Below are 144179 nucleotides of genomic sequence, written 5' to 3' on the forward strand. Positions count from 1 at the left end.
CTACAGTAGCCTGTCTGCTGTATTTGGAGAAGGAAGCGACTGGGTACTCTGGTCTCAAACTCCCACTGTAGTATTGGGGAGAACAGATAAGTTGAAGTCAGCTGTGGCCTGGAACTGAACACCTCAGTCAATAATGTGTACCTCTCCCCATCTTACCCTACATTTCAGCCCCTGCCTCATTTATTGAACCCACTGTCATCAGTGGTTTCTCTGGTCTGGCCCTGTCTAGCCGTTAGCCACCTGGGCTCACATCCTGCTAGATGCTTAAAACAACTTTGCAAAGATGCCTGCCTCTGGTTTTGCATTGTGTCTGCTATTGCTGTACTGGAGGAGGCTGCTGGTACCTGTGGCTTTTGTGGTGGGGGAGGAAGAGAAGAGGCTGAGGTGGGGGGCAGGGATGTGAGGCTCCCAGAATCTCAGTAGAGAGACACGTGGGATTGAGAATGTGCTCATGGGCATGCGTGTTAGTGTGTGTGCGTGCTTGTGCTCATGTGCATGTATTCCATGCCCAGCCAGCTACCCCGAGCCTGTATGGAGGTTGTTACAACATAATGAAGGAGACAAGAGAGGCTTTGGAAACTTGTTAAGTGTGCTCCATAAAAGTTGCAGCCAGCTCTTTTGTCTCAAGGGAGCACATTGAAGATGCGAACCAAGGTTCTAGGGGCCCAGTGTTGGACAAAGGCTCAGAGTTTGCCTGGGCTGGACCAACAAGGCCTAATTTTCTGAATGTGAAAATGATGTATGGAGGCCGTGGAGATGTCTCTGTGGTTAAAGCACTGGTTACACAAGGGTGAGGACCAGAGTTCCTATCCCCAGAAATCATATACATGAGTGCTAGGTGGGTGTGGAGGCCTACCTAGAAATCTACTCTCCCAAGGTGGAGACAGGGCATCCCCAGAGCAAACAGACTAACTTTTGGGTTGACTGAGAAACCCTACCTGTCCTACCTTGATGCATAAGACAGAAGAGCCATAGAAGATGATTTCTGATATCGACCTTCTACCTTAACGTGGGTATGCGCATGCCCCCCCAACACACACACATACTACAGCCACCCAAATCTGCTTCCAAAGGCCTGCAGAGCTGTCTTGTCCTTATTGACAAGCCTGTCATGGCTGAGCCTGAGATGTCACTTGGTCTCTGAGAGCTACTACTGTTCCTAAAACGTCACCACATCCTTACTCCAGTCACTGCATTCCGCCCCAGCATTCGGAGAGCTTTCTCTGCGCTGTCTTATTTGATCCTCCCAAGCCATGAGGAGACATTGGCACCCTTCTCGTTTTCAGAGAGGCTGGAAGGCAAGCAACTTGCTCAAGGTGGCTTGCGTATCGAGTCGCCAAATAAAAGAGAATTCAAACCAACAGATGGCTCAAGGACCTGCTCTCGGAAGAGAAGATGGGGGGTGTGGCTCATGCCACTTTTCAAATGAGAAAGCCAGATCCACTGTGCTCACACAGCTGAGGAGAAGCCAATTCTGGACTGCCTTGCTTTCCAGGGCCGGCCTGCCCGAGCCTGTCCTGTGTGCCCTGCCACTTGACATTCTTCCCGTCACGAACACTAACCAAGCCCTAGTTGCAGCTCATTCAAGCCAAACCTAGAAACCCCACCCAATCTTCTCCTTGTGATTTAGCTTCCCTGGGCCTTGAGATTAAGCCCTGCCTCAGATGAGCGGCTGTAGAAGGGACTCCAGCCAGGTCAGCAACTCCATACCATACCGTGAGACCTGGAGGGCTGACCCCAACTGTTCCTGTTTAAGAGCCTCACTGTAGGGTCAGGAAGACACTGAGTATACAGTTAAGACAGGCACCTGAAGGAGCTCCTAAGACATCATTAGGAATTAAAGACAGATAGCTCCTTCGGCTCTCCCTTATCTCTCCTGACCTTATCGCTGTTGTGCAGCAGGCCATATGGAAAGGTCCTTCCCTGTTCCTAGGAGTTAGGTATCTAACTAAGGCTTCTAGTCTCCATTGAAGCAGCCGTGTGGCCTTGGGCAAGTCACGTCTCCTTTCTAGTCTTTGGTTATCAGTTCTGTAAACTACCCATGCAGACTTCCTGATGAGGTTGTAGAGAACTGGCCTGTAAGACCCGGATGTGGCATTATTCTGTAAATCAGGAAGCTACACAGACAAAAGATAATAATGTTGTTTTTCACCTACCACAAGCTAACTTCAGAGGTAGATGGGGAAACAATTTATTTGGGGCTCAAATTACCTTTCTCCTTCCCCTCCCTCTTCCCCTCTCCCTCTTGCCCCCTCCCCTTCTCCTTCCCCTCTCCTCCTCTCCCCTCCCCCTCTCCCTCTGAAAAGGCTGTTGGGGCTAGAGTCTAATTTGGCTTTTTCTAACTATGCTCCCTAGAGCCCGAGTTTCCTTAGAAACGCTGCAGGGCCTGTCACAGAAAGCAGGGCTCTAGCAGCAAGCAGCCCCCTGGGCTTTCCATACAAGTGTGCTTGAAGTAGTTGAAGGGTCAGATTTGTGGGTGGGTAATCTGGGCATTTTTTTTTCAGGGACTTGTGCTCAGAAGGGCCTCAAGCTGGGTTTTATGGTCTCTTCCCAGCCTCGTGTCTTACAATTCTTTTCTTCCTTCCTTCCTTTTTTGTTTTCATTTATCTGTTCATTGGTTTTTGTTTTTTGAGACAGAGCCTCTTGTAATCCAGCGTGGCCTCAAGGTCACTATGTAGTGGAAGCTGGCTTTGCTTGTACCCTCTGCCTTGTTTCATACGTCTTAATGCTTTTTAAAAAGAGCCCCACACTTCCATTCTGCACCCAACCCTGCAAGTTCCATATTCAGTCTTGAATAGGAACATCGCAACCAGAAAGAAAAAAGGACACACCCAAGGTCATACCGCCAGCCAGGACCAGAGCCAGGATTCAATCCCAGACACTCTGCTTTGGCTGTGCTCTCCAGTCTTCTTTTTTGTTTTTCTTTTTATAAAGGAAAGCATTTAATTGGGGGCTTGCTTATGGTTTCAAAGGCTTAGTCCGTTATTGTCATGACAGGGAGCAGCGTGGGAGCAGGCAGGTGTGGTGCTGGAGAAGTCACTGAGAGCTGAGAGCTATCCCCTGCTCTGTAAGCAGAGGAGGGAGAGCAAAGGAGGGAGGGAGACAGACAGAGAAACAGAGAGACACAGAGACACAGAGAGACAGACAGACAGACAGACAGATAGCGCCTAGCATGGGTGCATGGGTGTTTATCTTCTCCACTTTGAATGTGTTCTTCTGTCCTTCCCATACTGCCTCTAGTGAGCAAACTGAAACCCGGGGGACCTGTTTGAGGTCATGTAACTCTGATGAAAGTGGTAAGCTATTGAGATCTATTTGTCAGACTTAGGCTCTCTCTCTACCCCAGGCTGGCCTCAGACTCTACCCTCCTGCTGTTCTCTCCCAAGTGCTGGGAGACTAGACCACCAAGCTTCACCCTCAGCCACATTTTTATTTCTTTGTTGTTGCTGAGGCAGGCTCTTCCTAATATGATCCGGATGGCCTATAATTCTCCAGGTTGATCTTGAATTCATGGCAATCCTACTACCTCAGCCTCCAAGTATTGATATTAAAATCCTTTGTGTTTTAAATCATTCTTAGACTTCAAAAGGATATGTGAAAATTGGCAGATGCACAAATACGCTCATGGGGAGTATAAACATTCAGCTACAAGTGATAACAAAGTCAGCTCTCACTCTTTGCAAGTCAACAGGCTGTAGCTGGTCATGGGCCTCAGAAGGGGCTGGGCTATCTACTACTTAACCCACGTCACTCCTAGAGCCCTCAAAAATTGACCACCTCACTGGGCACTTCCTCAAATCAATAGTTGGACACTCTTGGTCTCAGAAAAATAGGAATATGAAGATTTAGTAGTCACTCTTTCTTCTCTGTCCATCCCTGGCCCATCCCCCATGGCTCATCACAACTGGGAGTGGGAGGTCCTTCCCAAGCCCCCACTCAGCCAGCCCTAGCTCTGAGGCTGGCCCATCTCTTAACTTCTGTGTTTCTCTATGAAACAGGAACTTAGCAAGCAGCTTATGTCGGGTAGGATGGTTGGTTGAGAAAACCCCAGTGGGCTGTGGCAAGGCCCTGAAGCTGAAAAACTGGTTTCCCTCCTAGCTGGTCCCAAGCAGCTTCAGGCCTTTTTACTTGCCATGCTGCCTGTGTTCTTGTTTGGGTAGAGGGACCTTGACTTGACAAGGTAGAAACGCATAAGCTATGGAGACACACAAGATTTGGGTCCATGGGACCACGGGGCAGAGGTTCAAAGGGGGTACAAGAAAGTAGGAGGTGCCAGGGATGTAGGGAGGAGGCAGGGGCTCCAAAATAGTTGTCACCAAATTTGTCTTGGCTTTGGTAAGGTTAAAAAAAAAAATAAATGTCTCCCAGAGGGAACTGATGTAGGGTCATCCACCAGGGATCAAGTATGTTCTATGAGTACTCTGTGTAGGTGATCTGTAATAAGCCTGGTGTCTCTGTCTCTGTCTGTCCATCTGTCTGTCTGTCTGTCTCTCTGTGTCTCTCTGTCTCTGTCTCTCTCTCTCTCACACACACACACACACTCAAACACGAGACCCACGTTATCGGTCTTCACAAAGCCTCATCATATATGATGTCATTTGCCCCAGGTTCTGTATCCCTTAAGAACATTTTGAATTCAGTTCAACCTGCCTCCCTTACTGGGAAGTATTCTCTTCCTCACTCCTAGAATCCTCAAAAATTGTCCCCATGGCCTCTGAAGCTCATTGATCATAGACTTTTGTCCTGGTATCCTAGTCCTGGTAGTAACTCAGGAACCTGGTAACTGAGTCCTACGCAGAGCAACCCAGCCACACCTAGTCCTCCAATGAGTCCTAGCCTGTTTTGTTCTGAGCACCAGAGCCCCGCCTCCTCTTCGGAGGGTAACTGCCACAGCTGCTGGCAGGTGGTTTTTGTTTTTGAACCAAGACCTTATCACGAGTTCAGAACTCCAGATATGATTGTCTTGCTGGCAGGAGCTCCCCGGTGTTCCTGAGCTGAAAGCCCTGTGTGCCTCTTGCACATGTTCTATGTTAGGCACAGATGCAAGAGGTTCCTACCCCTTGTCTCTTGGCCTCCTCTGCCCTTGCTTGCAGTTACCCTGCCTGCACTCTCCCTGCCTAAGACAGAGATTACAAGCCAGGCTGCTGAGGTGATGAGCTTCACCTCATGAGCTGGAAATCCCCACGTATTTCAAGACACTGTATAATCCTCGCTTTGAGATTTCTAGAGACAAGACCACTACTTAACAAAGACTGAATTCGGATCAGCTAAGTGTCCAAAACTTCTTCGTCCTAACAAGTCCAAGCCATCCATTTTCCTATTCCTCATCGTTCCTGGCCATATTTATGTGTTCCTGTACATGGCAGGTGTTAGACCTTGACTTGCTTCAAATCCCTCCCACAACTCTCTAGGCAAAGTTGCTTTTCTCCTTGTCGTGATGATAAGCCCCCCCCACACACACACACACACGTCATTCCCACTTAATCAGCCCCACGTAGTGCGGCTGGAATGCAAATCATGTGACTTGAGATGCCTTCCTCATCCTGTTCACGCCTCTCTGGGCCTGCTTCGAGGTGGCCCTGTGGCATCTAGTCCTGTACCCAGCCTAACATAATCCTAGCATAGAGAAAAGGCTATGACAAAATGTTCCACAACTCTTTCATCTACCCCCCCAAAAAAAACCACTCTGTATTAGAGGCACCTTAACCAAAATGCTTAATAGTGTGGCCCCAGACCAAGACCTGCCCATGTTCCGAACTCAGCCCCCATCATCAATTACTAGCTGTGCAGTCATAAGTCACTTAACCTCTCTGTGCCTTGATTTTCTGGAAAATGCAGCTGGGGGTGGGGGTGTTATGAAGCCAACAAATTACCTGTAGAGCATAATGAATTGAGGGTAGGAAGTGAGATAAGAATCCTTAGAGGAAGCTTTTCCAAATGGAGGTATCCCTTCAGTATCCAAACTCTTATCTCTCAAAGCAGGGATGCACCCATTCAAAGGCACAAGAAATGCAACGCCTCGTGTCTGGATCCCACCTGACCTATATATCCCACCCACCACCATCTACCAAAAGAGAATGCTGGTGGGGGGCCGCTATGTGTAAAGACAGTCTACAAGGGCTCAGTGACTTCAGCACTGCTACATCCTGAGGGTTCAGACTCCCCCACCGTTAGCAAGATAACCCTAAACACCACCCACAGATACATGGACACACACACACACACACACAACTGTATGCTAAATCAAGGTTCCTTTACCTGATAGTTATACTTCCTTCTAGGCCACAGCTCTGCAATACTTTATCCCAGCCTAAACTATGCCCCTTGCTTCTCTGGAGTGTTGCAGTGGAATTGAATATTTGTGACATATCTAATGCAGTTGTTGACAAAGACCAAGCACAGGGCAAACAAGAGCCTGCCACTCCACCTAGGATGGCAGTTCTCAGGTACAGGGGACTTTGACAGCCTAACATGAGGCTGTGGCCACAGCAAGCTCCTGAGTCCTGCCTGCCAGCCCATTATCAAGTGTAAGGTGGTCTTGTTCATTGAACTATTCTGCCCTGGGTCACTACTTAAGCTGTGCTTGCTGTGTACCTGGAATGGAACCTAGAAACTGCAAATATGGTGTAGAAGCCTATTAAGAAAGCATTTAGGACCCATTAGCTTCCTGAAGCTTGACCCACTGGGACTCTAGCCAGGGTCATCTACTGAAAGAAAGGCTGGAGGAAGGCAAGTATGCTTGCGGGAGAGAGACCACGGATGCCCAGAACACAGGCTGTGGACCGAGTCTTATGCAAATCTAAAAGAGAAGGGGAGGGGCTGAGAACACTTGCCCCGCCTGTCTGAGGGGGGTCGGCCACCTCTCCGTATTCTGTCCAGATGCCCTCACCTCCCACTTTACCCCTAACCCTTTCCCAGGCCTCAGTAGCCCAACGCCTACCCTGGTTTGCTGACAGCATCTGAAGGTTCTGCGGTTAGTTTGTGAGCTGTGCTTGCTGCTGGGGGCTGGGCAAACAGGAAGCGGGCACATCCTGAGCCCTGCCTGGCCAGGGACTCTGAGCAGGCGCGGAAGGTTCGGTGAGCCGCTCCCACCTTCTGAGGCTTCTGGTCTCCGAAGCCTCAAGTATCCCCCCAGGCTTGGTAAGTCTCAGGTGTCCCTGGACAAACGCCAGCAACACTATCCCAGACTCCGGAGAGGATGACCTCCAACCTAGGATCACACTTGAACTCCCACAGGCTAGATGGCTCATCCACCTCCTAGCTTTCGGGCTTCTAAACATCCTGCGAAGCCTTAGCTCTCTGATACGTTCGTACCCCTAGGCAGTCAAGGAAAGACTTTCGGTCCGAAAAACTCAAGCCAATAAGGAAGGGCTGTAGAACACAGAATCTTTTCATGAGTCAGCCTGGTAGTTCGGCTGAACTAGAGCCAGAGGAAATAAGGTTTTATCTTGAGAGAGATGGACTTTGACCTTCTTTCCTTAGCTCAAAGGCAGATGAACTGAAGGCCTTAGGGCCCAGGGAGGAAGTCACGAGAACATCTTGGGAGCCAGGACGGGCTTGCTCAGGATTTCACAAGTATCACAGAAACGAAAGCCTTGCAAAGGTGAATCGTTTGATTTCTTTATAGTGATGTATGACGTTAGGAAATGAAAGTTGTAGGCAGGGCATGGACCAGGTAAGATATACTCCTCACTGAAAATAAATATTCAGTTTCACGTCACTTTGAGAGTTTAATTCTTAATAGTTCTCTTCTACATTCTTTGAAGAATTCTCTTAGTGTAAGAATAAAACTATCTTTGAATTAAGGGGTGGGGGGTGAGCATCCCTTACCCCAGCAATTCCAAACTTTCTAGACACTTATCCTAATCATAAACTTAACCATGTGACTGAGTATTTACCTTAAGGACAGTCAATAAGTACTTGTACATTTTTTAAAAAATCAACCAAGGCAAGATAATTATTGTGGGTTCAGACAACTGAATGCTAATCAGTCATGTAAAAAAAATTGTATCATTCAGGCTAAGAAGATGATTCGTTGAGGAAAGTGCGTGTTGTAAAAGCATGAATACTTGAGTTTGTATCCCTGGAACCTACATAAAAGCTGGGTGATAGACAGATATCTATAACTCCAGCCCTGAATGGGGAAGGCAGAGACCTGTGGATCCCAGAAGGTCACTAGCCAGCCAGTCTAGCTGAAAACCATTAGCTCCAGGTGTGGCAAGGGCCCCTTTCCCCAAAACTAAGGTAGAGAGTAATAGAGCATCGACTGCTACCCCCAGATGTGAACTCACACCTGAGCACGCATCCTGAGTGTGCACACATACACGCGCATGCCCACATGAAAAATCACCGTTCCAGACTAGTCCAGCCGGTCATGATGGTCCACATCTATAATCCCAGCACTCAAGAAGCTGAGGCATGAGCATCACAAGTTCCAAGCCAGCCTGGGACACACAGTAAGGCCTTGAGCATGAGAAATGTGGAGTTTATTTTCATTAAAAATTCAAGATAGTTTTCCTGATGTAGACATTCCTAAAACTATCACCACAATCACAATAAACAAACTTATTCATCATCTCCAAAATGTTCTATATGTCCTTAATTATCTGTCCCTCCAATTTTTCCAAATCTCCCCAAACCAATGTTTGGCATCCTGTACAGGTGTGATTCTTTGTAAGAAGTAAACTTCTGTCTAGATAGAGGTGCTAGGTGCTGAAAACAATAAAGGATATTTACCTAAACAGTGTGAAATCCAATTATGGAGACTTTTTTGAAATTTCATTTTATTGTTATCTGTATTTGATAAAGTGTAAATGATACATACCAGTTGCTTTGTAGTAAACAGGAATCATTGAAAGTACTTAAACATCTACCACAATTGCTCAATGGTAGTAAACTTACCTGGCATGGGTAAGCCATAGGTGAGACCCCTAAGCACTGCAAATCAACATTGCCATTGTTATCATTATCATCATCATCACCATCATGTGCTGAATGTAACCCACAAGATGGGCGCAGTGCCCAGGCAGTTGATGAATGCCTTTTGAATGGGGCACCTGCTGTTGACGTGGCATTGCCTTCAAACATTTCTCAGTTGTTCTTGTATGACCTGAGGGGTTGTTGTGTGTAGGCACACCTCATCTAGAATGAAAACCATATGTGTGCTGATGGAAATGCGGATAGTTGCTGGATTGATAGCTTTAGGAACAGTGGATATAGGGCTATTGAAGGTTGTAGGGCTGAGAGGATCATGGAAATGACTATAGCATCTGTAAAGGTGACCACTCTAAGGATGATGAAGCAGTAGAAATCTCTGAAGAGATGAGAACTTTACCAATCATAGCTAAGGTATACTGACAGCAGTAGGGATGGTAGGAGGGATGATGGCTGGAGGGGTGGGGAGTGGTGGTCGTCACGGTTGTAGGAGTAATGGCTATCTGGTAATGGTAGCAGTAGTGATAACCATCAAGATGATGGCCACAGGGGTGACAGTAATGGTAATCATGATCGCAGTAATGACTTGGAAGATGCAAATAGACTGGGGGCATTTACTCAACAGGCAGGGAGATTGTTCACTTTCTGATTTCAGAGGTTTAGTCAGTGAGTGTAGAGCCCAAATAAGCCAGAACATGAAAGGACTGTAGTGGATGACCGGAGACAACAGGATTGGGGCTTTTCTCTGACTGTTCAACTCAAGATCTGTCTGCATCAGAATCTCTGGAGACTGAAGCTGGAACTTCCTTCCTCCCTAGAGGCCAGCAGGGGCCATGATTGCTGTAAGAGCAGGTCACGTGGCAAGGTTTCCTGTATGCTGCTGCTGCTGCTGCTGCTGGGTGTCCATGGCCCTCACCCCCAAGCTGCCACTGCAGCAGTAAAGAGTAGCAGCCCCAGGCTCAGTCTATGCTGTGCCAACTGGCTGGTGCTGGGGAGGCTTTAGCAAGAGACTTTTGCATCTTAGCACCTTGGAGAACAGAGCAGGAGTGCCATCTCTGTAGAGGACCATGTTGCGTCGCAAACCCTCCAACGCCAGTGACAAAGAGCCCACTCAGAAGAAAAAGGTAAGGTGCATCTTTGAGCACACACTCCTTCCTTCTCTCCTCTACACTCTCTACCAAGGCCTTCATGGACTCTTAGAAGGTGGAAGTTGAACCAAGGCTCTATGTTGAGCTTGGAGGTGAGGGTTTTTCCAGAAAGCAAGGGGATGTGGCTCAACGCTCACTTGAGTAGTAAAAGTACTGAAGATACTTTCTAAACTCTGGAATACAGAGCTATGAGTTGGGCCTTTGGAAGTCTAGAGTGATAGACTGAAGAACGTAAGGGTTAAATCCACAGACTTCAGTTGGAGAGTTACAAAATGTAGTGTTCAAATTGAATCCAAAGAGCATAATTAATTTTGTCTCCCTAGCTCGGGTTCTGTGTTGCTTCTGCTCGAGTGTGTCCTCTGGGGACTACCTCATTCAAAGGGCCCTACTAGCCTACCCAGCCAAGGTGGTCACAGACTCCCTAACTCTTTGGCAGGAGTCATAGCCATTGCCCACTAGGCTCAGATCTACAACATCTCCCCCAGGCCACTGTAGATGAAGCAGTAAGTAAATTTCAGACTCAGGAAAAGAGCCCACCAAAATGCAGTAAAGTTCAGGTGGTGGTGGTGGTGGTGGTGGTGTGTGTGTGTGTGTGTGGGGGGTTTGAACAGGTTCTTTCTGGGCAAGCGAACTTATGAAAAATGAGAAATGGAGCTGATGACTTACATGGTGAGTAGGTGTGAGAGCTAAGGAGGAAAAGTTCGTTGGGGGAGGGAAGGGGATTTCAAAGTCCAGGAAGGAAGGTAGCTGTCAAAAATGGCTGAAGTGTTCATCAGCAGCTAGACTGAATGATTCTTGAAGACTCTGATATCCAGGTTACCCTGGCTGTATATATAGAGTTCATTTTATGGCAGGACTCTCCCAGGCAATCAGCCTGTCCAGTCTGCATGACTAAGTGGACCGCAGGAATGGTCCAAAGCAGGCCTGACTAGATCCAAGCACCCAAGCCGTAATCAGGGGCCTCCAGGACTCTCACTGTGCCCTATCCATTTTTCCATGGAATTCAACTCAGGTAAACTGTGGGGGGATGCCCCCTTATCAGAACAGTTCCCAGACAGTGGGCGACAACTAAGAGACAGGCTGAGAGCATTGGGGTGTGCATCCTGTCCCATCTCTCAGGATCTGGGTGGCTGCCGCTTTCGGCTGTAATCTCTCCACTTCAGCTGCTTCTGTAAGATCACAGTGGCGGTAGGTGGAGGAGGGAGAGATTTGTGAATATTCACACAGGGCCTTGTCACCCCACCCCCCACCCCCACCAAAACTAGGCCCCAAAGGCTTGTCATTGGCTGCCACTCCTCAAGAGCAAAGCCACTTCCCCTTGCTCTCAAGCTCATGAGAAAAACAGAGACTGCTATATAGACCCTGGTAGGCCCCAAACCACAGCAGAATCAAGCTGGAAGAAAAAGTCTGAGAAAGAGCTGACACTAGAGATCGAAGCTACCTCAGGCAGAGGTGCCCCAAGGCATACAGAACAAGAAATCCCTTTCCTCTCTCTTGGCTCCAGTTACTCAGATCCTGCATCTGGGAATTCCTCCAGGTTTCCTCTAGAAAAGTCTGTGGTCCACATCCTTTAGTCCACACAAACTGCACCTCACCCCTGCCAGCGCCTCTGGCAGCCTCCAGGAGGCCAGATGAGTTTGCCTTCACATACTCAAGCCCCATACTATAAAAATGCCCTTAACACAACCAAACCTCCAGAAGATGTGGCATCGTCCCAAGGCCCAGAGACAGTAGCCAGCTTCATCTTTGATTGCCAGATGCTCTTTGGAAACTGAGGTTATGTGACAGAAGGGAATATACAGGGACAAAGGAAGCTCCTCCCTCCTGTTTCTGCCTCTTTTTCCTCCTTCAGCCAATGAAAATGTACTGGAGAGAGGGCAAGAAAGTGGAGTTAGAATCCTGTCATTCTGCCATAGGACCCTGGACAGTACTTCCCCTGGGCCTCAGTTTCTTGACCTCTGAAAGAAAAAGTGATCTCTGGAGGTAGGGCTCACTGGAATAATAGCTGTGAGAGCACCCTCTCCGGTGTGTGCTTCTGCCTACAAGGGGGTGCTAGCTTTGGCATGAGCCCAGATGGAGAAGACACACAGCAAAGAATAAACCAAGGTCCCAGTCTTGAAGTACAGAAAGCAAGGCCTAACGGTATGGAGAGCCACACTGAGGGAAGGCTTGTTAGCGGCCACGTGCTACACTCTGTACTTCAGTCACGGTTTAGCTTGCGGAGTTTTCACTGCAACCTCAGAGTAGAGACAGGTATATACTGATTTCACAATGGACACTCCAACTGGGGACATTTGCTGGAGCTATCACAGAGTGTGTTGCAGCGTTCCAAGCCAGGGTGCTTAATTTCAGACTCTTATCTCCTTTTCTCTGCATACCCTTGTCCCATAACTGATCTCAGAAGCACTAAGAAAGAGTAACAAGCATAAGATTTAGTCCTCAAGTAGAAGAACTCTGCAAGGAACACCCAGAAAGTTGTGGACTGAGAGATGAGACAAGCCAACAGAACAGAGGAGGAAGTAGGCCTTTGCTACAGTAGGTTCAGAACATGGTACCTACTGTGGTTCATAAGGATGCAGGATGCTCTAGAGTAGGAGGGATTCTCCCTTAGCTGCTCTGTGGACACTTGCATCATCTTCAAGTTCCAACTACTTTCCTTTTGCTCTTACTTCCATCAAACATCCATGTCCAGGTCTAAGAAGTGGAGAGGGATTTGGTCTAGATTTGTCTTCCCTAAAGAGAGCCCTTCTCCAGTGAATCCCTATTTTCTAGCCTCTCTCCAAGGCAAATGCAAAGAACCTAGGCTCATGTTCAAGTGCTACATTGTTGTTTCCTTTCTGTCTCTTTCTTCTCCCTTTCCCAATAATAGCACATTGCTCCCCATGGGTGTGTGTGTGTGGGGTCTCATGTCACAGGTCTAGAGTAACACCCCACCAACGCATGCTCTGTAGTTACACTATAGGTTAAGCATCCTTATTATGAAAATATGGAATGCTCCAAACTCTGAAGGATCTTGAAAATCAACACGATGCCACAAGTAGAAAATTTCACACCTGACCTCCCATGAAAGGTCACAGTCAAAACACAGGCACACTATAAGTGCTCTATAAAATTACCTTCAAGCTATGTATATAAGGACTATATGAAACATGTAAGAAATTCATGTTTAGATGGCACATTACCAAAATAGCTCATCATATATATATATATATATATATATATATATATATATATGCAAATATTTGATTTTGTTTAAATCGGAAGGTCTAATGCTTATCTAGTATTCATAGAGCTCTGAGTTCCATACCCAACACAACTTAAGCTGAGTATAGCAGCCATAGACTTGTAACTAATATGAATATTAGTCATTTTCTGCTACATAGCAAATTAGAGGTCAACCTGGACTGCTTGAGGCACTGTCTCAAAAAGCAAAATCTGAAATGTGGAAGACTTTTGATTCTACACATTATAGGTAAATTATATTCAACTCATGGCTGTCCATTATTCACAAGAGAATGCCTACATCCCTTGGTGTGGCTAGCAAGGACCTTCCATGATTGTTTCTGCTTGGCCTCCCAGAAGAGCCATGGGCAGATCCACTATTACATCACCTCAGACTACCCATAGCTCTCGCTCATTCAAATGCTTCCTAGCTCCAAGTGGAGGGACTATCCCATCTTCTGCCTGGGGCCATTCCAGTGTTCTTCCTCCACAGTTGTCCCTGCCTGTTCTCCTAGAGGCTTCAAGCAAACAGTGCCTGTAGTCAGCGCTATACCCAGTTTTTTTCTATCTTGTCTTGGGACCAACTGTGAGATGGCACAAGCATGCTAATCACGTGGCCTTCCAGGGTTCCCAGACCTGGGTTTAGGAGTGCCCTGCTCTTGTGTCTCCACTACCAGCCATGGGACTCTGCCTAGAACACTTAATTTCTCTGCATCTCCATTTCCTCCACAGAGAGCTGGGGATATAATATGGAGTTGATGATGCTGGAATAGGGTGTCATCACATGTGAAGAACTTGGCACACTATTAGGCATATAGCTAGTAGTTAACCTTTCTATGATGGTTTCCCATACACACAGAGGCTAAGGCATGGACTAATGAAATAACTGAGAGGGCAATTCAGGGAATACGTAGGAAAGGTGTGCCACCTGGTGCACTGGGGAAGCCATGAGGGGTGATCAGAGAGGATCTCTGTAGGGGTGCTGCCTTTGAAAATGGAGTAGGAGGGGCTGGCAAGATGGCTCAGTGGGCAAGAGTACTGACTGCTCTCCCAAAGGTCCTGAGTTCAAATCCCAGCAACCACATAGTGGCTTACAACCACCAGTAATGAGATCTGACACCCTCTTCTGGTGTATCTGAAGACAGCTACAGTGTACTTATGTATAATAATAAATAAACCTTAATAGGAAGGAAGGAAGGAAGGAAGGAAGGAAGGAAGGAAGGAAGGAAGGAAGGAAGGAAGGAGAAAGAAGAAAGAAAGAAAGAAAGAAAGAAAGAAAGAAAGAAAGAAAGAAAGAAAGAAAATAGTAGAAGAGGAACCAGTTTTTTATCTGAGTATGATATCCATATGGTGAGTTTCCATTAAAATAGATATCCCCAGGTAGGCAGCACTCAGCTCAAGAAATAATTCATTTCTGAAATTCCAGAAACGCCAGGTGGTGGTGGCTCGAGCCTTTAATCCCAGCACTTGGGAGGCAGAGACAGGGGGATTTCTGAGTTCGAGGCCAGTCTGGTCTACAAAGTGAGTTCCAGGACAGCCAGGGCTATACAGAGAAATCCTGTCTCGAAAAAAAAAAAACAAAAAAAAACAAAAAAAAAAAACCAAAAAGAAAAAAGAAAAAAAGAAATTCCAGAAACTTCTCTCATAGCCCTACCTGTTACCACATACCCTCCTCCCCAAAGGTAACCACTTTCCTGACTTCCAACAGCTTAAACGAGTTCCTCTGTGCTTTAAACTTTGTGTAGGGAGAATCAAGGGTCAAACTTTTGGGGGAAGCAGAGCCGTTTTCATTGACTGTGTGTGGTGAGATTTAGTCATATTTTTTGAAATAAAGAAAATAGTTGCGATCATTGCATTGCTGGTTTCTGTCCTTCTGTATGATTCTAATACAATTAGTCCATTCTATAGCTGATGGACGTTTGTGTTGTCTCTATGTAAACTGTGTCTAAAGGGGATTTCTCTAGCAATTACTAGAAGTAGAGTATTTTTTTGTGGGGAAATGTCCAGGTTACGAGTTTGTAAATAGGTCATACAAAAGGCTGAACACAAACCAGTGTTCCAGGAAGGACAAATGTGTCAGGTGACATTCCCAGCACTGAATTCGTACTTGGTTCAACTTGACAGCAGCTCCGTGTAGCAGAAGGTTTTGTCTTTATTTTACTAATGAGGAAACAGCAGCACGGAGAAAATAGTAACTCACACAGCTGGCCAGTGGCAGGAAAGAAGAAAGTGAGGTTTGAAAGGTTAAATAAGTCGTGTGAGGCCACACATACCAGTCATACCAGAGTTGAATTTAGCAAGGCCCAATGCCCAGTGTGTAGCTGTTTTCAAGAAACATCATGTCTAAGCTCTCCTTAAACGTGATGCTTCCTCACTTGCATGCACAACTCCTAGCCAGGTCTCACCCCAGAGGGAACACAGATAATGATAATGACGATGATGATGATGATGACGACGATGATGATGTTGAGCTCGTGGATTTCAACTCATCTCTAGACTAGGTTATCCCAGGGTGAGCAAAAGTCAACCAGGATATTTGGGGCTGCCCTTGAACATGGAGGAAGGCCTGGTTAAAAAGCCACCTTAGCTGACTCTTGCCATTGATAGCCTAAAGATCGTATGCACCTGACATATGTATGTATGTATGTATGTATGTATGTATGTATGTATGTATGTATTTGGGCTAAGAGGTGGCCAGCTGCCCAAGTTCCAGAATTATCTTCATGGCCCTTTGGGTTGTCTCCTTATGCTTTGAGCTTAAGTTCAGAGGAGCCATTGCAAGAGCCTGGGAGTCAAAGGCCTTTCCTCCCAGCCTCCCAGCCTACAGATTAATGACAGGAAAAGGCCCCGGGGAAAGAGCTGTGATTAGAACAGCCTAGCACTGAGTTTACTCTTCCCTAACAAAGCCAACTTCCTACCCCACATCTACCCTCCTGCTTGCTTTCCAGCCTCGCAAGTCCCTGGGGTTTCAGGGGCGACTCTCAGCCTCCTGGTCTGGAGACTAGGCTAAGCAGTTATGGAGGGAAGGCCACAATAGGCCCCATCAGACTATAAATAGCAACCTAGCCTGCTCTTCTTGGGCCCAAGCCAGCCTAGTGCCCACCCTCTCTCTGTTCCCTCTTTTCCATGCAATACGAGAGGGAAGTCATCCAGGCAGCTGTATCCTACCATACAAGAAAAGGAAATAGATGCAAGGTAGAGGAGAGCGGGGAAAGAAAGAAAGAGAGTAAAGAATAATGTGGGCGGGTGCCAAGGATGGAGGCGACACATGGGAATCATGGGAATCGCCACATGGTCAGACATTCCTCTCTGTGTATACACTCATGGTCCCACTTTCCAGGTCTTGATCACAAAGGGAGCTTACAGACCAACCAAGGCTCCAGGCGCTGCACGTACGTGGCCGGATAAAGCTAGTTTCTGCTTGGCCTGACTGCTGACCTAGTTTCTGGTCAACTACCTCTAGGAATACATGACCCTGAAACCCAGTTGCTGATTCAGCTTTGGTCAAGACCCAGAAAAAGTACCAGAGGGCCACATTACATCTCTTAGGAGTTTGGACAAATTGCACTTGTTGAGGGGCAGGCGATATTGCCCTCTGCTCTGGGGTAGGGGGTTGTCACTGGACACACCCCCATTTAGTAGGAAGAAGGATGTGAAACCTTCAGCTTTAGTCAGGGTTTGGAGCTCTGGTTCCTCAAGCCCTTATCTTGGGTGTCTGCAGTCTATCCCCACTCTATCTGTCTGGCCATCTGTGAACCCTGGTTCCTGTGTGTGTCTTCTGGTCTTGTCTGTTTATCATGACACAGGCTTAGCCTCAGCTCTTTGTGCCTGCAGCTATCCCAGTTACCTGTCCTGTCCTGTTTTCTGGCTGATATCTCAGCATGTACATGTATATACAGTTAAAGATCACTTCCTGTAGATAGTCTCATCCACACAAACAACAGGCCATGCCTCAAAGTCCAAACAGTAGGAGAAGTCATCAGTTGCCAGGTTCTCACATCTGTGGCTGAGGTTAAAAGCTGAGATGAGTCAAGAGAAACAACATGGTGGGTTTCTTAAACTGAATTAGCTCCAATCATTTATGAACCAAATCTATGGGCGTCTTCTATAAGTAAGTAAGTCTGTGGTTTTTCTAGAAAGTGTCATGCAAGCATCTGGTGGGATTTTCTCTTCTGAGACATGAGTTCATCAGTCTATAGGCCTGGATGTGTTTACCCCGTCTCTGTGTTAGCAGCCTGGCTCAGTGTACAAGCCACGTGGAAGCCAGAGGCATGCTTTTGGAAGGGATCTCAACCGAGTTCCCTTCTGGCATCTTCATATATGCTAAAGCATACGTTGACTCTGACCCATTAAATCTTTCATGCCAGGGCTCTCTGACCAAACTTTCAGTGGTAGAAATTTGGGTTTAGTCTGGAACTGCATAGAGGTATGAAGCATTTGATGCCAGAAGTCAATTGTTCTGTGGCTAAGGATAGCAGAAATGTACATCTTGTCCCTTTGCCTCTCGGTTTCTGTGGCTCTACCCAGCCCTGGTGTGGGCGTGTGTGCCCAGAGGGAGAAGCGATCCACCCCTGGGGCCATCATTTTAGCGCTACTGATGAGAGCATCTGCTTCTTCCAGCTCTCACTTCAGCGCTCCAGCAGCTTCAAGGATTTTGCTAAATCGAAGCCCAGCTCCCCTGTGGTGAGCGAGAAAGAATTTAACCTGGATGATAATGTGAGTTTCAGAGATTCTTTGTCGTCTGGGAAGAGGGGGTAGCAGGGGAAAGGGAAAATAGGAGGGATTATTAGCATTACTGGGACAAAGCTTTCTTAACACAGTGCCACTTCTCCTAGGCACCAAATTCCTGCACCCAAAAATCCTACAGGTATTAATTACATATCAGAAAGCAAATTAAATCACAAATTAATAAGTCCGAGAAGAGGACTGGGCCTGGTGAGAATGGGGACGAGGTGACTCTCCAATCACCTCCACCTAATTCAGGATCCTGAAGACTTTTTTTGTATACCAAAACCTGGATCCATGCCAGCGTTACCATGGTCCCTGTACCTCTTCTTTTGTTGTCACAGATTCCAGAAGATGATTCAGGTGTTCTTACCCCGGAGGATTCTGGGAAGAGTGGCAAAAAGTTGGGAAAGAAGTGGAGGGCAGTCATTTCCCGAACCATGAACAGGAAGATGGGCAAGATGATGGTGAAGGCCTTGTCAGAGGAGATGGTAAGGCTTGGAATCCAAGGGTGGGCTGAGGCCAAGGAGGGTTAAGGAGGCCATTCTGGCAGGGCAGTGAGCATGATCACCCGAATAGTCACTACTAAAATGAGGAGATGCTGCTCAATGCAGACATGGAGGTGATTCTGGTGGGTAGGGGGTCTACTACCAGCAGGAGGCTGGCCAGGAAAGGACTGTGTTTGAGGAATGATGAAAGTCTGGGCAGTAGAAGCTTCCTGTAAAGATGGGTAGCTAAAAGGAAGATGAGCTTTTTTGAACTATGTGAATCCAATTAGAAACTTTGGAAGAAGACTATGGGATTGATTAAGGAGGACTGATTCCAGGAAAATAGAGAGAAAAATACAGATGCTCTTCTGTTTACCATGTGGCTGCATCCCGATAAGCCATAAGTTCACAATGCCATGAGTTGCGAATGCATACCCCCTAACCTACTGGACACCACTAAGCTTAACACCATAGCACTGTGCAGAGCATCACTTGCTTCCCCTCATGGTTTGATGGCTGATGGAGAGCTATGACTTGCTGCTGTTACCCAGCATCACCAGAGAGGTTCACACTCCATAGTGCCAACCTGGGCAAAGATCCAAATTCAAGATTGGATTTCAAGTGTGGTTCCCACTGAATGCTATCACTTTTGTAACCATCAAAAAGTCGAACAGATTGTGGAACTAACTGAAGGGGTGGCTCAGCAGTTAAGAGTGTATACTGCTCTTTCAGAGAATGGGTGATTGCTTCCCAACAACCATCGTAGGTGACTTAAAAGCACCTGTAATTCCAGTTCAAGGTATCCAAGGCCCTCTTCAGGACTCCCAAGGCACTTGCACTGATATGCATATACCCACCAACAGCATCCCATCCGCTCTTATATACACACACATAATTTTAAAATCTTTAAAAGAAAGACAAGTAGATCAGTTGAACCATCATTAATTCAAAGACTGTAAAGAAAATGGAGGTTGCTAACTTCAGCCCAAGGAGGAAGGTGATACAGAGAGCTATGGGGCAGGAACAGCCCTGGAAGCTTAGAGCACACAGCAGACTGCTTGTGCTTGTGGCTCTTATAGGAGTCTTGAATACACAAGCCAGTTCAACTGGCTTGTGAGAGCAGTTGGTTAATTGTCAAGAATTTTGCAAGGCAGTTGTTAAATCAATTTCTATAGACTGACAGAAATCAGCAGTAAAGTACTTGTCTAGCATGTACAAAGATCTGGATTTAATCACCAACACTACCAAACATACACAGAGAGAGAGAGAGAGAGAGAGAGAGAGAGAGACAGACAGAGACAGAGACAGAGACAGAGACAAAGAGACAGAGACCGACAGAGACAGAGACCGACAAAGAGACAGAGACAGACCGACAGAGAAACAGGCAGAGAAACACAGAGAGCTAGCTTTAAATCTACATGCTACTAAAAACAAAGGTTGTCCTAATTAGAGTTACCATTGCTGTAATGTAACATTATAACCAAAGCCCTCCCACATCAATCACTAATTGAGAAAGTGCTTTACAGCTGGATCTCATGAAGGCATTTCCATAACTGAGGCTCCTTCCTCTCTGATGACTTTTAGCTTCTGTCAAGTTGACATAAAGATAGCTAGGACAAAGGCGATGCTAAAAATCTTCAAAATCCATCATCCCCTAATTCTAGCACAACCTGTTATTCTTACAGACGCTACTGACATTTGTGTGTATAAGTATCTAGGCAACAGAGATAACCTAGATATCTCTTTTGAGAATTTATCCAGGGACATGCAATTGTACCCGGTGTTGACCATTGATGGGGAAGATTCACAACATAGGAAGTGGCAAATCATCATGTGTTTTATTCTGGTACCAGCTGGTACCCAACAGCACTCAGATGCACTGACTCGAGATGTGAGGAGCTCTGGAGTCAAGCTGCCTAGTTGTTTCCCACAGGCCTTGGCAAAGTTAGCGATCTGAAAACTCAGGCCACCCACACCACTTCTCTTCAGGCATTACCTCGAGGATTAAAGGAAATGGCAGGCCAGCCTGGCACACAAGAATCTGGACATTTGTTCTTTGACATAATTATCTGCCTGACTGGATCAAGCACACAGCCCCAAGTCCAATCTTTGTTGCTCTGGCCTCTTCTTCATGTCCATCAGCACTGGAAGCTGACAAAGTATTTCACTAAGTGCCTCTTTCTGTAACCTAGGAAATCCAGGTCTGCCAACCCAGTTTTTTTTTACAAAAGAGAAAACTAAGGTTCGGAATGTGGTACTGAGCCTGTCACAAAACTGTGAACTGCACCAGGCTCATACCCAGTTCCACTGCACTGGGGGCTTGGCCTATGTTACCCCAGCAAGGCTTCTCAGACCCTCCCACACTCTTTCTACAGGGAGACACGCTGGAAGAGGGCTCAGCTTCTCCAACATCTCCAGACTGCAGCCTGGACAGCCCCGGGCCTGAGAAGATGGCCCTGGCCTTTACTGAGCAGGAAGAGCGTGAGCCGCCATCTCTCAGCCGCCAGACATCAACAGGTGAGTAGGGGAAGTGAGTGGACACCTGCCAAATCTGGAGCATGTCACTGCCAAAACCAGACTGGGGCAGTGCCAGGGGCTTTTCTGGGAAAGGGTTGAAAGAGAATCGTGGATTTGTCTTCTGCTTACTGGAACCATCTCAACCCACTTCACATTAAATCCTCATCACAACGTGATAGGACTAGTACTGTTATCCCCACTTTGTTGATGTGGAAAACTGAGGCTCAAGGAAGTTAAGTGACTTTGCCAAGTGACCCACTATTGAACTCGGATCTGCCTCACAGGAGCTTCCACTTGTTATCTCAGGCCCTGAGAGGCCCACGAGCAGAGGAAGCGCCTCATTGTCCCCTTAAACTAGCCTGTCCTCAGTTGTCCAAGGGAATGTATGTGTTACGGCCTCCAGAGTGTCTGAACCATCCCACCTTGAAGTCCAGAGACAAGAGTTTTTAGTTCTTAAGAGGCGTGCTCCTGGACCCAAGAGCTCTATGTACTGTGCTTATGGTGCCCCTGAACATCTAGAAGTTCAGGGGCTAGCCTGAGGTACCTTGCCTGAAGGAGTCCCTGGAGCTCACCCCACTTTTGTCACTCTTTCTCTGGCTCTACAGACACATCTCTCTACCTCCCACTGAAATCCACTTAAAATGCCCACCATCCTGCCCTTCTCTGGTAGAGCAAGTATGCCCGCATCTTCATTAGGCCTTGCTACTAAACGTTGTCTTATAAAATTGCGAAAGTAAGAGAACCCTGCAAGGTATGTCTTCCTGTGTGGAAAGAGCAGTCTAGTGAGAGTAAGAAGGCCTGGAGTGGAGTAGAGCCAGCCCCATCACTTATACATGAGAGGCCTTGGGGAGGTCATGTGGTCTACCTGGCCTCTGATTTCCTAACTCATTCAGTAGGACATTGGCCTTGCTGGGCCCCAAAGGCTTCCTGGTTTTGTCCATTCTTTAGTCTCTGTGAGTCAACTCTCCAGCTCTTCATTGTCTAAAGCCCTAGAGGTAAAGAGCTATGATTCACCAGAGTGGCTACAGGGATGGATCCAAATCACTTCTGCACTTCCTGCTAGAGTACAGCTTGTGGCCCCAGTGGAAACCTTGGGAGCTCCCTGTAGTGCCCCTGCTAGGCACTGCCTAGCCCAGCTGCCTTGAGACAACGACATGCTTCCTCTCTGTCCATCTCCTGCAGGCAGTGAACTCTGTAGTCCTGGCCCAGGCTCCGGAAGCTTCCTAGAGGAGTCACCGGCTCCCCAGTACACGGGGCCTTTCTGTGGGCGTGCCCGAGTCCACACTGACTTCACTCCCAGCCCTTATGACCACGACTCATTGAAACTGCAGGTAAAGTTGGCATCTGAGTCCTGCCAGAGCCTGGCAGGCTTCGACCAGAAAGAAAGGAAGCAAAAGCCTAAATATGAAAGTATCAGCAGAAGCCTAGTGACCCCTTCCTTCCCCGCTTTCTTCTCTCCTACCCCTACCCACACCCCCCAGAAAGGAGATGTGATCCAGATCGTTGAAAAGCCACCTGTGGGCACATGGCTGGGCCTGCTCAATGGCAAGCTGGGTTCTTTCAAATTCATCTACGTGGATGTGCTACCCGAGGAGGCTGTGGGGCCTGTACGCCCCAGTCGCCGACAGAGCAAAGGCAAGAGGCCCAAGCCCAAGACTCTGCATGAACTGCTGGAGCGCATTGGCCTAGAGGTTTGAATCGGATTTGCATTAATGTCTGGGAGCAAAGGAGGCAGACTTGCCACTGGGATGGGGTCAAGGGGACAACTGCTATGTACAGAGGAAAGGTTCCAGGCAGGGGTGGCTTACAAAGGAGACTGATGGCCGCCTGCCTCTCCCCCCAGGAACACACATCCACCCTACTGCTCAATGGCTACCAGACGCTCGAAGACTTCAAAGAGCTGCGGGAAACGCACCTCAATGAGCTGAACATCATGGACCCACAACACCGGGCCAAGCTGCTCACAGCTGCAGAGCTGCTACTGGACTATGACAGTGAGTGGCTTTACTAGGGTGTGGCCATAGGTTTGTACTCTGCCCCAGAGTGCCTTTTGCAGTAAGAAGGCACTTTCCACACTTGAATTGGTGTTTCCAGGGAAATGTAGGGGTGGGGAATGGAATACATCATAGAGGTAATCAGGCCCAACTCCCTTTTGGATCAGAGGGGAGATTGAGACCAGAGAAGGTAAGGCATTTGCATGAAGCTGGGTAATAGCCCCAGAGTCCAAGTCCAGGCTGCTGGGTACCAGCTTGGTGCTGGAGATGTTTGAGCTCTTGGGCCTGGGAACAGCTCCTAGCCACCTTGTATGCTGGACGTTGGGAGAAGGGAAGCAGAGGTGGTGGGAAGAGTCAGAAAAGCTGACCTGCCTACAAAAGACTTGCCTAAGTGTTCCCAGCCCATGACCCGGGCACCGAGGGCTTCTGCAAACACGCTGCTATCCCACCCCTAGCTTCACCTCCATCCCGTTTAAGACCCAGTCCTGTCATTTTCTCTTCATTCCCAGCAGCTGGCAGTGAAGAGGCTGAAGAGGGTGCAGAGAGCAGCCAGGAGCCTGTGGCGCACACAGTGTCAGAACCCAAGGTGGACATCCCACGTGACTCCGGCTGCTTTGAGGGCTCAGAGAGTGGGCGTGATGAGGCAGAGCTGGCAGGCACAGAAGAGCAACTGCAGGGTCTCTCCTTGTCTGGGGCACCTTGATGCGAAAATGTCCTTTAAGGCTGAGGCTGAACCCTAGCTGCAGAGACTGCAGGGATGGGTGTGGCCTCCCATAATGGCATAGGACCAGAGGACTGGTGCAGAATCTGGCCCTGCTTCCCCAGAGAGGCTTATGGTTGAGGCCCCTACCAGGATGCTACAGGCTCAGATAGAGTGGATAAGGGACTGCCCAAAGGCATATGCTGCCCTTTGGATTCTCTCCCTCCACCAGTGACTGACAATATGGCCCCTTCTGGCACCTCCTATTCTCCCACTATGGCCATGTAAGTGGGGCACCAAGGGACCTAGCCATGCCATGTGATCACGGCCCCAAAAACCTTCTTACCCTCACGCCACTGTCCCATTGCTTCTAAGAAGGACGCCGAGCCACTGTCTCAAAGCACTCTTTAAGCCCTGGGGAAGCTTGCTCCTTCAAAGGATCTCAGGTGGACATAGTGAGTTTGGAATTCCTTAATGAGGTTTGAAAGAACCTTCACACACGTTCTCCACTATCCTTCTCAACATTTTCGAGGTCTGACCACTAAGTCACAAGACTTGAACTATGTCTGTGCTTCTTTTGACTTCATCCTGGTCGGGATTCGAATAGGCAGTTATTGAGGGTCCCACCAGTTGACACTGTGTACCTTTAAATATTTGCTCTCTCGCTGCCTGCTAGCCAGGACACCAGTGAGTAGGCTTCTTGAAGAGGCTGTAAGGGCCTAGGGTTTCCAGTGAAACCTGATGCCTTCTCAGTCATCTCATACCTTTCTGTGTGACCCAAACTGAGTGCCACCATTTCCCAACTTAAAACAATGCCCATAGCTCATATGATAAGTGTCTCCACCTGTTTCTTGGCTCCTTCAAATGAGATTTCCTACAGGCTGATTGAAGATGGTGACACCTGGCTTCCAATAATGCACCTGCCTCCTGCAAGCCAGATGCGGGTATGGACCCAGGCTTGGTCATTTATGTGGATCTTCTGAAGCAAAGGGAGCCTTTGATTGACATTGGAGGCTCCACTATACCCAACATTGCTCTGCTAAAGATTTTAGTGTCCTAACTCCACAGGATCAGGAGATTATCACAACTATTACTGGGGTACCCTTGACTCCAATAGCAAGAGCAGTCCTTCCTGAAGCTGGGTCAACTGTGCCCATCACAGGTAGGACTACCTACTTAGTAAGTGGGCATGCTTCTGATCTACTACTACCAGGGATTTTCATAACTTCGAGTTTGGGCAAAGGAGTTGAATGTACATAAGGAGTAGCAGGGAGACAAATTAGTAGCAATAAATATAAATAGAACTTAATTACTGTCGTCTGTTTTCTTTCCTATGGAGAGAGGGTTGGGGCAGGGATAACTCCCAATTTAAAGCTGACCTCAGCAAAATATCCACTCATTGTCCATTCAGGGCCATCTTTCCCCTCCCTGAGGATGCAAGTATCCTTGACTCTGCTAACCTAACTCTCCATCTAAAGGTACAGCTGGCTCTGTGCATCCTTCCACACATCCCTACCGAGAACTGGGCTCATATGACCATAGCCACAGGTCTTGTTGGGATGTGAGAGCTGGCAGGAGAAGAGCTACTTCCCTCTTCCCATAATCACTTCAATAGGAGCCCTTTAAACTCCTTCATCCCTGTGAAGAAGGGTCTACACTGGGGAGGGGGCTTACAGGGAACAAAAGTGGAACAGCTAGGATTTGCAGGGCTTGTCTTCTAAAGCCTTCCTCCTGAGCCTCACTCTGGATACACTAAAGTGTCACAGTTTCCTTGGAAGTGGCGTGGTGATGGAGACCCTGGGCTTTTTTCGTGCATTTCCTGAACTAGGAAGGGCCAATTAGAGTGAGATACGCTACCAGAGTAAATAGGAGGCCACTCTAGGCTGTTCAAGCGTACTGCCCCTATGACTCTGGGTATCAGAAAGCTATGAGCATTATCTTTGCCCAAGAAATAAGTGCCCAGAGAACTATTGCGTCCTTGCTACCATTACTGAACACTTATATGTTGAGATAGCAATCATCACCATGGTCATCATCATTATCCAATTTACAGAGGAAGAAACAAGATGAGAGGTTAGAGAGGGTGACCAGAAAGCCACAGAGCAAGATGTCTACATGATATCCAAGCCCATATTCTCTCAAAAATTACACTTATTGGGGCTGGAGATTTAGCTCAGTGGTAGAGTGCTTGCCTAGCAAGCAAAAGGTCCTGGGTTAGGTCCTAAGCTCTGAAAAAAAAAGAAAGAAAGAAAGAAAAAGTTGCACTTATTTTATATGTATTAGTGCTTTGTCTTCATAGGTGAATATATAAATATGAACCATATACGTGCCTGGTGCCCAGAGAGGTCAGAAGAGGGTGTTGGATCATCTGGAACAGAAATTACGTATGTTTGGGAGTCATCCTGTTGGTGCTGAGACCTGAATCCAGGTCCTCTTCAAGAACAAGTGCTTTTTAACTACTGAGCCATCTCTCCAGTCACCAACTCCATGTCCTTAGACCCACATTCACCCCTATCCAACAAGCTTTGCAACAGCTGTGAGCCCTTCAAAAGAAATCTGACCCTTTAACACAGCCTTTCATTTCCTCTTCCATGATTTATCATATAAAAGAAGTCACACAAGTGTACAAAGATATCTCGATAAAGATATTCACAACAAGTATGTCTGTAAGAAATCAGAAATAACACAAATGGCCAATTACGTTACCATGTGTTCATGCAAGACTATGTTAGCTTCCAGTAGCAGCATGTTGTAGCAAACTAATGACCCAAGGAAATCTTTATGATTTTTCTGTACTCTCAAATTTTTAAATTATATATGTTCGGCTTTCTTGTAAAAGTTGACTATATCAAGAAGAAAGACAAAGTACTATATGTTTATCTAGGAAAAGGAAAACATACAGAATAAAAACTGGCAAGGTCAGTCCTAAGGGTGAAAACCAGAGAGTCGGGACTGAGCCAGGGAGAGCTTCACTTTCCACATACGTGGTCTTTTTGAATGGTGAAAGTTTTAAAAATAGCTTTCGGGGCCTAGAAAACACAGGAGTGGATGCTCACAGTCAGCTATTGGATGTATCACAGGGCTCCCAATGGAGAAGCTAGAGAAAGTACCCAAGGAGCTAAAGGGATCTGCAACCCTATAGTTGGAACAACATGATGAACTAACCAGTACCCCGGAGCTCTTGTCTCTAGCTGCATATGTATCGAAAGATGGCCTAGTCGGCCATCAATGGAAAGAGAGGCCCATTGGACTTGCAGACTTTATATGCCCCAATATAGGGGAATGCCAGGGCCAAAAGAATGGGAATGGGTGGGTAGGGAAGTGGGGGGCGCTATGGGGGACTTTTGGGATAGCATTGGAAATGTAATTGAGGAAAATATGTAATAAAAATATTAAAAATTAAAAATAAATAAATAAAAATAGCTTTCTGTATACTAAAAAATGGGATAGTATGTCACATTTTGAAAAAAAAAGTTACATTTCTGGACATGGTGATGCACAATGCTTGGAAGGCTAAGCAAGAGGGTCTTGAGTTTTGAGGTCATTCTAGACTACATAGCAAATTCCAGGCCAGCCTGTGCTATAGAACAAGAACCTGTCTCAAACACACACACACACATATGCGCACATATACATACATATATGGTTTAACAAAATTCACGCTAGCTGGAATATAGCTCAGCAGTAGAGCTTGTCTCACCTAGTATGCACAAGGACTTGGGCACTATCCCAACACCATAAAGTCAAAACATGTGATTTTACAATACAACTCCAGGTAATGGTTTTTATATTAGTGCTAAGATGAAGAAAGGTAAATATTGGGAAAGAAACACATGAGAAAATTATGTTTTGAGACCCCTTCTTGCCCCGAGGAGAAGACAGAGAGATAAAAAATACTGGCCTCATTTTGGTCAGTAGGACAATTCCAAACTGAAAGGAGGTAGGCACATGACAGCCCCAGTGATCGCAGGAAAAACAGGAGAGGGGCATCATGAATGCAGACAATAGACCAAAATATATAACTGACAAGAACAACAGTGTCCATCAAAGCTGCAGGGCAGCCTAAAGATCCTTCTCCAGGCAGGGTTGCCTCTTGCCTGAAGTGTTGGGAGATGATGCATGGTCGTACCCTTACTTTAAGCTCAGCAAACTCAAATCTGGGGTCCAAAAGGCTGATGTGGACCTTTTGGTGGTCCATATCTCAAGTTGGAGACTGTACCCTCTCACCCCAACCTGGATGTTGGAGGCCCAAGGGACTGTAAACAGTGTCTCCCTTAAAAGGGTGGGGACAGACTAGTCCAAGAGAGAAGATCTTTGCCCAGGAGCCCAACCAGAGCCAGAGGAAACCGGGACGTCCTCTAGAAAAGGTGAGGCCTAGCCTTTTGGAACTCGGGCCAACCTAAGTTCAAGTGTTAGATGCCTCTTACTAACTGGATTACTTTAAACAAGTCATATAACTTCCTTAAGCCTCAACTGCCACATTACATCAAGAAAGTGGGGATATAAATAAGGCCTGGATTGGGGGCACACACCTTTAATTCCAGCACACAGGAGGCAGAGGTTGTGAATTTGAGGCCAGCCTTGTCTACACATCGAGTTCCAGGACAGTCAGAGCTACATATTAGTGAGACCTCATCTCAAACAACAAAAACAGGTAGTGGGGATAATAGTATTAGCCTTGTGATACTGGGACATGTACTTAACAATGAATAATGCATCGGAATGTCCCTATTTTGCACCACTTTGCCACCTCCAACCCATCTTTCTTTCCTTCTTTCTTTCAAGGTACATCTTTCCCAGAACCCTAGGTAATAAGTTTTTAAGGTCTGTCACCGACACTCACTAGTTCCTTGACATCAGGAAAATTACAAATGCATGGGAATAGTGAGCTATTAATAAAAGTAGTTGAATAGGATATTTAGAGAATTAAACATGGTTACACATACTAATTTTTTTGGCATACTGTGTTAATTACTTACAGTTATTTGACCTGTCTTAATTTCCAGAGTCCTGAGCTCTAGCATAGGCCCAGAGGCCATGTCTGTGTGTGTCTATAGACAGCCATTCTTACCTGCCATAGCCCAGAATCAAGCGATCCTTGAGTACCTAAGACATGTTGGGTTTCAAGGGTTGATTGAGGGTGCCAACTCTGATTACCAGGGAAGCTGGTAATGGAGATAAGGGAAGGAGTTTGGAGCAGCCCTGAGTTCTTGCCAATTTGTAGATGTTCAGTCCTAGGCTTCAGACTCCCATAGGCTGCTAGAGAGAAGCCAGGGGTCTGAATCCAGATGAAAGGGTCCAAATCAGCTATTGTCCAACTCAAGATGATGGGCACAGTTTCCTTCCTTCCATCAGAGGGAACAGCTCCTGGCATTGGCACATATAAGCTAAACTGCCTCACTTCTCACAAGCTCCATGTCTTATGAACACTGTCTAAGGTTACCTCAGACAAGTTCTGATCAGCTTCCCACAGACCCTTAGCAGTCCCTCCCCATGTGCCCCCAAGCCCTATGGCAGTGTGGGGCAACATATGGTAAAGGCACCAAACCCTGCTGGTAACCTTCCAGCTTCTTGCTCACTCTCTGACTTTTCACAGGAGTTGGGGCTGCATTTGGACCACCAGGCCCAAGGCCATTGAAATACAAGACAACAGCAGTTTTTTCATAAGGGAAGAAAAAAAGCACACGATCACTATAGTCCCAACAGGGCCCAACACCTTCCACCCTCCTCCTAATTCAGGAAATTCAGAATGAGGTATGAGGTTTCCAAGCTGGGAAAAAAAAAGTGGTTCTCCCAGCTCCCTCTCTCACAATAGAACCTACCTTTGCTTCTCACACAACAGTAACCTCATTACAGTATTATTCAGCCAACAACACAATCAACTGGGAAGGAACTACCTCCCCTCTGGACTCAGCCAAGACTCCTCCTCCAGGAAGTACTTAAATACATGCAATTCTATAGTACTTGATATGTAGGCTTCACCTTTTCCTATAACTTCACAGTGACCAATATAGTGTTTGTATACCATTGCCTCTGGGACTTGCTAGGGATAGCGTCAGAAAGCCAGAATGAGCCCAAGGCAATGGCCCTCACAAAGGCACAGACAATTTGATTGTGGGAACTGGCAAGGCAACTTCCTGACTTTCAATACTAAAGAAACCCCACCACCAGTTCAACCTAAGTGCAGGGGTCTGGAGAAAGATTGAAGAGATTTAAGTTTGAAACAAAAACTCAGTAACCACCCTGTCAACCTGACTATATATAGCCAGGCCCCTAAGATGGAGAAAGCATCAATCCTTATAAACTCCAAATGGCACATAATCCTAAAAGCCGTTGCTGTGTGTCAACAGGCTTCAGAGAGAATGAGGTTAACAATGCAGTTTCTCCTAGTTAACTGTAAGTTAACCGAGATTCTCAACCTTCCCAAATCTGCAACCTTTTAATACAATTCTTAGCATTGTGGTGTCTCGCAACCATAAAATCACTGCTCCTTCATAAAGGCAATTTTGCTCCCATTATGAATCATAATGTAAATTTTTGTTATTCAGGATATCTGATACGTGACTCCCTGTGAATGAGTTCAGTAGTCTGACAGGTTGAGAACCACTGCCATAGCACATGTTCAATACTCAGAAATTATTTACTCAATGTGAAATAAATCAAAGACTTATTTCATGCAAATGCCATTTGTAGTCATCCAAATTCCTTCTGTTTATGCTCACTTAACACAAAGGGAGTGGGTTATACTAGAAAACCCTCAGAATTTTGAATCTAGCGCATCTTCCTTTTGGTCTTGGCTCTACTGCTAAATCTTTACGTGACTTTGGGTAAGTCTTTGTACTTAATTTGGAGAGAGAAAGATCATGAATGTGAGAGCACAAACAAGCAGCATGGCCATTCCATCAATACAGTCCTTTCCTGTATTTCATGACAAACGATCATCATGTATCTTATCTGAACACAAAACTATATTGGAATAGACAAATAGCTACCAATAGACAAATAGATGGGTAGTAGCTCATAGAAAAGACAGTGTGAGTACATATTGTGTGAGTTCCTTTGTGATTGGGTTACCTCACTCAGGATGATGCCCTCCAGGTCCATCCATTTGCCTAGGAATTTCATAAATTCATTTTTTTTAGTAGCTGAGTAGTACTCCATTGTGTAAATGTACCACATTTTCTGTATCCATTCCTCTGTTGAGGGGCATCTGGGTTCTTTCCAGCTTCTGGCTATTATAAATAAGGCTGCTATGAACATAGTGGAGCATGTGTCCTTCTTACCGGTTGGGACATCTTCTGGATATATGCCCAGGAGAGGTATTGCGGGATCCTCCGGTAGTACTATGTCCAATTTTCTGAGGAACCGCCAGACTGATTTCCAGAGTGGTTGTACAAGCTTGCAATCCCACCAACAATGGAGGAGTGTTCCTCTTTCTCCACATCCTTGCCAGCATCTGCTGTCACCTGAATTTTTGATCTTAGCCATTCTGACTGGTGTGAGGTGGAATCTCAGGGTTGTTTTGATTTGCATTTCCCTGATGATTAAGGATGTTGAACATTTTTTCAGGTGATATGTACTCACTGATAAGTGGCTATTAGCCCAGAAAGTTAGGATACCCAACATATAAGATACAATTTGCTAAACGCATGAAATTCAAGAAGAACGAAGACCAAAGTGTGGACACTTTGCCCCTTCTTAGAAATGGGAACAAAACACCCATGGAAGGAGTTACAGAGACAAAATTTGGAACTGTGACGAAAGGATGGACCATCTAGTGATTGCCATATGCAGGGATCCATCCCATAATCAGCTTCCAAACGCTGACACCATTGCATACACTAGCAAGATTTTGCTGAAAGGACCCAGATATACCTGTCTCTTGTGAGACTATGCTGGGGCCTAGCAAACACAGAAGTGGATGATCACAGTCAGCTATTGGATGGATCACACGGCCCCCAATGGAGGAGCTAGAGAAAGTACCCAAGGAGCTAAAGGGAACTGCAACCCTATAGGTGGAACAACAATATGAACTAACCAGTACCCCGGAGCTCTTGTCCCTAGCTGCATATGTATCAAAAGATGGCCTAGTCGGCCATCACTGCAAAGAGAGGCCCATTGGACTTGCAAACTTTATATGCCCCAGTACAGGGGAACCCCAGGGCCAAAAAGGGGGAGTGGGTGTGTAGGGGATTGGGAGGGTGGGTATGGGGGACTTTTGGGATAGCATTGAAAATGTAAACAAGGAAAATACCTAATAAAAAAATAAATTATAAAAAAAAGAAATATAAACAATTGTATATTTTGATGTTTCCTTATCTTACTGCTAATAAAACGTAATTGAACTGAAAAAAAAAAAAAAAAAGAAAAGACAGTGTTGGGGGGGGGGGCTGGAGAGATGGCTCCGTGGTTAAGAACACTGACTGCTCTTCCAGAGGTCCTGAGTTCAATTCCCAGCAATCACATGGTGGCTTACAACCATCTGTAATGGGATCTGATACACTCTTCTGGTGTGTGTCTGAAGACATCTACAGTGTAGTCATATAAATAAAATAAATATTAAAAAAAAAAAGAAAAGACGGTGGGAAGATGGGCTTCAAAAAAGCAAACTGTGGGGACTAGGGAGATGGATCAGCAATTAAAAACACATACTGCTTTTATAGAGGACCTGAATTCAGTTCCCATACTCAGGTTGGGTGGCCCACAACTCTTTATAACTCCAAATCCAACAGATCTGACACTCTCTTCTGGCTCCTGCAGGCATTGCACATATATGGTGCAACCATACACACACACACACACACACACACACACACACGTTTATATAATTAAAATAATAAAAATAAGTATTTAAAAAAGAAAGCAAAGAAACATGGAATGGCAAGGAGGTAACGCTATCTCATCTTCTGGAATTGTAAAACCGCTTCTAAATTGGGCTCTGTCATTTCCAGACCCATGAGAGAATGTAAGCCCTAAGCTCTAACTGATTGACTTATCAAAAAATGACTTGTTACCAAAAGAAAATGGACCAAGGACTTGGACAGATAATTTACAAAAGAAATACAAATGTCAATAAATATAGACAGATGAAAAGTGCAAAAACTGCTTACTCTCACTAGTAACCAACCAAATAGAAAGTGCAAGATACTCAGTGTTAGACCATCAAACCACACACAAAAGTCTGTACATGCTTAGCACAGATGCAGGCTGTTTTTGTTTTGTTTTGAGACGGGGGTCTCACTGCTGTGTGTAGCACTGGTTGGCCTAGAACTCACTATGTAGACTAGGCTGGCCTCAAAATCACAGGGATTTACCTGCCTCTGCCTCCTGAGTGCTAAGAATAAAGGAGTGTGCCACCACTGCCAGGCACAAATGAAATTTCCTGAATCTGTGAATATGGAACTCAAGGAAAGGAAGATCCTACTGTCCTAGCTGTACTAGAAAGGGAAAAATGTAAAGAAAATAATTTACAAGATAGCACATCTCAATATAGAATATAGAATTATTCAAAGACACATAATAAAGTCCCAGGTATATCTCTCTGTAGCATCACGGTTGAATGCACTAGAAACAGCCTCACACAGATAGGTTGGGTTGGCAACTTCAATAGCCATGAATGGCACTCGAGAGAGTGGCAAGGATCGCTCCCAGCCAGTTTCCAAACAAAGTAAACCATCACCTTTCCACCGTCTCCATACTGGCAGCATTGCCAGGAACTCCGTGTATAGTCACATCACAAAATCATTTTGTATTCATTTATGAAATGATTAAGAATGATGATTATACCATTTTCCCACCTGCTTTCATGTTCAACAGGGCATCTGAAAGTTCTTGAGCTGTATGTGCATAGTGATTCCTCTTTTATATTTACCCAAAACATACAATTCACCAGTACTCTTTCTTGTGTGTTGGGCTGCAACCTTTAAAATGAATGCTATTCAGGGTTTGAGCCTTCAAGAACAGCAAGAGATTCCTCGAATGTATTCTCACAAGCATTACAAATGCCTTTTGAATTACTGGGAACATGATTCTTTAGTAGCACCATAAGAAAAAAATATTCTTAGGGAAAAAAAAAACTATTAACTGTTTTTCTCTAGCCTGGCTCCAGCCTCAAGAGTATAAAATGAACTGAGTTGGAAGAAAGGACTAACAGGGACAGGCTACAGGGAGCAAGGAGGAGGCTAAGTTGCTAGGTTACCACTTGAACTAATCTAAGTGGTCCCAGAGGGGTACCAGAAACAGGTCTCTCTCTAGCCCACTAAGTTGAAGGCCCTCCCAAATCTCAAAGGAAGGGGGTGGTTTCCAAAAGTGAGGGAGGGGCCCAATCACTCATACTAGACACAAATAAAGAAATGAGACAGAAGCACAAAGAAACAGACGGCCCTGTATTTCTAAAACCATTCAAGTCTCCTTCATTAATTGGCTTCCCCCCAAAAGAAAGATTTCTTTATTAAGAAATACCAGAGAGTGAAAAACCCCAACACATACACATTTGTAGGCTCACACAAAAGTGCAGAGATTTACATATTAAATTGCTTTTAAGTTAGAAAATAGATTTAAAAACAAAATACTTTTCTCCCAAACAAGGTAAAGAGATTTGGTCAGTAGGAAAGGGGGCCTTAGGGGTAAGGTCAGGATGAGAAGAATGGAACTGAGCTTCTATAGAATTAGAATCCACCTCTAATCCAACCCCACTCCTGGGGGGGGGGAACGCAGAAGATGCAATAATGATCTCAGCTAGGGCCAGGAGGGCCCCAGAGCCAAAAGGGCAAACATTTCCCCTTCCCTCTGAGGGTTTGGATCATTGCCAACCATCCTGGCCTGGGGAAGTGGGATGGGTGCATAGGAAGTGTGAGGAACGGAGAGGAAGGGGAGAGTTGGAGAGAGTGTCAGCCATTGAAAACATCAAACAATATAAGGCCTCTTTCCCCAGAGAATGATCAATTCTTCAATCTCTCAATTCGATCAGAGCTCAGATTAAGGGACAGTCCCAGCTGGTATATGGTATGAATGGGACAGATCTTCAGGCCAAGGTCTTAAATACAGAAGGTTTGTTAAAAAATAAAAGAAGAAAGAGAGAGAGAGAGAGAGAGAGAGAGAGAGAGAGAGAGAGAGAGAAAGTAGATTTAAAAAACAAAACAACAAAAAACCAGCAACCTTTTGCACTAGAGATAAAAGATTTCCCTTTTGATCCTTCCCACCAGAAAGAGAAAGCTCTTCTGGCCAACCTAAGGGGCATCAGAAGAGTAGCTGAGGTAAGTCGAGGAAGGGAAGCAATCCATCCTGGCCCACAAGTGGAGATGGGCTGAGTACTGACTAGAAAGGGAGCCCCATGGGGGACAGGTTGATTGGAAAAAAGCACACACACACACACACACACACACACACACAAATATGAGTAACTTCCGCACTCTCTCTGATTGCCCTAATTTTGAACTAACTGAAATTGAACTGTAAGAACCAAACAGAGAGAGAGAGAGAGAGAGAGAAGCAGAAAGGAGAGACTCTGAATCAATCTCTCTCCCAATGACTCTCCCCCCCCCAGAATATTCAATGCAAATTCTGCAATAATCCAAAACAAAAAGACACAGGGAAACCTGGGAGCAGCCAAATTTCACTAATTACAAGTAACCAGAGTGAACCAGGAGTCTTGAGGATAGACCATTTGAAAAGAAATGCATGCTATCACTTGTTAAAGATCACTAATGAAATATTTCCAAGGGGAGGCCCTGGGGAGCCTGCTTTGAAAGCCAAGACCCACTTGCAGCTAACACTGTCCATCTACTTAAAACAATGAAGAACATGGTCTCCTAAGTAGGTGGAAACCCTCTACTCTCCCAGTCTTCTTCACACTGTATATTGCTTGGAAGTCCTCTGTTCATAGTCTAGAATAAGATAAATTTCTGCCCAGATTTAAATAGATCATTGGAGAGGTTGAATTTGAGAGGTATGAATCTCTTGAACCCAAGGGTACCCTGGAAAATGGAAGTATGGGACGTAACAAGCAACCCCTTCTACCCCACCCGCCCACCCCCTGACCCAACACACAAACACATTCACAACCCCATGGTGGTTCTTGAAATGGAAGAGGAAGGAGGAGGCAGGCATCTTGCATTAGACACAGTTTAATCGCCTTCAAATAGATTAAAAGTCGTGGTTTGCACCCCTCCCTGTCCCCGTAAGTCATCCAGACAAGACCCTGGCTTAGAAAGAGAAAAACACAGGTGCTCTAGGAAATATAGCCACATATAATACATAGTTCTTCTTCCCTGAAATAGCGCAGGTCCCGAGCAGAGCTGCCTGGGGGGCTGCAGTCCACCCCCAGGATCAAGTGGCTCTGGGACTCTGCCGGTGGAAGTGCTGGAAGAGCAGGGGCTTAGATGAAGCCCCTGGTGTGGTTACCGTTGCCAGAGGTGGGCTGAGGCCTTGGAGCGGGATACCCGGAGGGCAGGGCAGCAGTGCTGGGCTTTCCCTCACTCAGCCAAGGCTTAATGGAAGTACTGATTAGTCTTTTTTTTTTTTCTCTCTCTCTTTTGTTTTGAGGGGATGATGAGGGAGGGGAGGGGAGAGGTGGAGAGGAGAGGAGAGGAGAGGAGAGGAGAGGAGAGGAGAGGAGAGGAGAGGAGAGGAGAGGAGAGGAGAGGAGAGGAGAGGAGAGGAGAGCCTCTCTGTGCCTTGGCTTCCCCATTTGTGCATTCACGGCCTCTGTAGGCCTTACACAAGAAGTTTGAGGGGTAGTGTTTGAGTGAGCACTCAGGCTTCCCCTGAGGAAAAGAAACCAGCAAAGTGCAGACTTTTATTACTGCCAGTCCTGCTCCCGGTTGAAGCAGGAGTCAAAAGGAGAAAATGAAAGTGGACTCATGAGCAAAGAGGGGAGATGAGACAGAGAGTGTGAGGGGCTGTGTTGTTGGCATCTCATCAATGCTTATTGAGAATAGCACAGGCATTGAAGTTTCTGGAGAACGTAGGAGAAATGTATTATCTCTACCATGACTACTTACGTATAGCATCTAATGGGGGAAAGAGTGGGACTTGGATGTTAGAGAGTAGATGGAGGGGGGAGGAGAAAAGAGAAGCTACAGAAATAAATACAAGTGGAAGGTACCTGCCCTATTCCTAAAAGGATTGGCTGGCAATGCTGGCACTTTGGAGCCAGGAGAATCCTCCAGCGTCCCTCTTAGTTCTGAAGGAGTAAAGAGCCCAGTTAGGATTCCCTGGCCAGAGGTCTCTGTGACTGCCTCTGGACTCGGGACATGCAGCAGCTGGAAAGGACTGGAGTCAGTCTTGAGACACTTTAGCCCCAGAAAGAGACCAATGACCCCCAGCAGAGGAGCTAGGATCTGGAGGGAAGAGGAGGGGAGTCCAAGGATACCTTGTGGCTGAGACAATGGGAAACCAACCAGTGCCATGTCCCAAGAGACCCATTTGTCCAGTTGCCAGATGTGACTGGCATCTTCTGCCACTGTCTTAAGTTCAAACATTAAAAAAAAAAAAAGTTTGCAGCAAGAAGATGCCAGTAATTGGGTGACTAAAGACCAAAGGAAAATAGTAATAAGGGACAGCTTATTTGTTCTCTGTCTCAGGTGGTTGTCTCCCCTGAAATCTCTCATAGCCCTAATGAAACACAAACAAAAGTCTCTTCCATAGAGAGGCTACTTCTCAGCTTCGGAAGCCTCCTGTGGTGGCTCTGGAGGTTCTGGAGGTGGCATCTCTTCAGGAATGCTGGTGTCCTCTGCCATCTCATTAGAGTTCATATGCTCTGTGGAGGCCTGAGAAGTAAAAGATACCAGAGTCAACACAGAGCTCTTGCTTGAAGTCTAAATGCAGATATTCAAAGGCATTGAGTTCTTCCTTGAAAACTTTCAACCACAGTGACATTAAAGATACTCAGCCAAGGTCACCAAACTTGGACTCTAGACCAGGCTCTCACCATCTGAACCAGAATGCGCCTGCAGCTTATTTGAGGCCTATTCTTAACTGTTATGGACAGATGTTTCTACCATTATAAATAATGATAATAGCATAAACCATAAATAATTATATGCAAGCACACCCACCACAACAGAATTTTATACTGTGCTTATTTAACAAGCTCTGACCCAACGGTTTTCAATCCTGTTTCTGTCCTAACAGAGAACTGATTAGTCCAAACCAATGAAAGTGGTTTCAAATGATGCATATGGTTTAAAATGTCTCCTAAGTGATTTTTTCAATGTTTATTTTCATTTTATTGCATTGGTATTCTGCCAGTATGTATGTCTGTGTGAAGGTGTTAGATTCCCCTGGAACTGGAGTTACAGACGGTTGTGAGCTATCATGTATGTATGTGGTGGGAATTGAACCCAGGCCCTCTGGAAGAGTAGCCAGTGTTCTTAACCAGAGGCATCTCTCCAGGCCCCTCCCTGCTAAGTGATTCTAAAATACATCTTCTCCGATATGCAACTGAGAAGCACTAACCTATTCTGTTCTTATTTGGGACCATTCTCATCAGAAAAATGATACTGAAGATGACAACAATAACACGTAAACACACTTGCTGTCCCTTCAAAAACAAAGAGAACACTTAGGGGGAAAGAGGACAATAACCTTACAAAAAGTATGCACATAAAATAAGATTCTATTTTGAAATAAAGTCCAAATTTAACGATCTATTAGAATGAAAACATGCTTGGCTAGGTTTCAGAATATGACTGCTATACAAAGATTAATTATGTTTCTCTACGCCCTAATGAGTGATGCAAAAAATAATGAAATTAGGAAATCAACTTCATTTACATAAATGTCAGAAAGGACAAAATAGTTCTGCAACAGAAGATACATTTAAAGCTACAGCATCAAAGAAAGCAAGGATACAAAAAGAAAACAAACATACAAACAAACAAAGGCAGCCCAAGCTTTTGGTAAGGGTTCCCTTCCTACCCGGCAGAGAGCAAGTGTCCCATTATATCATGACACAGAAGCAGGAAGGACAGTCGGGGGAACAGATATGTTCTTTCTCCCCGCCACACCCCTCCCAGTCTGTCTGTCTCCCTCCTGTGAGTGTAGGTGTGCATGTGGGTGTGTAGGTGTGCATGTGGGTGTGTAGGTGTGCGTGTGGGTGTGTAGGTGTGCATGTGGGTGTGTAGGTGTGCATGAGCATGTGGATATGTTGCAAGTACCGTAGCACTGAGCTCCACCTTTAGCAAAAGATTGCCATGTTAATGGCTCAGAAAGCATGCCATGGCAGCCAACAGTCCGCAAATTCATCTATAGTCAGTGTAACCTCTGTCAAAATTCTAGTTGGCTGCTTCACAGAAACTACAAAGCTTTACAATAATCCTAACGTCCATTTAGGATTTCAAGGAACCAAGAATAGCCAAAAACAAACATGAAAACGAAGAGTAAAGCTGAAGAAATAGTACTTCCTGTTTTCAAACTTGTTCCATGCTAAAGCAACAGACACAGTGTACTACAGGCATAAGAACAGACATATAAATCAACATACTGTAACTGAAAGTCCAGAAATAAACATACATTTAAGTTAATTGATTTTCAACAAGAATGTCAAGATAATGGCACAGATTTTTCAACAAATGATAGAAAAATAAGCAGATATCCACAGACAAAAATAACTAAATAAATGCATGTTCTTTACTTCTTAGCATGTATAGAATCAACCCGAAACAGATCAAAAATATAAATGTAAAAGCTGAAACTACCAAACTCTTAGAAACAGAGGAATACATTTTCACAACCTTGGATTAGGTAACAGTTTCTTAGACACAGCACCAAAACAGAAGCAATAAAAGAGCAATTGATATACATCAAGACAGCACATATGGGCTACAGAGATGACTCTGTGGGTAACGTGCTTGCTGGGTTAAATATGAGGACCTGAGTTTAATTCTTAGAACCCAGGGTTGGGGCGAGCCAAGAGTGGTGGCATGCTTCTCTAACCCCAGCACTGGGGAGGCTGACAAGGCAGGATCACTGGGGTTTGATACACAGCCAGCATACTCTATTTGGTGAGCTCCAGACCAGGCAGAGAGGATCACTAAACAAACAAACACACAAGCCAAACAAACAGACAAACTAACAAAACAAGGAAGCTGGAAGGCACTTAAGGAACACTAAAAGTTATTCTCTGACACCCCCCCACCTACCTACCACACACACACACACACACACTCAGAGAGAGAGAGAGAAAACAAAAGATTTGAATAAATATTTCCCGGGGGCTGGTGAGATGGCTCAGTGGGTAAGAGCACCCGACTGCTCTTCTGAAGGTCCAGAGTTCAAATCCCAGCAACCACATGGTGGCTCACAACCATCCGTAACGAGATCTGGTTCTCTCTTCTGGAGTGTCTGAAGACAGCTACAGTGTACTTACATATAATAAATAAATCTTTTAAAAAAAGGTATTGTCAATTCTGCACACTATTTTAAAAAAAAAACCAAATATTTCCCTTGTGAAGATATATACAAATGACTAATATTCATATGGAAAGATGTATGCATCATTAGTCATCAGGGAAATGCAAATCAAAGCCACAATGAGATAACACTTCACATCTACAGAAGCTAAAATAGAAATGATCTGATAGTCTATCAGAGACTGCTAGTGGGAATGAAAAATGGTCCAACCACTTTAGAAAGCATCTCAGCAGCATCCCAAAAGATGTTAATGTTTAATTTCTATAATAGTTACCAACTCTCTCAGCACTTTCACTCTTTGGAATACAGCCAAGAAAAATGAAAGCCTATGTCCGTGCAAAAAAAACCTTGCACAGAGATGCTCACAGTAGCATTACTTATAATATCCAAAAAGGTGGGAAAGTCACTGGCGAAGCAAACATGATAACTTAGGTTTGATCTCTGTAACTCACCTCGAGACAAGAGAACTGACCCTTTAAAAGTTGTCACCGGACCTCCACACATGTGCTGTGGCATACACATGCCTATGCTCACACACATACCACATAAACACACACCATAGTAATGACAAATAAAATTTTAGAAATAAAAACACAAAATGTGACAACAGTGAGTGGATAGATACAATATGGTGTATCCCTGTGATAGGATATGAGTGTGCCATATAAAGGGGTGAAGTACTGCCACATATAACACAGATTGGCATTAAAAGTATTACACCTAGGCCTGGGAAGCTCATTGGTATGTGTGAGGCCCTGGGTTTCATCCCCAGACCATACTGCTAAGGATATATATGGTTTCTTGGGGGGATAGAGAAGGTTTCTTAATGCAGAGGAATTTTTTATTTAATAACAATGATCATACAAGCATATCATAAGGAATTGTATATTTTAAATAGACATCGTATGGTATGTGCATTGTATCTCAATAAAGATCTTAGAAGGAGCATATTTTAGGAACATATTATGTAGACCAAGGTGCCTGGAAGAATGCTTACAACACGTGTATAGTCTACCAACGTAAGCAAATCATGACCTAGATCTAACACGTTCCTCTCTCTGTCCATAGTTTGGCCTCTATACCATTTTCTGTTTCTGTAATCAAGCTACTGTCCAGGCACACAGCAATGCTCTGCATTATTATCCCTCATCTCCAGCAGACAGGCAATGCTCTCCGGGCAGGACATCATTCCACTTGCTCACTGATGGATCCCTAGCACCTATGAAAGGAGTTGGCACCAAATAATTGATCAATATGTATCTAAGAAATGAGTAAATCTTAATCTGTGTCAAGGATACACTGATCTGAAGGCAGCACCAAGGCACAATCAGAGATGGGGAAGCTGGAGAGATCACAGTTATATTTGGAAGCTGTCAAGTGAGCCTATACGGTCCCTATCACCTACACAGCAGAAGTCCATGACACTTACTGGGCTCTGTGGCAACAGGCTACTGCTGGTCTCTTGAGTACTTGGAGGTCGACTTCCACTTTCCTCCAGTGGCAAAATACCCCTTCGATCCAGGACACTGACAGAAACAGAAGAATGAATCAAGGACTTGACAGTCACTCTTCTATCAGCTCAGTCCCCACTAAACCTTGGTCTGTACATCAGAAAGCACAAACATGCCTTCAGCAATCTGTCCTGACCCCAGCACACATCTGTCTTCCATTTACTCTTCCACACACTGGAGGATGTCACATTAACCAGGGAACAAACAAACGAAACAGCCAGCCCGTGGTTTTAGGGCTCAGGCTCATGGAGATGTGGTGCCCTGTGACAACTCCCAGGAAGACCTATTTGATATCAGAAAGTTCCATGCAGAAAAATGCAGCAGGGCAGGGATGGGGAGAGGTTTGAATAGTGCAGCTTAAGAGTCCAGGGTGTTTTTGTTACTTGAGTACCTAGGGGGCAAGGGGCCACAAAGCACTTCACAGCAGTTCTTCACAATGTTGCCATGGCTGTATGGATTCTGCACGCGATTCTTCCCTGTCCATGATCCTTTGATCTGCAAGATAAAAGCCAGGGCTTACACTGAAAAAGAAAGATGTCGAAGAAATACAGGCAGTGTGGGCTCATGAAGAAGGGCAAGAGGCAACAATTACACAATAAACTGAATTCAGCACTACCTGTCACTGACCTGTTCCTTTAAAACAGTTAAAGAGGGCACACACCCTGGAAGCCTAGAACTTGGGAGACCAAGGAAGGGATTCTGGGTGCTAGGCCAACCTAGTCCATAGAGTAGTCTCAAAATCCCACAAAAATAAATTTTTAAAAAATTGTAAATGGGGCTGGCGAGATGGCTCAGTGGTTAAGAGCACCGACTGCTTTTCCGAAGGTCCAGAGTTCAAATCCCAGCAACCACATGGTGGCTCACAACCATCCGTTGATGCACTCTTCTGGAGTATCTGTGGACAACTACAGTGTACTTACATATAGTAATTAAATAAATCTTTTTTAAAAATTGTAAATGGCTAAGATGGTATGGATGCCTTATGATGTATATTTTTTTAACAAAATTAATGAAAAAAAAAATAGGGACCAAGGAGAGAATTCAGTGGATAAAGAAACACTCTTGCCACCAAGCCTGACGGGCCGAGTCATCAAGACCCACATGGTAGAAGGAAGAAAACCAATCTGTAGTCTGCTGTCCACAGTGCACCTGTGCATGCACACGTGCACAAATGAATGCATTTAGTTTGCAAAGGAAAAAACAGTTGACCATGAAAAACATTTATAAGAGTTTAAAAAAATAGACAAATGTACATGCTCTATTTATATTTTAAAATACAGTGTACATATGAACTCACAGAGACTGTGAGAGCATACACATACGACCTGGGATTCTGTAATCCCAGCACAGAGAAGGGGTAGAACTCAGTTCTAGCACTAACCAAGAAGCTATTTGCCATGGATACCTGCTGGGGAGTGTCACTGGATATAACCACCACACTCCAGGGCAGGTCCCACCCATGTAGGCAGAGTTGGACTACACAAACAGACTCTATGTTTTGTTTTGCAGGGTACAGGGGTGTACTTTTGTTTTGTTTGACTTTGATTTGTTTTGTTTTTGTCATATTGGGGTTCTCTCTCTCTTTTAATCTGTCTAGAACTTTGGTTTTTTTTTCTTTCTTTCTTTTAAGAGAAAAAGAACATGAAGTCAGGTGGGTATGGAGGTGGGAAAGATCTGGGATGAGTTGAGAGAGGAGAAAAATATGACCAAAATATACTGTACAAAAAAAGTTAAATAAACATTAAATGTAGGTCTGGAGAGCTTCTGGTGTGTCTGAAGACAGCTACAGTTTATGTATGTATGTATGTATGTATGAATAAATAAATAAATCTTTAAAAAATTAAATTTAAACTATAGTGTATATGTACATACATAAGATCAAATCTACACAAGTATAGAAGACTATAAATCCTACCATTAACAAAAGTGATAGGTTGCTGGGCAGTGGTGGTGCACGCCTTTAATCCCAGCACTTGGGAGGCAGAGGCAGGTGGATTTCTGAGTTCGAGGCCAGCCTGGTCTACAAAGTGAGTTCCAGGACAGCCAGGGCTACACAGAGAAACCCTGTCTCAAAAAACCAAAAAACCCAAAAAAACAAAAACAAAAAAAAGTGATAGGTAGAAGGTAAAGTTACAGGGATTTATTTATTTCTTCACTATATTTTCTCATTATCCATAATGAATATGAGTCGGTAATTCCTTAAAAGTAAATATTCATTTGGTGCAACTATGCTTCTCCATTCCAAACTTAGAAGAACCAACTAGCCTTTTCGTTGTTTGCCTGTTTTGAGACAAGGTCTAGCTATGTCACTCAAGCTAACCTCTTTGTCACTATGCAGCCCCGAATTGCCTTCCACTTGACATCTTCCCGTCTCAGTCTTTCTTTTTTTTTTTTTTTTTGGTTTTTCAAGACAGGATTTCTCTGCTTATCCCTGGCTGTCCTGGAACTCACTCTGTAGACCTGGCTGGCCTCGAACTCAGAAATCCGCCTGCCTCTGCCTCTGCCTCTGGAGTGCTGGGATTAAAGGCGTGCACCACCACGGCCGGCTCGTCTCAGTCTTTCTAGCAAGCACTGCGATTATAGGAGTGTTCCATCACACTGAGACTTTGACTAGTCTTTAAGTACCCATAACTAGTTAAAAGACACGTCTAGCCAACTTTTCAACCTCTTCCTAATGTTCTAGAGCTCCAAACAAAGCTGTCTGCCTTTTATTTAACAATCTCCCAGTGCAGGGTTTTTTTTCCCCCATTTGTCTCATCCCTCCAGGCCCTGGAGGCACATTTGCTTTCCTAGCAGGTAACAAGGGAATGGGCGTGGAGAGGAGGACACAGAGCGGGGAAAATAAGGTTGACTCACATCTTCATTGGTGGTCTGATTGAGAGCCACAAGGAATGTGTGAAATCCAGTCAGCCCCACAACAGACCAGAGAGTGAAGAAGCAAATGAGGACTTCCAGAACAGTGAGGTTAGGTTAAGGAATGTCGGAGAACTTATGCTAGGTAGGGGGCTTGTGAGATCAGTCATACCCTCTTTATCTCTCGGAACAAATACCACAGAAAGCCAAATTATGTGCATATAACTAAAGATGAATTCTAAACTTCATGAGATAGATCCCTTATGAAAGATAATGCATTTCTGTTTATTCACTATGAATAAATCTCTAGCATCTGCGGTGTGTATCATTTGCCTGTTTGTCATTGGCTCTTTGAAGAGGACCTTTCGGAAGATGCCAAAGCCAAACAATGTTACCCACCACTGTTAATGGAAATCCCACCAAGAATAAACATTATAAATGAAAACCATCAGTGGGATGGAAACAAGATGTGGTTTATCCAAATCCCTTCTAAATCCCCTGTTCAGAAATGTAGCCACTGCACAAAATAAGCCTTCACTGAAACAGGAGGGCAGGACTTCCAGCACATAGCACAAAAGTGCATTGGCAGAGAGGGCAGCCATCTAGAGGAGTCAAGGCTGAGCCTGGAAGGACCCTTCAAGGACAGGAGGGGCCAAGAGAGAGGTGAGGGGTAAGCCTCCCTTAGGGTCCTGACAAGTTTCCATTCTAGTTGCTAACGCTAGGACTACACTTGGTAATTTTAGGCTTTGGCATTCACTGACGTCTGGAAAACTAGATAGTGGGAGAACTGCAGGGAGAAAACATGCTGGCAAGCAATTTCAGACGGCTTCACACGGACGAACTGCCAGGGGAGGATATGTTCCAGGCGTTTCTTTCAGTGTCTCCAGGAAGCCAATTTTCAAGGATTCTGTGAAATTGGGAAGAGGAGCAGAAAGAAAAATTAGTGACTTTAGTAATATATATATATATATATATATATATATATATATATATATATCTCCATCCCTATCAACTACCCACTTCTTCATCTCCCTGTCCTATGCTATATACCCTGGCAGAGAGAAGGTCCCACTGGGGCAAGGGTAAAGAGTTTCCCCTTGACCTGCAAGCTGGTGACTGAGTTCACATTCCCATGCTTAGGCACTGGACCAGAGCCGGGAGAAACCAAGCAGTAGGTCCCCTTTCCTCTTCCCAGTCCCCAAATATAGACATGTAGGTGGGACAGTAACAGATGAAAGAAATCAGAAGTAGTCTAGAAAGACCTTCTTCTCATCTATGCCCCTCCCTTGTGTGATATCCAGATTCGAGCCCCCCCCCCTTTTCGAGACCACTTGCTTAGCTTCACACTCTACCTGTCCTTAGCTGCTTTGTGTATGCACATGCAAGCATGTGGGGGGGGGGGTTCCATCTCTTGACTATACCACGATCCACTAACAGGTAGAGGCCCTTCTACTATCCAACACAAAGGTATATCTTACAAGACAGAATGAGAGGGTGTATAGAGACAAATACATGCCCAACCTTTTTGAGCACTTCTGAACCACCAGGTACCCTGGATGTGGCTCAGAAATTATGGGCCCATTTTTAGCAGCAGATGGCCAGAGGGGTCATAACAATCAGTAAATATCTACCAATGTGAGCTGAGACTTGTAGTCTAGCTCAAGAGCAGGCAATAGTACTTGAGCAACTGGACCACTATAAATCCAGCTTCCTTAAGCTGCTCTACCCACCCTCCCCCCGCCCCCCCACCCATCGTCAGCACAGTCTCTGCTGTGTATACTCACTGAGGGCCACATAGACGATGTTAAAGGCGAAGACATAAATTGTGAGGAGGGAGAGAGAGAGGATGAAGAGGTAGAAGTAGCGGTAGTTCCTCTTTCCAACACAGTTGCCCACCCAGGGGCAGTGATGGTCGAAGCGCTCTGTGAGAGAAAGAGAGCTCAATGCTAAACCCCCTGGAACAGGAGCAAGCCTATCTACAGTACGCACAGCAACTAACCCAAAAAACTCAAGGAGCTGGGCACACCTTTAATCCTAGCACCTGGGAGATAGAGGCAGGCAGATCTCTGAGGTTGAGGCCAGCCTGGTCTATATAGTGTGTTCTGGGCCAGCCAGAACTACATATTGAGACTTATCTGAAAGAAAGAAAGAAAGAAAGAAAGAAAGAAAGAAAGAAAAGAAAGAAAGAAAGAAAGAAAGAAAGAAAGGGAAGGTGGGAGGGAAGGAGAGAGAGAGGATGGGAGGGAGGGAGAAAGGGAGGGTGGGAGGGAAAGAGGAAGGGAGGAACAAAGTACAGTTGACCAGTTGACATTCTTTTTTTTTTTTTTTTTTTTTTTTTTGTCGACACAGGGTTTCTCTGTATAGCCCTGGCTGTCCTGGAACTCACTTTGTAGACCAGGCTGTCCTCGAACTCAGAAATCCGCCTGCCTCTGCCTCCAGAGTGCTGGGATTAAAGGTGTGTGCCACCACGCCCAGCTGACAGATGACATTCTTTATTAAAATGTTCTCACCACTAACTCCTTCAATCTTGGGATGGCTAAATCTTACCAATTTGATAATCTTGGGAATCAAAAAAACTCAAGCCCATGGGGATTTTCTTAATCAGATTATTTGAGCCAGGAAGACTGGGTCACATCTTCTGATGGCAGTCCACATAAAAGGACAGGGAAGCATAAACTAAAAACCAGACTGACTGAACGTAGACTGAAGAGCAGAAGTTCTCTAGGAATCCTGCAGGATTCTAGCACCAAACTGAGACAGCTGACACATCCAGTCTCAGGGACTGAGCTGCTATTCACTGGGTTCTTGGCCTTTTCATCAGGAGACAGCCATGTAAGCCATTCCAATATGGATTCACATATATAGTTACTCTATCAGCTATATCATTTAGCCCTGACTAAACAGATCTTCATAACTATACTGAATGCCAGTTAAAAAATATTTTCTCACTTGACTGATCAAGAGACAAAGACTTTAAAGAATCCAGTGATCTGGGTTACTCTGTCAGTTAAGGGCAGAGGCATTGCTTTTCCCAGTTTTTTTTTTAAACACACACACACACACACAAACAAACCTTAGCAGATGGACCTACTAAATTCAGAAAATAAATGTGAAAAGTAAGCACTGTGAGTTGTTTGACCTATATTTATTAAATATATAAATCTATAATACACTATTCTTAAAGCTGTATGGCATAGCTCAATGAAACAGAAAGAACACAGAAACAATCTCTAGAATATGTAAGAATTTGCCATCTAATAAACACTATTATAAAACAGAAGTATGATTTCATGAATAATTATGAGACAATAGGCTAACTGGTAGAAAATAAGGTTACATTTTTTCCTTCATACTATTTGCCAAAATAAATTCCAGATGAATTAATTGTTGTACATAAAAACAAATTTCGATCACACAATAATGACAAAGAACAGATATAATAATGCAATGAAACCGGACGGAGAAAACCAGGTTTTACTCAGGAGGCAGAGGCAGAGACAAGAGCAGTTCTGCAAGTTTAAGGCCAGTCTGGTCTACATAGCAAGCTCTAGGACAGGCAGGACTAAATAGAGAAACTCTGTCTCATAAAACAAACAAACAAACAAAATGACTTTTTATCCATTAGAAATTCTAGAGAGCCAGTGCGATGGCTCAGTGGCAAAAGGCACTGATTTTGCAAGCCACACAACCTGAGTTAGCTCCCCAAAGCTCACATCAAGGCAGGAGTGAATCAATCCACAAAGTTGTCCTCTGACCTCTACACACAAGCCCCACCCACATCAAACAAACACACAAACAACGCATTCTCACTCTCTACACGATAAAAGAAAACAATTAAAGAATACACGCATATATGCCTGATTTTATGAGAAATCTTTCTAAATCAATAAAAAAGATACTTCCTCAAGAAAGGTACCAAAGGCTACCAGAAATTTATTAAGGAAGTTTCCCTTTCCTTTTTTTTTTTTTTTTTTTTAAGACTGTCTCAGTAATTAGTCATAGGGTGGGGCCTTAATTCACTAGGATTTAAGAAGAGGGTGAGACATTAAAAATATGTGAGCACACAAAAACGAAACCCCAAACACTGAGAGCCCAGCAAGGAAGAAGCCATCTGCAAGCCACAGAGAGAAGCCTTCCCAGAAACCCTGTTGTCACCTAGATCTTGGATTTTCCAGTCTCCAGAACTGTGGACTATGTATCCTCTGTTGATTAAACAATCCAGTCTGCAGTATCTTATTATTGGAAGCCAAGTAAAATCCAGGTACCCAGTCAGAAGTTCACTTGCTGGTTCATATGGTATCACCATGTTAATTCTCTGAGGCGCTATCGGATTATTTCACACTGGATATACAATTTTACATTCCTACTAGAAATGTAAGGAGGTTCTACCTTCTCCACATTCTTTCTTTCTCTGTGTAGCCCAGGCTGGCCTTGAACTCAGAAATCTATCTGCCTCTACCTCCCAAGTGCTGGGATTAAAGGCGTGCGCCACCTCTCCTCTCTACCCAGCAGTCTTCTCCACATTCTTAAGCTCCATATATATATATATATATTTTTTTTTAAAGAGGATCTTACAGTGTAGCCCAAGCTGGCCCTGGACACACACCTTTCCTACTTTAACCTCTCAAGGGCTAGTATTACAAGTATATATAACCACACCTGATGGAGCTCAATCATTTTTATTTCAGTATTATAATAATAGAGAATAGCATCTAATGACAGGAGACTGACTAAATAAACTAAAATATAGCTTTATAATAGATTATGCAGCCGTTAAAGTAATCTTAAAGATGTAGAATAAGAGCTCGGGATATAATTTTAAGAGGCAAAAGCAAAGCAGGGCATCATCACCTTTCATCCCAGACATGTAGATCTCTGTGAGTTTAGGACAGCCTGGTCTACACAGTGAAGTCCAGGCCAGACAGAGCTATACAGCGAGACTGTCAAAACAAAACCAGATCTAACTAACAAAAACAGACAAAATAAGATAAACTCTAAGCAGGAGCTACAGTTTGGTAGGTCAGTGACTAAGAGCACTTGCTCTTACAGAGGACCCGGGTTCAATGTTTAGCACCCACATGGTAGCTCATAACCATCAGTTCTAGGAGATCTCAACTTTGCAAGTACAAGGCATGCACATGCTGCATATACAAGCATGCATGCATGCATGTAGGCAAATACACAAAAAATAAAATAAAATAAAATAAAATCTTAAAGAAAACCTCTTATCAGCCCAGGAGGGTGGCTTAGTCTGTAAAGTGCTTGCCATGCAAGCATGGGAACCTGATCTTGGATCTCTGGCACTGACGTGACACACTAGACACAGGCTGGAGAGAAGGCTCCGTGATTAATAGCACTTGTTCTTACAGAGGACCTGGTTCAGTTCCTATTATCCATATGGTGGCGCACAACCACCTTTAACTCCAGTTCTAAGTGGACCCAATGCCTTCTTCTGACTTCTGTGAGCACCAACCATGCATATGATGCACATACCTTCAGGAAAAACCTCATACATGTAAAATACAATAAACAAATCTCAAAAACAAATCATTAGGCATGGTGGCACATGCTTGCAATCCTAGAAGCAGAGACGGGAGAATTCTTGGAAAGTGAATCTAGCAGAATCTATGAGGTCCAAGTTTAATGAGAGAGCCTGTCTCAAAAAAAAAATAATAATGTGGGGAGGGATCATTAAGATGGTTTAGAGGGCCAGGCGTGGTGGCGCACGCCTTTAATCCCAGCACTTGGGAGGCAGAGGCAAGCGAATTTCTGAGTTCAAGGCCAGCCTGGTCTACAGAGTGAGTTCCAGGACAGCCAGGACTACATAGAGAAACCCTGTCTTGAAAAACAAACAAACAAACAAACAAACAAACAAAAACAAAAATCCAAGACGGTTCAGAGGATAGAAGCATTTACTGTACAAACCAAGTGACCAGAGCTGAATCCATGAAACAGACTTATAGGTTAAAGGAGAAAATCACATATGTAAACTGTTCTCTGATTGCATGTATAGTCTGTGGAACATAAGCACACTACACATATCACACACACACACATACATACACACGTCTACACACATACACACTCAAAAAATTAAATAAGCCTCTTCTATGTGGAACAGCCAGAAATCAGTGTAGAGATTCCTCAGAAAACTAAAATTAAAACTACTGCAATATTCAGCTATACCACTGGGTATATATACCCAAAGGAATGGAATATATCCTCCATAGATATATTTGCACATGAGTTTTTACTGCTGGAGTACTCATGATAACCAAGATAATGGAACCAGTCTAGAAGGCCATCAACAGATGAGTCAATATGTTATACATATAACAATCAAAATTTTCTCAGCTGTGAAGGAGAATATCATTACATCATTTTCAGGAAAATGGATAGAACTCGAGATGATTGTGCTAAATCAAATAAGTCCGACTCAGGTAAATGCAAGATTCATGTGTGTGTGTGTGTGTGTGTGTGTGTGTGTGTGTGTGTGTGTATGTGTTGGAGAGAGACATTAAAGCAAATGGGACTGATGGAGAAACAAAGGAGATGGCCAGCACTTGTGGGGCGAATCTGAGCAGAGTGGAATGAGATATATGAATGAGAATGTCATGATGGAACCTAGTATTTTGTACTATAACTAGAAAAAAAGATTAAAGGCAGGAGATGGAACCTGTGTGGAGTGCTTGCCTGGTATGTGTGCAGACCTGGTTCAACCCCAGCACCACCACCACAAAAACTTAATTCAGAAATTAAAAATCTCTTAAGATTATGTAATCTCCCTTTTTATAAACAAAGTGGGTTTAATTTACATTTTATACCACCCATATATTCTAGCATAAGCATATATTATTTTAATTGGCTTTTTAAAAAGTAGGGGTTGAAGGTTGGAGAGATGACTTGGTGGTTAAGAGTACCTGCCGCTCTTTCCAAAGAACCTGAGTTCAATTCCCAGCACCTCCATAACAGCTCACAACTATCTGGAACTTCTAGCCTATGGGCACCGGGCACACACGAGATGCACAGAAATACATACAGGCAGAACACCCATACAAGCAAGATAAAATACAAATAAATTAAAAGGGGTTGGAGGGATAGCTCACTCATTAAAGTGTTTGCTGTGCAAGCATAAGGACACACGCATGCACGTGCAAACACACACACACACACACACGTCAGACTGATATGAAAAATATAAGGCATGTTGGCATATGTTTATAATGCCAGCAGTAGAAAGGTAGAGAGACAAGGGTATCCCTGGGGCTCACTGGCCAGCCAGGATAGATAGCCTAATTTGGTAAGTCAAAGACCTCAGTTATCCTCTGGCTTCCATACATGAATGTGCAACCATATACACATGAATATACACACAAACACCTCCAAAGGTAGGGGGTACTTTTTGAACAACAGTGGGCTGTATATTAATCAAAACCAAAACTTTAAGAATAAAGACACTGAAGTGTAGCTCTTCACAGTTGATGGCTTCTGGGGGGAGGGTGCAGGGGGAAGGAGATTCCGTTTTCTTTAAGGGATTGGTCACTAATGAGGATATAGGCCATAAAACTTGGACTTGTGGTTTTTGTTTTGTTTTGTTTTGTTTTGAGGGGTGTGCAAGAGTGGGAGCATGATCAGGGGTCACTCTATAAAATTCCCAAATAATTAAGAGAAATAGTATGTTGGGGACAAAAAGAGTAGTATATCTCCTTGTTAAAAGGCTGCATGAAGCCGGGTGTGGTGGTGCATGCCTTTAATCGCAGAGGCAGAGGCAGGCGGATTTCTGAGTTCGAGGACAGCCTGGTCTACAAAGTGAGTTCCAGGATAGCCAGGGCTATACAGAGAAACCCTTGTCTCGAAAAACCAAAAAAAAAAAAAAAAAAGGCTGCATGATACATATGCATGTGTGTGTGTGTCAAGTGCTCAAGTGGTTAGCATCATGCCTAAATTGAGAACTATGGATAATAGCCTCATTTTAAGCAAACTTGTCATATAAAACCATTGAGACAAATGTAAATTTATACAAATCCATGTTCTTAGCATATTTTTAGTCCTGCTCTCAACTTTGTTAGAGGTTTTTTTTCCCTATAACTGGCCGAAGTGCTGAGACCAGGTGACTGCTGGGTGCTCAGGCCTAAGTGGGCCATAGATGTCGACCCCACTAAGGCTCAGAGAGACTCATGGCAGAGGGAGAAGAAAGGGCGTAAGAGCCAGAGGATTTGAAGACTACTTTCTGAGCATGACACAACCATAATACTCAAGAACTCCCAGCTTCTATGGTTATCTGTACAATAGCAAGTCATTTAATAAATCCAGAATGGCTGGGCAGTGGTGATGCACACCTTTTAATCCCAGCACGCAGAAGGCAAAGGCAGAGGTAGGCAGTTCTCTGAGTTCAAGACCAGCCTGGTCTACAGAGTGAGGACAGCCATGGCTACACAGAGAAACCCTGTCTCAAAAACAACAACAACAACAACAACTACTAGTACTACTACCAACAACAACTACCACCACCACCACCACACCACCACCAACACCACCACACCACTACCACCACCACCATCACCACCACCACCACCACACCACCAACAACAACAACAACAATTCTTCCAGCATGGATGGAGAAAGGACTAACGGTGCTCCCTCTATCTGGAGCTGAGGTGCTCCTGGCAATCACTGGCTGCTGGAGGGTGGGGAGCTATATTTTTCCTTAGAGGAGTGCGGTTGCCAGATAATAAGTGACCCCCCCATCCCCACCCATGCACACGCAGGCAGCATTAACTGAGCCTTTGTGTTATAAAGAATCAAAAGAAGGGGCCATGAAGGTGGGAAAGGCATGTGTTGGAGGTTCTAGGGAATGGGGAGGGGGAGTATTGAAGGTGGATAGGACCGAGACATATTGTATATATCATGGGAATTGTCAGGAAAAAATTAAATATGTTTTGAAAAAACATCCAGGGCTGGTAAGATGGCTCAGTGGTTAAGAGCGCCGACTGCTCTTCCAAAGGTCCTGAGTTCAAATCCCAGCAACCACATGGTGGCTCACAACCATCCGTAACGAGATCTGATGCTTTGTTCTGGGGTGTCTGAAGACAGCTACAGTGTACTTACATATAATAAATACATAAATAAATATTTAAAAAAAAAAAGAAAAAGAAAAAACATCCAGTTTTAATATGTATTTCTCTGATTATTTGTAGGTGTGGACATATTTCCATGTCATATGGTAAGTAAACTTCCTGTTTTATGCACTGTCTGTGTTTCTCATAGAGCAGCTATGCTTTTTAGAAAGTCACTTATAAGCTGGCTATGGTGGCATATGCCTTTAATCCCAGCGCCTGGGAGGCAGACACATGCAGATCTTTGTGAGTTCTAGGGCAGCCGGGTCTACACAGAAAGTTTCAGGGCACCTAGAGATACACAGAGAGATCCTGTCACAAAAATAATCAACTTGTATAATTATTTTATTATTTTTCTTATGTGTATGGGTTTGGCTGCATGCATGTCTGCACTGATGCATGACTAGTACCCACAGAGGCTGGAAGAGGGTGTCAGATACCCTGGAACTAAAGTTACAGATGCCATCATGTGGGTGCTGGGAATCAAACTTGGGTCTTCTGGATAGAGCAACCAGGATTACTAACCACTGAGCTATCGCTTGTGTGAGTTCTTCCTATTTAAGAATATTAATAAGGAGAGGGAATTCTTCATGAAACCTTCACATCAGATCTTATTTAAATAGCATTTCCTAGTCCATTTAAAATTAGTTGTGATTTATACAATCCAATTCACATATCAATTCGGACCACATAAAGAAATATACATCTCCCCCAACTACTGCCTGAAAAATTGGCTAGTTGGAAGAAAGCAAGGCTCTCTCAGACATGATATACAGAATATAAAATGTTAGAATTACATTAATGATAACAGCAGTGTCATATATATATATATATATACCTATCAATGAGCAGCTTTATTATGTGTGTATGATCTTTTCCAGAGTTCAGCACAAAGTAGGAAGTATGTATAACTAAGCCCATATGTGCAGATGGAAGCACAGACCTTGTATTCTGCACACCTACACACATGTAGCAAGAGCAAAGACATTAAAAAAAAAAAATAAAGGCTTGGGGATCAGACCTAATCAAGTATCATCTCATGCCAATTACACAAACTTACACAAAGGCACTTCAGTGACATCATCTGTAAAATGGGGATGATACTGATTTCTGGGGGTTGCTATGAGCCTTGAATGAGAGAAAGGAAAAGTACTCAGCACAGTGCCTAGTACATAGTGGGAACACAAATAGGTAGGGCCACTTCTGCCATAGGCATTCCTCAGACGTGCCTTCCAGTGGATGATGCCATTCTCCTCCTTTGTAAAGTAGGCCACACCCAACATGGATCCAGTACAGAAAAACTGAGATTTCCCAAACAGGTATTGTTCCCCATTTATCAAAGACTTTTTGGTTTAGACCATATCTCCATGAGTATAGCTGATCTGCTGCTGTGTAGGAGATTCCTTCCTATCTAAATATACCTTGTTTCCTATCTGAATCTCCCTTCTCATTCCCATTGCATTTTCCCCAGAGCCAATGGCCACTGTGAGACCTGTTGTTCAGCTGAGCCTATCCCACAGGCAATATCCCCTTGGTTTTACTCACCCACACAGTTGTCACAGATGCTACAATGGGAGGCCCTGGGAGGCCGGAAGATCTTGCATGTATAACAGTATTTCAGTTTCACAATCTGGTTGTTTATCTGGAAATTCTTAATACGAGGAGGTGGTCGCTGGCCCTGTGGCACGGCACCATTGGTGGCTTCTGTAATCAGTAAAACAGCTTTAATTCACTGCTATTCTTTGTTTGAGTCCAAAGTCTCCAAACATGCAGGCCATGGGTAAGGGCTCTTCTTTTCCAGGCAAACACTTCTAGACTAGGATTTCAACATCACACCACACCCGGTATCTGCCACACATCTACTGAATGCTATACAACTCTATGATGTACATGACACACATCTACTGAATGCTATACAACTCTATGATGTACATGTGTCTTCAAGGGTGTTGGGTTGAAAAAATTTAAAAAGAAAAATGGCAAGAATGTGAAATGAAAGTGTCTATTTGACTAATAATCACATTAATAAAATTAAAATATAGTTTGACATGTTGGTCACATGCCTTTAATCCCAGCACTCAGGAGGCAGAAGCAAGTAGATCTCTGTGAGTCCCAGACCAACCCAGTCTATAAAACAAGTTCCAGGCTAGCGAGGGCTACATAGTAAGACCCCATCTCAAATATACACACACACACACACACACACACACACACACAATCACTATTTCTACCTACTATAATTAACAAATATCAAAAGGAAGATAAATTCATTGTACCCAGAAAGGTCAAATTTATCTTACCAGTGAACAACACATTAGCAAGTACAATAATTTTAAATGTATATGCTCTATAGCCTAGTAATTCTACTAGCAAAATTCAAAGAGAACTACAATGAAAAGTGTCCTTCTTAATAGCAGCACACGTCTGCTAGCAGAGCTTTTGGGAGCTATAAGCAGTAGGATTAGGATTTTGAGAAAAGACTCAGGTACAATACACATTAGAGACCAGCCTTGGCTACATGAAACTCTGCCTCAAACAAACAGGTCTAGAGGGAAGGAACATGCTCAAAGTACATTATATACTAATATGAACGTGTTCTTGTGAAGCCTGGTGCCATATACAATCAATATATGCCAATTAAATGAATATTTCAAGGGCCTGGACAGATGGCTCCAATTGCTTCCCTTTGCTTCCCTTGCAGAGGGCTTGGGTTTAGTCCCCAGCAGAGACACGGCAGTTCACAATTGTCTGAAACTCCAGTTCTAGGGATCCAATGTCCTCTGCTGCCTCCGTGGGTACTCCATATACATGGTGCACTTACATACAAGCAGGCAGAACACCCATACACAGAAAATAAAAAAGAACTGCATCTCTAAAAAAAATGTTTCAAAACCAACAAGGAGGAAAGGCTAGGGAAGACAGCTCAGCAGGCTAAGTAAGGCATTTGCTGCCAAGTCTAATGACCTGTTTGGTCCCTAGTGGAAGGACAAAACCGACTCCTGAATGATGTCTTCTGACCCACACAGACACACATACACACAGTGGTACCTGCAATTACCACTGCCAAATAAATGCATGCATACATCCATACACTGAATAAGAATTCTTTTATGATAAATTCCTTTTTAAAGGAGGTAACTTGTTTCTATCAAAATGGCTGTATTTGTATTAAAGAGATAAAAGAAAACCACACTAAAACATTTCTATGGTAGGTTATTTTAAATATCTGATAATTCCCTTGACTTCACTCTTAAGGAGTCCTTAATTAGTTGGACAAAGGGTACAAACCCTTAATGCCATTTTGCTTATTGCCAAACTGCTTCCCAGACAGACTGTATGGATTGGCATGTCTCTCCATCCACAACACATGAGAGGTGCGGAGCTCCCTGCACCTTTGCCACAAAGTATCATTCGAAAAGCATTCCTTTTGCTTTTAAAACTATCTGCCATATGGAGCATTTTTCCTTTTCCTGCAGAGTGGGGTAGGTGTTGGGAGAAGAAACAATGACAGTGTGCAACAAGGCCTGAGAAGACGAGGCTAGCTGGTCATAGATGACGTAAGTGTCGACATGCCACTTTAATATTTCCTTATGTGTGCTGTACAGGAGCATGAACGGAACACGGGGTTCATGGCAGAAACCAGGGGAGACCTGGGAGTAGAACAAGGAGTACTTAAGAGCAAGATAGAGGGGGAATTGTTCTTTTGTTCTGTTTTCTTTTTTCTCTAGCTGTATTACTGTTTCATAGACTACTTTCTCATCCGTGTATGGGTTCATCTTATGACACCAAGCCTCGCCTCTACATTGTACTCACTATCGTTACACTGACCTCACCCTATGCAGTTGGAGCCAAGACATGTATGTGCAAACCTACTTCTCCTTGGCTCAACTAAAACTGAGTTTTTCCACAAAGAAATATAAGCGTGAGAGGGAGGGGAAACAGTTCAAATAAACAAACACAAAGGGGTAGCAGCCTCCAGGGCAACATCAAAGAACTAGCAGCCAGCCACAGACTGGCACTCTACTAGCACGGATGCTCAGCATGACAAGTTCTGGGTCACAGAGCTTGTCATACAGCTCAGTAGTAGAGCACGTGCTTAGCATGCCCGGGGGTGGGGTGGGGGGCTGGGCTCAATCCTCAGTATGGGGGGGTGGGGGGTGGGGGTGGAGGAAGAAGTGACAGACCAAGTCCTGGGTCACTTTTTTCTACTCTTATCTTGTTTGGATATGGACTCAAGCTACTGTCAAAACAAAATTGTGAAACACAACAATGTAGCCACTGCTGCTGAGCTAGTAGCTCCTCTCCCCCACGTGCTCGCCTCACTGACTTCTTCGCAGTGGGAACTCCCAGGATATCCCCTTTCCAACCTTGGATGTTCTGTTTAAATTCATGAAGCCCATATGGCTCCTGGTGGTGCTACATGCCAATCTCAGAGCTGTGGACTGTATAGTTCTGAGCCTGAAATCTATCCCTTACTCCTCTGAGTGTTTCCTGGTGCCATGATGGCTCTCTCTCACTTGGTGCAACTCCCCCACCCCTACCCCCAAAGCAGGAATTCTTGGTCAGGGACCCATGAATGCACTTCAGAAGATCTATGAAATTCTGAAACGATATCCAAAGTTGTAGGTATATGCAAAAAAAAGAGCATTTTTAGGGGGAGATGGTTTACAGCTTCCCTCAGCAAACTGATGTGTGATGGCCTCAAAAATGGAAAAGACATTGTCTTGGCAACAATTCAGCTATACCTCAGTAACAAACTCCCAGCACATGGGACAAGAAAGCACATGTGGCTTCACAGGTGTGTGGTACCCGTCTTACTAAAGTCACAGGTAGTCACAGGATCTCAGAGAAAACAACTGAAATAGTGGACTGAGTCCACAACTGCTATCATTACCCCCCTAGCCAACGTGGCCACCCTCTATGTTACAGCTTGCCACCAGCCTCCCAGACTCACCTATTTCCATTTCTATGAAAGCTGCTTCATCTGGTAGTGCTCGAGGAATCACTCCAGGGTCACTGAAACTTGTCCTCAACAGCGTGGCCATGGAGAAAAGAAAGAGCATAGCGGCAAACACAGGAATGGCAGGAGACAGCTGAACAGCCAGGTAGCGACACCTGAAGAAAGGAAGCAAGTCAACATTTTGTCAAGTGTGTGTGTGTGTGTGTGTGTGTGTGTGTCCGTCCAACTACTGCAACTGTATCGATCTGGTCTCTACAACAAGAACAGAAGATCTCCAGGGCAAATACTACATTATTTACTTCCCCTAAATATTCCAAACACTTAAAATGTGATTCTGATAGCTGGTCATCAATGGGAGGAGAGACCCTTGGTCCTGTGAAGGTTTTATGCCCCAGTATAGGGGAATGCCTGGGCCAGGTAGTGGAAGTGGGTGGGTTGGTGAGCAGAGGGAGGTGGGAAGGGATAGGGGATTTTCTGAGGGGAAACTAGGAAAGGGGATAACATTTGAAATGTAAATAAAGAAAATATCTAATAAAAAGAAAAAAAGGGAAAAAATAAATCAATGAAGAAAATGTTAATAAAAATGTGATTCTGAACACATTGTATTTCCAGTACATACTTCATTGATTGAGGTCACCTATGGCATACAAAAACAATCTCTAGGGAACTCCCTTACACGTAAGCTAACTCATACCTCATATAACTCATGCCTCTTATCAGGCCCCTAGGAACAGTGTGTCTGCCTCGGGAAAGGTTCACACTGGCTGGGGACAGAAAAGTACCAGAGCCTGGACTTGTAAGCACTATAGGGAACTTTTGCTCTGAGACCACGCAGAGCTGTTCATCCACTCATCTGGCATTAGGGCTGAGCTTGATGACGAGGAGAAAAAAATAGGGACAATCAGGAAACGGGCTCACAGTGGCACACAGAGGGGATATCATCACGCTTTAAGAGCAGTGGAAAGCTTCCAGGCTGCTGATTGAGTCTGTAACATCCATTCATTCGGTTCTCCCCAAATAGCTCAGCTAGTGGGTGATGAATGACCATCAGCGATGGGATAAGAAACCTCCTTAGCACCACTTCCCAACACCATGTCTATTTCTGTCTTTCCTCATGATGCATCTTTTCCTCTCCATATCCCACATGGACTTATCTTTCAGGTCCTAGAAACATCACTGTCATTGTGGCAACTACAAGTTACCATCTACCAGGCACCATGTTAACTACTTTAAACACCTTATTTCATCCAAGACTCACACCAAAGCTACAAGGTAGGACCTCTTATTTTTATTGATAGATGAAGAATTTGGAACTTAAAGAAGTCTTGTCTCCTACAAAAGGCCTATGGGAAGTGGCATTCCATTCTCCCCGTCCTCTTGCCCGTCAGTAGCTTCACTATGAAGGCCCTGCAGCATTTCCTAGCTCTCTATCAGTACGTTGAGTTTACCGCCCTCAACTTGACTTCATAAGAACAAGAAACTGGTCTCCTGGAACCTTAGGTTCAAATTCTGGTTCTACCAACTCCCAGGTGGGTGACAGCTGATCTGTAAAATGGTGATAATAATAGTATTCCATGAGGTCATTGTGTGGACCAGATGCACCAGTATAAAAAGTACTTAAAAGGATACTTGATGCATCATAATACACACTAAGTAAATGTCCTTTATTACCATTAGCATCTGATTTTAGATCTGCTAGCTCTCCATTCAAGTAAGGAAACAAAGAAGCTATCAATAAATACTTGTTGATCTGAACTATCAAACGGAATGAATGAGAGTATGTGATGAACAGTATCACTGACCTATTTTTATCTATCTCCTCCCGAGGCACATTTCTCCTTGAAAACAGAGATCACCACTGGAGGCAGACTATATTATAAGTGGATGAGCAAGGAGTGGAGGGAGAGCAAAGAAAGGAAGCTAGGGAAAAAGCTTACTTCATCAGCACAGCAAGTGAGCGAGCTGCAGTCTATTCAGGGCAAATGGTTAACCCCAGGCTGCATGTTTGCTCCAGTTGTAGAACAACCCCCAGGAGATACTCCCCTGCCTCCCTTCCACAACATAACTGCACAGGGAGGGGGTTGGGAACTCACTGTTATATTAGGCTAATCAGTATTTACAATGAAAGGGAGCGTATGTATTGAACCCTGCAAAATGCTTTCCGTGGCCTCTTCGTTTTAAAATATAATTCGTGGTCTTAAGTTTTCTTTTTTTAACAACGTGTTTTCTTCCAAAAGTCAAAAGGACAGGGAGGGAGCATGTCAGAACGAAAGGATCTGGCAAATGGGGTCCGGGTAACTGAGGGTCATGCATATCACTAGTTTGTAGACTCCTTTCCATTCCTCCCGTCACAGGGCCACATAATCAAAAAGTAAATTCAGAAACAAAAGTCACCACCACTTGCCAGAGATCCAAAGGACACAGGAGAATTATAAAGTCATGCTTCATGAGCAAGTCAAGTGTAATTACTACAGTAAGAGAAACCGGCTATCTCCCTAGTCATTGATCATCTATAAGATCAATCTTCAAAACAAAGAAGCAATGTCTCCAGGACTAACTGCCTTGAATAGAGTCTCCACTCCACAGGAAAGAGGGAAATCTCATGGGGCCCCACCCATAAACAAAGAACTTCAGGCAACTAAGGAATGAATGCTAAGAGCAGGAGAAATAGTCCTGGCCCCAGGGAAGAGTCCTCTAATTGCCCAAGGAAGAGCCCTCTAATTGGTTATCTTAACACTAAAAGGACTGAACAAGTTGTGTGGGTATGTGTCTAACAATAACAACTAAAGAAAAGGGGGCCAGATTTCTACAGGGAGGGGGAGGTTCGTGGGAGGGACTGGTAGGAGGAAAGGGAAGGGGAAAATCATGTAATTATATTTTTCAAGGCATTAAAACAGCGAGCTATCTGATTATCCACGGAAGGGAGGTTGTTGCTCTTTTGAGATTATTTCTTTTTGTTTTATTTGTATGAATGTCTTGTCTGCTTTAAAACAGCAGAGCTATCTGCTTATCCACGGAAGGGAGGTTGTTGCTCTTTTGAGATTATTATTTTTTGTTTTATTTCTATGAATGACTTGTATACATGTAGGTATGTGGACCGCACACATGCTTGGTACCCCCGGAGGTCAGCAGAGAGTGTTGGATCTCCTAGGACTGGAGTTAGAGCTAGTTGTGAGCCACCATATGGGTGCTGGGAACCAAACCCAGATCCTCCTCAAGAGCAGCAAGAGCTTTTAATCACCGGGCAACCCCATTTCTTCTTATTTAAGGAGCTAACAAAACCATCACCAAAGGAGAACCTCAAAGCACTGCTGGTCCCTGCAAAGAAGAACCAAAGCTTGACTAAATCCCATCCCAACACCTGCTGTAGACTAGACAAAAGACAACTTCCATTTGAATTATTCTCCACCATCAAGGATAAAGGTCTCTGTAAGCTCCATACAGACTATCTCCTGCACCTGCTAAAACAATCCACTCTGTATGTCCACAAGCACACAACAGGCTCATTGTGTTACTGTCCTCCAGAGAGAGGCTACAGGCAGCCAGTTGTCCGTAGTGTGTGGGCGTGGTTAGAAAGGCAGATGGGGGACCAACAGGCCTTTCTACTCCAAGTAAGAGGAAACATTGGAGCTAGTGACTAAGACTACTGTGAACTACAGCCTATGATGGTCTCTCTCTTCTAAATAAACATATTGAAATAAAAACAGCCTCGTAACCAAGGAATGAGGGTGTATGTCTATCGTCCCAGCTACTCAAGAGCCTGAGGCAAGAGGACTATTTGTGTTCATGAGTTCAAGACCATCCTAAACAAAACAGAGAAACACGTGTCAATAAAAGGTCTTCCTCAATGTGGGGAGGTTGGGGAGACAATTGGTCAAAGGACACATAACTTCAATAAGGGAGAGTAGATTCGAGAGATCAACCACCAATAATAGTGACTGTAGTTCATAGCAAAACTGAAAATGATTCAAAATAGAATTTAAATGTTCTCTCCAGAAAAAAAAGTAAGTATATGAAATGCTTGTTTCATGTGTTAAGAAGCTACATTTTAACCATTCTACGAAATATGCATGCATCAAAATATGTTGTCCACTATAAATATAGTTTGTACCTGCCACTTTCCAAACATTTTAACCTTTTTTTATAGTTTCATAACTGCAGAAAGCTGGAAGTCTATCTTTGATAGGAATACGCTCCTTGAAAATTTAGTAGAAATTACCTAAAGTCAAGGTAACCTCAAACTTCACCACTTTATCTTCCAGGAAGACTTGATCTTTCAGCTACAAGCAGAAGGTAATTATTTTTTTAAACTCCCTTCTACTTTCCAGCTATATCATTTCTTAGAATCATGATTTCATATGCTCATGGAAACAGAAGTCTCCTTTGTCTTCCAAGTGCCAGGAGGCTTTCCTCCTTCTAGGGCTTAGATGTCCCCATTCTTACTTTATAAATAAACCAGATGCCCACTAAGCATTCATTTCTGATACCTGAAGGAGCGTTATCATTTTAAAATAGCTTTTCCTGACTCCTTGACTGACCCTCAGACTTCCATAGCTGGGCTAGAATACTGGATTCCCATATGTTCCCATGAGCCACACGCTGGTACTGACTAGCAGTATCCAGCAGTGCCAGGCTAGGGTAATGCGTCATGTCCCATGCCCCACCCCCAGCATGCTAGTTTGTTGGAGCAATGATAGTAATGGCACAGACTTCAATTCACTTGAAAAAAAAAATCTCAAAATAGATTCATGAGTGAAGCTGGTAAGAGACCAGATTCCATGTTAGGGCTCTGCCTCACAGCCTGCAAGCCTGGGTTATTCTACATAACACTCTGTCTCGAAGTCACTAATAGCTTTCTTCCTACATTTTTAATGTTTTGTTTGTTCTTTTATCAGCACAATCAATAAGCCAACAAGTATTTATTGGCCTAACAACTAAGAACAAGAAAAATAGGAGCTAATTTTCTGGGGGAAACCATAGCTACCATATGAAACAGCCAAAGCAGAAGATGAGAGCAATAATCAAGTGTTAGAACGGTGACTCTGACTCCGGACTGTAAGTGGTCAGCAAAGAACTCTCTTGGGGAGCTGGTGGCTGTTGAAATGTTCCAATAGCAGCTGTTAAGGACGGCTTTAAGGAAGAACTGTGCTTTTAACAGCAAGACGGGCCTAAGGATCCCAGACTAATGATACCCTTTGACCTAACATGATGGAAATAACACTTCATTTCCATTCCTCCCAGATATGGGTGGATAGTTGTCTTCTCATCCACTATTTCCCTGGCATGCATTGACTGCTTCTGTTTCCACCAAATTCACTCTGAAATCCCAACCCCAATTCAATAGTATCTGCAGTTCCGATGAAGCCCTCAGTCAATGACTATGTCAAGCGAAGTCTCCATCTTCATGAATAATGATTCATACAAACAAGAGTCTCCTTGCCTTTCTATGATATGAGAAGGTTGCAAGAAGGCAGCTACCTCTATCTAAGCCATGATATAGGTCCTTACCAGACCCTGACTTTGCCAGTACTTTGACGTAAGGCTCTCTGGCGTCTAGATTTGGAAAACGTAAAATTCTGTTGAGAAAGCAGAGTCTATGATGGCAAGCCAAGCAGACTAACAGGGCTTTATCTCTAGACCAAAATAATCATGTAGAACCACCACCCAGAACACAGTTTCAAGGTTATGATAGCTACACTCAGAGTCTGCTGAAAGGGAGGAAGTCTCCTTTAACACTAAAAACTTAACTGAAAATTACCCTCCCAGACATTCTGCTACATAACGGTCAAAGTAAAATACATAACCTTTGTGTTTCAATAGAAATGGAGAAAAGTAAACCAAACAAGCATTTTCTATTCCCTGGTGGTAAAAATTCTTTTTTGTCGAGAAGATACATAGTATGTACCCAGGCATATCTCCTCAGTAATTGCCAAATGTTAGCTGTAATGACAATTTTTAAACTTCAATCATAGTATACCCTTGCTTAAAAACTTGAAACAATTCAGCCGGGCGTGGTGGCGCACGCCTTTAATCCCAGCACTCGGGAGGCAGAGGCATGGGGATTTCTGAGTTCGAGGCCCGCCTGGTCTACAAACTGAGTTCCAGGACAGAGAAACCCTGTCTCGGAAAAACAAACAACAAAAACAAAACAAAGAACTTGGAACAATTCCCTGCTGCCAACGATGTGTGTGTGTGTAGAGAGAGAGAGCCCCAAAGTCCACAGACCAGTATGCCAAGGTCTTCCATTAACTAGCCTTATCTAATCATCACCACAGGGCTCCTCTCTTCTCATTGCTCCAATTCAGAGACATCCCACTAATTACACTAAATTACCTAGCTTCCTGATTTGGCAAGAGACACAAGGTGTGTCCTTTGTTCACTCTTAAACAATACTAGCTCTGGCCTCTCTGAGGAGGAAGACTTCGGAAGTCTCTTCTCTCCCTCAGCAAGCTTCTCAACGAATGTCGCTTTGTTCTTTGCACTCACCTTTTCCAACCAGAGAGCTGAATACTTATTAAATTCCATTCTGTTCAACTGGCATGGAAGAGCATGCCTATAATCGTAGCACTCGGGAGACCGGGATAAGAAAGATGGCAGATTAAAGGCCCGTGTGAGTTACTTAGAAAGTTGCAAGCCAGGCTTGCCTAAGTGGACCCTTTCTAAAACAACCAAATGGTACAAACAACTGACTCACTCTCCTTCTTGCCTACAGTCCCATATAATTGTGAAGCTGTAGTAGAAGGACCACGTGGGTTCAAAGGCACTTGAACAACATCAAGAAGTCCCCATCTCAAGAAAAGAACGAATATAATCCTCTGTGTGTGTGTAGGGGGTGCAGCTCAATAGGAGGACACTTGTGAGGCTTTGGGTTGGAGAGAAAGGACAGTATTCATCTAGGTGAAACTTTAACGAACATTTTAAATGCAGAGTGACAGTAGGTAAGCCATCACTATAAAAACTGAGAGCAAGATAAAAAACACAGAGAGGAACTCTGAATGAAAGAACCATAGAAAATTATTAAAGGAAATAAAAGTGTTTGGGAGCCACGTCTTCAAAGAACATACTTTATCAAGAATAAAGTTGACAGCTTAGGAATGTGGCTCGGTTACTATTGTACCTGTCTAGCATTCAGGATGCCTGAGGTTCCAACCTCGGCACTACATAAAAGCAGACATGGTGACACACGCCTGCAATCTCAGCACTGAAGAGATAGAGAAAAGAGGATCAAGAGTTCCAAGTCATTGTTGGCTACATGGTACATCTGAGGCTAGCCAAGGCTACATGAGTCTCAAGAAGAACTGGAGCGGATTGATAATCAAAAGGCCCTGATAGTATTCTAAAACAGCCATTTGGCTGGCCACATACACAACAGTTCTCGCCCACATAAAGTCAAAGTGCGGCTTTCGTCTCTGCAGTTCTGTATTTCCTTAAACCTGTTTAACTGTTGTCAGATCAGCTTTCCACTGAGTCATGAGCACCCCGAGTGTCTAGGGAAGGAGCAGATCTTGCTCAATCGTTCTCTCAGCCTGGGTTCCAGGCATAGGAGTGGCAACAGAGGCAATGATGCTTCAAGAGCTCTTAAAGCATCTTACATTTGAAATCTTCACTCAGAGAGAGATAAGCCACGGTGCTCCTGCAAGAATACCATGCCAGAATGCTGTCAGTTCTGGACAAAATCATCTTTGGTTTCCTACTAGTAGCATGAGCTTGCCATTACATACAACCTGAATATAATCATTTGAATGTCTTCCTAATTCCAAAGCTAAGAGATGAGCATTCAACAGATCTTCCAGAGCCCTTTATAGCGCTACGGGGCTAGGATTCTGTGAGTCAGAGACTGGAATTTTAAATGCATCCTGGCAACATTTATTGACTACCTACTCCAGTGCGGATCACCACAGGGGGCTACAGACACAGGAGATAACCCCTGAGCCTGAAAGTGCTTGAAGCTCTATGGAACAAAAGAGGAGTGTAAACCCAGTAGAAGCAGAGAATACCCAAACTGGGTGTGGTAACACAGATCTGGGTGCCAATCCTCAGTGGGTGGAAGGAAGCAAGGAACAGGAGCTCCAGGTTATCTTTAGCTACACAGGAAAGTCAAAGCCACCCCGAGCTACGTGAGACCCTAGCTCAAAAAAAACAAAATCAAAATAAGAATTCAGAAGTGTAAGGCATGTCACGTGATTATTAGGTACAATGAGAGGAGATACAGTTAAAGGGATTTGAAAAAGGAGGAAATATTGGATGCGCTAGAACTGAGATAATTACTATGCAATATTATAAATCCTTTTTATAGTTTATTCAATTCAGTGACTTCTCTTCTAATATGCACATCAAAGAGCACCCATGGGGACCAATCTGACAAAAATTGGTCTGACAGCGCCTTGATACAATTTCCTCCACATACAGCACGCAGAGAGCATAAACACCAAGCATAGCAGCGCACAGTTCTGTGGAGGGGTCAAGGGTCATACAGCCCTGCTTGCCACATAAAATGTTTGGGGACTTTGATCCACTAGAAATCTGGTCGCAGAGTTAAAAGAGAACCCTAACAAGTTCACTCCAGAAGACAATGTGTTTGGTCCTTTCCCAAAGGCTACACTTCCTCAGGACACCGAGTTAAACCAAATGTCACAAAAGCTTTTGAGTAGCTGGACAGTTCACAGATTGTCACAGTTATTGTGCTATAATGTTCCAACATAAGGATTCGAGCAGAAAGGCATAAATCTCATTCGTTGCATTGAAAGCTGAAACTGGCACCCCCCCACACACACACTTTCTAAATACCTCAGACCCAGAATTAATCAGAAAATACTTTGCCTTTAAGCGTTTCGCAATTTTCACTCCACTTTTAACTTTATATAGATTTACCACAAAGACAAGTACCTATTGGTAATCTGCACTCCCCTTTGGTGCCTTCAGGGCCCTTTCAGACAGACAGTTAGGTAGAATCTCAGACAGAGCTACCGGAGGATTAACAACTTCGTACAGACTGTCCACTCTGAGACAGCAATCTTGAGGGACAACCACCTAACTTCTAACGATTGGGTGCTAACTGCTCCCAAGCAAAAGGTCTTTTAGGTCATTTTATGGATCCAGCATCCAACCTGTCCACTGAAAATTGCAGATCACTTTGAAGACTCGAGATTTGGAAAGGCAAAAATCTCAAAACGCAAGGCTGGCACTTGCACTTGCACAATTTTCATGAAGGGGGCACCCACAGGACTGACCAGGCTGCTCAAGCCATCTGGCTGACCCGTGGTTATGCCAAACACAGCCCTAAATCTGCTCACGATTTTTTCCTAAGCACCTGCTGCCAACAGGACCGGGTTGATAAAAAGCACATCCAGATGCGTAGCGAGATTTGAACTATCTTCCTGGGAGGCAAAAATGTAACAGCCAGATGATATGGAACCTAGGCTTACTGATAATTTGAGAATGAAAACAGACAGCAATCTGTGTATCCAAATATGCTCTCCTAGGGCTTCTTGGTCATTTGGCTAAGATCAAGTGTAGTGTCAAATGCTATCATCACTTGCCTGAAAATAGGGACTAAATCATTGATCTAGTTTCCTTAGGTCTCATCACATCTTAATACTAACATTAGAGTCTTAACTGTGTCCTCCAAATCCTACCCTCTGCTATTTGACTCAGAATAAATTATTGACTAGTCAACAAGAAGAAAAAACTCTATTCTTCACAGTTATGTTGCTGTGCCTTGTACAGCCTACCATTGGATAGGCACAAGGCAACCACCACTTTGATTATCTATTTGCCTGCATATGTGATACAGATAGGCCAGGTATACACGTACACACACACACACACACACACACACACACACACACACACAAACACACACACCAGACTCCGCCTTACTTATTAAAAGCATTCATCACATGAAAGCATTCATTGCTGGAGTCCTCTCCTCTTTGATCAGATTTACACTTCCCCATTCCACTCCTAAGCTAACACATTTACTTCCTTCTTCCCTCCCTCCCCCAGCCTTTACTTTTGAAATATTTACTCTTTCAGACAGACAGCTGGAACTCGGGGCAGTTTTACAAACAACTTCACTCTTCATGGCAAGGAAAAAAAAAAAAACCAACAACAACCCAAGGAATAATTTCGAAACGGGAATCATCTCAGAAGAAAACTTATCACGCCTCTGTTGAACAGTAATTTAGCTAATTAGACGCTTCATCCCATGGGCAGTTTTCTTCAGAGGCCTTCAGGGGCCTAAGTGGAACAGATCCAAGTCACAGTCTCTTTAAGCCTTCCAGGTACAGAAAAAAAAAAAAAAAAAGGCCAAAAAAGCCACAGCTCTAAACCCCATGTTTCTCTGACCAAAGCAGAGATTTTCTGGACCCAGAACTACCAACTCAGCCATAGCCTGGAAACAAGTCTCATCTCTGTCATGAGAAATTCCAATCATAAGCATCTAATGGCAGAGATAGATGGAACCAAAGGAACAAAAAAGACAGAAACTGACATCAGAATTCAATGTGTGCTTCCATCAAGAAGAAAAGCAGAAACGAAGCAGGAGAAACATGGAAAGTGGGAGTTGAAGGAAAGCAAACTGTTTTGTGTTATGCATAACCCTGCCTGGCTGGCTGCACATGCTCACTTTTACCACACGGAAGCACATGGTGCATGTACACACACACACACACACACACACACTGAGCCATAAAACTCAGAATGAAAAGAGGTAAGAAGCCTTCCTTCAGCAACCTGCCTAACTTCACAGAAGACGTCCACAAAGTCAGAGGCAATAACAACAAAAGGACCTTTAGCTAAGAGTTCATTTGATCTTATTTTACCAGCGCTGTTATAGAGCATTGTAACACTGTTCCCACTGCTGTTCCTCAAGCCAGCCACAACCATCGAAAGTCTAGCAAAGTAGCCCCCAAATCACTCTGAGATGCACAGAAAAGCCTGGAGCCCTTAGAGAAAGGCAAAAGTGAGTCCCAGGGGGCTGCAGCTCCATTTGGTTGAGGAGAACCCCCTGGCATCTGCCAACCACACCCCAGGATGAGAAATCTGTTTCCAGGTCACCCATGGCAGGCTCACATCAGGTGTGGCCTCAGTAGACACACATACACCTCTTGTTTCCTCAAGGTCCTCCTTAATACAGTAATCCCAAAACAATTAGCACTGCTCCCATCCCTGGAGCCTGGAATCATTCTCTGCGTATGCAGCAATCATGCCACAGTACACAGTACACTAGACTCCAACTGGCCACCTCCCTGAAGCAGTGACCTACACAGACTTCAAACAGTATCTCTAGTACTAGGTACCACATTGCATAAAAAAGTAACCCCAAAGCTAGCATCAGGCTTACACAGAACATTTATAATTTTTTTTTATACTCAGTGTTTTTTTTTTCCTTTTGAGACAGGGTTTCTCTATGTAGCCTTGGGATGCTGAGTGATTTTGGAAAGAAAGAACAACTCACATTTCAAAAGCACCTATATGGCGTTCCCACAGCTCCCTTGTGGTACAGCTGATGCTGGGACCAATCTTCAGGTTCTCAAGTCAGTTTGGTTTTCAAATGAACAGCTAGGTAAGAAGTAGGGCTTACAGAAATAGTACCCTGAATAGCAGATATTGGTGATGGGTGTTATAATAATAAGGGTTACTCCCAGACTTGGGAAGGGTAGAAAAGAAGTCATTTATCATTAAGTTACTGTCAGTGAAAGGACGTGAATTTTTATGACAAACTTTGTCAGGAATATCCCCACATCAGGACTATGAAATTGATATTAAAATTCTTGGCCTTTTTAGGAAGTACATATTCTACTATAACCACAAAGTAGTGAATTCAATTAAACACAACCTATAGATATCGTTCAACAGAAGAGTAAAATCATGCAAGAACCACCACAAATGCCCAGGAAGTACTGTATCATTCCTTGAACCCAAATTAACCATAATCAGACAATTGTGTTCAATGAAAACTCACTCGAAGGCAAAGAAGAGTGTACATGTCCCCAGGATGAGGAAGAGGGTCAAGTAGAAGATGCCCTTTTGCCGGGCCATCATGACGCGGCCATCACAGCAGAAGGTGTTCCTGCCTGGGAGTTTCTCCCATTTCCGTGTCACCTTCTTTCTTACCACCATCACAGACATGATTACAGTTCCTGGTCCAAGATGGGCTTTGTGACTACTCGAGAGAAGATGCAGAGGCTGAGGTCAGCTTTAAAATCAGGTCGTCTACTAGTGTTGCCACTGGGTCAAACATTATCAAGAGCCCTAAAAAAGAGAAAGGGATAAGGTGTTGAGACAAGAGTGACAAAATACAACTGAACCCTCATTTCCCAAAGACAGAAAGATGAGCACTGCTTGAAAGAGTGGGAAAGTTTGAAAATTTTATTTCTGATCTGTTTGGTCTCTAAGGAGGAAAACAAACAAACAAACAAACAAACAAACAAACCAGTTCTCCAGAGGAGGAGGGACTGATATTTCTTAATCAATCCTGTTTCTAAACCCATGCTGGTGATTTTGATGAGCTATGATGATATGAGTCTTGGAAATAAGTAGGAATTCTGGAAGTAGCCACCCTTTGTACTTTCTACTATACCACCATGTTCTTTAGTCACCTAAAGAAAGATATCTGTAAAAATAATTTTTGTTGTTGTTGTTGTCCTTTGTCCCTAAGTAGCCCTTTCCATACCTCCTCTACCTCTCCTTCTTTCTTTAATATTCAAATATTACTCACAGGAGGGAACAAGTAACCCTCTGGCTGGGGTAAGCTGTTCAGGGCATTCTGGAAGCATACACACATTGTATTTCCACAAAACAGATTTCCCCTAATCAACCCTCCTGGAACTTCTGGAGTCCGAAATGAAATCTTCTGGCTGGTCTAGTTTAACATTTGTGAGCCCACGTCATATTGTAGATAAAAAGGCTTCCTTAAACAGGAGAGATCCTGGGATGGTTGGCAACTGATGCTGGGGTTGGGGGTGGCTGAGGGCGGTGGCAGCAGCTAAGAAAAGTCCCTTGGGGGCTTTCTAGGACATTTCACCAGTATCACAGCTCCATTCAGCATCGTGGATTTCTGGGCCTCGCCTTTCCCAGCCACTGTCATCCTTCTCTTCTCTCAGGTGCTGGGCTGTGTCCTCTACTTACTGGCACCACATGCCCCATGCTGGCAAGAATGAGGCGGAAGCCTGCAGCCCGATGAGCAAGAAACCAGCCAGAGAGCATTCCCGAGCTAGAGAGGGCAAAGGTCCAAAAGGGGACTAAGAGCCTAGCAACAAGATGGAAAGGTGTAAGGCTTGGGAAAGGGGAGGGGGCCCCAGAGGTGCAAAGATCACTTCCTTTGTGTAAAACTAACCTGGAAAACAATCTCCCCCCTCCCCCCGCCTCCATAAACTGACCCAGCAGAAGAACACAGACTAGGAAGGGGGACCCAACCTGGGAGAAGGAAAATTAAAATCCGTCAGAAAGCAGCGACCGGGTTCAGCAGCTTAGCGCCAGAAGCCAGGGCTGTGCAGCGGGCTCGTCCTCAGGAGGCCCGCCCTGCCTCCGCCACGCAGCCGACCACCGCCCCAGGCTGGCTGGGACGCGCGCCACATCCACACGCACCCGCGTCCACACGCTCGTACACACTCACACACGCCCCGCCACGTGTAGTCACCCCCGGCCAGGGGCTCCGTGGCTGGCGAGCTGAGCAGGGCGGTGCCAACGTCCCTGGGTCCCGGCGGAGCTGAAGGGGGATGCAGCCCTCCAGAGAGCCGAGCCCCGGAGACCCCCACCCCCACCCCTTGTTACCTGAACAAGGGACACTGAACTCGGCCAGACTGAGGGCAGAAAGTGCACTGTCCCGGGGGATCTCGTCAGCAGCCAAAGGTGGTAGCGACTTCTCCCTGACAGGGAGGGTGCCTCCTCCTGACAAGGGGCCCCAATGGTCGGGGCCCTAAACCAGCTGTGGCAACCGCCCACCGCTGGCGGAATGGAACGCTCCTCACGTCACCAGGTCGCTCCAGTAGTTGCTCGTCCTCCATTGGCTAAACGATCACAATGTCTCCATCCCGCCCCCAACGCGCACTACCATTGGCTACCTCGAACGTCACTCCAGAATCCCTCCGCCCATTCCCCCCACCCATCTCCTTGCTACAAGCCCACCTGCCAAGCTCCAGCCAGCTTCTCTCTGGGGTCTGAGCACCAGGACTTGAAGTGTTCTCGTCTATTAATATAGTTACGCAAAAGCGGAGGCGTAAGGTGGTGTGGACCGGACAAGGGAGGAGCCAAGAGCAGCCTCCCCACAAACACACCGATGCTGAAGCAACACTAGCTCACAAATCCGGACTCTAACCCTGAATTCCGTCTGCCCCTGGGCCTCTCCACTGCCGTTTGCCTTTAAATCGACCAAGGTCTGTTCGTGGGCATCTTAACGTTACATTCTCTGCCGCCAAAGTCCCATTCAGAAGCTTCGGACTCCCACGGAATCTCGAGGGCTTTCAGAACAGAAAAAGTATGAAAGGAGATAACCATATCTGAGAATGTCATTTTATGATATTGAAAACAAGTAATTGACATTAAGGAAGTTGAAAGAATTCCACTGAGACAACATAAATATTTCCAGGTAGATAATGATGCAAAGATTGCCAAAAGGTAGTTAATTTCTATTTTCTATTAAAATTTGAGATCTTGTTGGGTGTGGTGAAGCAAAGGCAAGAAGATTTGAAGCCACCCTGGTCTGACATTTGAGTTCCATGCCAGCCAGGGCTACATAGTAAGATCCTGGTTCAAATGCACAAAACAAAAGAACTGGAGATATTATGATAACAAAGGGAGGGGCATCCAAGGCAGAATTTTCATACATCAACCAGATTGATTCTTTCCTTCTGATGCCTCCTGGCAGTTAGTTACTGTTACTGAGCCTCTGCTATCAACGGGTAGTAACACCATTTAGAAAATTGAGACTGGAGTGGGGGAAACAGTTGAGAATCACATTATATTATATTATATTATATTATATTATGTTATATTATATTATAGGGTGGATGTTACAAGGCACCAGATCTGTTTCCACCAGTATGACTGGTTCTTACCTTCCAAATAATATGAGGGATGTTTAAAAGTGACCTCTCCTTACCTACCACACTATGTTACCAACCCAGGTTTCCTAGAGCTTGACCAAAGTTTTCCTAGGGTTTCCAATAATAGTTGGAATTAGTTCAGAAGTGACTGCCAATGCTCTCCCAAAGGCAGCTTTGTGGTAGTTTTAATGAGAGTCCACATACATGATCAAGAATTATTATTCCTTTATAGTATTTTCCTCCCATATAATATTAAAACAAAATTCTATATAATGATTATTCTTGAAACATTTATGATATCTTCCCATCAAAAAATTTAAAGGAAGTAAAAACCATGACCCAACTGTCTTACAAGAGAAATGTGTTATAATTAATTTGTAGTTGAAAGTGTGTCTTCATAAAGCTCCCATTGTTCCTGAGTGCTCATGCTGACTGTAATCATCGGGTTATTTCTTTTGAAGCCTATGACCAGCATTATTGCCTCCAATTCCTGGAGGCTACCGGTATTAGTACACACTTGACATGGAAAGGACAGGAATTTCTCATGGCCCTATCAGCTCTCTGAATTCCAAAGCTCTCACAAATTCCATGTGCCTTCCATGAGACACCCTTAGGAATCACAGGCGCAGCCTGGCTGCCATTCTTGTGAGTGTAGAGCAATCAAAATGAAATGACCAAAGCAAAACATGCTTTGATCACCGCTCAGATGCAGGTGAAGCCTAGGAAGTTCTGGAATGAGCATAACAGGGCAATGCATTCCTGAGCTCTGCCCTTCCCTGGTCTGGGTCACATTCCCTCTGGGATTAAGTAGTTTTGTAAATCATGCTTGTTTTATTACAATTTGTTGCTAGTCTTGCTCACTACTGAAAGAAAATTCAAGAAATTTTATATGGATAAGCATTTCATAGCACATCTTCCTACACAATTAAATCATTTTACAAAATTCTTTAATTCTTAATAAAAAGTATAGACTGCGAGTTGGTTTTCCTTTCCTCTTTTCTTTTTCTTCCTTTTGCTACTTTCCACAAAATTCCCTACTTTATGCATCCAAATCCTTGTTAGGTCTTTTGAAGGGGAGGTACACTAGAAACACCACTAGCATCCAAGGAGCACTAGAAATACCACTAGAATCTAGGGGCAACCTTCCATTTTATAAGACAGCTCATGGCTTAGTGATGTATGTTCTGGCATGCTATTTTTTAAAGGATTTGTCTTCATGTTTATGGCATGCGTGTGCGTTTGTGCATGCATGTATAAGTGTAAGGTAATGTTGAATGGGTTAAGATCCCGAATGCCACTACTGGATCGGACACTGCCTGTCAATGTCATTCCAGAGACCATCCAGAATCACAGCCAAGAACAGACACATCAAATTAGACCCTAGGTCACATTTGACCTCATGATGGCTCTGTTTTTGTCTCTACCCTCAACACTCACACCCAACCCAACGCACACGTGCCTCTTCTCACCCCACTTGCCTGACTTACATTCCCCTCCCTACTCTCTGGCTATAAATAAATAAGAGTAAACAAAGCATGAATGTCCTGCCCACACAAGATGAACTACTGCTCCTAAGCAAGATCTGATTCTGTGGGACCTGGAATGATAGAAGGATGGGGTTCTGTAGAAAAAATATATAAGCCTTATTTATGACCAGGCAGAACTAGGTTCAAATTTGGGCTATTTAATATCTGAGGTAACTGTTGGTAAGCAATTTATGTATTCTGTGCTTATTTTCTCATATGTAAAACAAAGCTACTACAGATAACCCTCCATATCACACAACTATAGATTTTTAAAGTTTCAGAAAAAATTAATACCTCTACTGAACGTGTGGAAACTTTTTCTTGTCCTAGTCTCAAACAGTTCAGAATAACATCATTTATATGCATCTACAGTGCAGTCAGTATCATAAGTAACCTGGATTTTAAATACTTGGGAGTACTGCAAAGGCTATATCCAAGCACTACTCCATTCTCCACGAGATAGTTGAGCATCCGTGCACTTTCAGATTCATGGACATCCTAAGGACCAAATCACCTTTGGATAAGGAGGAACAACTGTGTCTACTTCATAGAATTATAAAGGGTATTAGAGGTTCTGTGTTCTAAATGTTCGACGTATAGGAGAAACACAATCCATCTCAAGTGTCACGGTCATGCATGTGCAACCTGCCATCTCCTCACCCTCTTCTTTTAGTCATTTTGCTGAATAGGAGCAAAATGACTAAATTGAGATTGAAGAATGAGACCTGTACGTGGAACATGGTCTTCTAGCTGGGCTGCCCTGTCTGGCCTCAGTTGGAGAGGAAGCACCTAGCCTCACAAAGACTTGAAATGCCAGGCTCAGAGGATACCCAGGGGACTCCCCCTCCCCTCATCTGCTCAGAGGAGAAAAGGAGGGGGGATGAGGGAAGGGTTGTAGGAGCGGGTGACTGGGAGGGGATTAGTGAGCGGGATGTAAAGTGAACAAGTAAAAAAAATTAATTAAATTTTTAAAAAGGTTCAGACAAAGCCTATGGAACAACAACAAGTAAAAAAAAATCTCTAAAAATACTATTAAAAATAAAAGAGTGAGATTCACTCTTTACTTGTTAGTCTCCATGACATCCATGTGCTAACATGTTCTCTTACTCTCTACATTCACCACTGAATTTAATTCTTCTCTGACAGGCTGCTTGGTTTCCAAGTCCCTCACTTCACTCTAACTGGGTTAAGTTTGCCAAATAACCTTAGTCTAGTCAAACATTGTTCTTTAGCAGCATCTTCTCCATGAATCCTGAACACTGCTGTCATAGTCTCTATTTTAGCAGGTGAAAGAGAAATGGAAACTGCTTTCATTAAGCATCCTGCAGATTCACAGCACTACACTTAGCTCGTTGGCTCATCTCTGAGTGTAAGCAGCACCATTAAAAATGTCCACACATGAAAGCCAAACATACAAAGCAGCCAATAAAAACTGCCTAGGGTGTGCAAGAAAGTGTTCATCATAATGCAATTGAATGCCCATTTCAGAAACTGAACCTCACCCTGTGATTCTCCTTTGTTTCTGTTGGTATTTTTTCTTTTTGTCACAGGGTCTTTATGTGTGATCCAGGCTATACTTGAACTTTGGATTTTCTTGCTGCCTTAGCCCCTCAAATACCAGGATTATAGGACTACCCCACCATGCCCATCCTTCAAACCCGTGTTTTACCTCTGTCCCTGGTTGCTCATGCTGGTTCCTAATTTGTTTCCATCTCTGGATGGTGGCTTTCTGACTTTCCCTGGGACAGTTTTAGGTGCCATACTGGAACTTTCAACTCCCCCTAATAGTACTCCCTCATTAAACAGGAATCACAACAGCAAAATAGAGGTCATTTGTTTAGGAGCTTCTCTGAGCCAGGAATTGTTCTAGGCGTTTGATACAGATAAGGTTCCCAGATTAGGCTCTAAACTTGTCCAAGAGAGAGCAATTGATACTGACTTGGCACATCCCTGGTCTCTGACTCTGTCCAGCCCTCTCATTCCTGGAGCTGACCTCAAAACATTATGTAGCCCACAAATATAAACTGGTTTACTAGTCATTCATTGGGTATGTATTGATCACCAACAGTTTGCCAGCTTGTATTGAGCTCTATGGAAAAAGCCAAAGAAGTGTATGGCATGATCCCAGCCTCCAGGAAACTTAAAATATTCTAAGGGAGAAAAGACTAGCATCTGAGCAGTCATTAAAGATAAATACTAAAGAGTGCAGAGTCAAGTTCTCAACTACCCACTGCTGAGCCTCCAGTTAACGAAAGCTGGATTCAAAAGACGCTACTCTGAGCATTGGAGTATAGCTGGAGGATTAGAGCACTTGCCTACCAGTCATGTGGTCCTGGGTTCCATCCACAGCACTAAAAAAGAAAGTTTGGGGGTTGGAGAGATGGCTTAGCAGTTAAGAATGCATATTGTTTTTGTAGAGAACCCAAGTTTGGATCCCAGCACCCGAGGTTCACAACTGTCTATAATGCCATCTGGGGGCGGGGGGAGTCCAATGCCCTTAACCTCCACAGGCACCTACATACCAGGCCGTGTCTGCTTCTCCCACTCAGAGTAACCAGACCCATCAAGTTGAGCATCAACTGGACTGTAGGGAGGGAAGCTTAGCCGGTAGCTAGTAGGAGTGCAGGATCTTAGTGAATACATGGGCAAAGAGAAGAGTTTCAGCTTAATGGAGGGAAGGACTGGGTACTTATAGTCATGGGGATGTGGCCAGGGTCTTGAGGCAAGGTTACAATTGGCCAGGACAGGAGTGTTGGCAGTTGTTCCATCTGCATACTCAGGGGCTGTAGGGTGGGAAGGGGGGAACCTTATAAGGTCAAACAAGGCGTGAAGCCTGATAATTGTCAGTCTAATGAATTCTTACTGTGGTTGACAGTGGAGCAGCCAATTCCTGCCGTCCTCATTTGAAGTATCTGTGCTAGAAGCTCTTCTTGACCCTTCCTCCATAATCCTGGGCCACTACATTCCCACACCTACACTTATGCATGAGTTTACACATACTCTGTAAGTTGAAGGCTAGATTAGTTTACATGGTGAGCCTCTTCCTTCCTTCCTTCCTTCCTTCCTTCCTTCCTTCCTTCCTTCCTTCCTTCCTTCTTTTCTTTCTTTTTTCTTTTTTTCTTTTCGTTTCTTTTCTTCTCTTTCTTTCTTTCTTTCTTGCTTGCTTGCTTGCTTGCTTGCTTGCTTGCTTGCTTGCTTGCTTGCTTGCTTGCTTGCTTTCTTGCTTTCTTGCTTTCTTGCTTTCTTGCTTTCTTGCTTTCTTGCTTTCTTGCTTTCTTCCTTTATGCAGTTTACATCCAGCTCATTGCTCCCCCTGCCCCTGCTTCCAGGTCACACCCACCCACAAACCTTCTCCCCATCCCTCTCCCCTTCCACTCTGAGAGGGTATCTACCCCCCTCCCACACACATCAAGTCTCTGCAAGACTAGGCACATCCTCTCCCACTAAGGTCAGAAAAGGCAGTCCAGCTAAAAGAACATATCCCATGTACAGGACAGTCAATAACATTGTTTTTCCTTTCTTTTGAAAGAGAGAGAGAGAGAGAGAGAGAGAGAGAGAGAGAGAGAGAGAGAGAGAATCAGTGTTAAAGTTATTGAATAGAGTTGAAATTCTACAGCAGAAAGAAAAATGCACTTAATTTTTATTATAATTGTGTTATAATATTGTATGTGTATCCCGTGTATGTGCACACGTTTGTGCACATACGCATGCATACACATGCACGTAGGTCAGAGTTGGCACACATCAAGGTTAGAGGATAATTTGCAGGCATCAGCTCTCTTCTTTAATCAAGTGAGTCCCAAGTATGAAACACAGGATCCTGGCTTTGATGGCAAGTACTCCTTCCTCATGAGCCATCTCACCAGCCCCCTTAAATTGATTTTTTAAGTGATACATTTGTGATGGTTTTTATATGCTTGGCCCAGGAAGTGGCACTGTTGGGAGGTGTGGCCTGGCTGGAGTAGGTGTGGCCTTGTGGATGTGGCTTGTCCTAGCTGCCTGGGAGCCAGTATTCTGTTAGCAGCCTTCTGATGAAGATGTAGAACTCTCATCTCCTCCTGCGCCATGCCTGCATGGATGCTGCCCTGCTCCCACCTTGATGATGATGGACTGAATCTCTGAACCTGTAAGCCAGCCCCAATTAAATGTTGTCCTTTATAAGAGTTGCCTTGGTCATGGTGTCTGTTCACAGCAGTAAAATCCTAACTAAGATGACATTAAAACAAAATAGTTATAGATTTCAATGAAGTAAAATGCAGTGTCACAATACATATATACATGATATAAAAAATTAAAATTTTCCTCAAACATATGGTATTATTTTCAAAATATTTTCTTCCACCTTTAGAAATACACAGTTCATTGTTTCTTCTTTAATGTTGTGTGTGTGTGTTTGTGCATGGACCGCCACTGCACATGGAGGGTCACATGAGGTGATTTTCTCCTCGTAGGTTATCAGGTCTGTGTGGTCTGTATCTGCTGAGCATCTTGCTTGGCTTATTTGTTTATTTCTATTTATTAATTACATTTTTTATTGAGAGGCATATCTGTGAATCGTAGCACTTGTGTGGAGGTAAAAGGACAAGTTTCAAAAGTTGATTCTCTGCTTCCGAAGTGTGGGTCCAAGACTTGCAGTCAGTTTCTCAAACTTGGTGAGAGACACTTCAGCCACCTGAGCTACCTTGTGGACCATCATTATCCCTTCTATTCTTTTCATCCTCATCCTCCTCTTCCGCTTCCTCCTCTTTTTCTTTTCTTCTTCTTCTTCTTCTTCTTCTTCTTCTTCTTCTTCTTCTTCTTCTTCTTCTTCTTCTTCTTCTTCTTCTTCTTCTCCTTCTCCTTCTCCTTCTCCTTCTCCTTCTCCTTCTCCTTCTCCTTCTCCTTCTCCTTCTCCTTCTCCTTCTCCTTCTCCTTCTCCTTCTCCTTCTCCTTCTCCTTCTCCTTCTCCTTCTCCTTCTCCTTCTCCTTCTCCTTCTCCTCCTCCTCCTCCTCCTCCTCCTCCTCCTCCTCCTCCTCCTCCTCCTCCTTCTTCTTTATTTGAGACAAGATCTATTTATGAAGTCCTGGCTGTCCTGAAACTTGCTTTGTAGACCACGCTGGGCTTGAACTCAAAAGATCCACTTGGCTCTGCCTCCTGAGTGCTGGGATTAAAGACACCATTACTCCTTAATAAAGCATACTTTTACATGAACATATTTGAACCTTATTGTTATTTATCCAAATTAAAACAAAGCATGAGATTATTTACTCATGGATAGACTGATTTTCTCTTGTCTGCTATAACACACAGTACTTAAAACTCCTGGTCAATTAATTATGTCATGTATTAAAATATAATTAAAATTTTGTCACTGCATTTTTCAGACCTCCAATTATACTTACAGTTGTTGCTTTGGTGATATATGTGAAATTTTCTGTGTAGATCAATTGTCTTCTGCATATTTTCTTGTAATTTAAGAGAAGTCATCAACAAGGGACATTATTGCAGACAATAATTTCTTTTCTGTTTTTGTCAGTGTGGGACTCAGAGTCTAACAAATTGCCAAAATATATGTCTATTATCTCATAAGAAGTATGATAATTATACTCTTTAACTTTTTAAGGGCTGGAGAGATGGCTTAGAGGTTAAGAGCACTGACTGCTCTTCCGAAGGTTCTGAATTCAAATCCCAGCAACCACATGGTGGCTCACAACCATCTGTAATGAGATCGGATGCCCTCTTCTGGTGTGTCTGGAGACAGCTATGGTGTACTCATATATAATAAACACATACATCTTTTTTTTTTAATCAACTTTTTAAGCAATCACAGTCTTTTTATACTGGTGAACCTAAACTCAAACTTGCAGCTCTCCTGCTTCAGCCTCCTGAAAGCTAGAACTACAGACGTGAACACCTCACTGTATCAGAAACATGATTATATTATTTCCAATTGTAGCTGGGTACAAATTTGGTTTAAAATCCAAATCCTGCGGTTCTGTATAGCATACTGATATAAAAATAATATTTTTGCATATCTAATATATGCACATAGAACAAAATCTTAAAGTTATATAAGGATATACACTGAAAATCAGGCCTCCTTTATTTTTTTTTACCTCATTGTCAAAGTCTCCACTTTCTCCCTCTGAAAGAAACTACTGTTGGCAGTCTCGTGGTTGTTTGTTTGTTTGTTTGGGATGGGTAATTCCATATCGCTTTCGTTAGGCAACAAGGTTATTGCCTATTCCCTAGCAAGCTCTTAGTACCTGGCAATGCAAAAAAAAAAAAAAAAAAAAAAAAAGTAGCTTTTCAAGGCAAATCTTATGTTCTAGGTATTGGAATAGAATAGTGTCTGCCGGGCTGGCGAGATGGCTCAGTGGTTAAGAGCGCCGACTGCTCTTCTGAAGGTCTCGAGTTCAAATCCCAGCAACCACGTGGTGGCTCACAACCATCTGTAATGAAACCTGATGCCTGCTTCTGGAGTATCTGAGGACAGCTACAGTGTACTTACATATAATTTAAAAAAAGAAAAAAAGAATAGTGTCTGCCTTTGATTTTTCTAGTTCTATCTTCAGAAAACATATTCTCAGAATAGGTCCCAAGATATTTGATTTGTCTTAACCACTTCTATCTGGACAAAACACTAATTAATGGACAGACTTATCGTGAATATATAGTGGCCAGTACACCTCACAGATCCAGAGTTGAGTATGTACTTACTGTGTACTTGGAAAAGTAGATGCTTTGGGGGGTCTGTCGAACAAGGAGGGAGGTGTGATTTTTGTTCAAGTTGGAATCAGTGAGAAACTGTTCGCTATGTTCTTAAGCAGCTAGAGAACATTTCATCAAGGAGACGCCATGTAAATGACAGAAGGTCAGCTCCTGGATCAGTGATGCTCCGAAGGCATTCCAACAAGATTCGTGGACTAGGGGAAATCCTGGATTGGAGATCTGGGATAAAAGAAAGAAGGCAGTATTATCCAATGTTTATTTATGAAGAGCAGAAGGATAAAATTAGAGTGGCAGTGCTCAGCCATGCTGGGAGTGTGTGTCAATATGGGCTGAACCACCCGTTGCATTTGTGGATAATGAGGCCTTATGTAAACCTCTGTGGAGAGAGGTCAACCTCCCTACATTTACTATGCCTCCTACATTCCTAGCCCTGTCACGGGAACTATCATTCACGTCTGAGTTCCTCTCAAACAGAGGAACTGAAGGATGAATTATGGGGAACAATAGCAAGTTTTCTACATTATATCCATCTCACAGGTTGACCCTATTTATAAGCCCTTCTTGTTGTTTTCCCTGGTCTTCTGAGACAGGGTCTTGCTCTATCAAGACCTCCCTCCAATTTACAATCCTCCCTCGGTTTCCTCAGTATTGGGATTACAGGCGTATCCTTCCATAGAAGCTTTTTAAATTAGTATTTTAAATGTTTATCAAAATATATCCCTAAAGGTGCAATCATGGCATTCATACAATGTACTAACCAAACCAGTTGTGTAATTGGACTTAAAGCCCAATCAACAAGAGGAATACCATGCCTACTACAGGAAATTTAGCCAACTACCCAGCACTAGTGAGGTCCTGGATCTTAGAGGACAATCTGCTAGTGCCACTTAACTAAACAACTGCAGTTCTAACTGCATCCCAGCTACTTACTCTGATACCCACAGATAAGTGTAGCTCTCGCTTCACATCAAGGAAGCATCTCACTGAAGCACAGAGAAAGCTTTACAGGAAACCACAACTGGTCAAAATGCAGAGAACAACTGACTCTGGCGTTTCTGTCCATAACACAATTCCCATACCTAAGGCTCAAGGAACATTGTAAGAGCCAGAGAGCCAGAAAATCTCCTGTGAGATTGTATCTCCTAAAAATGACTGGGAAGTTTCACCCATGATACCTTAACAATATGGCTGCCTAAACAAGACATGAACAACAGCATAACAGACATATTAACAAATAAGGGGGAGGAATCTCATAGCGGCTCAGTCCTAGACAAAAAAACTAACTAACTAACTAACTAACTAACTCAAAAACAAAAACAAACTGTAAGCAGCTAAGGACTGGCAAGAGAGGGAGGATTAGTCTTCTCCAGGGATGAACCCTCTAATTGGTTATCCAATATCAAGTGGTCAGCCCTGAACTCACAAACATACAAACAACACTAACTGGACTCAGCAGGTTGTATTTACAGATTTATGCCCATAGGAAACAATAATTAAAGAAAAAGTAGTCATGAATTTGAAAGGGGATGCCCAAGTCGGGATGACATGGGAAAATGTAGGAAGACTAAGGGAGAAATGACATAATTCTATATTTTAAAAATTGCAGACAAGAAAATATTTCTAGATTACAGAAAATGTAGATAATACAATAAATATCCTTGTGTGAAAAAACTTCATAGTAAAAAATTATCAAAGCACTGCATTAGTGTACAGAAAGATTAAATAGTGCCAAAAGATTTCGAATAAAAAGCACTATCTCGCCGGGCATGGTGGCGCACGCCTTTAATCCCAGCACTTGGGAGGCAGAGGCAGGCGGATTTCTGAGTTCGAGGCCAGACTGGTCTACAAAGTGAGTTCCAGGACAGCCAGGGCTACACAGAGAAACCCTGTCTCGAAAAACTGGAAAAAAAAAAAAAAAGAGTCAAGAGGCTGTTTTAGCACCTCCTGCTGCCAGCTTCAGGGTGACACCCCAGCCCTCACCTCTGTAAGTCACTCTGTTATGTAGAAATCAGGATAGGAAAAAAAAAAGCACTATCTCCCACTCTGTTCCTCCATAAATGTAGTCTCTTTAAGGGTCACCACAACTGTTTTTAATACAGGGCTTAATGTAGCCCAGGGTGGCCATGTACTTGAGGAGAACCTTGAATTCCTGATCCTCCTCCCTCTACCTCTGAAGTGGTGACTTTAGGCTTCGGCCATCTCAGCAGGATTTCTGCAGTACAGGAGATTGAGTCCAGGGACTCTTGCACAGAAGACAGGCTCTCTAGCAACTGAGTTTTACCCTCAGCCCTGCGTCACCATTTTTAAGTGTTTCTCACTTGGGTTTTTCTAATGGTTCCTGCCATAGCCATTACTTTGTGCTATAATATGAATATGGCTTCCCCCCACCCCACCCCAACTTTCATGTATTGGAAGCTTTGTCCTCGGTGTGGTGGTGTTGGAGCTGATGTTGTAGAGCCTTTAAGAGGCGATTAAGTCATTTGTGCCATACCCCTTGGGAGAGATTAATGTAGTTCTCAGCGGACTCTAGTTAGTTCCTATGAGAGCAGTCGGTTATGAAGAGTGAGGCTGGTCCCCGAATCTCTCTGGCGTCCTATCTTTCCATTTTTTGCCTCTCACTTAACACTCCCACTGTGCTCCACATGGTACATTATGATACAGCTAGAAGGTGCTCAACAGAACCCAGCAGATACTGACTCCATGATCCTGATTCTCTGGAGCTATGAGCCAAATCCAATTCATTTCTGTATAAAGAACACAGCCTCTGGTGTTGAGTTATAGCAATGGGGACTAATACATCCCATTTTTCATTAATTTAACTAACCACGCAGTTTTAAGCACTGGGTTTCTTTGCTAAGGTTACCATAACAAAATACCACAGATTTAAATATTACAAATTTGTTTTTTCAGTGTAAGAAGCTGCAGGCCAAAATTGAAGTGTTAGCAGGGTTGGCTTTTCTCAGTCCAAAGGATCAAAACTGTCCTGACGTCTGTCCTTAGCTTGTACATGGCTGTTCTCTTCCCATCTATTCACATGTTTGTCCTAGGAAGTTTGGACTTCTTTGGTATTTATCCACCTCTATTTGTTTGTTTGTTTGTTTGTTTGTTTATGTTCATTCTCAGATAAAGCCTCACTATGTAACCTGACTCAGGCTGGCCTCAAACTCATGGAAATTCTTCTGCTTGACATTCTCAAGTGCCACCGCTCCTAGGTATCTTTCTCTTCTTTTGAGGACAGCCGCTACATTAAACTAAATGCATATCAATGGCTTCATTTTCACTCACTCACTTCAGAAAAGGAATCTTTACTTACATCTTAAGGTACTAGAGGTTCAACTTATGCATTTGGGGAGATACAAGTTAGCTCGAAACAAGCACCTACTGAGTAATAGTCATAGTTCCATGCACTGTGAATGGACTACTGAACAAAGCATGAAAATCTTGGCTCAATACAGATCTAGTGAGAAAACAAAGCAGTAAGAAAAGTAGATAGCTGTGTAGTGTCTCAGTCACTGTTCAATTGCTGTGAAGAGATACCAGGGTCAAGGCAACTCTTATAAAAGGGAGCTTTTAACTGGAGACTTGTTTACAGTTTCAGAAACTTAGCTCACTTCTAAAATGGCAAGGAGCATGGCAGTATGTGGACAGGCAGTGGACCAGTGCCTGAGACCCTTACATCATGATGCACAGGTAGAGAGAGAACCTGAGCTTTGTGTTTTCGAGAGAACTCAAAGCCTGCCTCCAGTGACACAGTTCCCCCAGCAAGCTACTCCTCCTAATCTTTCTAAGCCTATCAAATAGTTCCACACGCTGGTCGTTAAATGTTCAACTATATCATCCAATGGGGGCTATTCGTATTCAAACCACCACAAATATGTAATACAAAAAACATATGAGACACATCAAAATAGAGTAAATGAGACAAGGCCTCAGCGTCCTGCTCTTCTAGTGGTCCCAAGTTCGAATCCCATCACCAGCAATTCACAACTGAGTGTAACTCCAGCTCTAGCGGATGCAAGCACCTCTTCTGGCGTCTGTGGACACACACACACACACACAGAGAGAGAGAGAGAGAGAGAGAGAGAGAGAGAGAGAGAGAGAGAGAGAGAGAGAGAGAGAGAGAAAGAATTTAAAATATTTTTCAAAAACAGTAAATGTTATGCTATGGAGAAAAAAAATCAGAGGGAGGAGATAGAGTATTCAGGCAATGGGCTGCAATTTCAAATACAGTGGTCAGGAAAAACCCTGAGAAGCAGGCATTTTAATAAGCACCTGAGGACTTGCAAACTTTATATGCCCCAATATAGGGGAATGCCAGGGCCAAAAGAATGGGAATGGGTGGGTAGGGAAGTGGGGGGCGCTATGGGGGACTTTTGGGATAGCATTGGAAATGTAATTGAGGAAAATATGTAATAAAAATATTAAAAATCAAAAAAAAAAAATAAGCACCTGAGGAGATGATAGAGTGAGTACAAGGATATCCGGAGAAAGAGAATTCTTGCAGAAAGCATAGCTGATGACAATGTCCTAAAGTGGAAAAGCTTAGCTCATCAAGAAACAGCAAAAGGGCCATTGGACTGTTGAGAAACTAGCAAGAGGACCAGCAGGATTGGCAGGGATGGGACCGATGAGGCGGACTATTGTGTGAAGCTTAGGTAGCCATTGTAATGACACGGTCTTTTGTTCTGATGAGCCGTGATGACAGAGTTTAAGTTTTAAGTCTTAATAGAATCTTTCCAGCTGCTGTGTTAACAATGGACTAAAAGGGGGCAAAGGTAGAAGCAGAGAAACCAGTGACCAGAATATTACAAGAATCCATTTTCTCTAAATCATTTCTTAGTTTGCCAACTGTTTTCAGCATCTATTGCTTCCCACTGTGATAGATGGGGGGGGGGTAGCTCACTTACATCACAGCACCGCTTTCTCTTTCCCTAATACATTATTATTTCTAAAATTCTTCTCTTTAGTTCCCTCTACAACAGAAAACAGATAATAATGTGCATCTTTTTTTTTGTTTTGTTTGTTGTTGTTGTTTTGTTTTGTGCCTTTATAAACCTATAGGTAATATCTCGAGATTTCACACTTTTTTTTTTTTTTTTTTTTTTGTTTTGTTTTGTTTTGTTTTTCGAGATAGGGTTTCTCTGTATCGCCCTGGCTGTCCTGGAACTCACTCTGTAGACCAGGCTGGCCTTGAACTCAGAAATCCGCCTGCCTCTGCTTCCCAAGTGCTGGGATTAAAGGTGTGCACCACCACGCTCAGCTTTCACACTTCTTTTTATATATATATATATATATATATATATATATATATATATATATATATATATATATTTTTAACAATTTATTTTATTAATATATGTAAGTACACTGTAGCTGTCTTCAGACACTCCAGAAGAGGGAGTCAGATCTTGTTGTGGATGGTTGTGAGCCACCATGTGGTTACTGGGATTTGAACTCTAGACCTTCGGAAGAGCAGTCGTGTGCTCTTACCCACTGAGCCATCTCACCAGCCCACTTTCACACTTCTTAAAATTAGAATGTTGGTGTCTTTATACTTTTTCTTCCTCCTGTAATCCTACTTTCTAGAGGCTTTTACATTTAATGTTGGATGTTATTCTGATGCTGCTATGTTAAAATGCTAAATTCTGTACCCTAAGATCTGGTTGCTTGGAGATGAGCAAATTCCCATGTACACCAGCTTTTGTTATGCAAACCTTATTCCCTAATTTAAAACTATTAGTTAAATAAAGGTGGCTACAGCCCATACTGGAAGGAATAGAGGTAGGCGGGGTTTCACTTGCTTGACTGGGAGATGCAGGTAGGCACCAACCAGGAGAAGAAGGAGAAAGGAGAGGGAGAGAGAAGGAGCATAGAAGAAGAAGGGAGAGGAGGAGGTCTCTTAGACATGATGAACCAGGAACACATGCCTTGAGTTAAAAGCACCCAACCCAGGACAGACTGCTGAAGCAGAAATAACCCAGGCAAGATTCAAAGAGCAAGTACTTGGGTCATATAGCTGGGAAGTAGACAGGCTAGTGATTAGAAAAATAGACTTAGGGCTAATTCCCCAGTAATTGTGCTAGAGCTTATTTTAAAAATACAAAGAACTCTGCCTTGACTATTGGGAAGCTGGCCAAGTCATATTAATTAGTAACTAATAGAGTTTATTAAACTCCAATTACAAAACTTGTTAGCAACAAAGGCTAAGTTTTCTGTGATTTCTTTTCTTTAGCTTGGATTTCAAATGATTGAAAACCAATAGAATAGCACTTCGTTTATTTTGATCGTGTAAATATTTCTCAGTATAAAACCAGAGACTGTGCCATGATTTCTTTGCAGTTCCAATAACACACCCTCCTCCGCCTTGCCTCAGTTACCTTTCAGCTTTTTTCATTGTGTTTGTTTCTAATTTTAAATGTACTTCAAGTGTTATTATTATTGTTGTTATTATTTGTATGCATGCATGTATATACGTATGATATGTGTGCTTTAATGTGGATACACTCATCACACAGCACATAGGTGGAGGCCAGAGGACAACTTTCTGTATTTAATTCTCTCCTGTGCTTACCTGCACAAAACCTAAACAAGGCCAAGCTGATCAAATTCCAACGTGAATAAAGAAAGAGTATTCAAGTCCCCAATAGCTAAGGAGCTATTAACAGTAGATGGTTATTCAGGAAGGGAGTGATTTTTCTTTGGGGATGTGATCACTTGTATCCACATGCTCCAGTGGGAAGCTCTATACTTATTTTTTTAAACATAATGTATATTGGGAGCCATTACATGGTAGCATAGAAATATTAAATCTTTAAAATCATATTAATTATTGAGGTGTGGAGGTACACACCTTTAATCCCAGTACTCCGGTGGCAAAGGCAGGTGGATCTCTGAGTTCAAGGCTAGCCTGGTCTACAGAGTGGCTTCTAGAACAGCCAAGGGTATACAGAGAAACCCTGTCTTGAAAAACAAAAAATGCATTTATTTATTTATTTATTTATTTATTTATTTATTTATGCACATATATGACACAGCACATGTATGGAAGTCAAAGTACAATGTACAGGAGTACATTCTTTCCTGGTACCAGGTATTGAACTCAGCTCATCCGGTTTGATGGGAAGCACCCTCACTCACTGAGCCATCTGGCCATCTCTAGAGGTTTAATTTTTAAAGAAAATAGCTTTGAGTTGATGAGATAACTTAGCAGGTAAAAGCACCTGCCATCAAGCCTAATGGTTTGAGCTCCATCCTTTGGATCCACATGGCAGAAAAGCAGAACCAACTCTCCTCTCTCTCTCTCTCTCTCTCTCTCTCTCTCTCTCTCCCTCCCTCTCTCTCTCTCTCTCTCTCTCTCTCTCTCTCTCTCTCTCTCTCTCTCTCTCTCTCTCACACACACACACACACACACAAATGAATAATGTAAACTTTAAAAATTTATTTTTTTCTGCTACAGTTATTCTCTCTAGTAACTATAATATTGAATATCATTTAAAAAAAATGGAACTCTCCCCTTTCCAACTGGAGCATGTAATATGACACCACATTTCATCTGACCTCCAGGGCAAACCTCTGGCCATTTGAAGGAAATGATAATCATTTTGATGTACTTTCTCTAAGCAAATTTAGGATGTTGACTTTCATTGACCTTCCTATGAGAAGCTCGCCCTGCTGTCATTTCCTATCAGATCTTTTTCTTTTTCAATTAGTGTGTGTGTGTGTGTGTGTGTGTGTGCATGCACACACACACACACACACACACACACACACACACATGTGCATACCAAGGTACAGATGTCAGAGGGCAATTTGTACAGTCATTTCTTCCTCCACATTCAGGAGGGTTCCAGGAATCAAATTCAGGTTGTCAGGCCTGTGTAGCAAGCTCCTTTGCCTACTGAGCACTCTAACAAGTTCTTCCCATCACATCTTTTTTTTTTTTTTTTTTTTTTTTTTTTTTTTGATTTTTAATATTTTTATTACATATTTTCCTCAATTACATTTCCAATGCTATCCCAAAAGTCCCCCATAGCGCCCCCCACTTCCCTACCCACCCATTCCCATTCTTTTGGCCCTGGCATTCCCCTATATTGGGGCATATAAAGTTTGCAAGTCCAATGGGCCTCTCTTTCCAGTGATGGCCGACTAGGCCATCTTTCGATACATATGCAGCTAGAGACAAGAGCTCCGGGGTTCTGGTTAGTACATCATGTTGTTCCAACAATAGGGTTGCAGATCCCTTTAGCTCCTTGGGTACTTTCTCTAGCTTCTCCATTGGGAGCCCTGTGATACATCCAATAGCTGACTGTGAACATCCACTCCTGTGTTTGCTAGGCCCCGGCATCGTCTCACAAGAGACAGCTATATTTGGGTCCTTTCAGCAAAATCTTGCTAGTGTATGCAATGGTGTCAGTGTTTAGAAGCTGATTATGGGATGGATCCCTGGATACGGCAGTCTCTAAATGGTCCATCCTTTCATCACAGCTACGAACTTTGTCTCTGTAACTCCTTCCCTGGGTGTTTTGTTCCCAATTCTAAGAAGGTGCACAGTGTCCACACTTTGGTCTTCATTCTTCTTCAGTTTCATGCGTTTAGCAAATTGTATCTTATATCTTGGGTATCCTAAGTTTTGGGCTAATATCCACTTATCAATGAATACATATTGTGTGAGTTCTTTTGTGATTGTGTTACTTCACTCAAGATGATGCCCTCCAGGTCCATCCATTTGGCTAGGAATTTCATAAATTCATTCTTTTTAATAGCTGAGTAGTACTCCATTGTGTAAATGTACCATAATTTCTGTATCCATTCCTCTGTTGAGGGACATCTGGGTTCTTTCCAGCTTCTGGCTATTATAAATAGGGCTGCTATGAACATAGTGGAGCATGTGTCCTTTTTACCGGTTGGGACATCTTCTGGATATATGCCCAGGAGAGGTATTGCTGGATCCTCCGGTAGTACTATGTCCAATTTTCTGAGGAACCGCCAGACTGATTTCCAGAGTGGTTGTACAAGCTTGCAATCCCACCAACAATGGAGGAGTGTTCCACTTTCTCCACATCCTCGCCAGCATCTGCTGTCACCTGAATTTTTGATCTTAGCCATTCTGACTGGTGTGAGGTGGAATCTCAGGGTTGTTTTGATTTGCATTTCCCTGATGATTAAGGATGTTGAACATTTTTTCAGGTGCTTCTCTGCCATTCGGTATTCCTCAGGTGAGAATTCTTTGTTCAGTTCTGAGCCCCATTTTTTAATGGGGTTATTTGACTTTCTGGAGTCCACCTTCTTGAGTTCTTTATATATATTGGATATTAGTCCCTTATCTGATTTAGGATAGGTGAAGATCCTTTCCCAATCTGTTGGTGGTTTTTTTGTCTTATTGATGGTGTCTTTAGCCTTGCAGAAGCTTTGTAGTTTCATGAGGTCCCACTTGTCAATTCTCGATCTTACAGCACAAGCCATTACTGTTCTATTCAGGAATTTTTCCCCTGTGCCCATATCTTCAAGGCTTTTCCCCACTTTCTCCTCTATAAGTTTCAGTGTCTCTGGTTTTATGTGAAGTTCCTTGATCCACTTAGACTTGACCTTAGTACAAGGAGATAGGAATGGATCGATTCGCATTCTTCTACATGTTAACAACCAGTTGTGCCAGCACCATTTGTTGAAAATGCTGTCTTTCTTCCACTGGATGTTTTTAGCTCCCTTGTCGAAGATCAAGTGACCGTAGGTGTGTGGATTCATTTCTGGGTCTTCAATTCTATTCCATTGGTCTATTTGTCTGTCACTATACCAGTACCATGCAGTTTTTATCACAATTGCTCTGTAGTAGAGCTTTAGGTCCGGCATGGTGATTCCACCAGAGGTTCTTTTATCCTTGAGGAGAGTTTTTGCTATCCTAGGTTTTTTGTTATTCCAGATGAATTTGCAGATTGCACTTTCTAATTCGTTGAAGAATTGATTTGGAATTTTGATGGGGATTGCATTGAATCTGTAGATTGCTTTTGGCAAGATAGCCATTTTTACAATGTTGATCCTGCCAATCCATGAGCATGGGAGATCTTTCCATCTTCTGAGATCTTCTATAATTTCTTTCTTCAGAGACTTGAAGTTTTTATTATACAGATCTTTCACTTCCTTAGTTAGAGTCACGCCAAGATATTTTATATTATTTGTGACTATTGAGAAGGGTGTTGTTTCCCTAATTTCTTTCTCAGCCTGCTTATTCTTTGTGTAGAGAAAGGCCATTGATTTGTTTGAGTTAATTTTATATCCAGCTACTTCACCGAAGCTGTTTATCAGGCTTAGGAGTTCTCTGGTGGAATTTTTAGGGTCACTTATATATACTATCATATCATCTGCAAAAAGTGATATTTTGACTTCATCTTTTCCAATTTGTATCCCTTTGATCTCCTTTTGTTGTCGAATTGCTCTGGCTAGGACTTCAAGTACAATGTTGAATAGGTATGGAGAAAGTGGACAGCCTTGTCTAGTCCCTGATTTTAGAGGGATTGCTTCAAGCTTCTCACCATTTACTTTGATGTTGGCTACTGGTTTGCTGTAGATTGCTTTTATCATGTTTAGGTATGGGCCTTGAATTCCTGATCTTTCCAAGACTTTTATCATGAATGGGTGTTGGATCTTGTCAAATGCTTTTTCCGCATCTAAGGAGATGACCATGTGGTTTTTGTCTTTGAGTTTGTTTATATACTGGATTACGTTGATGGATTTCCGTATATTGAACCATCCCTGCATCCCTGGGATGAAACCTACTTGGTCAGGATGGATGATTGTTTTGATGTGTTCTTGGATTCGGTTAGCAAGAACTTTATTGAGGATTTTTGCATCAATATTCATAAGGGATATTGGTCTGAAGTTTTCTATCTTTGTTGGGTCTTTTTGTGGTTTAGGTATCAGAGTAATTGTGGCTTCATAGAATGAGTTGGGTAGAGTACCTTCTGTTTCTATTTTGTGGAATAGTTTGTGAAGAACTGGGATTAGATCTTCTTTGAAGGTCTGATAGAACTCTGCACTAAACCCATCTGGTCCTGGGCTTTTTTTAGTTGGGAGACTATTAATGACTGCTTCTATTTCTTTGGGGGATATAGGGCTGTTTAGATCATTAACCTGATCTTGATTCAACTTTGGTACCTGGTATCTGTCTAGGAACTTCTCCATTTCATCCAGGTTCTCCAGTTTTGTTGAGTATAGCCTTTGGTAGAAGGATCTGATGGTGTTTTGGATGTCTTCAGGATCTGTTGTTATGTCTCCTTTTTCATTTCTGATTTTGTTAATTAGGATGCTTTCCCTGTGCCCTCTAGTGAGTCTGGCTAAGGGTTTATCTATCTTGTTGATTTTCTCAAAGAACCAGCTCCTTGATTGGTTGATTCTTTGAATCGTTTTTCTTGTTTCCACTTGGTTGATTTCACCCCTGAGTTTGATTATTTCCTGCCGTCTACTCCTCTTGGGTGAATTTGCTTCCTTTTGTTCTAGTGCTTTTAGGTGTGTTGTCAAGCTGCTAATGTGTGCTCTCTCTAGTTTCCTTTTGGAGGCACTCAGAGCTATGAGTTTTCCTCTTAGAAATGCTTTCATTGCGTCCCATAAGTTTGGGTATGTTGTGGCTTCATTTTCATTGAACTCTAAAAAGTCCTTAATTTCTTTCTTTATTCCTTCCTTGACCAAGGTATCATTGAGAAGAGTGTTGTTCAGTTTCCACGTGAAGGTTGGCTTTCTATTATTTATTTTGTTATTGAAGATCAGCCTTAGTCCATGGTGATCTGATAGGATGCATCGGACAATTTCAATATTTTTATATCTGTTGAGGCCTGTTTTGTGACCAATTATGTGGTCAATTTTGGAGAAGGTACCATGAGGTGCTGAGAAGAAGGTATATCCTTTTGTTTTAGGATAGAATGTTCTGTAGATATCTGCCAAATCCATTTGATTCATAATTTCTGTTAGTTTCACTGTGTCCCTGTTTAGTTTCTGTTTCCATGATCTGTCCATTGGTGAAAGTGGTGTGTTGAAGTCTCCCACTATTATTGTATGAGGTGCAATGTGTGCTTTGAGCTTTACTAAAGTTTCTTTAATGAATGTGGCTGCCTTTGTATTTGGAGCATAGATATTCAGGATTGATAGTTCCTCTTGGAGGATTTTACCTTTGATGAGTATGAAGTGTCCCTCCCTGTCTTTTTTAATGACTTTGGGTTGGAAGTCAATCTTATCAGATATTAGAATGGCTACTCCAGCTTGTTTCTTCATGCCATTTGCTTGGAAAATTGTTTTCCAGCCTTTCATTCTGAGGTAGTGTCTATCCTTTTCTCTGAGATGAGTTTCCTGTAAGCAGCAAAATGTTGGGTCTTGTTTGTGTAGCCAGTTTGTTAGTCTATGTCTTTTTATCGGGGAGTTGAGTCCATTGATATTAAGAGATATTAAGGAAAAGTAATTGTTGTTTCCTGTTATTTTTGATGTTAAAGTTGGCATTTTGTTCTTGTGGCTGTCTTCTTTTAGGTTTGTTGAGGGATTACCTTCTTGTTGTTTCTAGGGCGTGGTTCCTGTCCTTGTATTGGTTTTTTTCTGTTATTATCCTTTGAAGGGCTGGATTCGTGGAGAGATAATGTGTGAATTTGGTTTTGTCGTGGAATACTTTGGTTTCTCCATCTATGTTAATTGAGAGTTTGGCTGGGTATAGTAGCCTGGGCTGGAATTTGTGTTCTTTTAGTGTCTGTATAACATCCGTCCAGGATCTTCTGGCTTTCATAGTCTCTGGTGAAAAGTCTGGTGTAATTCTGATAGGCTTGCCTTTATATGTTACTTGGCCTTTTTCTCTTACTGCTTTTAGTATTCTATCTTTATTTAGAGCATTTGTTGCTCTGATTATTATGTGTCGGGAGGTATTTCTTTTCTGGTCCAGTCTATTTGGAGTTCTGTAGGCTTCTTGTATGTTCATGGGCATCTCTTTCTTTAGATTTGGGAAGTTTTCTTCTATAATTTTGTTGAAGATGTTTGCTGGTCCTTTGAGTTGAAAATCTTCATTCTCATCCACTCCTATTATCCGTAGGTTTGGTCTTCTCATTATGTCCTGTATTTCTTGGATGTTTTGAGTTAGGATCTTTTTGCATTTTACATTTTCCTTGATTGTTGTGCCGATGTTCTCTATGGAATCTTCTGCACCTGAGATTCTCTCTTCCATCTCTTGTATTCTGTTGCTGATGCTCATATCTATGGTTCCAGATTTCTTTCCTAGGGTTTCTATCTCCAGTGTTGCCTCATTTTGGGTTTTCTTTATTGTGTCTACTTCCCTTTTTAGGTCTAGTATGGTTTTGTTCATTTCCATCATCTGTTTGGATGTGTTTTCCTGTTTTTCTGTAAGGACTTCTACCTGTTTGATTATGTTATCATGTTTTTCTTTAAGGATTTGTAACTCTTTAGCAGTGTTCTCCTGCAATTCTTTAAGGGATTTTTGTGCTTCCTCTTTATTGTCTTCTGCCTTTTTATCAGTGTTCTCCTGCATTTCTTTAAGTGTGTTATTAAAGTCCTTCTTGAAGTCCTCTATCATCATCAGGAGATATGCTTTTAAATCCGTGTCTAGCTTTTCCGGTGTGTTGGGGTGCCCTGGACTGGGCGAAGTGGGGGTGCTGGGTTCTGATGATGGTGAGTGGTCTTGGTTCCTGTTAGTAAGATTATTACGTTTACCTTTCGCCATCTGGTAATCTCTGGGGTTAGTTGTTATCGTTGTCACTATTTAAAGATTGGAGCAGAAGCTGTGTTCCACTCACCAGCAGTCTCTAAATCCTGCGGCGGGGGTCGTGGGTAGCTGACGGTACCCCGGTGCTGGTCCAGCCGGAAGAGGTCTGTGGTCCTACTCAGGCCGTTTTTCTGCTTCCCTAACTAATGCAGTCTCTGGTCCCGCGTGCAATTGGATTGGAGCAGAAGCTGTGTTCCACTCTCCAGAAGTCTTAAGATCCTGTGGTGGGTGTTGTGGGTAGCTGGTGAGTGTCAGCTGACCCTGCGCCCCAGCTGCCCAGGTGCTTTTCTGACCGGAAGAGGGTTGTGGCCCTATGTAGGCCGGATTTCTCTCTCCCCAACCAGAGCAGTCTCAGGTCCCGCGTGATTGGACTGGAGCAGAAGCTGTGTTCCACTCACCAGCAGTCCCAAAATCCTGCGGCGGGGGTCTTGGGTAGCTGGCGGGTGTCAGGCAACCCTGCGCTCCCGCTACCCTGGCGCTGATCCGGCCGGGTGAGGCCTGTGGCCCTACTCAGGCCGGTTTCTGCTTCCCTAACTAATGCAGTCTCAGGTCCCGCGCAATTGGATTGGAGCAGAAGCTGTGTTCCACTCACCAGCAGTCCCAAAATCCTGCGGCGGGGGTCGTGGGTAGCTGGCGGGTGTCAGGCAACCCTGCGCTCCCGCTACCCCGGCGCTGATCCAGCCGGATGAGGCCTGTGGTCCTACTCAGGCCGGTTTCTGCTTCCCTAACTAATGCAGTCTCAGGTCCCGCGCGCAATTGGATTGGAGCAGAAGCTGTGCTCCACTCACCAGAAGTCTTAAGATCCTGTGGCGGGTGTTGTGGGTAGCTGGCGAGTGTCAGCTGACCCTGCGCCCCAGCTGCCCAGGTGCTTTTCTGACCGGAAGAGGGTTGTGGCCCTATGTAGGCCGGATTTCTCTCTCCCCAACCAGAGCAGTCTCAGGTCCCGCGTGATTGGACTGGAGCAGAAGCTGTGTTCCACTCACCAGCAGTCCCAAAATCCTGCGGCGGGGGTCGTGGGTAGCTGGCGGGTGTCAGGCAACCCTGCGCTCCCGCTACCCTGGCGCTGATCCGGCCGGGTGAGGCCTGTGGCCCTACTCAGGCCGGTTTCTGCTTCCCTAACTAATGCAGTCTCAGGTCCCGCGCAATTGGATTGGAGCAGAAGCTGTGTTCCACTCACCAGCAGTCCCAAAATCCTGCGGCGGGGGTCGTGGGTAGCTGGCGGGTGTCAGGCAACCCTGCGCTCCCGCTACCCTGGCGCTGATCCGGCCGGGTGAGGCCTGTGGTCCTACTCAGGCCGGTTTCTGCTTCCCTAACTAATGCAGTCTCCTCCCATCACATCTTACTTCTAACCTTGAATCCATTTGAACAGAACCCAAGCTGAAGAGTAATTGTTACTGGTAATGAGATTATGGTCTTTACAGGATTAAAATTACCTATAGAAATTTAATCACTAGGATTTTAAAATCCAAAAGCTATCTTTTTACCTATACAAAGTATTCCTATCTGACAACAACTGAATTGATTTGTGTACACACTTAGAGCATTGGCCAACTCAGGATATACCATAAAACAATGTGGCTAAACCAACCACAGTTTTAATTTCTCACAGTTCTAAAAGCTAGAAATCCCTGGTATGGCCAGTTTAGTTCTTGCTGAACTTACGTGGCCTTTCTTTCCTTTGTGGTACTCTGAAAGACAGAGATATCCTATGTAGATTAATACAGCCCTTATCCATACGAGTACTTTAAAATTTATTCTATGTTTATTTATTTTATGTGTATGGGTGTTTTGCCTGCATGTATGTGTGTACACCACTTGCACGAATTGGAGTTATAGATCATTTTAAGCTTTCACGTGGGTGCTTGGACTTGAACCCAAGTCCTTAGGAAAAGCAGTCAGTGTTCTTAATCGCTAAGCCACCTTGCCAGGTCTGTAAGATTGTTTTTAAAGGACATGGAAATGGATAGAAGAAAATTTACATATACTATAATATCTACACATACCACTAAAGCATCTACCAGGAATCTGAAGATTCACTGACAAAATATTAGGGTTTTATCAGGTAAGGACAAGCCTGTATAATCGCCTTATAAGGTATGTATCCAAATACAGTGACATTGAATATTAGGACTTGAACCATGTGAAGGGTAGAGGGGGTATATAGTTAGTCCATAAAAAGTAGTTTAATAGTAAAGCAGAAGTTATCACTTGTTAGTAAATTAGTAGGTGTCTGAGATGTATGTGGGAGGAGCATGACCATCTACAAATATACAAACATTTAAAGAACAGTCTAGCAGACAAATAAGCAGGTTGCTTTGTAATTGATAGAAATGGTGCATGGAATGCATTCAGGGAATCTAGAAGAACGATGTTAGGAATGAATAGGAAAATCTTCTCATAGAATGAGAAAGAAGGAGCAGCAGAAACCCATTATTCACAACCGAAGTAGTGGTGAGAGGCCAGCAAAGTCCTTTGTCAAAGCAAACCATTCAATATGACTGAGTAGGTTTCGGTGAATCCCCATTCTTCATAATATCAGCTGGGCCGAAGGTCTGCCTGGCTGACAGGAATACCAACATTACCTAACCTGTCCCATCCCGATTGCAGGCTCACAGAAAAAATGGCAACTATGTCCTTTTAACTCACTCACTACGGTATTATTGGTCAAAGGTGCACTTAAATGCTTTTGATAGTGATGATTATAGAGAAAATGAAATATAAATGCCTAGTGACGAGTTTCATTGTAACAACTGTTATAACCCCATTATTAAAGAGATGAATATATCCCTAAACAAGAGGTAATCACATGTCTAAAGCGTCTTTGCCCCTCACTTATTTTGTTAAAATGCTATTCTCGTTTATGTCCCATCTTTCCCTCCTGGTGTGCATTAGTAACTATGGAAACATCAGGATACCAGAGTTTCAGTATCTCAACATTCCCAAGTTCTATTAGAGTATGAAAACAATTTCTATCATGGTTTTGAGAGAGAGAGAGAGAGAGAGAGAGAGTTGTTGCCATTACAAATGAATGCAAGACAAAAAAAAATCATGATATCATCAGACAAGCACAGACTTTAATCAACATCAGATAATGGTTAGGGTTCATCTTACCTATTTACACTATGTACTAAGACCCAAGTAGGGGCTAGAGAAATGTCTCAGCCATTAAGTATACTTGCTGCTCTTATAGAGGACCCAGGTTTGGTTCCCAGCACCCATCTCAGGCAGCTTACAACCCTCTAAAACTCTAGTTCCAGATGATCCAATCCCCTTGTCCTGTCTCTTTGGGTACCTGCCCATGGTGCACATACAGACAGGTAGGCATACACATATGTAGGGTTAAATGGGGTCCTGCATCCACTCCACCACGGGGCTCAGGCCACTCAGGGAGGCAGGACACAGGCGTTTTGACTGTGCTTACCCCACACCGTGTCAGGCTATGAGAAGCCCTGGGACACCTCTCCGTGGGTGGGGAAGCACAGTCTGAGTTCCTGGGGACAGCTGGAGCTGGCTTGGGGGTCCCTGAGCCTGTGATGAAGCCCGGGCCTTTGGTTCTCAGGCTCTTGGACACCCAGGCGCCACTGGGAGCCACAGAAGAGCTGAGAATGGAGTGGGGGCCCATGGGCTGGATCTAGCCTGGGACAGAGGAGGAAAGAGGGGAGCTCTGGCTGGGTCCCTCCGGGAGGAGTCTTTGGCTTGTTGGCAGGCAGCAGTCTTGAGCTTGGTGGCAGTGGTGGCTGGGAGCACGGAGAGGCCTTGTAAGGGAGATTAGGCCTTCTCTAGGGCTCCCCACAACGGATCCCATAGCTGATGACTGACAGAGCACCGGGCTCAGCCTTGAATGCCAGACCAATTTCATAGTTGTGAAAATAATAACTTAAGGTTTGTTTTCAATTTTTTGTCTATTATCTGGCACAGATTAAATCCTGACCTGATCCCTACTCAGAATAATGTGCATCAGGACTGAAGAAATGGCTCAGCGGTTAAGAGCACTGGCTGCTTTTCCAGAGGTCCTGAGTTCAATTCCCAGCAACCACATGGTGGCTCACAACCATCTGTAATGGGATCCAATGCCCTCTTCTGGTGCGTCTGAAGACACTACAGTGCACGTTAAATAAATAAATAAATCTTTAGTGTGCATCAAATGTGAATAAAATTAATGCAGCTATATTGATTCAAAATGGTTATCTTCACAGAAGGACACATAAGGCAAGAGAATTGCACAGACTCCCAACCAAGATTATCTACAGAGAAAGACTGTCACAGAAGCAACTATCAAACTACCTGCAAATATAAACAGATAATAGACTAAATTAAAGGGGCCTTGGATGAAATGCCCTACAGTGGGCACAGGGAACTTGTAGAGTCCTTCTCCAGTAGAAAAACGGGCCATCAAGTATGGGACGGGGTTGCCATTCCACAGTCAAAAACTCTGACCCAGAATTGTTCCTGTGTGAAAGAATTGCAGGGACAAAAATGGAGAAAAGCCTGAGGGAAAGAAGGTCCAGTGACAGGCCCAAATTGGGATCCAGGTCAAGGGGAGGCCCCAAGGCTTCACACTATTACTGAGGCTATTGTGCGCTTACAGACAGGAGGCTAGCATGGCTGCCCTCAGAAAGGCCCAACAAGCAGCTGAAAGAGTCAGATGCAGATTTACACACAACCAAACGACAGAAGCTGCTGACCCCTGTGTTTGAATTAGGGAAACTCTGAAAGAAGCTGAGGAGGAGGGCAACACCGTAGGAGGACCAGCAGTCTCAACTCACCTGGAACTCCTGGCATCTCTTAGACACTGAGCCACCAACCAGGCAGCATATACCAAATGATATGAGGCCTCCAACACACATACAGCAGATGACTGCTGGGTCAGGGTTCAGTCAGAGATGATGTATCTCCAGAGACTGGAGGCCCCAGGGAGTGGGGAGGTCTGGTGGGGGACAGGGAGTGGAGACATGCTCTTGGAGATGGGGGAGGAGTTGTAGGATGGGGAACAGTCAGAGGGGGATAAAGTCTGGACTGTAAAAAAAAAGAGTATAGAATAAGTTTTTTTTTTAAAGTTGCGCATTACATGCATTTTGTTCTACTTTTTTTTAAATTTTTTTTTAAGATTTATTTGTTTATTATATGTAAGTACACTGTAGCTGTCTTCAGACACTCCAGAAGAGGGCGTCAGATCTTGTTACAGATGGTTGTGAGCCACCATGTGGTTGCTGGGATTTGAACTCTGGACCTTTGGAAGAGCAGTCGGGTGCTCTTACCCACTGAGCCATCTCACCAGCCCCCTAGAATAAGTTTTTTTTAAATATTTTTTATTACATATTTTCCTCAATTACATTTCCAATGCTATCCCAAAAGTCCCCCATAGCGCCCCCCACTTCCCTACCCACCCATTCCCATTCTTTTGGCCCTGGCATTCCCCTATATTGGGGCATATAAAGTTTGCAAGTCCAATGGGCCTCTCTTTCCATTGATGGCCGACTAGGCCATCTTTCGATAAATATGCAGCTAGAGACAAGAGCTCCGGGGTACTGGTTAGTTCATCATGTTGTTCCAACTATAGGGTTGCAGATCCCTTTAGCTCCTTGGGTACTTTCTCTAGCTTCTCCATTGGGAGCCCTGTGATACATCCAATAGCTGACTGTGAGCATCCACTCCTGTGTTTGCTAGGCCCCGGCATCGTCTCACAAGAGACAGCTATATTTGGGTCCTTTCAGCAAAATCTTGCTAGTGTATGCAATGGTGTCAGCGTTTCGAAGCTGATTATGGGATGGATCCCTGGATATGGCAGTGTCTAGATGGTCCATCCTTTCATCACAGCTCGAAACTTTGTCTCTGTAACTCCTTCCATGGGTGTTTTGTTCCCAATTCTAAGAAGTGAAAGATCTGTATAATAAAAACTTCAAGTCTCTGAAGAAAGAAATTATAGAAGATCTCAGAAGATGGAAAGATCTCCCATGCTCATGGATTGGCAGGATCAACATTGTAAAAATGGCTATCTTGCCAAAAGCAATCTACAGATTCAATGCAATCCCCATCAAAATTCCAAATCAATTCTTCAACGAATTAGAAAGTGCAATCTGAAAATTCATCTGGAATAACAAAAAACCTAGGATAGCAAAAACTCTTCTCAAGGATAAAAGAACCTCTGGTGGAATCACCATGCCGGACCTAAAGCTTTACTACAGAGCAATTGTGATAAAAACTGCGTGGTACTGGTATAGTGACAGACAAATAGACCAATGGAACAGAATTGAAGACCCAGAAATGAACCCACACAGCTACGGTCACTTGATCTTCGACAAGGGAGCTAAAACCATCCAGTGGAAGAAAGACAGCATTTTCAACAAATGGTGCTGGCACAACTGGTTGTTAACATGTAGAAGAATGTGAATCGATCCATTCCTATCTCCTTGTACTAAGGTCAAGTCTAAGTGGATCAAGGAACTTCACATAAAACCAGAGACACTGAAACTTGTAGAGGAGAAAGTGGGGAAAAGCCTTAAGTTTTTTAAAAAAGAAAATACTGTGGTCTTTGATGGTAAAGCTCACAGCACCCCTATCTCCCATCCACCCTCTTTTACCTGGTCAATATAGTTACTATTTTTTATTTCTTCCAATGGTTAACTCTTTCATTTTAAATCATATATATAAACTTGTGTTTTCTATTTGGTTAACCACAGATCATCTCTCTTAACTCTCTATTTTACAAAATGAAATCATTACTTTACTGTTCCCTTCAACCAACTTTCATCCCTTCCTCCAAACCAGTGTCCGTTTCTCCAATTCTCTGTTTTCACCCTTGTCCAAACCAAAATTTTAACAAGCCTTGTTCTTCCCTACTTCCATCCATGCCAACTTTAAATTCTTTTTTTTTTCTTCAGGTTATATATGGCCATATATTATTCTTTTTTTTTTAATTTTTAATATTTTTATTACATATTTTCCTCAATTACATTTCCAATGCTATCCCAAAAGTCCCCCATAGCGCCCCCCACTTCCCTACCCACCCATTCCCATTCTTTTGGCCCTGGCATTCCCCTATATTGGGGCATATAAAGTTTGCAAGTCCAATGGGCCTCTCTTTCCAGTGATGGCCGACTAGGCCATCTTTCGATACATATGCAGCTAGAGACAAGAGCTCCGGGGTTCTGGTTAGTACATCATGTTGTTCCAACAATAGGGTTGCAGATCCCTTTAGCTCCTTGGGTACTTTCTCTAGCTTCTCCATTGGGAGCCCTGTGATACATCCAATAGCTGACTGTGAACATCCACTCCTGTGTTTGCTAGGCCCCGGCATTGTCTCACAAGAGACAGCTATATTTGGGTCCTTTCAGCAAAATCTTGCTAGTGTATGCAATGGTGTCAGCGTTTAGAAGCTGCTTATGGGATGGATCCCTGGATACGGCAGTCTCTAAATGGTCCATCCTTTTATCACAGCTACGAACTTTGTCTCTGTAACTCCTTCCCTGGGTGTTTTGTTCCCAATTCTAAGAAGGGGCACAGTGTCCACACTTTGGTCTTCATTCTTCTTGAGTTTCATGCGTTTAGCAAATTGTATCTTATATCTTGGGTATCCTAAGTTTTGGGCTAATATCCACTTATCAGTGAATACATATTGTGTGAGTTCTTTTGTGATTGTGTTACTTCACTCAAGATGATGCCCTCCAGGTCCATCCATTTGGCTAGGAATTTCATAAATTCATTCTTTTTAATAGCTGAGTAGTACTCCATTGTGTAAATGTACCATAATTTCTGTATCCATTCCTCTGTTGAGGGACATCTGGGTTCTTTCCAGCTTCTGGCTATTATAAATAGGGCTGCTATGAACATAGTGGAGCATGTGTCCTTTTTACCGGTTGGGACATCTTCTGGATATATGCCCAGGAGAGGTATTGCTGGATCCTCCGGTAGTACTATGTCCAATTTTCTGAGGAACCGCCAGACTGATTTCCAGAGTGGTTGTACAAGCTTGCAATCCCACCAACAATAGAGGAGTGTTCCTCTTTCTCCACATCCTCGCCAGCATCTGCTGTCACCTGAATTTTTGATCTTAGCCATTCTGACTGGTGTGAGGTGGAGTCTCAGGGTTGTTTTGATTTGCATTTCCCGGATGATTAAGGATGTTGAACATTTTTTCAGGTGCTTCTCTGCCATTCGGTATTCCTCAGGTGAGAATTCTTTGTTCAGTTCTGAGCCCCATTTTTTAATGGGGTTATTTGACTTTCTGGAGTCCACCTTCTTGAGTTCTTTACATATATTGGATATAGCCAGAGTAAGTCTTTTCTTTACACCTCAAGTCAATAGAATTCTTTGATGATGTCACTGAAACACATAAATCATCTTGATAATCCAGAATCTTGTTTCTGTAGTTGGATAAGTTAGAGCTTATTCACTAGTTTGCTGTACATAGATGTCATCCAAAACGTTTTGATATCCTTGTTGTTGTTGTTGTTTTTCATTGTTATGGCTCCTGAATCAAAGCAACTGAATTTGAAACAAACTAAATATCTTTTCTTTGAGGATTAGTGCATCTTTCTGGGCTTGATAAACATGACAAGCAACATTTTCTCTCATCTAAATCCTGCAAATACATTTTTTTCACACACACAAATTCAAAATTCAACAAAAGGCCCACTATCCTGAATACCAATATTGATACAGGAGTGATCTCACACGGACCTCACCTTGAAATGAAAGTCTAAAATAGAAGTGTAACACCGGGCTGGTGAGATGGCTCAGTGGGTAAGAGCACCCGACTGCTCTTGCGAAGGTCCAGAGTTCAAATCCCAGCAACCACATGGTGGCTCACAACCATCCGTAACGAGATCTGGCGCCCTCTTCTGGAGTGTCTGAAGACAGCTACAGTGTACTTACATATAATAAATAAATAAATCTTTAGAAGTGTAACACCACTGGTACATGGGCATAGATAACCAATTCTTTCTGGTATTGTTTGCCAAGCTAGCCTCTTCCTTCTGTTTTCAGTGAGACTAAACTCTACAAACAACCATATATGCAGAAGGATTATATTAAGGAACCAGGTTTCTTACTGTTAATCCATTGAGAAGGCCTAGAAGGCGCAACACACTAATAACAATGAGAATATTTGACACCTAACTCTTAGTCTATAAATAACATTCCCCACCCAAAGGGACCAAGATTCTTAGCAGAAAACACTAATTCCAAAGGGTTTAGTCAACAAATAAAATGAGCTTGAAACTTCTTTCTTTCCCCACAAAGAAAAGAACTGTTCAAAGAATTATGGGAACATGTTAAAAAGGCACAGGAGCTAGATTAAAAGGGTTCCCTCTGGGGGGGAAAGGGAAGGAGTCCCTATGGTAAATTTGAATATCACAATAACAGACTGAAAATGATTAAATGAAGTAGAAAGTCATAAGTTCACATTGACATGAATGAATGATGAGACACTTCCCTAGCAGGGGAGATACCATGATAATAAAAGTGGTTTTCTCAAGGTGAAGCTCACGTATTGAACCCTGAATGTGCTGTCCCCTGTGATTTCTTCAAATATGGAGAACTTGACTGCATAATGTGTGGAAATATGTGTTCTTCCCCCAAAATAAAAACAGTACATTTTTATGAGAGAGAGAGAGAGAGAGAGAGAGAGAGAGAGAGAGAGAGAGAGAGAGTGCTTATTAGCTATAGAAATAGATGATTGATAGAAAGACATAGAAAGAGTCAACATTTCTTTCTGCCAGATACTTAAAGTTGGAAAGGACAAAAAAGAACTTTGCATTAGAGAAAATTCAGAAAACTTCACCTTAATCAAATGAACAAAGAGAACATCATCAATAATAAAACACAATGGGCTGGCGAGAGAACTCAGCGGTTAAAAGCACTTGCTTGCTGTTCCTGCAGAGGATCTGAGATCAGTCCCAAGCACCCACAGCAGGTGGCTCATCAATGTCTGACTCCAGCTCCAGGGCATTCAACACCTTGGGCCCAGAGGGTCTTATCCCAGCACAGATACATACACCTACACCTAATTTAAAAACTAATAAATCTTTAAAAAAAAATAAAACAGTGAAATAACATGCTCCCTGGTAAGATGTCATGAAAGAAAAAAAGCATTATTTCTTTAGTGTTTCTGCCCAAATTTCATAGCTAGAATGTAATCATGAGGAAATGTCAGAAAACTCAGTTACAAGGCATTTCACAAAATGACTAGACTATTATCTTCAAGTATTGAAAATTGAAGGCCACTGAGCAGGCATTAAAATAAAGTGCAACACTCAGTTCTGAATTGAATTCTCTGACTTAAGGACACTACTGAAAAACTGGCAAAGCCTGAGTGGGGCAAAGCAATAGCAATGTTATAATCTAATGTTGATGGTTATATTATAGCTTTATAACACACAATTTTCATATTTTAGAAAATGCACATAAAAGTGTCTAGAAATAAGAGGGTATTGGCTAGGTGATGTTTTTTGTATTGTGCTTAAAACTCTTCTGGAGGGGTGAAACAGTTTTGAGGCTTGTGAAAATGTCTTGTGGAGCAGGCAAGATGGCTCGGAGGGTAAAGGCACGGCTTCCAAGCCTGAAGTCGTCAGTTTGATCTCCAGGACCACATAGGTGAAAGCCAATTCCAACAAGTTGTCTTTTGTTCTTCACGTAGGCACCATGGAACATGCACACAAACACACACACACACACACACACACTAAAAAAATGTAAAAAATAAAATATCTTTTGGAATATTTTAAATAAGTAATCAAAAGTCATGACATCAAAATATCTCTCTAGCAGAACATCCTGCTACAATAATCTGCATAATTATAGTTATAGCTAAGGAGTCACTAGAGGGCTAGGAGTAAAAGCTGATGGCAGAACACTTACTTGGCATGCCTGAGATTCTGGGTTGAAACTCCAATACCACAAAAAAAATGAATAAATAAAAAGCTAACCGAATAAGTAGAGTAGAATACTCAAAAAAGATAAGAAGAAAGAACGTGAGGGAGAAGCAAAGAACAGAGTCAAATAGAAAACACAGAATAATATCACAGACTCATATCAAAGCTACACCAATACTTATATTAACTATAAATGCCAATTAATATTCAAGGGTTGTCAGATTACATTGTTTTATTTTAGAGACAGGGTCTTATTATGTAGTCTTGGTTGGTCTGGAACTTCTCCATATAGACCAAGCTAGCCTCAAACTCATAAGAGATCCATCTACCTTTGCATCCTGACTGCTGAGATTAAAAGCATGTACCACCACACCTGGCCCAGGATAGATAGATAGATAGATAGATAGATAGATAGATAGATAGATATAGATATTAAATATTTCTTTATTTACATTTCAAATGTTATCCCCTTTCCTGGTTTCCCCTCTGAAAACCCTCATCCTCTCCCCCCTCCCCCTCCCCCTGCACACAAACCCACCCACTCCCACTTCCTGGCCCTGGCATTCTTCTATACTGGGGCATATAACATTTACAGGACCAAGGACCTCTCCTCCCATTAATGACGGACTAGGTCATCCTCTGCTACACATGCAGCTGTAGCCATGAGTCCCGCCATGTGTTTTCTTTGGTTGGTGGTTTAGTCCCAGGGAACTCTGGGGGTACTGGTTAGTTCATATTGTTGTTCCTCCTATGGGGCTACAAACCCCTTCAGCTCCTTGGGTCCTTTCTCTAGCTCCTTCATTGGGGACCCTGTGCTCCATCCAATGGATGGCTATGAGCATCCACCTCTGTATCTGGCAGAGCCTCTCAGGAGACAGCTATATCAGGCTCCTGTCAGCAAGCTCTTGTTGGCATCCAAAATAGTGTCTGGTTTTGGTGGTTGTCTATGGGATGGATCCCTAGGTGGGGCAGTCTCTGGATTTCCTTCAGTCTCTGCTCCACACTTTGTCTCTGTAACTCCTTCCATGGGTATTTTGTTCCCCCTTCTAAGAAGACTGTATTTTAACAGGTATGTTAGTTACTTTTCTATTGTTATGATAAAAACATCTTGACCGAGTTAACTTATGGAAGGAGGAATTTATTTGGGCTTATGGCATCAGAGAGATGAGTGTTCATAGGGGTTGGGAGACAACAGACAGGACAGCTGAAACTGCAAGCTGAGAGCTCACATCTCGAACCACAAGCAGGAAGCAGAGAGTGCACTGGGGATAGCTAGGGGTTTGAAGCCTCAAAGCCTGCCCCAGTGTCATACCTCCTCCAACTAAAGCCAAACCTCCTAATCCTGCCAAATAGTGTTGCCAACTGAGGACCAAGTATTCAAACATATAAGCCTATAGGGGCCAATTTCATTCAAACTGTCACAAATTCAATGGTTGATAGCTTGTTTAGTATGGATGAAGTCCTGAGTCTGATATTCAATAGAATAAAAAATATGCCCTTTAAATATATAGAGAGATGCACTGAAAGTAAAACTAAAAAGTGCTATGCAATATAAGCAATAAATGTATCAAAGGCATTGGCTATATTAATTAAGGCATAGGTATAATAAACTTCAACACGAGAGTATAACCAGGGATCAGAGGTAGGGAGAAGCATTTCATAATGACAAATAATCAATTCATCAGTCAACAGAAGCAGCTCAATTACTAGTCTACGACTCGAGCATGAGGATCTGAATTCAGACTCCTCAACACTCATGGAGCATCAGATACAGTGGTGTACAGCTGTAACTCCAGTTCCTTGGCTAGCCAATCTAGCTAAGTCAGAAAGCTGTAGGTTCACCAAGAGATCCTATCTCAAAAAGGGAGGTGGGGTATTGATACACAGGCAAGAGTTCTCTTTTAAATAGTAGCATGGTTATGAGGGTAACCAATGACTTTCTGGTTAGAGTTGAGGCCAGGTTCACAGGAATGAATTTATGCATGGTATAGGAAACCTGACGGAAAAACCTAGATTTAGGAAGCTAGGGAGGCCCTTGTATGGGATCTACTACTATTATTTTGCTAAATGGATATTTTGTGCCTTTCAAATTGCTTCCAGAAGTATTTGTGTTTATGCTCATAAAATGATACTATTGTTAGCACTGATGAGAGGAACCTGGTTTTGCAGTGGATAGCACTTACTATAAAAATTCATAATTGGTCAAGGTGCTGGGAATAACTGGCCTGTGAGTGCTAAGAAATGGTGGAAATATTGCACTCAAAATATTAAGCAAAATCACTAATCAATAAATTGACTGGCCACAAAGCTTGACAAGCCAAGCATAAGCCTGTTGTGTGACACTATTCCTAGAGAGATGGGAACAAATATCTACTCACCCCAGAGAGGGAGCTCACAACAGATCAAAGTACAGATACCATCAAGGTCTCTTAGTGTTGCAGTAGTATGGGTAAGTGCTTACTTACCAGAGCAGAAACAACTCAGAGACGGTTACCCTCATCACCAAAGCCCACCCCAGTGTGGGTGAGAGCTCACAAAGCCGGGGTCCTGGAGCACACTGCACAGCCTACAGGCAGCTCAGTAGATAGGTTGGAGAGAGTCCTTTCCATGTGCCTCAGTGGGTCTGACCATGTTCAAGGCTGCTCAGCTGGTTTAAGAGAGGCTTTCAACAATCCTTAGAGTTTATATGTATTTGGGGGGTAGAGGCTTAGGGTGTCGAGTTAATTTCAGAGACTCCCTGAAGCTATCCAACTGTTTACTTCCTGACTTTTTTGAGCCAGGGTTTCTTTGTGCAGTCTTGACTATCCTGGATGTTTCTCTGTAGACCCGGATGGCATACAAAACTCGGATCTGCCTGGCTCCGCCTCTCAAGTGCTAGGGTTAAAGGCATGCACCACACCCTACCACCCCCACCCCTGACTACTTCCTGAATTTAACAGCTTCCCTGAATGACAGGGTGTTTCACACAGCAAAGCTCTTCAGAACTTCCGGTTGTTTCACCTCCCTTGGAAAGGTCCTCTGTCGTAACAAGACTTCTTCCAAGAGGGAAGGTTTTAGTCTTGGAGGAAACTGCTACACATCAGAGCCCTGAGCAGTTATATATAAAAACATGTATTTTTAAATCAAGCAGAGATCCTTATCACACTGCAGAAAAAAATTAAAACTACTTAGTACAAGCATATCCCCAAATAAAAACAATAAAAAAGTTAAGCAGAAAAGAAATAAATAACCCTATATACCTTGAGAAGACAGGGATCCGATTCTATTTGTTACCAGCACTCAGGAGGCTGAGGCAGGACAATTGCCTTGACTCCAAAGCCAGCCTGAGTAACAGAGCAAGTTGCAGTCCAGCCAGGGCTCGGGTCATAAGACCCCAGTCTGATGAAGGCTGTTCTTCAGTTGAGATTCCCTTTCCCCGGAGGTGTCAAGATGACAAACAAGATTAGCACCTGCTTAAGGTTTTCCGTTCTGGACTCTCTATTCTGTTCCACCCATATTCCTTTTTCTGTGCCAGCATCACATTATCTTGATTACTGAGAGTTTATGGGAGTTTTCCAATATGAAAGCACAAGTATTGCAATTTGCAAAACTGTTTGGCTATTCTGAGTCCTTTGCATTCCCACACACTGCATTTCCATATACTTTCAGAAACAGGTTGACAGCCTATTTCTCTTTAAAACCTACTAGAATTTTAATAGTGATTTTATGTAATTTATAGATCACTTTGATGTACATTGATATCTTAGGAAAGCTGTTTTTCAATTCATGGACATGGAATTCCTCTCCATTTCTGTAGATCTTCTTACATTTCCTTAAGTAATGATTCATACTTTATTTCTACATTCCCCTATTTATTTGTGTCTATGTGTCGCTGTAGTGAAATGTAGAGGTCAAAGGAAAACACCTATGAATCAGTTCCCATGTGTGTCTCAAGGATGAAACTCGGGTCGTCAGGCTTGGCAGTAAGTGCAGTGTCTTTACCCACTGAGTCATTTCATGGCCCTCATAATTTTTGTGTATAAGTCTACATATTTTTTTGCTAAGCTTAGTTTTGAAACATTTCATTTCTTTTGGTATTATTGTGAACAGTGTTGTCTTTCTAATTTTATTTTTTCATTTTCATTGCTATTCTGTACAAATATTTTTTGAAGGTGTATTTCTTTTATGTATATGAGCACGCTGTAGCTGTACAGATGGTTGTGAACCACCATGTGGTTGTTGGAAATTGAACTCAGGACCTCTTCTTGCCCTGGTCCCCCTGGCTCCAAAGCTTTATTTATTATTATATGTAAGTACACTGTAGCTGTCTTCAGACGCAGCAGAAAAGGGTATCAGATCTCATTATGGATGGTCGTGAGCCACCATGTGGTTGCTGGGATTTGAACTCAGGACCTTCAGAAGAGCAGTCAGTGCTCTTAACTGCTGAGCCATCTCTCCAGCCCCCTATTCTGTATAAATATAATTCATTGTTTATATTTATCTTTTCACACACATACCTTTTTTCATAAATACTGACTTTTTACATCAATGATCGTCAACCAGAAATCAAGCTGTTTGGTTCCTTTTTTTACCAATCTGGGTGGTTCCTATTGTGTTTTCTGTTGTAGAAACACTGGCAGAAAATGCATGGTGCTGGAGAAATGGCACACCTTTAGGAGCCCTTGCTGCTCTTGCCAAGGTGCTGGGTTTCATTTCCAGCAACCATACCAGGCAGCTCACAACTGCCTGAAACTGCAGCTCTGAGGAACCAGTGTCCTCTTTTGGCCTCAATGGGCAATACATGCATACAGTAAACTCACTTCCATGCAGACACACATAAAATAAAAATAAATCTCTTTTTTTACAAAAGAATCTACAAAATGTGTCCAGTGGTTCCCTGCAGAGGAGTAGAGTCTTGAAAGTAGAAAATTGGGGATACTGGAACAAGCTGGGGTGAGGTGGGAGTAGACAGATTATGCTTTGCCTGAGAAACCTAAGGGGATGTTTAAATGACCCCCATATCTTGGCTTTTTCCTATAGGTCTTAGGTGGAATAGAAATTAATAAAGTTAATGGATATCAGCAAGAAAAGAATCTGCAGTGTAAGTAGCAAAAGTGAGTATCATTAACGTCGTTTCTGGCCTTAGAGAAGAGCACTCCACTCTTCCATCACGGAAACACTAATGATACTAGAACATCTATACGGATTGCTTCATGTCATTCACACTGAAAAACTTACCTTCCATATCAACGTGTTGAGGATCTTTGCAAAATGTGGTAAAGTACATGTAAAATAACATAATAACAATAACACCAAGAACTGTGTATCATGTTTTGAGAAGAACTCTATGAAGCCCAGGCTGGTCTGGAACTTAATATAGATCCCCAAAACACACACACACACACACACACAATTTAAAGAAATTTTAAAATGAAAAACCATGGGCCAGAGAGCTGGTTCAGTGTTTAAGAGTGCTTTTTACACTTGCAGAGTATCAGAGCTGGTTTCTTAGAACCCACAAGGTATCACATGACCATCTGTAACTCCAGTTCTTGGGGCTGTGAAACCCTCTTCTGCTCTCCAAAGGCACTGCACACACAGTGCACATATGTGCATGCAGGACCCTCTTCCGGTCAGAAAAGCACCGGGGCAGCTGGGGCGCAGGGTCTGCTGACACTCGCCAGCTACCCACAACACCCGCCACAGGATCCTAAGACTTCTGGTGAGTGGAGCACAGCTTCTGCTCCAATCCAATTGCGCGGGACCTGAGACTGCATTAGTTAGGGAAGCAGAAACCGGCCTGAGTAGGACCACAGGCCTCATCCAGCTGGATCAGCAACGGGGTAGCGGGAGCGCAGGGTTGCCTGACACCCGCCAGCTACCCACGGCCCCAGCCGCAGGATTTTGGGACTGCTGGTGAGTGGAACACAGCTTCTGCTCCAATCCAATTGCGCGGGACCTGAGACTGCATTAGTTAGGGAAGCAGAAACCGGCCTGAGTAAGGCCACAGGCCTCATCCGGCTGGATCAGCGCCAGGGTAGCTGGAGCGCAGGGTTGCCTGACACCCGCCAGCTACCCACGACCCCCGCCGCAGGATTTTGGGACTGCTGGTGAGTGGAACACAGCTTCTGCTCCAATCCAATTGCGCGGGACCTGAGACTGCATTACTTAGGGAAGCAGAAACCAGCCTGAGTAGGGCCACAGGCCTCATCCGGCCGGATCAGCGCCAGGGTAGCGGGAGCGCAGGGTTGCCTGACACCCGCCAGCTACCCACGACCCCCGCTGCAGGATTTTGGGACTGCTGGTGAGTGGAACACAGCTTCTGCTCCAGCCCAATCACGTGGGACCTGAGACTGCTCTGGTTGGGGAGAGAGAAATCCGGCCTACATAGGGCCACAACCCTCTTCCAGTCAGAAAAGCACCAGGGCAGCTGGGGCACAGGGTCGGCTGACACTCACCAGCTACCCACAACACCCACCACAGGATCTTAAGACTTCTGGAGAGTGGAACACAGCTTTTGCTCCAATCCAATTGCACGCAGGACCAGAGACTGCATTAGTTAGGGAAGCAGAAAAACGGCCTGAGTAGGACCACAGGCCTCTTCCGGCTGGACCAGCACCGGGGTACCGTCAGCTACCCACGACCCCCGCCGCAGGATTTAGAGACTGCTGGTGAGTGGAACACAGCTTCTGCTCCAATCTTTAAACAGTGACAACGATAACAACTAACCCCAGAGATTACCAGATGGCGAAAGGTAAACGTAATAATCTTACTAACAGAAACCAAGACCACTCACCATCATCAGAACCCAGCACCCCCACTTCGCCCAGTCCAGGGCACCCCAACACACCGGAAAAGCTAGACACGGATTTAAAAGCATATCTCCTGATGATGATAGAGGACTTCAAGAAGGACTTTAATAACACACTTAAAGAAATGCAGGAGAACACTGCTAAACAGGCAGAAGACAATAAAGAGGAAGCACAAAAATCCCTTAAAGAATTGCAAGAGAACACTGCTAAAGAGTTACAAATCCTTAAAGAAAAACACGATAACATAATCAAACAGGTAGAAGTCCTTACAGAAAAACAGGAAAACACATCCAAACAGATGATGGAAATGAACAAAACCATACTAGACCTAAAAAGGGAAGTAGACACAATAAAGAAAACCCAAAATGAGGCAACACTGGAGATAGAAACCCTAGGAAAGAAATCTGGAACCATAGATACGAGCATCAGCAACAGAATACAAGAGATGGAAGAGAGAATCTCAGGTGAAGAAGATTCCATAGAGAACATCGGCACAACAATCAAGGAAAATGTAAAATACAAAAAGATCCTAACTCAAAACATCCAAGAAATACAGGACACAATGAGAAGAACAAACCTACGGATAATAGGAGTGGGTGAGAATGAAGATTTTCAACTCAAAGGACCAGCAAACATCTTCAACAAAATTATAGAAGAAAACTTCCCAAATCTAAAGAAAGAGATGCCCATGAACATACAAGAAGCCTACAGAACTCCAAATAGACTGGACCAGAAAAGAAATACCTCCCGACACATAATAATCAGAGCAACAAATGCTCTAAATAAAGATAGAATACTAAAAGCAGTAAGAGAAAAAGGCCAAGTAACATATAAAGGCAAGCCTATCAGAATTACACCAGATTTTTCACCAGAGACTATGAAAGCCAGAAGATCCTGGACGGATGTTATACAGACACTAAAAGAACACAAATTCCAGCCCAGGCTACTATACCCAGCCAAACTCTCAATTAACATAGATGGAGAAACCAAAGTATTCCACGACAAAACCAAATTCACACATTATCTCTCCACGAATCCAGCCCTTCAAAGGATAATAACAGAAAAAAACCAATACAAGGACAGGAACCACGCCCTAGAAACAACAAGAAGGTAATCCCTCAACAAACCTAAAAGAAGACAGCCACAAGAACAAAATGCCAACTTTAACAACAAAAATAACAGGAAACAACAATTACTTTTCCTTAATATCTCTTAATATCAATGGACTCAACTCCCCGATAAAAAGACATAGACTAACAAACTGGCTACACAAACAAGACCCAACATTTTGCTGCTTACAGGAAACTCATCTCAGAGAAAAGGATAGACACTACCTCAGAATGAAAGGCTGGAAAACAATTTTCCAAGCAAATGGCATGAAGAAACAAGCTGGAGTAGCCATTCTAATATCTGATAAGATTGACTTCCAACCCAAAGTCATTAAAAAAGACAGGGAGGGACACTTCATACTCATCAAAGGTAAAATCCTCCAAGAGGAACTATCAATCCTGAATATCTATGCTCCAAATACAAAGGCAGCCACATTCATTAAAGAAACTTTAGTAAATCTCAAAGCACACATTGCACCTCATACAATAATAGTGGGAGACTTCAACACACCACTTTCACCAATGGACAGATCATGGAAACAGAAACTAAACAGGGACACAGTGAAACTAAGAGAAATTATGAATCAAATGGATTTGGCAGATATCTACAGAACATTCTATCCTAAAACAAAAGGATATACCTTCTTCTCAGCACCTCATGGTACCTTCTCCAAAATTGACCACATAATTGGTCACAAAGCAGGCCTCAACAGATATAAAAATATTGAAATTGTCCCATGCATCCTATCAGATCACCATGGACTAAGGCTGATCTTCAATAACAAAATAAATAATAGAAAGCCAACCTTCACGTGGAAACTGAACAACACTCTTCTCAATGATACCTTGGTCAAGGAAGGAATAAAGAAAGAAATTAAGGACTTTTTAGAGTTCAATGAAAATGAAGCCACAACATACCCAAACTTATGGGACTCAATGAAAGCATTTCTAAGAGGAAAACTCATAGCTCTGAGTGCCTCCAAAAGGAAACTAGAGAGAGCACACATTAGCAGCTTGACAACACACCTAAAAGCACTAGAACAAAAGGAAGCAAATTCACCCAAGAGGAGTAGACGGCAGGAAATAATCAAACTCAGGGGTGAAATCAACCAAGTGGAAACAAGAAAAACTATTCAAAGAATCAACCAATCAAGGAGCTGGTTCTTTGAGAAAATCAACAAGATAGATAAACCCTTAGCCAGACTCACTAGAGGGCACAGGGAAAGCATCCTAATTAACAAAATCAGAAATGAAAAAGGAGACATAACAACAGATCCTGAAGACATCCAAAACACCATCAGATCCTTCTACCAAAGGCTATACTCAACAAAACTGGAGAACCTGGATGAAATGGAGAAGTTCCTAGACAGATACCAGGTACCAAAGTTGAATCAAGATCAGGTTAATGATCTAAACAGCCCTATATCCCCCAAAGAAATAGAAGCAGTCATTAATAGTCTCCCAACTAAAAAAAGCCCAGGACCAGATGGGTTTAGTGCAGAGTTCTATCAGACCTTCAAAGAAGATCTAATCCCAGTTCTTCACAAACTATTCCACAAAATAGAAACAGAAGGTACTCTACCCAACTCATTCTATGAAGCCACAATTACTCTGATACCTAAACCACAAAAAGACCCAACAAAGATAGAAAACTTCAGACCAAGATCCCTTATGAATATTGATGCAAAAATCCTCAATAAAGTTCTTGCTAACCGAATCCAAGAACACATCAAAACAATCATCCATCCTGACCAAGTAGGTTTCATCCCAGGGATGCAGGGATGGTTCAATATACGGAAATCCATCAACGTAATCCAGTATATAAACAAACTCAAAGACAAAAACCACATGGTCATCTCCTTAGATGCGGAAAAAGCATTTGACAAGATCCAACACCCATTCATGATAAAAGTCTTGGAAAGATCAGGAATTCAAGGCCCATACCTAAACATGATAAAAGCAATCTACAGCAAACCAGTAGCCAACATCAAAGTAAATGGTGAGAAGCTTGAAGCAATCCCCCTAAAATCAGGGACTAGACAAGGCTGTCCACTTTCTCCATACCTATTCAACATTGTACTTGAAGTCCTAGCCAGAGCAATTCGACAACAAAAGGAGATCAAAGGGATACAAATTGGAAAAGATGAAGTCAAAATATCACTTTTTGCAGATGATATGATAGTATATATAAGTGACCCTAAAAATTCCACCAGAGAACTCCTAAGCCTGATAAACAGCTTCGGTGAAGTAGCTGGATATAAAATTAACTCAAACAAATCAATGGCCTTTCTCTACACAAAGAATAAACAGGCTGAGAAAGAAATTAGGGAAACAACACCCTTCTCAATAGTCACAAATAATATAAAATATCTTGGCGTGACTCTAACTAAGGAAGTGAAAGATCTGTATAATAAAAACTTCAAGTCTCTGAAGAAAGAAATTATAGAAGATCTCAGAAGATGGAAAGATCTCCCATGCTCATGGATTGGCAGGATCAACATTGTAAAAATGGCTATCTTGCCAAAAGCAATCTACAGATTCAATGCAATCCCCATCAAAATTCCAAATCAATTCTTCAACGAATTAGAAAGTGCAATCTGAAAATTCATCTGGAATAACAAAAAACCTAGGATAGCAAAAACTCTTCTCAAGGATAAAAGAACCTCTGGTGGAATCACCATGCCGGACCTAAAGCTCTACTACAGAGCAATTGTGATAAAAACTGCATGGTACTGGTATAGTGACAGACAAATAGACCAATGGAATAGAATTGAAGACCCAGAAATGAACCCACACACCTATGGTCACTTGATCTTCGACAAGGGAGCTAAAAACATCCAGTGGAAGAAAGACAGCATTTTCAACAAATGGTGCTGGCACAACTGGTTGTTAACATGTAGAAGAATGTGAATCGATCCATTCCTATCTCCTTGTACTAAGGTCAAGTCTAAGTGGATCAAGGAACTTCACATAAAACCAGAGACACTGAAACTTATAGAGGAGAAAGTGGGGAAAAGCCTTGAAGATATGGGCACAGGGGAAAAATTCCTGAATAGAACAGTAATGGCTTGTGCTGTAAGATCGAGAATTGACAAGTGGGACCTCATGAAACTACAAAGCTTCTGCAAGGCTAAAGACACCATCAATAAGACAAAAAAACCACCAACAGATTGGGAAAGGATCTTCACCTATCCTAAATCAGATAAGGGACTAATATCCAATATATATAAAGAACTCAAGAAGGTGGACTCCAGAAAGTCAAATAACCCCATTAAAAAATGGGGCTCAGAACTGAACAAAGAATTCTCACCTGAGGAATACCGAATGGCAGAGAAGCACCTGAAAAAATGTTCAACATCCTTAATCATCAGGGAAATGCAAATCAAAACAACCCTGAGATTCCACCTCACACCAGTCAGAATGGCTAAGATCAAAAATTCAGGTGACAGCAGATGCTGGCGAGGATGTGGAGAAAGAGGAACACTCCTCCATTGTTGGTGGGATTGCAAGCTTGTACAACCACTCTGGAAATCAATCTGGCGGTTCCTCAGAAAATTGGACATAGTACTACCGGAGGATCCAGCAATACCTCTCCTGGGCATATATCCAGAAGATGTCCCAACCGGTAAAAAGGACACATGCTCCACTATGTTCATAGCAGCCCTATTTATAATAGCCAGAAGCTGGAAAGAACCCAGATGTCCCTCAACAGAGGAATGGATACAGAAATTATGGTACACTTACACAATGGAGTACTACTCAGCTATTAAAAAGAATGAATTTATGAAATTCCTAGCCAAATGGATGGACCTGGAGGGCATCATCTTGAGTGAAGTAACACAATCACAAAAGAACTCACACAATATGTATTCATTGATAAGTGGATATTAGCCCAAAACTTAGGATACCCAAGATATAAGATACAATTTGATAAACGCATGAAACTCAAGAAGAATGAAGACCAAAGTGTGGACACTGTGCCCCTTCTTAGAATTGGGAACAAAACACCCAGGGAAGGAGTTACAGAGACAAAGTTCGTAGCTGTGATGAAAGGATGGACCATTTAGAGACTGCTGTATCCAGGGATCCGTCCCATAATCAGCTTCTAAACGCTGACACCATTGCATACACTAGCAAGATTTTGCTGAAAGGACCCAAATATAGCTGTCTCTTGTGAGACGATGCCGGGGCCTAGCAAACACAGGAGTGGATGTTCACAGTCAGCTATTGGATGTATCACAGGGCTCCCAATGGAGAAGCTAGAGAAAGTACCCAAAGAGCTAAAGGGATCTGCAACCCTATTGTTGGAACAACATGATGTACTAACCAGAACCCTGGAGCTCTTGTCTCTAGCTGCATATGTATCGAAAGATGGCCTAGTCGGCCATCAATGGAAAGAGAGGCCCATTGGACTTGCAAACTTTATATGCCCCAATATAGGGGAATGCCAGGGCCAAAAGAATGGGAATGGGTGGGTAGGGAAGTGGGGGGCGCTATGGGGGACTTTTGGGATAGTATTGGAAATGTAATTGAGGAAAATATGTAATAAAAATATTAAAAAAAAAATATGTGCATGCAGGCTCATATACATAAAATTTTAAAATAAATCTTTTAAAAAAAGTAAAAACTCAGAACAACATGGTTATCCTGGTAGGTAACATGGGTTACATAATAAGATCATGTGAAAACAAAACTTGAAAACAAAAAATGATTATCAGATTGGGTAAAAATAACAAAAAACAAAGACCAAATATATACTTTCTATAAAAAACCCACTTTGGGTCAGACAGATGGCTCAGTGGGTAAAGGCACTTGCCAATAAGCCTCGTGACCTGAATTTGATCCCCAGGTCATATATAGAAGATAAGGAAATCTGACTCCTGTAACATGTGCCCTCTGATCTCCACACATATTTTGACTTCTGTTCACATGCGGGTTAAATTCATTAAGTAGTAAAGAAAAACAGAGGAACATATCTTAAATACGAAGCTACATACAAATTACATTTTTAAAAGTTGAAGATCTATCATTCTAACACCAACAAGAAGAAATCTCTTGAGATGCCATCAACATCGAAGCAGATTGCAGAGCCAAGAGTAGTAGTGCACAGCTGTAACCCATGCCCTTGGGAGGACGAGGCAGGAGTCAAGGTCCAGGCTGACCTGGGTACACAGTGAGCACCTGCCTCAAAAAAATCATAGTAGATTTCAAAGTACAAAAAACAAAGTTCATGGACAAAAATTGGAATTTTGTGATGTTTAAATGACCAACCCAAAGGAGCATAAACTGGAGCTGGCCAGAGGTGGCACGTGCCTTTAATTCCAGCACTTGGGAGGCAGAGGCAGGTGGATCTCTGAGTTCGTGGCCAGCTGGGGCAACAGAGCAAGTTCTAGAACAGCCAGGGCTATACAGAGAAACCCTATCTTGAAAAAGTAAGCAAAGCAAAACATAAACTGAAATATTTCTATACCATTACTTGTTTTCTGTTACTGTTTAACAAATTACTACAAACTGGGCGAAAAGATGTCGGTGGTTCTGAGCTAAGTTCTCTATGCAGAAGTTAACAAGGCAACGTTTTTGTAACCAGGGTAACTTTTAAATGTCTCTTACACTAACTAAACAAGGAAAGAATATACGTTCAGGTTCCTTCAGGGACTTGGTGGATTTTATTTCCTTGTAACTGTATGACTGAGCTATTTACAACTTGACCTATTTAGCAACTTACCTAATAGGCACTTCTAGAATATTCCAATCATCAATGGCATAGTATCTATATTTTTTTTCGAAAGCCTATAGAATAACTATCAACATATACCATATATTGAGCAAGGAAACAAGTTAAAACATACTGTGAAGAAACTATAATATTAAAATGTATTATCTCTGACTACAACTAAATTAAGAGTTGACAGAAAGACTTCTAGAAAACCCTAAAATATTCCAAAACTGAAGACCACACTTACAAACAACCATAGATCAAAGAAGAAATCAAACCATAGATCAAAGAAGAAATCAAATGGAAAATTCAAAATGATTTGGAAGTAATAGAAAATTAAAATACCCTAAAATATTTAAAACTTCTGGGACACTAAGCAGCAGTACTTGGGAGGAGAAAGAGAGGTCTATGATACCCACTGCTTATGTTATAAAATAAGAAACTCTTCAACCAGTGATCTCATCTCAACCTGAAAAGCCTTGGTCAATAAGAACAAATGAAACTCAAAGTAAGCAAAAAGATGGAAATTAATTATAAATCAACAAGAACTACAAAGCTCCAGTCAATTGCATTGGGATAAAAGAGAAAACACAGGTAACAATCTTAGCATCACAAGAGATTCTATAAATATTTAGAATAACAGTTGACTAACAAATTCATGCCAACGAATACGAAAATGACTATAAAACAAATAAATTTTAAAAATCTCACAAACTTGGGGCTGGAGAGATGGATCAGCAGTTAAGAGCACTGACTGCTCTTCTAGGAGGTGAGTGTTCAGCTCCCAGCACCCACATGGCAGCTCAAAACTGTCTTTAAGTCCTGTTCCAGGGCTTCCAACACTTTCACACAGACATAAATGCAGGTAAAACACCAATTTACGTAAAATAAAATTGAAATTTAATTTAAAAATACTTCCACAAACTGCCAAAGTTCATTTTTTTAATTCTTTTTTTTAAAGATTTATTTATTATTATTATATCTAAGTACACTGTAGCTGTCTTCAGACGCACCAGAAAAGGGTGCCAGATCTCATTACAGATGGTTGTGAGCCACCACGTGGTTGCTGGGAATTGAACTCAGGACCGTTGGAAGAGCAGTCAGTGCTCTTAACCACTGAGCCATCTCACCAGCTCCCAAAGTTCATTTTCAAAAAAGAAAAGCATGTAAGGGCTCGAGAGTCTGCTCAGTGGTTAAGAGCCCGAGTTGTGCTTACAGGGAATCCACCTGTATGGTAGCTCACAACCACATACAACTCTCCTTCCAGAGGATCTGACAGCCCCTTCTAACCTCCTTGGGCACCAGGCACACAAGTAGTACATATACATATACATATACATATACATATACATATACATATACATATACATATACTCATACTCATGCAAAACTCCTAAAATAAAACAAATAGAATTTTAAAACAAAAAAATTAAGTATGCAACTGGGCATAGTGGCCCATATCAATAAGCTCAAACCTGGGAACCTACACCATGCATTTGAATTGAATGAAAGCGTGGCATAAGGATTATATCTAACAATGGTGTTAAGAATCATAAACAGGCTGGAGCTGCGTGTGGTGATGCATCCCTGTTATCCCAGCACTGAAGAGGCTTGAGCAGAAGGATCTCGAGTTTCAAACCATCTTAAGGTACTTCCGGAGTCCACGGCCAGCCTGTGTTACAGAGGGCTATCCTGTCTCAAACAGAACAAAGAGAATTCTAAACAAAACTTCAGCCAATCAAATTCCACACAACACATTCAAAAGTGTAATACATCATAACTACGGTAGCTTTACCCCAGTCTAGAAACTTAGTTTAATATTAAAAATCCAATTAATATATTCACCATATTAACAAACTAAAAAAAAAATCAAAGTTCGAGTTGGAGAGGCAGCTCTGTGGTTAAGTACCCTTGCTGTTCTTCCCGAAGACCTACCTCAGAAGACTCCATGGGAATGTAGCTCGTTCTTGTGTACACACACACACACACACACACACAAACACACACACACAAACACACACACACAGGTTTTTTTTTTTAAGCCATATGATAATCTCTATAGCAGAGATTCTCAAGCCATGGGTCTCAACTCCTTTGGGGCTTACAAACCCTTTCATAGGGGTTGCCTAAGCTCATCATTAAACACAGATATTTACATTACAATTCATAACAGTAGGAAAGTTGCAGTTTTGAAGAAGCAATGAAATAATCTTATGGTTTGGGGTCACCACAACATGAGGGACTGCATTAAAGGGTATCAAGATTAGGAAGGATGTGAGTCACTGCTGTCTAGGTACAAAAAGAGCATTTGAGGAGCCAAGTTCCTTCCTAAGGAAAGACAGTTCAAAGGGCAGCTCTAGCCGTGCTAACAAGCACAGTCATGTTGCCTCTGCAGCCTGGAGGCAAAGAGATCTGAATACTGCTGTCTCCACTTGTCTTCTCCATTTTATTCACTTTAAGGCCCAATCCCATGGAATTGAGCTGACTATATTCCTCAGGTAAAGCTCTCCAGAAACACCTTCACACATACATGCAGACGTATGAGTTCTAGATTATCCTAAACAATGAAGATTCATCACTGCACTAATAAAGCAGGTCTACCAAAAAGAACGAAAAGAGAAAAGTAACAGCAGCAGCAACAACACGCAACCTACAGTGAAATGTCACTTAGTGCGGAAACACCAAATGCATACCGTCAGATTAGGTGCAAGACATGGATACCCGCTCCTCCTCCCCTGTTTAACATTGTACTGGATGCAGGTTCCTGTCACTACAGTAAGGACAAAGAAATAAATAGCACCAAGATTTTAAAAGAAGAGATAGGGTTAGGGATATAGCTAAGAGACAGAATGTTTACTGTGTGAGGCCCTCACTTCCTGGAAAAAAAAAAAAAAAAGGACAGCAGACAGGAGGAAAAGAGACCATGAGAGGGAATGGGAGAAGAGTAGAGGGGAAAGGAGGAGAAGAAGAAACATATTGGTTGGCTTCATTTTTTTTTAATGATATGGTTATGCACTATAGAATCCTGGATAGACAAAGGATAGTGGGTCTTTCTTGTTTAAAAAAAAAAAAAAAAAAAAAAAAGGGCCGGGCGTGGTGGCGCACGCCTTTAATCTCAGCACTGGGGAAGCAGAGGCAGGCGGATTTCTGAGTTCAAGGCCAGCCTGGTCTACAAAGTGAGTTCCAGGACAGCCAGGGCTATACAGAGAAACCCTGTCTCGAAAAAAAAAAAGAAAAAAAAAAAAAAGGTAGTAGATCATGATTGGGTATGGTGGTGCACGCCTTTAATCTCACCCCTTGGGAGGCAGAGGCAGGGAGATCTCTGTGAGTTTGAGGTCAGCCTGGTCTACAAAGCAAGTTCTAGAACAACCAGGGTTGTTACAAAGTGAGACCCTGTTTCATAAGAATAACAAAACAAACAAAAATCCTACTAGACCTAAGAAACAACCTTAAATTATTTCAGGATACAGTAGGTACAGGAGCTCACACCCTTAACTACAGCACTCCTGAGGCAGAGGCAAGTAGATTCCTGTGAGTTTAAGACAACCCTGGCCAGCCGGGCAGTGGTGGCACATGCCTTTAAGGGAAGCAGAGGCAGGTGATTTTCTGAGTTTGAGGCCAGCCTGGTCTACAGAGTGAGTTCCAGGACAGCCAGGACAGCACAGAGAAACCCTGTCTTGAAAAACAAACAAACAAACAAACAAACAAACAAACAAAAAAACCAAAACAAAAACAAAAACAACCCTGGCCTATATAGTGAATTCCAGACCAGTTGGTTCTACATAAGAGCCTGTCTCAGAGAGAGGGTGGGATTGCAGGATAAAAGATCAATATTTAAACAGAAAAATTGTTTCTATATTTATAGCATCAAACAACTGGAAATGTAAATTTTAAAAGCAATACAATTGTAAACAGTGTAGAACATGATAAAATACAAACAAGATCTGTACCCTAAAGACTCTGAAAGAGGAGTACCATTAGAGAAGAGCCAAATACATATAGGTTGGTTCAGATAACTTGATATTGTTGAGTAGAAATTGTGTCCAGGGCTATACAGTGAGACCTGCCTTTAAAAACAAAAGAAGAAATTGTGTTCAAATTGATGTAGAAATTCAATAAAGTCCTAATCAAAACACCAATAAGCTTTCCTTTAAAATCCTGTTTTTAAATGCAAATACATGAATGGCAAAATAATGAAAAGCACAGCAAAATCCTAGCTACGTGTTTCTAACAGTATTCTGTCACAGAAAGGAAAGAGCCAGCAGACAGCCTTATAAACATGTCTACTTGAAGGACAGGAACAGGAAATATACAAGCTTTTATAACATTTTGTGGTGCCAGAAAGTAAGGAAGTGCCCAAACAAACTAAGCAAGACCACTTTGATGAGAGTTCCTGTCTCAAAGGGACTCAAGAACCAACGGAAAGCATTCCTGGTGATCAAAGGCACAGTAATTTCAGCAACAAAATAGTGCAGTGTTAGATTATAATCCAAAGCATAAAAGAAATAGTCATGAGTCCATAGTGATCAAATGACTTGAGATGAGGCACAAAACCTCACGCTTTCTAAGGCTCCCAAATAATTTATAGAAGTATTTAGTCCTCAAAGAGAGGTGGCATTACTGTCCATTCCTTGAGTATGGATATATATAGAGATGTCCTTCCAAATAGTACAGTAGGGAAAGGGTCAGTTAACAGTGGATAAAATTTAACAAAGCACTGCTCAAGGGTTCTATCAGTGCTGAAAAGTCTAGCTGATAACTACACCTTGGAAATCACATGAAGAACTAACATTCCACCTCTGTAATCTCTCTAGCAGTACTGAAATCTATTGGTGAGAAAAATAACAGCTAGGGTGACGCATGCCTGCAATCCCAGCATTCTGGAGGCTAAATCAAGTTCAATCTAGGCTACATCTCAAATTCTAGCCAGCTATACTGCAGAGTTAAACTCTATTTCAGAAACAGAAAGAAAGTGACTGTTAAATTCCAATAGGAGGGTATTCTACAAAACACATTTCAGTACTGCTGAAAGTTCCATGGTCACTGAAAGAGAGACTGTCACAAATAAGAGGAATCTAAGAACAGCTGATAACTGAATTTAATTGGCATTCTGGATAAGAGTCTGGAAAAGTAGTGCATGCCTTTAATCTCAGTTCTTTGGAGGCAGAGACCAAGGGGTCTATGTTAAGGATAGCCTAGTCAACATAGTTCCAGAACAGCCAGAGCTACATAGTGAGACCCTGCCTCTGAGAATAAATTAACTAATTGATTGATTAATTTTTAAAAATGATATCATCCTGAGTGGGGTAATGGAAACCCAGAAAGACAGGCATGGTATGTAGTCACTTATAAGTGGATATAAGCCATGAAGTAAAGGATAGCCATGTTACGATCCACAGACCCAAAGGAACTAAGAATAAAAATAGTCATTGGAGGTGGAGGTAGGGAGGGACCTGAGTGTGAGACGGGATGGGGGGTGGGGGTGGAAACTGGGATGGGAATCAGTTGTGGGAAGAGGGGAGGCAGGAGAGTGCAGGGAGTAAGAATGGAAATCAGTGGGGGACATCTGCTGGAAACCTGGCACAGGGGAGGCTCCAGGAACTGTGCAGGGGGGGCGGTGACCCTCCCTAGCTGTGATTCCTATGAGCAGGGGATATGGAAACTGAAGTGGCCACCTTCTGTAGGTAGGCAGGACTTCCAGTAAAGGGACATCAAACCACCCACAAAACCTTCAACCCCAAATTTCTCCTGCCTACAAGATGTGCAGGGATAAAGATGGAGCTGAGACTGAGGGAATGGCCACCCAGTGACTAGCCCAACTTGAGACCCATCCCATTGGGGGGGGGGGGAGCCAACCCCTGACACTATTAATGATACTCTGATTTGCTTGCAGACAGGAGCCTAGCATAACTGTCTCCTGAGAGGTTTCATCCAACAGCTTATAGAAACACATGTAAAGATTCACAGCCAAACATCAGGCTGTGTTTGGAGAGTCCCATGGAAGAGTTGGAGGAAGGAAGGAGAGAAACAGAGGGGTCAAGGACACCACAAGAAGACTTACAGAGTCAACTAACTGAGGCTATGGGAGCTCACAGAGACTGAACCACTAACCAAAGAGCATGTAGGGGCTGGACCTTGGTCCCCTGTACATATGTAGCAGAGATGTAAATTGGTTTCCATTTGGACCCCCTAATAATTGAAGTGAGGGCTGTCTCTGACTCTGTTGCCTTCTATTGAATCCCCTTCTTCTAACTGGACTGCCTGGTTGGGCCTCAGCGGGAGAGGATATACTTAGTCCTGCTGAGACTAGATGTCTAGGGCAGGGTGGTACCCAAGGGGAGAGCGTAAAGGGAGAGGTATTTATAAGGGTAGAACTGGGGCGAGAGGTAGACAGTGATCAGAGGTAAAGTGAATAAATAAATAAAGCCAAAAAGAAAAGGAAAAAGTAATGTTTAAAGATTCTGGAATAGAAATAGAATAAAAACTAAGAAAACATGAACATAATAAATAGGTAAAAATAAGAGAAAAAGAATATAGTATGAACCTTGATTAATAATGATGTAGCAACTCAGTGTTATAATATTAGATGCAAAAATATATTAAAGGAAATAATAATTTGTGGGAGTATAATTAGCAGCAGAGCTCCTACCTAGCATGCATGGGGACACCTAGGTTCCTTCTCAAGCATATTTTTTAAGTCAAAATCACTCAATGTAATTAATCACTTTAGCAAACCTTAGTAAAAATTCAAATATTGGCTTTATTAAATGCAGAAAATATGTTTGAAAAATTCATACCCACTCATGATATTTGGAAATGTTTGACAAGATGAGAATATAAAAAACGTCTTCCCCCATCTAATAATAAGGATCTCTAAAAGAGGAGCTAAACTGATGTCTCAGCAGTTAAGAGCACATGTTGCTTTTGTAGAGGACCCTGACTCCATTTCCAGTGTCCATGTGATGGCTCAGAACCACCTGTAACTCCAGTTCCAGGGGGATCCAACAAGCTCTTCTGATCTATGAAGGCTCATGTATGCACATGGTACAAAAACATACATGCAGGCACACACACACACATACACACACACACTAAAACAAAATTAAATTAACTTTTTTTTAATCTCTGAAAGAGTCAGATGTGGTAGCAGAAGATGCAGCAGGAGGATCACAAGTTCAAGGACAGTTTTGTCTACATAGTAAGTTCCAGATTGGTCTAAGATCCTGCCACAGAAAAATAATCTATGAACATATTACAGGCCGGGAGATGCCTCAACAGGTAAAAGTGCTTGCTGCACAAGCCTGACAACCTGAGTTTATGATTTCCAGAATGCCCCCCCTTAAAAAGTCACTTTTAATCCCAGCACTCATACAGTGAGAGAGATGGGAGAACTGGCCGGAAGCTCATGAGACAGCTAGCCTGGAGTAAACAGCACAGGGACAAAAGAACAAAGGAGAAAGACCCTGCCTCAGCTAGGTGGAAAGAGACCCTGCCCAGCTAGGTGGAAAGAGAAAACTGATTCCTAAAAACTTGTCCTCTGACCTCCACACCTACGCCATGACATAAGCACATATGTTGAGAGAGAGAGTGTGTGTGTGTGTATGTGTGTGTGTGTGTGGAGAGAGAGAGAGAGAGAGAGAGAGAGAGAGAGAGAGAGAGAGAGAGAGAGAGAGAGAGAGAATACAAGCCAACCTTAGAGCAAACGTTTAATGATGAAATGCTGAAGCTTTCTCCAAAAGAATTGAAGGCAAGCTTTCACTGTTTCAGCCATGAAAGATTGTCCTGGATATCCTAACCAATGCAATAAAACAAAGGAAACGAAAGCCATCTCTTCCTTTCTGTTGGTGAAGCTTGCCTCTGTAGTTCCCTCCAAACTCCTAAATTTCCATCTCCAGAATTCTCTCAGTCTGAGTTGTCTTTACTGACTTTATTTCCATTTTCATGCCTTGAAGTGTTTTTAATCATCTCCTTCTACTGTTTGTTTGTGGTTTCCTGGATCTCTTTAAAGGATTTATTCATTTCTTCTTTAATGACCTCTATCATATTAAGACAGGCTCTTGTGCTCCAGGTATATTGGAATAGTCAGAGCCTTCTGTGGTGGATTGTTGATCTTTAATGGAGATATACTGTTCTGGCTGTTAGTAGTTGTGTTTCTATGCTAGTGTCTAGGCATCTGAGAGTGGGAAGGTTTTAATTGTAGGTTTTGTCCTGGGGTGGGGGTGGGGGGTTGCTCCTTGGTTTCTGTTTCCTCTCTGAATTTTAGTAAAGTGTGATGGCCGTGTATTGCCTGGTAGGAAATTTTCTATGAACCTGATAGGTGTGGCCACTGACGGTTCCAGTTAAAATGTGTTTCTGGGTACTGTAAGCTGGCATTTAGGAATGGGGATAGGCTAGGGGTCTGAAGGGGCTCACAGGAGGGAAGATAACAGAATGTTCTGCTCTTACGGGCTAATTTAGCTCCCTTAGAATGGGGATAGAGAGCAAAGAGAGGTTACCCCAGTAGATCTGCTATAGAACTGGGGATGAGACTTGGGGATTGGGTTTGGAGACACAGAAGGAGAAGGCAAGCTCTACAATCAGCCTTCCTGGCAGGAGTTTGCAGCCAGTGCCTGATAGATTTGGCGCTGGGATAAAGTGGGGAGGGTGAAGTTAGGATGGGGATGTCTGTGGAATCCACAGGAGATGTGGGCCATGGGGGGAGGGCATATGTTCTGTTGCAATGCTTGGGGTGAGACTGGGCCACGGATGAATTTGGAGAAAAGGAGGAAGTGGTGAAGGTCTTCTGTTAGCTTACTTGTTTCCCTGGCCTGCTCAGCTGGTGTGTTCCCAGCGAATACCTGCTGCTGTTGGAGGCTGGGATAATGGGATGAGTTGGTGGGATGGAGGTTGGAAAAGATCTTTGTGATCTACTCAGGATGGGGTCAGAGAGGTAGGGAGATGGCAGAAGATGTTCTGCCATGGATCTGGGGGAGTAGAAGGAGAGGTGAAATATTAATGCCATAGATTCGAGGAGAAAGACCACTGACCCAAATAGTCATGGTCAAATGAGTGAAAAGCAAACTTTAAAAAAAAAATTCATGTACAGGACTGTGTCTATCTAAACATGGGGTTCAAGAGATCAGCCTTGAACTAAGAGGTTTTATAGTTCCGAAGTAGGGGGGTTCCAAATGGGGGACTTGGCAGGCAAATTAGGTGGGGTTACAGAAGCAAAACATAAGCATACCAAGTTGGTCACTGTCTTAGTCAGGGTTCCTATTCCTGCACAAACATCATGACCAAGAATCAAGTTGAGGAGGAAAGAGTTTATTCAGCTTACATTTCCACATTGCTGTTCATCACTGAAAGAAGTCAGGACTGGAACTCAAGCAGGTCAGGAAGCAGGAGCTGATGCAGAGGCCATGGAGGGATGTTTTTTACTGGCTTGCTTGCTCTGGCTTGCTCAGCCTGCTCTCTTATAGAACCCAAGACACCAGCCCAGAGATGGCACCACCCACAAGGGGACCTTTCCTCTTGATCACTAATTGAGAAAATGCCTTACAGCTGGATCTCATGGAGGCATTTCCCCTACTGAAGCTCCTGTGATAACTCCAGCTGTGTCAAGTTGACACAAAACTAGCCAGTACAATTGACCCCTTGTCAACTTGACACACAAACACATCACTAGTAAGCCTCAACCCTTATTTCTAATTCATCCCCAAGATCTAAATAACTTTAAAAGTCCCACAGTCTTTACATATTAAAAGTTTAATCCCTTTAAAATATGCAGTATCTTTTAAAATACAAAGTACTTTAAAATTAAAAGTCTTTATACAATTAAAAGTCTCTTAACTGTGGGCTCCACTCAAATACTTCCTTCAAGAGGGAAAAATATCAGGGCACAAGCAAAATCAAAATCAAACTCCAACTGTCCAATGTCTGGGATCCAACTCGAGATCTTCCGGGCTCCTCCAAGGGCTTGGGTCACTTCTCCAGTCCTGTCCTTTGTAGCACACAGTTTGTCTTCTAGGCTCCAGATGCCTGTACTCCACTGCTGCTGCTGTTCTTGGTAGTCATCTCATGGTACTGGCATCTCCAAAACGCAGCTGTCTTCCACTATAACTAGGCTTCACCAATAGCCTCTCATAGGCTCTCTTCATGGTGCCAAGCCTCAACTCCTTGCATGACCCCTTCAGTCCTGGGCCATCAAATGCAACTGAGGCTGCACCTTCACCAATGATCTTCCATTGCCTCTCACAGTACAGAGCTCCAGCTGCTCTGCGTGACCCCTTCATGCCTTCAAAACCAGTACCACCTGGGTGATTCTTACACATTAATCAAGTCCCACTGTAGCACGAGGTACAACCTTGGTTATCTCTGGAACACAGCCTCTGTATTCTCAAAAAAACACTTCCCAGAAGATGTCACCTCAATGATGCTGGTCTCTTCTTAATCACCGCTAATTTCTTAGCTCCAGCTAACCAGCATCAATAGTCCCAGTAATGCAAAGTTTTTGCTTTAGTAGTTCTGGTATCTTGTTAATCACAGCTGATTCTTCAGCCCCAGCTAACCAGAATCACAGAATCACAGAATCTTCACAATCCAAAATAGCAATGGCCCTGAAAAGAGTCTTTAATTTTCCCTCTGAAATTTCACAAGCCACGCCTCCATTTTCTGCACTGTTCTCAACATTATCTTCCAAGCTCCTACACAACATCTAACAGAGCTCTTAACACCAAATGGATCTTCTAGCCCAAATTTCCAAAGTTCTTCCACAGTCCTCCCCAAAACATGGTCAGGTTGTCACAGGAATACCCCACTATGCTGGTACCAATTTGTCTTAGTCAGGGCTTCTATTCCTGCACAAACATGATGACCAAGAATCAAATTGGGGAGGAAAGGGTTTATTCAGCTTACATTTCCACATTGCTGTTCATCACCAAGGAAGTCAGGACTGGAACTCAAGCAGGTCAGGAAGCAGGAGCTGATGCAGAGGCCATGGAGGGATGTTCCTTACTGGCTTGCTTCCCCTGGCTTGCTCAGCCTGCTCTCTTATAGAACCCAAGACACCAGCCCAGAGATGGCACCACCCACAAGGGGACCTCTCCTCTTGATCACTAATTGAGAAAATGCCTTACAGCTGGATCTCATGGAGGCATTTCCTCAAGGGTGGCTCCTTTCTCTTGTGATAACTCCAGCTGTGTCAAGCTGACACAAAACTAGCCAGTACAGTCACTAAACCTCCTGAAACAAAGACAGGGTTGCAAGGTGGTCATGCATATAACAACATGGTTATAACAACGTGGTCACAACAAGGTGGCCATAATCTTCTAAAACAGAGGCCTGGCTACCATTTCCTAGAACAGGCAGTACAGACTATTTGTAGTCTGTTGTATTTGTATCTGTTGTAGTTGGGAGCTGTTTCCCTCAGGTCACAGGAGGGTATAGTCTAATCCTTGAGAAACAGCTTGAACCATAAACTGTAATGTACCTCATTTGTCCCTACTGTAAGATGGCTTTGCCTTTTAAGCCTAAAATGGAGCCAGGCTGATTTCACAGATTGGCAGTCAGCCTACCTCTTCCCCGGTGGCAGTGGCCTTTCGGTTAGTAAGGGGTGCCTGCTAGAATTGGGGGGCTAGGAAGGAGGGAGGTTAGGAGGGGAAGATCTATGGGAACCCACAGGAGATGGGGGAAAGAGAGCAGTGAAGGCTGTGGCAGGTGTTCTGTTGCAGAACTGGGGTGAGTCTTGGGGCCTGGGTCTGGAGGAACAGAGGGAGAGGTGAGGATCTGCACTTTGCCTACTCCTTCCCTGGCAGGAGAGACTATTGGAGAAGCCTGGGATAAAGCAACAAGGAAAGGAAGAGGGGTTAGGAGGGGAATATCTATGTGAGCACCTACAGATGGGGTTGGGGGAAGGTGCAGCAGGTGTTCTGCTTCAGAGCTAGGGACGACTCTGGGAGACTGGATCTTCAGGAACAGAGGGAGAGGTGACAATCTACAATCAGCCTACCTGCTTCTCTGGCAGGAATGACCTGTGGGTTAGCAAGGAGTGCCTGTTGTGGTTGGGAGATGTTTCCCTGGCCTGCTCGGCAGGTCTGTTCCCAGAGAATACCTGCTGGTTAGTGTTGGAGGCTGGGATAATGGGATGAGTTTGGGGAAAGGAAGAGAAGATCTTCATAACTCTTTGAGGACTGGGTCAGAGAGGAAAGGAGGACCACACCAGGTGTTCTGCTACTGAGCTGGGGAGGAGACTGGGGGATTTGATCTGAAGAAACAGAGAGAGAGGTTTGCCTACCCACTTCCCTGGCAGGAGTCAATCTAAAAATATATTTTTTAAATATTGAGTTATGCACTTAAAACAGAATGACCTGATACTCACAATAAGCTGAATATGTGGCAAATTTAAAACTCTCAATTGCAAAGCCAGGTGTGGTAGTACATCTCAGCACCTGGGAGGCAGAAGCAAACAGATCTCTCTTAGTTCAAGGCCAGCCTGCTGTACAAAGTGAGTTCCAGGTCAGCCAAGGCTGTTAACTTAGAGAAACCCTGTCTTGAAACCAAACCAAAACAAAACAAAACTCTTAATTGCAAAAAAAAAAAAAATTGTTCATTTTGTATAGTACTATTCATACAAAATTTTGAAATGATAAAATTAAAGGAACAGAGAACACATTAGTGACCAACAAGTGTTAAGGAGATAGGGTGCAGAGATAGGCAGAGTTCTGAGAGTTAAAGGCTAGCCTAATCTACACAGTGCCATGACATCCAGAGCTCCATAGAGACACTTTCTCAAAAATTGTAAGAAGGAGCTTGGTAAATGGAAATAAGCATGATAGAATTTTTCTATAGCTTGCCTAGACTAGTATTGCCAATATTAATATTTGGCAAGAAATATTGATTGAGAGTTTTACAAGATGTTACCATTGGTGAAAACTGTAGTTTTATGGGAACTACAAATGTTTCAATATTTAGAACTCAAGAAAAAAGCATTAAATGGCATAATGAATATTAAAACACTCCAAATTCTATATCTGTGTGAATAAATATTATTATGAATCTTTTAGGAATTATTATGACTTTTATTTACTCATTAATTCAAAAGCACTTATTGAATCCCTACTGTGTCTAAGGACTAAGTCAGATACTTCAAGGAAAACAAAGTTATGAACTTGTGGGTTTTTTTTTAAATGATGCATGCTTTCAATTCCAGCACTCAGGAGACAGAGGCAGGGGGCTGAGTTCTAGGCCAGCCTTGTATAGTGAGCTTCAAGACAGCCAAGGCTGTTAACTCAAAGAAACCCTGGCTCAGAAAGCAAACAAAAAAAAAACCACACGGTCGTGTTATGTTACAAATTTTGCCTCTGCCTCGGTCTTCTTTGTCAAATATAAGTCAAATGAAACACAGATTTGTGGGGTGGAGGTATAGGAACACATACACACACATGATTTTTATTTTCACTTGCTTTTGAATTGGCTTATGTTTTTATTCACTGACAATCATTAATAATTTAATCAAAATTAAACATTCTTAACTAATTAAATATCTCCCATAACTCCTATACCTTACTGTATATTTGACATCTACAATTAAGTACTTAACTCTTGTGGTAGTTTGAGTGAGAATGTTCCCCATATTTGAACACTTGGTCCACAGTTGGAGATGCTATTTTAAAAGTTTTAGGAGGTGTGGTCCTGATGAGGGAAGTGAATTGCTGGAATGGAGTTTGAGAGTGTACAGTTTTCCCCTACTTCTAATTCACTGTGCTTATATTTGCATCAAAGAAAGATGGGATCTCAAGCTGGGCATTGTGGTGCTTGCCTTTAATCACAGTGCTCAAGAGGTAAAGGTAACTGTGAGTATGAGTCCATCCTAGTCTACATAGTGAGTTCCAGGCTATAGAGGAGGGGAGGGGAGGGGAGGGGAGGGGAGGGGAGGGGAGGGGAGGGGAGGGGAGGGGAGGGGAGGGGAGGGGAGGGGAGGGGAGGGGAGAGGAGAGGAGAGGAGAGGAGAGGAGAGGAGAGGAGAGGAGAGGAGAGGAGAGGAGAGGAGAGGAGAGGAGAGGAGAGGAGAGGAGAGGAGAGGAGAGAAGGGAAGTACTCTTTCAGCTTCCTGGAACCATAAGCCAAAATAAACAATTCCTTTTACAAGCTGCTTCTGACCACGGCATTTATCACACCAACAGAAAAGTAACTAATGTAACTGTCAAACTACAAAACTGAACTTTTGATCTCACTCTACAATTGCCTCTCCCCATCACCTCACTGGGTGTTATCTCCAGCTCAGTAAATAGCCTAACTGCCCATTCACTTGTTTAAGCCAGAACTTTTGACTTAGTTTTCCCCTTTCATCTCACATTTTACTGGTAGGTTCATCAGTGACTCTGTCTCCACAGCTGCTACCTTCTTCCAAACCACCATCTTCTCTTGCTGAGTACACAATAGCTTCCTGGGTGTCCTCTTGCTTCTTTTTGTTTGTTTGGTTTGCTTTTTCAAGACGGGGTTTTTGTGTAACAGAGCCTTGGCTGTTCTGCAACTGGCTTTAGATCAGGTTGGTCTCAAAGTCGCACATACCCACCTGCTTCAGCCTCCATAGTGCTGGCATTAAAGGCATGCAGCAACCACACCCAGCTTGGTTTCTGTTTCTGCTCCTGCCCATCTTTAATCCATTCTCCACACAGCAGGAAAAATATTTATAAAATGCAAAATGTCACTCATCTACATAACTACATATTTGTGACTCATTTTACTTAGAGTAAATTTTAAACTCTTCCATTATCCATGAGGACCCATATGATCTCAGCTCTATCTCTCTACTCTAGTCTGTTATTACTTTATTACTCACTGTGATCCAGCCACACTGGCCTTTCTGTTTCTAAAATATTGTAAGGCCTTTCCAACCCTGAGAGACTGTAAATACATTGTTGACTCTGACCTGATCATTCTGCCCTGATCATTCTTGCCCAGTTCTTTGCAAAACTGGTTCCTTCTTATCTGTTACGTTTCAGCTACAATATGTCATTGACATCCCTATAGTTCTACATTAGAGGGAACTGGAAGGACTGGGTGTGGTGGTCCACACCTTTAGTCTCAGCATTTGGCAGGCACAGGCAAGTAGTTTGAAGTCAGCTGGTCTACAGAGCTACACAGGGAAAACCTGTCTCAAAAAAACAAAAAACAAAAAAAGAAATCAATGTTTTCTAAAATACTCTTATTGATATTGTATAGAAAAGATTAAAACATCATTTATTCATAAAAATATAATTTGAAGTGTCTTAGGGAAGTGGGAAATATTTCAAAGAGAGTAGACTAACCTTGTATTTTATTTTATCTTCTTAATAATAGTCTCTTTGCATCTTTTATGTAGGGGCTTGATATGGTCTAATTACATAATTGGATGGAGAGACTAACTACTGAAAAACTGGTTGAAACAACTGTCATTATTACAGTTAACAATTATTGAGCCTTTGATGTATGACTGGCTACTCTGAGAGGTTTCCAATTATTTTACTGTTTCTTGTACATATTAATTTATTTAGTTCTCACAACTGCTCAATGTAGTATTATCCCTCTTTTTTGAGAAATGGTCTCATGTAACTCAGGATGACCACAAAACTCACTGTGTAGGCAAGGATGAGGTAAAACTTCTGGTCTCTTCTTTCTTCTACTAATACAGTCATTTTCCACTGATGCATACATGGCTTTATTATCCAATTTTAAAGATTAAAAAAAGACACAGAGGGAATAAATGACTTAAGAATTACCAATATTAGAGGAAAATAACAAGGTAAAGGTGCTTGCCTCCAAGACTGACCTGAGTTTAGTCCCTGAAACCTATATGGTGGAAGGAGATCTGACTCCCACAAACTGTCCTCTGACTTCTATACACAGCATGCCATGTGTACCCCTAAGAAATACAAAACAACTTTTTGAATATGTTAAAAGGTAATTATCAAGTTAATAATAATAAGAAAAACTAACTAAGTTTCAAACACAAATAATCTGGCTTCAAAACTCATATTCAAAATGCTACAATGTTCCTTTTCTATAAGATTTCTGCAATACTACAGACCTGAAATGGCAAGAGTCTAAGTTAATAGAAAGGCAATAGTGACAGAAAGATAGAGTCAGGAAGTAAAAGAGGTGGGGAATAGCGGAGGAATGGTGAGTCTAAGATGACTCTCAGATATCTAACTTGATTGGATGATTTATTGATCAATTACAGAAACAAAGAATACAAGAGAACTCTGGTGGAAAAGGTACAACAGAAAGTCATCTCTGTTGTACTTGTGGGAACAAAGAAGGCACCCAGAGATAGTAGTCTATAGTTTAAGAAAGACATATAAGCTAGAAGTGTAGATTTTCAAGTTCATATATCAGTTTTAAAAGCAATTTGCCCCAGGGAGAACCTAGGGAACAAACATAGAGGGCCGAGAGTAAGATTTTAGGAAATAGCATCACTTAGGGCATAAGTTTATTAGAAGCACACAACAAAGAAAATGGAAGAAGATGGTCATAGAGCTACCATCATAGAGGATACCAGGAAAGAGCAGTCAGGGAACCCTGGGATAGTTTTAACAACATTTAAAATTGACTGGGAGGGGAGCAGTGAGCAGGATGTAAAGTAAAAATAAATAAATGTTTTTTTTTAAATTGTCCTTAAGCCCACTGGAAAGTTGTGTCTATGAAACCATAGAAAATATCTGCTTTGTTCAACAATGTATCAATAACTCCTAAAAACCTGGCACAGTCAATGATTAAAAAAAATTTACTGAATGAATAATGAAAAACAAAAACAACTATCAAATCCCATATTCAATTCTGGGACCACAAAGACTAGAAAGTATTATTTTATGTAAGAATTTTAGAGCATTGCCGATTATCATAAGAAATTTCAGTGCAACCGTTAGAGAAAACAAAATGGAAATGACCTAAAAGAAATGGCAATAATGTTTTTATGCCAGAAGTCTCAGGCTGGTCAAAAGCATTTGACACCCTCCCCCCCAACCCTGACAACCTAAATTTAATCCCCTGCAGCCAGATGGTGAAAGGAATTCCTACAGTTTGTCCTGATTTCCGCGTGTGCAATGGCATGTGTACACGCGCGCGCGCGCACACACACACACACACACACACACACACGCACGCGCGCACGCATGCACGCACTCGCAAATGCACTCACACACATAGATAGGTTTATTATTTACAAATTATGCCAGACGTGGTACCACAAAAGCATGTAATCTCAGCAGGTCGGGTGCTGAGGCAAGAGGATCACCAATTTAAGGCTAGCCTGTCTCAAACAAGAAAAAAAAAAAAAAAAAAAGCAAGAGTTGAGAAACTGCAGCTACAAGCAGTTTACCAGTGCTACAAGCAGTTTACCAGTGAGCTATGCGCCGGATAAAATAAGATTATGTGTGCGTGCGTGTGTGTGTACGGGTGTGTACGGGTGTGTACGGGTCCTACTATATTGCACCGGATGGAGCAAGAAGAGATCTTTCTGCCTCATAACACATTCTCGAGTGACATTTTCTTGTATAGGAAAAGGGGACAGTGAGCTGCAATCACAGGTACACCGGCTCAAAAGGATTTTCTCTTCAGATGGATAGAAACTTGCTACGTTCCCGTCCCCTTAATCTTTCTGGCCACTGTGCAGGACTGGGGCTGGCCAGTCCAGAGCTGTGCGACAGAGTCCAACGGGGCCTGGCCCTGGAGGCTTTGTTTTGGTTTGGTTGGTTTTGGTTTTAGCTCCGTCCCTGACAGCACAGCACCCTCGCCCTCACCTCACTAATCTCGGACGGCAAGAAAACCGAACGTAGGGGACCACTACCGCCAACCTAAATAAAAACCTCCCAGAAGAATGGGGACCGGCAAGTCCCACCCACCGACAGTGCGGACCAACTGGCAGGCAGCCGGCTTTCCCATCGACCAATCCTGGAGCGCCTCCAATACTTTTCCAGCCTCCCCCTGGGCGGAAATGACGCGCGTTGTCGCGCGCGGTTAGCGGAAGCAAAAATTGCTTTGCGGCAGGCAAGGAGCTTGCTCTCTCTTTGGTTTCCGTTCGTGACCCATGTGAGTTACCGGCGACAGCGATGAACTCTATCAAAGCTACAAAGGGGTAAGACGTAAAAGGGAAAGGAGATTCCCGGGTATTTTTGAGGGCTGAATTTCCTGTATTTAAGGAAGTGGAAGCCAAACTGCTGTTTGTTAGAGATTCGCCTCCCCAAACCCTGCCAGTAGTTAATGTATCGGCGAGGAATCCTAAAGTCCCTTAATTTAAATTGGCTTTGTTCCTCAGTTTCTCGGCTCTTAAGTTGCATCGCTGTTAGGTCTGATGGTCGTCCGACTCTTGGCAAAGTTACTATTGATTTCCCTTTATTTGTCACGTGCGCATTTTCTGCCTCTGCCACGCGCAACCTGCGCCGGCTGTTGAGTGCCAAGTTGTGCCAGACCTAACAGGTATTTCATGTTACCCCTCAACGTTAGAAAAATCTAAATGTCGGTTTGGTAATGTTTGCGTAGTAAATACCGAGATCTACTGTTAAGTAATAGTAGGTTCTTCCTAAATTCTAATCACCCATTAAAACACCCATTTATACGGTTGGTTTCAATCATTACCCTACGTCCTCAGTTATGCGAACAAATTATCAAGATTACATTTTTAATAAGTTGCACTTAATCAAGGCACCGGACCGGTGGGAGATGCATAGAAGCATTAATAGAATGTTTTCGAATGTTTAAAATGTTTCCCAGTTGGTGGCGGCACACGCCTTTAATCTCAGCACTTGGGAGGTAAAAGCTAGCCAATCTCCGAGTGTGAGGTCAGGCTGGTCTACAAAGCGAGTTCCAGGACAGCTAAGGTTACACCGAACAACTCTTGTCTCAAAAAATAAAATAAAATACACGTTTAAATGGTTAATTAGGAAACTGCCTTTGCCAGTGTTGTCTTTCTCATGCCGATATTGTCATCTTGGAAGTGATGCCTGGCCCCCTTCTAAAAACACTTTAACTAATTATCTTCTGTTTTGTTTTTTGCACCTCTTCTCGGATAAGAATACTCAGAACTGAGCAAACAGATATTTGTTTAGAGCAGTAGTTCTCCACCTTCCTAGTGCTGCTCAACCCATTACTACATACAGTTCCTCATGTTCTGGGAATCCTGACCACCCCCTCCTCCCCCCAAAAAAACATAAACCATAAAATTACTTTTGTTGCTTCTTCATAACTGCACTTTTGCTACTGTTATGAATTGTAACGTGAATAATGTCTGATGTGTGGGATATCTGGCACGTGACCCATGGGAATGGACCTGTTGCCCCCCCCACACACACACACACACACGTGGGTCTTGACCCACAGGTTGAGAACCGCTGGTTTAAAAGAAGAGTTATTTCATGTGCTAATGTTTCTGTGTTGCCTTTTTAAAACAGCCTTCTGGCTTTGAGCCAGCAGGATGATCTAATGGATTTGCCAAGCAACTACCCCTTGAGTGCCAGTGAAGATGAGGTAGGTGACAGCTGTTAAACTGATTCAAAATCAGGGTGAACAAAACACTCCTGGAGAGGAAAGGGGAGTAAAAATGTGTGCGTGTATAGAAGGTTACTAAAACTCTAACATAGCTATCTTTTTTTTTTTTTTCTGGTTTTTCAAGGCAGGGTCATACACCTCTGGCTATCCTGGAACTTGATCTGATGCTATCTGAATTTTAAACCTATTCCCCTGACAAAACTACTTACATTGTTTTTCCTCTTTCTGTGTGAACTGGGAAGCAGAGCCTGGTAGCTCTATGATTTTGAGGCCAGCCTGGTCTAAAAAGCAAGTTCCAGACTAGCTAGGGTTACATAGTAAGACCCTGTCTCAAAAAGGGCAGTGGGGGGTTTCTCCTGAGGGGAGGGGAAACACTTTGATAACTGTGGCTATGAATTGAACTATTTTTCAGTGTTTCTGTATGAAAGAAACACTTTTTGTTTTTGTTTTGGCTTTTCGAGACAGGGTTTCTCTGTATAGCCCTGACTGTCCTGGAACTCACTTTGTAGACCAGGCTGGCCTTGAACTCAGAAATCTGCCTGCCTCTGCATCCCAAGTGCTTGGATCGAAGGCGTGCACCACCACTGCCCGGCTAAGAAACACTTTTTGTAAAAAACAATATTTTTAGCTGTTTAGCTGGGATATTAAGGCTGGTGAGATGGCTCAGAGGATAAGAGCACTGACTTCTCCGAAGGTCCTGAGTTCAAATCCCAGCATCCACATAGTGGCTCACAACCACCCGTAATGAGGTCTGACACCCTCTTCTGGTGCATCTGAAGTCAGCTACAGTGTACTTATGTGTAATAATAAATCTTTGGGCCGGAGCAAGCAGGAACTGAGTGAGCAGAGTTGACCAGAATGAGTGGGAGCCGACCAGAGTGAGCAGAGGTCCTAAAAATTTAATTCCCAACAACCACGTGAAGGCTCACAACCATCTGTACAACTACAGTGTACTCACATAAAATAAATAAATAAATCTTAAAAAAATAAATCAGGGCATTAGCTCCTAAGTTACCAAGGATTCACATTGCTTGTGAAGATCATGTTTGGATTCTGAAACAATTCGTAATCCCAATTCCAGCTTTGTAATTAGAGTGCTTACATACAATATCTCATCTGATACCCCTCTTCTCTACCAACCAGATCCAACATTTTTTTTTAATTAGGTATTTTCCTCAATTACATTTCCAATGCTATCCAAAAAGTCCCCAATACACTCCTCCCCCCAGTCCCCCAGCCACCCACCCCCACCCCTTTGCCCTGGCCAGAACCAACATTTTTATATGGGTTTGTTTCCAAGTTGTCTCTTCCCTCCTTTCCTTGCCCTGATGGAGTTTCCTTTTCTGTGTCTAGGGGGACAGTGATGGAGAAAGAAAGCATCAAAAACTTCTGGAAGCAATTGGTTCCCTTGGTGGAAAAAATAGGTAAGGGCCCAGTGAGTTGGGCATCTTATAATTGGCTCGCTCTTTCTTTCTGTGTGTGGGTATACATATGCTATGTAACACAAGTGGACATGATAGGGCAACGTGTAGACGTTCGTTCTTTCCACCATGGGGAGGAACAAACTCATAGTTTTGCTTGGCAGCAATGGCTTTTACCTCTTATGCCGTCTTGCTGACTATAACTGGCTGTTTCTGAGACTTATTGTCTCTTGTAACAATCCTAGCACCTGTGTGTAGCGTATAGTTTAAAAAAAAAAAAAAACAACTCTATGATTGTTGGCTACTTTCCTTATCGCTATAATTATATTAGAACATTTCACTTTGGGAGCTTTAATTTACCTATAGTCTTTTGAAGCACTGAATCCATACTAACCCCATTAAAGAAGGGAATTAAATTTTATCTCCATGGTCAATCATTTGTAAGTCACAAGTTCTGGGTTCAAATCCAACCATGCTTAGATCTTTTCCTTGTACAACATTGTATTTTTCAAGGGCTGAATCTATATTAAAAGATGAGATAGGGATCAGGTTATAATGTTTAGGAATAGTTTGGTTGCTCAGTGACAAAAGCAGACCGTTGGGGGTGGGGCTATAAAGCCAAAGCTGCCTTTGAAAAAAGAAATGTTGTACTTAAAGGTGTAGCTCACTAGCACTGCACCAGCATAGCATATATGAAACCCTAGATTCCAGCACCTTAGAAACATAGTAATGAAAGTGTTAGTGTTCCCCTTGTAAATGTGTCTATTTCTATGATATCATTTCTCCCCTAATTTCAGGTGGAAATTGCCTGAGAGATCTGAGGCTGGTCTAAAAGTGTCTGAGTTTAATGTTAGTTCTGAAGGTAAGTTTTAAAAATGTATTTATTTATGCATAAAACCATAAATATTTACCTGTGAGAATGGGTTAAGGGTAGGCTCATGAAGAATGCTAAGATCAGTACCTCCTGTGGAGCTCAGTAAAATGCTTATTGCATAAAGTGACTTGAATTTTTTCTTTCTTTCTTTCTTCCTTCCTTCCTTCCTTTCGTTTTGGAGACACAGTGTATGTGACCCTGGCTGTCCTGGAACTCACTCTGTAGACCAGGCTGTCCTTGAACTCACAGAGATCCACCTGCCTCTGCCTCCCAAGCACTGGGATTGAGTGTATGTGCTATATAAAGTGATGGTGGCTTCCTCGTACCAGCTTAGCTGTTGTATATGTATAGCTCTTTAGTGTTCAAGGTTGTGTTTGTATATCAGTTCTCTCGTGATGCCTGAGTTAGAACTGACAGGTATTCCACTGGAACTTGAGGAAATCAATTTCTGTGTAGAAAAGCTTTCCCCCAACACAATATCTTGGCTCTTAGTCTTGTTTTGTTTTGTTTCTTGTTTATCGAGACAGGGTTTCTCTGTGTAGCCCTGGCTGTCCTGGAAGTCACTTTGTAGACCAGGCTGGCCTCAAACTCAGAAATCCACCTGCCTCTGTCTCCTGAGTGCTGGGATTAAAGGTGTGCACCACCGTGCCTGGCTGGCTCTTAGTCTTGATTGGAGCTTTATTAGAATTGTTCAGTGCGTGTGAACCAGAGTTTATGTTGGGGTGACTAACAGGAATATGGGGGAAGGGTTACTTATAGGAGCTAGAATGACCCAAAAGCAGCTGCATTATTGACAGCACTAGTGAGGGCTCAAGAATACTATGCCCCTAGACTTCTTTTCTTTTCCATTAATTTTTTTATTTATTCACTTTACATCCTGATCACAGCCCTCCCCCTCCCAGTTCCACCCTTACAACCCCTCACTACCCCCTTCCCTTCTCAGAGAAGAGGAAGGCCCCCTTGGGTACCACTCTGCCCTGGGATATCATATCCATTTATGGTTAAGCATTGTGCCACTGTACAGTTGGGTGATTGAGTCTCTGCTGCGCCATCCACTACAGCAGGAAGTTTCCTTCCATGACCAGTTAAGGCTGACCGTGGTGGTGATCTTTTCCTCCAGCACTGCAGTTGCAGGTTTGATGTTGTCGTCTTTAACCTATAGGAGGGTTTGTTGTTGGTTTTTGTTTTTTTTTTTTTTAATTTCTGGTTTCTGAAACATCTTTATCTTCCTTATGGTTCTTCCTGATGCAGCATGTCATAGGGCAGAGGCTCAAGCCAGAGAATCCCAGTCCTCCGCAGAAAGGAAACATGGTGACAGATCCTTACATGGCTGACCTAGGGAGAGGTGTCATACATTTTTTAGCCTTATTGATTCCGTGTCCAGGAAAACAGTAACTAAAGAATGAATGCGTACTAACTCTTGGAAAGGCATCTTATGTTTAATGTACCCCACCTCCCAAGAGCCCATTTCTATCCCCTGAGTTGGGAGGAGGGTAAAAGGATAATATAACCCTTATTAAAAATACATGATCAAGGCTGGAGAGATGGTTCAGTGGTTAAGAACACTGACTGCTCTATCAGAGGTCCTAAGTTCAGTTCCTTGCAACCACATGGTGGCTCACAACCATCTGTAATGGGATCTGATGCCTTATTCTGAGCAGAACACTGTATACTATATGAATAAATCTTTTAAAAATCAAACAAACAAAAAATACATGATCTACCATATGTGATGGCTTATACCTTTTATTCTTAGCACTCAGGAGGCAGAAGCAGGTTGATCCATGTGAGTTCAAGATCAGCCTGGCCTGATCTATATAGCAAGTTATAGCCCAGCCATATCTGATATTGTTTGCCCCCACTAAAAAAGGGGGGACTCCAGTAAGCAGTATAACTGCTGTGTGTAGATAACCATTTTTTTTCACCCTGTTCTGAACTTAGGTAGCTTGAATGAGTTTTGTGCTCCTAATATCACCAATGGAACCTCTCAGAACAGTTAATAGTGATGCTACTAGTCAGCTAATTGAATTGATTCACAGGTGTGAACTAGAGGTGTCACTATAGCTAGGGATATAGGATTGAAGCAAGAATTCTTTATACTTCCCCGTACATTTGCCAGGCCATTCCCTATATTGAGAGTTTTGTCTCACTTCCAAAACTGACCAGAAAATTGGCCTTTGCATAGGATCTGGAGAAAAATTGGCCCTTTCTGATCTGCTTGGACCTCTTAAACCTTCACCATCATTGGCTGCTGTCAAAAAGCAACTGAGTAGAGTCAAATCGAAAA

At 43.1% G+C, this 144179-nt stretch overlaps 4 protein-coding genes and 1 pseudogene across 7 annotated transcripts in view; 4 read left to right on the plus strand and 1 right to left on the minus strand.

Moving 5' to 3' along the window:
* Nucleotides 1-1282, plus strand: part of Xpnpep2 (X-prolyl aminopeptidase 2) — a 30799-nt gene extending 29517 nt beyond the window's left edge. Inside the window, exon 22 of one of the 2 annotated variants that reach the window (XM_029472944.2) lies at nucleotides 1-1282. This exon is cut by the window's left edge and continues 570 nt beyond it. The gene's annotated coding sequence lies outside the window, so the exon portion shown is untranslated. The other variant, XM_021153652.3, reaches the window with a different exon arrangement.
* Nucleotides 1283-9851: 8569 nt separating this feature from the next.
* On the plus strand, nucleotides 9852-25008 carry Sash3 (SAM and SH3 domain containing 3). 2 transcript variants are annotated; one of them, XM_021153516.2, is made up of 8 exons: nucleotides 9852-10058; nucleotides 17925-18020; nucleotides 18374-18520; nucleotides 20893-21034; nucleotides 22217-22365; nucleotides 22516-22725; nucleotides 22878-23028; nucleotides 23538-25008. In XM_021153516.2, exons 1-8 carry the CDS (start codon nucleotides 10002-10004, stop codon nucleotides 23729-23731), a joined length of 1146 nt encoding a protein of 381 aa, XP_021009175.1. In that variant the 5' UTR covers nucleotides 9852-10001; the 3' UTR covers nucleotides 23732-25008. The 2 variants fall into 2 exon arrangements, with proteins under 2 accessions (XP_021009175.1, XP_021009177.1); XM_021153518.2 differs by having other exon boundaries at nucleotides 23541-25008.
* A 10829-nt stretch (nucleotides 25009-35837) lies between these two features.
* Nucleotides 35838-72761, minus strand: Zdhhc9 (zDHHC palmitoyltransferase 9). Of its 2 annotated transcripts, none has more exons than XM_021153520.3 (10): nucleotides 72712-72761; nucleotides 70547-70836; nucleotides 58576-58736; nucleotides 55167-55325; nucleotides 46290-46427; nucleotides 45364-45412; nucleotides 44509-44611; nucleotides 42044-42147; nucleotides 41571-41667; nucleotides 35838-37497 (listed from the first exon to the last, which is right to left on the minus strand). In XM_021153520.3, the coding sequence occupies exons 2-10, from the start codon at nucleotides 70711-70713 to the stop codon at nucleotides 37381-37383; spliced, it is 1095 nt and encodes a 364-aa protein (XP_021009179.1). In that variant the 5' UTR covers nucleotides 70714-70836; nucleotides 72712-72761; the 3' UTR covers nucleotides 35838-37380. The 2 variants fall into 2 exon arrangements, with proteins under 2 accessions (XP_021009179.1, XP_021009178.1); XM_021153519.2 differs by lacking the exon at nucleotides 72712-72761 and adding an exon at nucleotides 72358-72564.
* A 32274-nt stretch (nucleotides 72762-105035) lies between these two features.
* Nucleotides 105036-105190, plus strand: LOC115030222 (U1 spliceosomal RNA; annotated as a pseudogene).
* A 32894-nt stretch (nucleotides 105191-138084) lies between these two features.
* Utp14a (UTP14A small subunit processome component) overlaps nucleotides 138085-144179 on the plus strand; it is a 25890-nt gene continuing 19795 nt past the window's right edge. Inside the window, exons 1-5 of the mRNA XM_021153220.3 lie at nucleotides 138085-138188; nucleotides 139501-139576; nucleotides 140951-141021; nucleotides 141816-141880; nucleotides 144078-144179. The exon at nucleotides 144078-144179 is cut by the window's right edge and continues 41 nt beyond it. Of these exons, the coding sequence (XP_021008879.1) occupies nucleotides 138163-138188; nucleotides 139501-139576; nucleotides 140951-141021; nucleotides 141816-141880; nucleotides 144078-144179 (340 nt within the window). The 5' untranslated portion in view covers nucleotides 138085-138162. The remainder of the gene's footprint in view (nucleotides 138189-139500; nucleotides 139577-140950; nucleotides 141022-141815; nucleotides 141881-144077) is intronic.

This window comes from Mus caroli, unplaced genomic scaffold (genome assembly GCF_978045245.1).
Source record: "Mus caroli unplaced genomic scaffold, Mus_caroli_1 scaffold_5, whole genome shotgun sequence".
NCBI classification, from domain to species: Eukaryota; Metazoa; Chordata; class Mammalia; order Rodentia; family Muridae; genus Mus; species Mus caroli.

What these genes read in the sequence shown, in the direction of transcription:
- Zdhhc9 (XM_021153520.3), bottom strand. Translation starts at nt 70,713, where the DNA reads ATGTCTGTGATGGTGGTAAGAAAGAAGGTGACACGGAAATGGGAGAAA. An exon ending in TTTCATAGAAATGGAAATAG is followed by an intron (nt 55,326 to 58,575) that starts GTGAGTCTGGGA and finishes TACTGATTACAG; the next exon opens with AAGCCACCAATGGTGCCGTG. An exon ending in CTGAAAGAAACGCCTGGAAC is followed by an intron (nt 44,612 to 45,363) that starts ATATCCTCCCCT and finishes ACCTAACCTCAC; the next exon opens with TGTTCTGGAAGTCCTCATTT.
- Sash3 (XM_021153516.2), top strand. Translation starts at nt 10,002, where the DNA reads ATGTTGCGTCGCAAACCCTCCAACGCCAGTGACAAAGAGCCCACTCAG. An exon ending in AGCCCACTCAGAAGAAAAAG is followed by an intron (nt 10,059 to 17,924) that starts GTAAGGTGCATC and finishes TGCTTCTTCCAG; the next exon opens with CTCTCACTTCAGCGCTCCAG. An exon ending in AGGCCTTGTCAGAGGAGATG is followed by an intron (nt 18,521 to 20,892) that starts GTAAGGCTTGGA and finishes CTCTTTCTACAG; the next exon opens with GGAGACACGCTGGAAGAGGG.